The sequence below is a fragment of the Magnolia sinica genome, chromosome 16 (genome assembly GCF_029962835.1).
Source record: "Magnolia sinica isolate HGM2019 chromosome 16, MsV1, whole genome shotgun sequence".
Classification (NCBI taxonomy): domain Eukaryota; kingdom Viridiplantae; phylum Streptophyta; class Magnoliopsida; order Magnoliales; family Magnoliaceae; genus Magnolia; species Magnolia sinica.
The window spans coordinates 25,255,580-25,399,758 of record NC_080588.1 but is presented as its reverse complement, the minus strand read 5'-3'; the positions used below and the strand labels follow the sequence as shown (position 1 = coordinate 25,399,758).

Genomic DNA, 144,179 nt, shown 5'->3' with positions numbered 1-144,179 from the left:
TCAGAGCCCAACCTGCTCGACATCATGATGGTTGGACACAATGATGGAAGCATTTCCTTAGCCTTTTGTGGCCTTACCTCCCAAGGGGAGGGCGCATAGGGCAATGCATGGTTTGTTGTTCCATTGATGGTTGAGTAGGTCGGTGTTTCTTTCACTACCACTAGCCTCGAATAAAAAAAAAATGATGTATATAGCCATTGGTATCCTAAGGAGAACTAATCCCCTTGGTTCATAGTACCATCTTGCTTAGGGATAAAATCAAAAACCCAAAAATCAAAATATTCAAAAACCAGAAATGTTTTTAAAAAATACCAAGCAACAAGGTGTCATATTTGTATGTTAAATCGCATGAGTTCATGGTCGACCATTATGATTTTGATTTAAAGCTAGACTTCAACTTATGGGTTTGGAAGAGGTCAAGGATGTGGGAAATGATGATCCGCCTTCTAAACTAGAGGACCTCATTGAAAAGTTTGACTCAAAAGCCAACATTGTTCTTAACGACTTAGAGATCATAAACTTTGGGACTAGGGCTATACGTGCACCGAGTTAGCTCTGTTAGCTCGCTCGACTCGATTCGACTTGGTTCGAAACTAAGTTAGAGCCAAGTCGAGTTGTTTTTTTAGCTCTAAAAAATTTCAAACTTAGTTCGAGCTTGCCAAGCTCGACTCGATTTGGATCAAACCCCAAATCGAATCAAACTCGGATCAAACCAATTTGGTGACTTGGTTACTTTTGATATTGATGTTACTTACCAAGTGTTTGATGAAATGACTAAACGAAGTGTCAGCAGGTGGCAAGGAAGGTATGTATATGAAACAAATACCATTTTTTCTTGATTTTGATGTTGCCTACAAGGTGTTTGATGAAATACTTGTAAACAACTACTGTTATTTTACATACAGTAAGAAATTGAAACTGCACTCCATGTGTTTGTGAAAATGTTGCACAGGCTCGATCTTGGTTCGAACTCAACTCAAACTGGCCCGAGCTGCTAATAGAACCGAGCCAAGTTAGCCAGTCAGGCTCGAGGACCAAGCCAAGCCGAGTTCGAGCTGGGGTCAGATAGTGGCTGAGTCAAGTCAAGTTGTGCCAAGCTTGACTCGGTTCAACTCGTGTACACCTCTACTAGGGACATCCGAAATCCCTAAGGTGTATTGAAAAATCCCTATTCCCTTAAAATAAGCAGAGGATGATCGAGTTCTTAAGACCCCGACTATCAAATTTTGCATTTTGCTACAAAGATATGCCTGGGCTCAATGAAGACCTAGTTATACACGATTTGCCTATAAAGCCCAAAATCAAGCCCATCAAGCAAAGGCTATGTAGAATGAGACTAGAGTGGATCTTCAAGATTCGTGAAAATTTAATCAACAATACAACGTGGGTTTTTTGTGGTATCCAACTACCCAAGATGACTTACCAACACTGTACCAGTTCTAAAGAAGGATGGTAAGGTGCAGATGTCCATTGACTTCCACGAACTTAACAAGGCCAGTCTTAAAGACGACTTCTCGGTGCCTCACATTGACATGTAGTCAACAATATGGTAGGACACAAAATCTTCTCCTTCATAGATGATTTTTTTGCTATAACCAAATTAAGATAGCCGTGAAAGACCATGAGAAGATTGAAATGGCCTAGCTATATGTCTTAGAGGGGGGGGGGGGGGTGAATAGGACTATGCCAAATAAAAATTTTAACAGCGAAATTTAAATAAAGGAATGATAGCACTTTAAACAAATCACAATATGAAAATGTAAAGCAAACTCAAATAAAGAGATTGATACCAATGTTGTTCTAAGGACAACCTTACACCATAAAAACCAAGGGTTTATGGCAGGACAACCTTACTAGAACAAATTGAATATCAAAAACTCAAACTGAAAGGAAATAACGGAAATAGCAAGAAATAAATTTTAAACTATTACAACATTCCCACAATGCTTGAAATGTAAATATTACAACATTCACATCCACACATACATCCCACAAATCTGAATGATAAAAGATATAGAAATTAAATGAACATTCAAACCACAAGACACAAAGAATTATAGTGGTTTGCCTATGTGTACACCAACTGTTCAACAATAGCCACACAACTACTCCACTCCTAATATCCTCACACAGGGGATATCAGCGTTCACTATCAAAATAGGTTTCACAGGTTCACCTAAAACCTTCACAATTGTGTCATTTTAACTTGGGCTTACACAATCCAAAAACCTACTTTCTGAGTTTTCTAGCTCTCCTCAGATAACCAATACAATGAGATTTTTCTAGTGAATCTCAAAATAAAACTAAAAAGAATAAAAGATTTACACAAATGTAAAATACCTAGATTTCTCCTTCTGTAGCAGCCCGGTGGAACCAATCGGAGTAGAAGTTCGAATATAGAAGTTCAATGTCCAATACTCACATTAAAATGGTTCTAGGTTTTAATTGATTTTAAATTAAACCAAATTGGGCGTACTCTAGTTGATTTTGATTCCAAGAAGACAGAATACAGCAATTCCTCTTTTCAAATAAGATTAGAATATAGGAACAAAATCAAATAAGAAAAGCTAACAAAAGAGAATATTAAATATGCATAATGTAGCTTAAAATGAACACAAACTTATCTCAGAGTGGAGCCTTGAATTTTCTTGAATTGAGTTGTCAATCTCTGAAATTCGTGTTCAATTTGTAGATGCAAAAATCTCGTCTACGACTGGTCTTGGGAACCCTTCGACTGGTCGTAGAAGCAATGACATTTCGAATTTTTGAGCGCGATCTTAAAAAACTGTTCTACGACTAGTCTTAAGATTTCTACGACTGGTCTTAGACCACCTCGACCAGTCGTATCTGACCCAGGATTGGTTGTAGGAAACTAGGATTAGTTGTTGTAGTTAGAGTCGTAAATCTAGGACTAGTCGAAGGTTGAGTCGTGACCATTCCTACGACTGGTCAAACAGTCTTCAGGACTGGTCGTAGAATAACCAAAAAATTTTGAAAAATTACAACAACTTAGGACTGGTCGTGAAATTTCTTAGACTAGTCGAACAAGGTCCAGGACTAGTCTTAGAACATACCAAATTCATATAAAAAGATTCAGTTTGAATTATGTATACAAAATGACCTACCCTAAGGTCAGTCTAAGGTCATTCATACCTAGGACATGAAGTATGAACATTGAAACTTCATTCTTTCAGATGAAGGTTGACCTTTGAACCTTATGAAGCTTGAGATCTCTACTTGATGTAGCTTGATCATGAGATCTTCTACAGCTTGAAATTAAACTTCACTTGAGTCTTGAAATGCACTTGAGTCTTAAACAAACACTCTTCTTATATATGTAGCTCTGAACATTGATGCTTACAGAAGAGGACAAAATACATGACCTTGCATTTCTTGAAGTCGATCACCATACTTGACTTGAAGCATTGTGATGTCGTGTCTTGAACATATATATATATATATATATATATATATATATATATATATATATATATATATATATATATCAACAAACAAATACAAGACATAGATAGAGGTTTTGGCACAACAAAATTTGACAACCAAAGGAGCATGAGACCATAGCACTTACCAAGATGCTATTCATCACACCATGGGAAACCTTCTGTTATTAAGTCATGCCATTTGGGTTAAAGAATACTGGAGTTATATACCAGAGAGCTATGACAATAGTATTCCATGAAATGATGAATAAATGAATGGAGGACTATGTGGATGACATGATTGCCAAATTTTAAAGCATCATGGGGCATGAATTCGATCTCGAGCTCTTCTAAAGAATGGAAACATTCAAGATCGGTCTCAATCACATAAATGTGTCTTTAATGCAACTGAGGGCAAGTTACTCGGCTTCATCGTCAGCGAGGACGCCATCATGGTTGACGAGATAAAGGCCAAGGGCATCATCGAGATGTCTACTTTAAAGATTGAGAAGGAAAGTCATGGCTTTCTAAGCAAAATATAATAGATCAGCTGCTTCATTGCCCAGTTCATGCCCAAATGTGAGCCCTTCTTCAAGCTAATTTAGAAGAATTTACAAAAAGAATGGAACAAATATTGTCAGACAACCTTTAATAAAATTAAGAAGTACCTCAAAATCCGCCAATACTAGTTCCTCCTATTCCAGGATGGCCATTTCTACTCTACATATCAATCTGGGTAGACTCGATCGGATGCATCCTCGACTAAAACAATGACACTAGAAGAAAAGAGAAAGTTATCTATTACTTAAGCAGGAGGTTATAGATTACGAATCCAAATACTCAACAATCGAGAAGAGTTGCCTCGCCCTCATGTGGGCTACTTAATGCCTCTACTAGTATATGATTGCTTGTCCGATCCTCCTACTTACTCGTATAGATCTGTTAAAATATATGTTCAAAAAGCAAGCATTGACAAGAAGAATAGCCAAGTGGTAGTTGTTACCTTCTGAGTTCAACATCACATGTGTCACTCAACAGGCAATCAAGGGGCAAGCACTAATAGACCATCTTATAGCCCACTCTTTGTTAGACTACCAGTTATTGAGGACCTTCTTCCTTGATGAGGACATCCTCTTTGTCGATCAAGGGAGAGGAAGAACTAGGGGTAGAAGAAGGAACTATGTACTTCGACAGTGTAACAAATGCAAAAGGAACAAGAGTATAGGCAATCCTCTACTCTCCTCATGACATCGCAGTTCCTATATCAAGGTGCCTAGCATTTGGGTGCACAAATAATGTGGCAGAGTATGGATCATGCATCACTGGTCTACGAGAAGCCATCATCTTAGGAATTAAAAAAGCTGAGTGTAAGACCCATATCGTAGTCCGTACCATTCTGTAGACTCCCATGATCCTCCCCATCGAATTTTGGCAACCCGCGACCTGTAATCGGTATTTGCGTGCGACCCTGAGTCACATCCGGTAGATCTGAGTCAGCTCGATTCAAAACTTGTACCATCGTGACTGCATCGTTGTCGCGGTTCCAACGTCGCGTCTTACGCACCAATGCAATACCCATGCCAGGAGTTGTGGGCCTGTGTATATTTTGAAGAAACGCCGTACGTTGCGAATTTTGAGAGAATCTCTACAACCCATCACATCAATCAATCAATCACAAGTCAAGTACTCAACCCATCAAATGCATACCTCACATGTCACCTCTCTTACACAACCCATACCTCCCTTACACAAGCTACCCCAAAGGCACTCCATCCATCACTCCACCCATCACCTCCTCTCTCTCTCTCTCTCTCTCTCTCTCTCTCAACCCATTTTCTAAGCAACCCATAGGTGTGGACGTCCAAGCTTTCCAAGGAGAGGAAAATCCCAAGTGTGGCCCACATTCTCCCCCCCCCCCCCCCCCCCATCTCTCATCATAGCCCTTCAATCCTCATCTTCCACCATCAAAGTTGAAGTCAAGAAGCTAAGGAAACCAAGGGACCAAGAAGATCAAACGGTGGGTGTTCTATAGGCTTAGATTTTATTTTTGATGATGGACCAAGTGTGGGGCCTACCGATTGATGGCATAGATCTCACTTTGGACCATAAGTGTGGTCGATGACCCACCATGATTCATATGATCATCCCATGACGGGGCCATTCTTCACGGACCCCATCATGATGTTTATTTTTCATTTTGAATGATTATCTAGACCTTGCATTTCTTTGGTGGAAAGGGATCTCCACCGTTGAACTTTTATTGTTAGGCCCGCATGTAGTGGGGCCCATTGATGTATGTGTTGTATGATTAAGGGGGGGAGCTCATGCATAGTGGCGGATCTCCTCCCTACCTCACGTCTCTCTCTCTCTCTCTCTCTCTCTCTCTCTCTCTCCCCTTTATGATGGAGTGGGCCCCACCAATATATGTGTTATATCTACTCCGTCCATCTGACGGTGTGGCCCACCGTACTACATGTGATGATCCACACCGTCCACTGTTGGGATGGTGGGAATCCCACCTGGACGCTGGACAGTTTTAAAAAAAGAAATAAAAAGAAATAAAAAAATAAATAGATAAGTATATTATATTATATATATATATATATGTAATATATGTATTGTGGTGGGCCCCACGTAGGACCCACCCACCGTGAGCAGATTGGCTGGCTACCGCACACTAGCTATGCAGTTGCTGTGAGGTGGGATGAATCCACACTGCCCGTCCATCTATGTGGGCCCCAGCAGCTACATGCTGTTGGGATAACGTCAGCAAATTATGTGGTACCCATAGATGTATGGGTCTTATCCACACCGTCCAGGAGGGACAATGGGACCCACCTTAAATGTATGTATTTTACATCTGCACCATCCATCTTTGGACGGTGCCACGTGGGGCCTACCATTGATGTATGGGACGTATATCCCAATCACCGTCCAGTAGTGGGTCCCATTACATGACGTCAGCAAGTTCTGTGGGTCCCACCTGAAAGTTGTATCTATCTCATTCTGTATCACGTACGTGGGACCCCACAATAATGTGTGTATTATATGTCCACGCCATCCATCTGTCGAGCCCACCTTGATGAATGTGTTTCATCCACACCATCCATTTATTTGGACAGCACAGTTGTGGGTCTAATCATGCGGTACTGTGATAATCCAGACCGTCCCACACCAGTAATTATAGTTGCTATTGCGTCAACAAGTTCTTTGGGTCCCATACGATGTATGTGTTTCATCTATACCGTCCAACCATTTGACGTAGACCACCATGACATATGTGTTCTATATCCAAGCCGTCCGTCCAAGGGTTGGATAACAGCCTGATCATGAGGCATGTGTTAAATCCACACCGTTCATCCAACTGGCGAGCCTGTCTTAAGGGCGGAGACTAAAAATGAGGCAGATCTATTTATCAAGTGGACCACATTGCTAACAACGATAGGGGGTTGAACACCTACCATTGAAACCCTCTTTGAGAGTACAGAAGTTTTGGATCAGTATGAAATTTGTTTTTAATTCAGGTCTTTGCAACCTTATGAATAGATCGGATGGAAAATAATCGTTATGGTGGGCCCTTGGAATTTTAACGGCAGAAATCATTATCTCCACTATTATTTGTCGTATGGTCTAGATGATCTTTCGATATGATTCATTTTTTTTGAAAATGCTCTAGAATGATCTTTAAAATAGATGAATGGTGTAGATGGTGCGGCCCGTTGTTGCGGCCCACTTGATATATATGAGGCCCATTGGTGCGGCCCATTGATGCGGCCCACTTGCTGTATATGAGGCCCATTAGTGCGGCCTGCTTGATGTAGCGGCCCACTTGATGTATATGAGTCTCATTGTGATGTATGTAGGCCCATGTGGATGCGGCCTAATGTGATGTATATGCGGCCCACTTGATGTATATGAGTCTCATTGTGATGTATATAGGCCCATGTGATGCGGCCTAATGTGATGTATATGCGGCCCACTTGATGTATATGAGGCCCATTGGTGCGGCCCATTGATGTGTTCGACTTGATGTATATGAGTCTCATCGTGATGTATATAGGCCCATGTGATGTGACCTAATGTGATGTATATGTGACCCATGTATGAGGCCCATTGTGATGTATATTGGGCCCATGTGAGTGGCCCATTGTGATGTATTTTAGGGCCATGGATATTACCCAGTGTGATGTGTTTGAAGCCCATGGGGTGAGGCCCATTGCGATGTATTTCGGTCCATAGGATGTGGCCATTATGATGTATTTGAGGCCCATAGGAGAGGCCCAATTGGGATGTATGAGGCCTACCTTGATGTGTGTATTGTATGTGCACTATCCATCTATCCCTCTCAAGATTTTAAGGGTCGAGGGCCCCGTTGTCATTCTGATCCCAACCCCTAATGGACCGCACCTTAGGAGCATGGTGGTTAAATGTCCACGTTGTAAACAGTGGTTAAATGTCCCCATCGTACATCTCCCGAGGGCCCGTTGTTAAGCCCATGGCGATTCATCTCACCTTTTTAGGTTACCCCAAACTATTGGGCCCCCATTGATGCTAATAGAAGTACCCAAACCTTGAAGCCCACCTTGTGTTCACACCAGGCCTTCTATAGGATATGTGGGCCACTTAGATTCATATTTTGCCCAGGCGTAGTGACCATACCCAAGGCCCATTTAGGTGTTGAGCGGGCTTCCCAATTTGCTTGGAATGACAGGTAGTCTTAGATGTAGAAATTCTGCCAAGCCCACCTTATGTATGTACCAAGCCCTATAAGGAAGCCCAATTTGTTCATGATTAGAAAGCCCAATGGTTCACCCTGTTAGCTCACCTTGTGAAGTCATCTTGCTGTATACCCATTTGAACCACCACAAGAGGTGTATCCTACCCTTGTACCCCATTTGTTAGGACCTTGTGAAATGTACATATCATCTGCATCGTCCGTCTCTTTGTTGAGACAAGTGCGAGGTATATCTTAGACATTAGTGTATCATCTAGGCCATCCGTTGCTTAGTACACCATCACCTCTTGTCGTATATGGAAGAATATGCAAAACCAGATTTAGTATATCCACTATGTAGAGCCTATCACGATGTATGTGTTAGATCCATTGTCCCTTTGTGGACCCCGCCTTAGGATATATGATATGTTAGTACCTTGAATAGGTTATGATAGTTTATCATGGACCATTCCATATAGACTTCTACATGTCTAATAGGGCATATTGTTCAGCCCCTACTCTGGTAAGAGGAATATCGGTTAAGGCTGATCATCATCTGTTATATCTGATAATCATGCTAGTATACTTAGTCTAGTAGGACACACTGAGATCATGCGTAGTATTACATCATGATACATGTCATACGCATCATTTGTATGTCTGTTATGAGGAATGGTTGATCATAGCATTGCTATTGGGTTAAGTTATTTAGGGGACTCCTTGAGAGACGGAGTTGCCCCACTTGATCGCGCAGTACGCGCAGGTTTGATGCATGACTAGATGGTGTGACTTATGCATCTCGCATCTGTGTGACATGATCACTTGGCGCCCTAACGATATCAGGGTTGTGGCCTCCACAGGTTCATCGTGGATGGCCAAATGAGATACCAAAAATATTTGGTTCTAGCATTGTAGGCACATAAGATGTCCTTGGGTGAGAGTCCCAAAATCCTCTGGTATTAGAGGAGACTCCAACGTTTAAACTGAGTGGATATATGAGTGCCTGGGTGCCGAATACTAGTAGGTGGCATCTCCTGTTGTGTCGTGGTCGGTTGGAAAGGGATGTAGCCTTATCCATCCAAGTAAGGGGGCTGTAAGCTAGACTGATTTTGACCAGCTCCCAAATGAGTCCGCTATTGATAAGCCGGGTAGGTATTGGCAGACTACTAGCTAGGCGAATAGTCAGGTCTTTTTCATTCGCTAGTTGTGTGGCTAGGGAGGCGGCAGCTATTGTGGAGTGTAATAGACCCTGGTGATATCCCAGAGATGAGCCATACTGACATGTGGACGTATTGAGTATGGGATTACGTACTCACCATTTGACTCATTCATTCATTCATTCACTATCCACTCGGGCTGATGGTACGTAATTAGATCATTACGTGTACCTTCGCAATGGCTATGATTTCAGTTAGGTACGTGACCAATCTTAGATCAAGAGTTTACCATGTTGCATCTAGCTAGCTCCAAATTTAGGTATGGGACTGGTTTGGATAGAAGTCCCTTGTGATGGACCCCAAAACTTGTGATACTACCTACTATCATCCCGACTACACACTCCAGCTTCATCATTTCTTTTACATTTGTATATTGCATTGCAACCTTAGCTTATGACATTGAGTTTACTATGATTCTACACTATATGGCCTAGATAGGACATTTGGTTTACTATATCTCTGCATTATGTAGTCGATTTACATTGCTTTCTCAGTATATGATATTTTCTTACTATGTTTCTGTATTACTGGCCTAGATGAGGATGATGGTATTCTTGGTTCATTAGGTATTTCACATTGTATTGCATACTCGGCATCTGATATTTGGTTCACTATGACTCCGCATTACATAATCGATCTGCATCGTATACTCTGATATTGAATGACTTATAGAATTGTCAATATTTCGCTTACTTTGATATTATATGCTTGGCACACGTGATGCACACACATTCACCACCCTCTAAGCTTCTCGTAAGCTTATGCACGACCGTTGCGTGTAAGTATCGTTAGGTTGCAGTAGCATTGAGGCAGGAGCGTTGAGGCCAAGCTTCGTGGATATTTTATTATATTCATGTATTTCCTTTTAGCATTGTAATCAACTGTTTATATTAGTGGATATGTGATGATGATGTTGCTCTTGTGATTTGGGTACACTTGTGATTATGCTCCTTTACAAAAAAAAATCACACTAAAAATCCTCCTTGTAGGATCCCAGGATCGGAATCTAGCGTATGGGCGCTGGGAGCAGAGAATGGGGTACTACGGAAGCTGTCGGCACCGGATTCGACGATCAGGAATTTTGTGAGCCTGGTTTCCGAGTTTGGGGTGTGACACTGAGGGTCTTCAGTAATTTGTAGCTCATCAATTAGATGAATGGCAACTTAAGAAATTAAAGATAAGAAGTAGATCATGTACCACATCTACCTTGGGAATCTGATCGAGGAATTTGACGAGGTCAAAGAACAATTTACCGATGCTTTGGCCACCCTTGCATCCATGCTGAAATTTTTTAAAAGAGTAACTTGGTGAGAGATCACAGTTGAGCTTCAATAAGACTCAACATTTTTCCTGTAAGTTAAATAAGCAAAAGTGCTGACTGATGACCTCCCTTGAGATGACAAACAATATCTCAAGAATCGGACGTACCTAAAAGATCTAACACTGACTGACCACCACACCGTTCAACGCTTGACGGCCCATTTCACCATCAGTAGTGAAGTCCTACAATCCGTGGATAAATCATAAGCTATTAAAATCATGACAAAGGTCCACAATAGAGTATGCGGTTCGCATATAAAGGGTCATATGATAGCAAAAAAGATCTTACTGATGGGTTATTATTAGTTAATGATGGAGACATATTACTGCCAGCATGTTAGAAGATGCCTCAAATGTCAGGTGCACACATAAATCAGGTCCATGTGCCTGCTTCTGAACTCTACAATTTGATTACGCTGTGGCATTCTCTATATGGGGTATCAACATCATTGGGAAGATGAACCCAAAGGTATTTTAATATTCATGAGTACATCCTTGTGGTAGTTAACTACTTCACAATATGGTTGAAAGTAGCATCTTACACCACCATTGTAGCATCTCATGTTATAAAATTCATTAAGAACAACATCATTAACTGCTACGGGATCCGACAAGCTATCATCACATGTATTAGAATGCCTTTGCCAACCGCAAGATGGACATGTTCCTTAAAAAGTTCAAAATTAGAAGGCATCGGTCAAGCCTCTACTACCTGCAAATGAACGGTAGGGTCAAGGCTGCCAAAGATGTTCATCCATATCCTTGAGAAGATGGTTAAATTTTACATAGATTGATTAAAGATGCTCCCATATGCACTCTGGGCCAATCAGACATTCGTGTGCATAGCCACAGGTGCAACTCCTTGCGAGTTAACTTACAAAATGAAAGCAGTTTTGCCAGTTAAAGTAGAAGTCCCATATTTGAGAGTGGTGATGGAAAGTGAAGTCAAAGAAGGTGAGTGGCTACAAGTCGGTACAATCAGCTATATCTAGCAGATGAGAAGCGCATGTGCGCGTTAAGCCACTCACGGTGTTACCACAAGAGGGTTGCTCGGGTCTACAATAAGTGATCCGAGTGAGGAGTTTTATGGTCAGTGATATGGTAACTTTTTCACTCCTATTCTATTACTTCTCATGAGGGGAGTTGGATTTGCTTCACCTGATGTGACACCTCAGCCGTTGGATTCAACATTCATTAGGCCCATTCTGCTCCAACGGTCCAAGGTGATGGTTCCAGATAATTCGATTCATGTCCTCTACCCTTGCTTTGCCCGAGGTCCTTGCATCAACACAATCACCTTCAAATATTGATCTTCACGTTGCTTTCTCAAAAGGTATTCGCTCTTTCACCTTACACTCTATTTCTAATTTTGCTTTTTATTATTGTCTCACTCCAACATATATTTATGCTTTGGTATTGTCTAGGGATGTGGTCCTCAATTCTCACCATGATGCACTAACTCATCCTCGGTGGCAGTGAGCCATGGAAGAGTAAATTTTGGTGGGTTTATATAATTAGATACCAACCTGATGGCTCAATTGAATCCTTGAAGTTGTCTTATTACCAGAGGCTATACACAGACTGCTAGGGTGGATTATGAGGTAACCTTCTCTCCTATTTCCAACTAAATTCAATGCAAGCTTTAATTTTTATAGCAACCAACATGTCATCGCCACTGTATTAGTTGGATGGCACGTAGATTGAAGAAGTGTATATGGAGCAACCTTTTGTATTTGCTACTCAGGGGGAGAATGGAAAAATGTGCAAGCTTCATAAGGCTTTCTTAAGCAGTCTCCCAGGGCATGGTTTAAAAAATTCAGTCATGTGTTGGCGGATTTTGGATTTCGTAGATGACTTAATTATCACCGAAAATGATGAGGAAAATATATTGAAAGCCCAGAATCATATCAACCAAGGATCTTAGCCTTTTAAGGTATTTCCTAGGGATTGAAGCAACCCGATCTACTATTGAGATAAACTTATCTCAAAGGAAATATACTTTGGATTGAAGCAACCCGATCTCGCCGTTTGATAACAATGAACTGTTTTGATTAAATCTCCTAGATAAGGGCCTTTATTTGCTTATTTGAGCTGCTAGATGTTTTCTGGTCTCAAACTAATGAGATCTCCTGAAAACAAAGATTGATAATTACGATCGAATTCAATCTAGCTTTGAACATGCACCTTCATATCCAATTTGACCATCTTTGAAGAGCATGTTGAGGTGACCAGACTAACTAATTTTTAGATCAAATTGACATCCAATATAGGAGAAATGGCCCTTATCAATGAACAATCAATCACAAACGTCCATTTTTCTTATCATCTGTGGTATACAACAAGCACATCCACATCAGAATATTTTCTAGCATTTAAATCATCCTCCTCCTTTTGATGAATTAACATGGTAAGGCATGTAAACACATGATTAAGGGGAATCTAGCAATCAATGGTGGAGATCATGTGATCATGTGGGCCACGGCCACACGTGTAATAGCAGACCTCATTTTTATCACAAGTGTGGCTAGTCAGTTGGAAATCTTACCCATGAGGTGACATGAGTGGTCCACACCGTCCAATCACTACTATGGGTCTGCCTCTGCACTGCTGCTCAAAGGGTGGCCCACCATGTGGGTTTGCCTTGAAGATCCACCCCATCCATCTTCATGCTCCCACTAAGCTTGGTCTGCTTATGTTCTCTCTCTCTCTCTCTCTCTCTCTCTCTCTCTCTCTCTCTCTCTTTGTGAGTGGTCTGCCGTGCATCCTTGGATCTTCATCAATGATGCAATTTGAAACATCCAAATCTATCCAATTATATTGAGATCTCGACTAATCCAAGTTATCTAAAATGGTTACATGATGAGATCCAAAAGAAAATAAAAATCAATGGATCATGAGAAATGAACATATTAACTGTTTTCTCTTAATCGTAAATACATGTATCTTTCTAATTAAATAATTAAATTATCAGTATTTAAAGAATCCACACACATGAATCATCACGATATAACATTTCACAAAGAAGAAAGATACATAAAACAACTTTCATGTGCCCTAATTAATTATGGATTTAATATTCACTGGCAACAATGTGACAACTTGAATTGATTGGATCTAATATGTATGTCAGCTTGGGTTTAAATTTCAAAGAAAAGATCCTCATTAATGTGCTTACCATCTATTCAGTCATAGTGAGAAAGGGACATGCCTGTCGGCACGATAAAAAATAGAACTATCAGATATCTAGAAATTAGATTGCTCAGATATCACTCCTGTTAAGACTTTTAAAATACAACTGGATGAAAAGTTTTCAAAATCTCAAATTTTAGATTTTTAGCCATAAAGTTATTCATTTACATACTATCAAGTTTCTGAAAAGAAAAAGGCACAAATCCTATAGCTAAGATTACCTAGAGTAAGTGTTAAGAAAAACTATCAAATTGCTGATGTTGATCCTTTAATTAGAAAGTTTCTTCTTAATTTATCCTGGATGAAGGAGAAGGTGAGAGACAGCATATAAACCTTGAAACAGGTTGAGAGACCCCATACATGTGGAACGTGTGATGGAAGGAGAGAAGAAGAGAAGGGTTTCTCTCTTTCTCCTTCTTCTCTCTTTGTAGGTGATGTTCTGGGGTTAAGGATGTCCAAGGCTCTCTTAGTACTTCCCTCTCCCTCTAGGATATATTTTGTATATAACAAGTAAAGGTTTCAAGCAAAACACCACTTATGGTAATCTACCATCCTACTGTCTTCTACATGTCTTACTACATTGGAAATAGTAATCATGTGTTGGCATATGTACCCAAGTTGATTCAATCTTATCATTTTTATGGCCATCCACAATTGATCCAATATCCATGCAAATCAAGTGATAGCCACAAGATCTAAACCATCAAGTCAGCATCAAAACATTTTTAACGATTAAAACAAAAAATTTATAGTTAAAAACATTTATAAAGCCTTTTAAATTCTTTCTAGTGTTAGGCCTAATGGGAAAAAAATAATTCATCAAATGAATGTTTGATCTCCAAAATCTAAGCTATAGGATAGTTTCTAGGAAACCAATGAATCCTTTGTTGAATCATTTGAGCTTCGACTTGACCTTGACACGTGTGCTCAACTACACTTACTCTTTTTGGCTATATAATAGCCCATAAAGCAAGTCAAAGCACATGTAACCAAGACCTTAAACTCACCACATGTCCTCGTGTTTAAGAAATAACCAAAGCTGGTACATCCACAAGTCAATCATAGCCTCGGCAGGATGGGCCTTTCAGTCTACAGACTTAATTAATCCACCAATGTGAGTGCCAAATAGGTTCAACATAAGAAGCATTTTTATTTTATTTTTTTTAATTTTTTGTGGGGATGTGTACATCCCTATGTGTGTGTGTGTTGGGAGGACAATAATTTTTGTTGCACCCGGTGGTGGAGACCTTCCAACCTAACTCATCACCAGTCTCCTCATAGCATGGGCACATGATAATAATAATAGTAACCACAGGTATGTTGTATAACTTGCTAGGTGGTAACGAAATCCATGATTCACAACTTTCCCTCAGTAACCATTGTGTTCTATCTGAAGTTCCCACGGACAACCAAAGAAATTCTTCTCCTTTAGCCCATGTTCACATATGTTTTAAGGTACTCCCACATATTAATTCTAGCATTATAACACATCCATCTATGACACATGACCATTATGATCCAGGGATAAGGTCATCATATCAATCCATGTCATCCATGAACAAGTTCTGTGTTGGTTTTCAGGGCACAACTCCAACACCAAAGGAGCACAATGCAGGTCGGATTATTTGTGAAAAAGCGGTCAGTGAGCCAAGAGGATAGGGCCTATCCTTGTTGCTTGTCTCAAGACAATAGAACTGGGTGTCCAAATTCTCGCCTAACAGGTTGATTGATCGTTCTGGATGCAGATAGCATACTGACACTGCCAGTAGCAACTCGCTTTGTGGACCCCACCATGATGTATGTATTTTGTTCATGTCGTCCATCCATTTAAACATACTTCCTCGACAATGGGTTGGTTGCAGAAAAGGGGGGATTTCAAGCATGCATTTTTGGTCCACTTGGAATTTTAGTGCCTATTTTGTCAATGGGACATGAGACGTGTGTTTGCAAAGTGCATCCAAACAAACAAAAACTGACGTTTGGATCAAAATCATGTTGGGACTAAAATAAAACCTTTCTGAAGGCATGTCCAAGTGGGCCATCCCTCACACTTGGAGATTTTGGATTGCTGCCCAGTGCTATTATCATCTCCTTGTGGCATAGGAGAGCATGCTAGACCAGATGAGTACAGCTTTTTGTTGGAGCATGAATAAGTGCTGCTGCATAAATTTTCTCACGCTTGCTTCATGTTTTGGTTGGGTACAGGAGTTACAAGGTCAGCTGGAAGGACGTCCTGATGAACCATTATTTACAAATGGGGCCATGGTTTTTCCCCCAGGCTCCTGATCTGGTGGTCTGTATGGTGGATGGGGATTACTCAAAGAAATCTCAAACTGAAGCTCCTAACCCTCTTGTGATCAGTGATCCACACACATTCAGTTAAGGTTTAGAAAAAAAAAAAAAAAAGAAGAAGAAGAAGAAGAAGAAGAAGAAGAAGAAGCAATGGTCCCATTAAACAGACCAAGAATTTGGTGGAAGGGTGTCCCAATCTAGAAGTATTTTGGGCCATTCCCCATCTGCTGTGGGTCATATGATCAACAGTATTGATAAATGAACAATGGGCCTTATCCATACAAAATGGGCCCATCAGAGACTAATCAGATGGATTAGGACTGGTTAGTCTGATTTGGAGAGAAAAAATGATAATCTTTCCCACGAGCCAGTTGGAGAGATTTGGTGTTGTTACATAGCTTAATTGTCATCATTGGTTCAATAAAACGACAGTTCTATTTTCTTTTTGGGGGTTTTTGCAGACACCCATATCAATTATAGGGTTATTAGCAGGTACCCAAATAACCACATTATTAATTTGTCGTTATTGTGACAAACACAAATTAATGGTATTGGGGAAAAATAGATGAGTCAATAGGTCAATTCATGGAATGGACCAACTCTACAAACAAGCACAGACCTAATGGGATTTAAGCCTTAAAGGGCATCTACTACCGAAGACAGGTCAACCTTCAAGGATGTCAATGCAATTGTAAGAACAATCAAAGAGGATGCTATTGTAAGTCCACTTAAATGGCCGATTGCCGACCTGGCCTATAGGTCGGTCACAGGAAGGCCATAGCTCGGTATAACCTCTAACACAAGGTAAATGCTGATATGACGGAAAGCTCAATATTGCTTGCGCCTACCATATCCGGTGCCTCTATCACCCAACCTTTTTCTTGGACCAACAGTCCGGGAATCTCTCCAACAACCCGAAGATCTCTCCCAAGATCTTTGGGAGATCAAATCAGATCTCAAGAACCTCGGATGACGGTAATCTTGAGAGGATCCTGGACGAATCCGAATACCTATGCAGAATGGTCTCCGGCATATCGGGAGAAGACTCCTTACGGCATGATCTTCCTTCTCCTATAAATAGAGGTATCCCCAGCCAATGTAAGGTATGCATATACATTCTAATACTCGAATGGTGATTCTTTTCCTTAAGATCCTATCCTATAAAAGACCCAAGGTCCTGACTTAGGCATTAGAGGGTCCCCTGTACAAGCCAGGGTCTCATTTGTCTATTACCTTCCTTTTGTGCAGGTCCCGAAGGGCTAACTAAGGAGGGTCTACCGGAAAACTACATCAACAGTTTTATGCCTTCTGTGGGAACGACGACTTAGTCATTCCTACTTTACCAGAAAAACTGCAATGGCAAGAGGAAAAAAGAGAACTCGATCCTCCCTAGTTGCAGCTCTAGTTGCACCTGACCACACATCGCCACCCCCGGAGTAACCCGATGTAACGTCTCGGGAAAACCCGTACAAAAACCCGAGTACCACCTCAGGCAAAAATCACCTAGGACCAAAACCTTTTAGAAATTAGGTTAATGCTAGCAAGTGCTAAACTGGAGTGCTTATGAAATTAGCACTAATCGCTTTAAATATGATCTGCAAGATCAAAACGTGCAGAATAATTGACGCTACATTATTCTGAAATCTAGAATCCATCCTTAAACCCGGTTGCTCTCGGGAGCACACCGAAACTCCATATCGGACTTAGACCGCACGTCGAAAGTCCGATTACCCCGAAACTATACGGATATGACCGCATTACTGGACTTGACAACTCCCTCGGAAATCAAGTTTTGATTGTGTCTAAAAATGCACAACTTGAGCCCGGAGCAAAATGTGTAAAAAACGTAAAAATATTTAGAAATAAGAATCCGAATTTAAGTAATTTGAGTCATGTCGCTTGCAGGCCAAATATAAGAATTTAGACCATCAGAATCTGACCCAAATACACCCTCAGATCAGGAGAAATGTACCGCACATGTCGGTGTACTTGTGACCTTGATTGAGTGACTATGACCGTTGAATTGAAACGGGTCCGCCACGGTCGATCTGCAAACCCGATCGGAACGAAAACTAAGCCTAACCTAGATCCATGGTGAGGGACTTTAATCTGATCGCACGTGAAAAAGGGACCACCAGAAGTGCTCCGTTGGGCTGAAACAGGCGCCCTTTTGATGTAACCTAAGTAACCTTGGCTCTGGGGCCATTTCCATCAGTCCTAGGCCTATATAAGGACCTTAAACCCTCTCTCTCTCTCACCTCATACGAATTTGAGAAACCCTAGGAGAGAGAGAAGAGAAAAGAGAAGGGAAAAGAGAGAAAGTGAGAGTGTGAGTTGGCGATTCTTCCTGGGATTCGATCCCGCTACTCCACGCACTCAACCGCCATTCCTGTATCGCTATACAGGCGATTCCGACTCCGTACTTAGGTAAGAAATCCTAACCCTAAACTGATATAGATATCCAAATAGAGCAATAGGCGAAATAGCTAACCTATTTCATGAATCAGGTAGCCGTTGTGTTGTAAACAAAGACTTAGCTTTTAAAACTGAGTTCGCTACAAGTCTACCAGTGAAAGGTGTGGACTATAAATGTTTAGGTTATGATTTTCAAGGCTTTCAATGTCGGTTAATGATTTATGACTGACTTGAATTGTTATTACATGCTTAGACACGTTGTTCCCGCACTTTACACATATATATGAACTATGTTGATTATGGTGTATTCTTGTGTTTGTTGAAATGTTTGTATGTGTATGGATTCTGAGTATTGATTTGCCATAATTAACTGTTGTAGACATATGGTTGAGTTATACGTGACAGTTCCTTAGTGAAAGGATCTGCCCTAATACGTGCTATCACCAACATACGTCATGTATGTTGGAATATGTAGTCTACGTGTTTGTAGAAATGTCTGAATGAACAAGTGTGTAATAAATTGTACTTTATATGGGCGTTCAGAAGAGTTCTCAACTACCGTAACGATGTGTATGATTTCCTCCATGCAACTTATATTCTTTGTCTGTTTTTTGAATGCATATGTGTAAATTCATGTTTAAGTTGAAATCCATTAAATGCTTAAATGCTTGTATGATTGGAATTGTTAATCCATTACTCCGATTATCTTGTATGATTATCTCTTATAATTGAATGTGTTTGAGACTACGGAATAGTCCAGGTAATCATAAACCTTGAGTTCGTGGTCGAGGTTGATTTCGCCACTTAGACGTGATCGATGAATCCGAGCCGTACTTGGGATGTTGGCGGTGGTTAGCCACACCGAGTGCTTACGCACTTCATGTCGATTAACTCAATGTGCGCCGTACTAGTCGAGCTCATTAAGTAACCCGATGTATGTTCACCATGTATGGACGCCATTGCTTGATCTAAGGTACCAAACTCACCGTGAAATCCCTTTTAAACCTGGGTACCTCGATCCGCTAAGACTCATGAGCCGGCATGGTGCTATGGGACATCGTGGTCGAGCGTCGGCTGTCGAGGAGACGAGCCTCCCGTAGTGTCCAGTGAGCAACACAGCCTCGTGAGCCAAATATGATGGTATGGGACACGTATTCGAGCCGTCGACCTACACCGATAAGGTGACGAGCCCTTTGTAGTGACCTCGAGCGTACGCTAAGATGCAGAGAGGCGACGAGCCCTTACATAGCAACAGGAGTACAAACTAGGCCTGCACTAATAAGGTGACCAGCCCTTTGCAGCGACCTAGAACCGTAACATCGTATGAGATTTACTAGGATTGACGACCCTAGAATGGATCACCGTTTGGAAATTGATACAAGGGAGGTACCTTAGCTTCCCAATCCTGCTGTATGAAAAGGACTAATAAGAACTTGGTAATCACGTTCATGTACCGCACTGCATGTGCCGTTTGGCATTGGGCATAACACTGAGGAAGTGACTGACATGCGCGACCGTTAAATGAAGATCGCAGAGGGAGTGCAGGCGAGGGCATGCATCATTTATTCATACCATTCTTGCATTAATTAGAGTACTTAGGGATGTTTGATTGTATTGTTTTATCATTACTACTTGACTGAATTGAAAACATGTTAACCTTTACTTTATTGTTCCACTAAGTTGATCACTCCTTCCACGTTACGAGACGGTGTTGTACACACTAACCAGACTCTGTCTTAGATGCAAATGGAGACCCAACTGATGAGGCAGAGGCGGACTTCATAGACGTTGAGGATGCCTTCTCATATATGCAGTATACTGCCGGGTTTACCTAGACCGTTCTGATTGGCGGGGCTTCATGATTATACTTGTAGTGGACTATTACATTTTTGACATTTTGTAATTTGAAACAATACATGTAATTATTGACCTGGTAATGCATACATACTTTGGGGACTATACTGAGTTACAACGCTATACATATTTAAGTAAGTCTTCCGCTTGTGTATTACAACTGTCCCTGGATTATGTTTTGTTGATTTGGCTTAATCTTATTCATGTTTTATGCACTAATACAGACAACATTTAATCATCATTAAATATGTTGCATAAGTGATGCGTTGGAACTCGGGAGTTGGACTTCTACTCGACCCCCAATTTTCAGGGCGTTACAATATATGTATGCAATATACCTTAAAATTCGAATTTCAAGCCTCCAACAATACAACAAAATACAAAGCTTTACTCGTCGAACTTAAACTGGCAACCAACATGGGAGCGCAGCACCTCGAAGTCTTCAGCAATTCCCAATTGGTCGTCAATCAAATAGCTGAAGCATACCAGGCTAAGAAGGAACGCATGAAAGCCTATCTACGAAAGGCCAAAGAATTGATCGGTAAATTCCAAAAATGTAGTGTTGCCTTGATCCCTCGGGCCAAGAATTCCAAAGCTGACATGCTAGCAAAACTAGCCACTGCAGACAAAGACAATATTCTAAGATCTATCCCAATTGAGTTCCTTACAAAACCGAGTATTGACGAGGCCGACCTCGCCACAACTCTTCAAGTAAGTTCGGAACCTACTTAGATGAATCTAATTGTCGATTATCTCAAAGAGAACAAGTTACCTGAAGATCGAATGGAAGCACGTATATTGCGAACTAAGGCAGCCCGCTACACCATGCTTAACAACGTCCTCTACAAAAAGGGTTTTTTTTATCTCCCCTATCTCATATGTCTCCAACCGGAGGAGGCAGAGTACGTCATAAGGGAAACCCATAAGGGGATCTGTGAAAACCACTCCGGAGGGCAAGCTTTAGCCCATAAAGTTAGGTAGGATTATTATTGGCCGACCATCCAAACTAATGCTCGACAATTCGCTTAGAAGTGTGACAAGTGCCAGTGCTTTGCGAATATACCCTGGCAGCCACCAGAAAAGCTAGCCCCAATGACCGGGCCATGACCGTTTGCCTAGTGGGGAATCGATATCATTGGTCCTCTCCCAACCGATAAAGGGCAAACCAAGTTCGCTGTAGTAGTGGTCGATTACTTTACGAAATGGGTTGAGGTTGAACCATTGGCGAAGATAACAGAACAAAAGATCATGGACTTCATCTGGAAGAACATCATATGTAGATTTGGAATTCCTCGAACGATCGTCTCTGACAATGGAAAACAGTTCGATAATAAACAGTTCCAATGGATGTGTGAGAACCTCGGGATTCGCAATGTCTACTCGTCCCCGCGACTTCCGTAGGCAAATGGACAACTCGAAGCAGTCAACAAAATCATCAAACATCACCTCCAAACCAAGCTTGAGAATGTCAAGGGAGCATGGGCCGAGGAACTCCCTAAAGTCCTTTGGGCATACCGAACTATCGCCCAAACAGCCACTGGGGGGACGCCCTTTTCCTTAACATATGGAGCAGAGGCGGTCACCTTAGTAGAGATCGAACTACTGACAGCTCGGATAGAGACAATCAATGAACAAACGAATATCGAGCTAATGGCGCCAAGTCTCGACCTTCTCGAAGAAAAGAGAGAGCAAGCTCGAATCCAAACTGCTATCCGCCAGCAGCAAGTGACACATTTCTACAATGCCAAGATAAAAGTTAGAAGATTCTGAGCTAACGACTTAGTCCTTCGAAGAACCTTTCAAAATACCAAGGAACCAGGTTCAGGAACTTTAGGCCCGAACCGGGAAGGACCCTATGTAGTCACGAGTACAAGCTGACCTAGCTCATACCGACTGGAAGATCTGGATGGTCAACTCCTACCACACCCTTGGAATGCTGAACATCTCAAAATCTATCGTCCCTAACAGATCTATGCGCAAGTTTATTGTATATTGATCAGCCACAAGATAAAGCTAATAAAGATCTATTACAACATGACTCCTATCAGGTCTACTGTGTTCATCGGATCCGACCAAGGTTCGACTAAAGTCTGACCAAGATCCGACCAAGGTCTGACATATGTCCAACCTTTAGGATCCGACCTACATGATACGACCCAAATCCGATCCATCTATTAGATCCGATTCATCTATTGGGTGCGATCTACTCAACTCAGAAAAATCTACGATAAAAGACATTGTTTCAAAAAGGAGGATGTTTCATTGATAAAGCCCCAAAGGGCACATTTACATCGTTCTACATTCAAAAAGAAAAAGAAAAAGGGAAAGGTACTGCAAAAAGAAGTTGGTCTTCAAGCCTCAGAGGGCTGCTTGGGAGCCGTTTCATCGCCAGAGGTGTCGAAGCCCAACTCAAATTCATCAAAACCAGAGAGGTCTAAGTCTAAAAAGGCCTCCTTCATAGTCTCAATGCACTTCACGTGGCCCCGCTGGTAGAGTGTTTCTGTCATCAATGTATGTCTGGGAAGACTAATATTCTTTAACAGCATCTTCTAGAGCTTGGGCAAGAGCAGCTTGAGTTCCTACTTTAAGCTTCTCGAGCTTCACCTCAGTCTCCCCGAGCTTCGTTCCGGCCTCCCTCAGCTTCACCCTAGCTTCTTCAAGCTTCGCCCCTAATTTGGCCTCCCGTTGGGCCAACTTTGCAGAAGCCTCTTCAAGAAGTTTCTTCGTTGCCTCTAGCTCGACCTCTACAGAAGAAGCATGAGCTTGGGATTGATCGAGCTTCTGATTAGTCTCGCCTATCTGCCCCCACAACTATGTAATCTAATTATGCACCTACAGCATGCACGGGGCAAGCTGTCAAGGTAAAGAAAAATTAAGTGAAGTTAAACAATCGAAGAGAAATATGAACTACTTATGGAGATGTGCTTACCCTAAGGAGGCCCGTCGTCGCAAATGCGAGGGTCGAGTCCGCAGAAGAGTCGAACAACTTGAGGAATTCCGCCTTGGGCACGTGTCAATCCGCCCAAGGAATGATCTCCTTAATAATTCGGTGGACGCCCTAACCTCCCTCCTGAGCCCTCGAAGGACCAGTTGAAGGATGGTCAATCACCCTTGCAGAACGAGCTTCCACGAAAAGGTCGGTAGCCCCCTGCGCCTCAATAGGCGAAGCCTCTTCCCAAGCAATCGTCCCGACCGTTGTGGCTGCATCATCAAGGATGGGCCCCGCCTCCGCTTCGTCCCCTTCAACCTCCATCACAATGAGGAAAGAAGGGCCGACCTTCCCCCTGCTCTTAGAGGAGGTCTTTTGCCTCTTCCTTTTCGGCCCCGCTATTTCCTCCAGGGAGGGCGCCTGGAGCTTGGATGCAGGCCGTAGCAGATGACTAGCTTCAGGCATTTCTACACAAAAACATGAAGAAACTCAGTTATGGATATCCATGAAAATTTCTAAGTTTTAAAGCTCAGCCAGAGTTCTTACTGAAGCTCTTACCAGTGAGATCGAGGTCTAAGCCTGACTTGAGAAGCAACTCGGGTTGGAGAAGTACCCTCCAAGATTTTCCTCCTCCTTCAGCGCTTTCACCCCTCTAATCCGAGCCAGAGATCCACTGTCCAGCAGGGGAGGATGCTTAGGGATAACTGCGACAGAAGACATTTGCGAACAAGTTAAGAGAATTTGAAAATTGACTAACCAAGAACGATCTAGAGAATAACTACATCCGAAGTATATTTACTTGGGTCGGAGAATGTTGTGGGGACCAAGTGCTGATCCAAGACTAGGTCGGCCACTTCCCAACATCCAGAAGCCTAGAACCACTTATCCCTCCAATTTTTATTGGACAATGGAGGGTCGGTAATGAGGCTCCCTCCAGTCCCCCACCAAGCAGAGAGATAATACCAGCTAGGGTAAAACTTGTTCAGCTTTAGCTGGTATAGATGGAGGAACTCCTCAATAGTAAGTTCGATCTGCTCAGGCTCGGACCATAAGACAGCGTAGCCGAACAAAACACTCCATCCATTGGGGATCATCTGCCCCGCAGCCAAGTTAAGTCGAGCAAGTACCCGCCTTACCAGACCTTGCAAAGGAAGCCTTAGGCCACATTGAAGAGCGACCTGAAAAATAGCGACTGCCCCCTCTGGAGGCCGATCGGGAAGCTCGTCTAGCGAGGGAAGTCAGAGTGTTACAGACTCAGGGACATGATACCCTAGTCTAATCCAAGCTAACTCTGCCCCAGTGAGGGTCTAAGGCACAGTGCCTCTCGGACCCTCCTCACCAGATGACTCTTCCGGATCTTCTTCACCAGACTGGCCACACTCTACCCTAACCGGCCTCTTCGTCGGGACCCTTCTACCGCCCGTGACGCCTGAAAATCGGTGTCAGTCATCATCACCAATGGCGACGGTGGGTTCGACATTACCCAGAGGCTACTCACCTCACTAGCACCGCCGAAGGTCCCTTCTAATGAACTTAAAGAGTCCGACATGGTGGCTTTTTATAGATGTTGAGAGTCGCTGTTAAAAGGAAAAAGAAAGGAGGGGGCGAGTGAAATTTGAAGCTCATCGGGGAAGAAACAAGTACCCAGCCGCTGGTGAAGATGGTCACCGAAAATCGCTTGTGCACTGGGGAAGACGACTGGATGGGAAGAGGCGAAAATGCAGACGAAAATGACTAAGGGTTAGGGCTTCCCTTATATAGGGAAGCCACGTGGCAACGCTTGAGTACGCCCATCAATGTTGGGTCCGTAAGGCGTCCCCTCGACTACCCCCTCCTGACACGTGGCACGACCTCATGCGCTACTCAACCCTAATATTGAGAATTGGCCAACGTGTCACGCTCTCATTGGTCTGTCATTGAAATGGCAGCCTGACAGACCACGTGACCTCGAACTACAAAACGTTACACCGTGTTTGATTACTAACACACCTTAATTACCATGCTGGCCGCTATACCTGGCATTTATGACAACATAACCCGACCTATGCTATATTTAGCTTACTTTTCGAGCTTCCGTAGATCGGCTCGAAAAGTAAGGGGGGCTTACTGTTGGGGGAAAAATAAATGAGTCGATAAGCCGATTTATGGAATGGACCAACTCTACAAACCAACACGGACTCAATGGGATTTGAGCCTTAAAGGGCATTTACTACTAAAGATAAGTCAACCTTCAAGGAGGTCGATGCAACTGCAAGGACATTCAAAGAGGATGTTACTATAAGTCCACTCAAATGGCTGATTGCCCTGATTGCCGACCTAGCCTATAGATCGGTCACAGGACAGCCATAACCTCTAACATAAGGTACATGTCGATCTGACAGAAAGCTCAATATTGCTTGGGCCTACTATATCTAACGCCTCTATCACCCAACCTTTTCCCGGACCAACAGTCCGAGAATCTCCCCAACAACCTGAAGATCTCTCCTAAGATCTTCGGGGGATCAAATCAAATCCCAAGAACCTCGGATGACGGTAATCTCGAGAAGATCCTGGACGAATCCGGACACCTGCGCGTAATGTTATCTAGCATATCAGGAGAAGACTCCTTACTGCATGATCTTCCTTCTCCTATAAATAGAGGTATCCTCACCCAATGTAAGGTACGCATACACATTCTAATACTCGACTAGTGATTCTTTTCCTTAAGATCCTATCCTACAAAAGACCCGAGGTCCTAACTTAGGCATCGGAGGGTCCCCTATACAAGCCAGGGTCTCCTTTGTTTATTACCTTCCTCTGTGCAGGTCCCGAAGGGCTAACCAAGGAGGATCTACCGATAAACTACATCAACAAATGGCATGGTTATTTGCAAATGCATTATTTTATTTGCAAGGTAAAGGAAATTGTAATCATTACATTTTTACATAATGAAATCATCACTTTTATAGCAATCCCTCTGAAAAACAAACAATGGTAGAATGTAATCATTGCAGTCAAATGTATGTGATGTAATCATATAGCTCTCTCATGAATGAGAAAGAGCCTCAGTGGGCACACATGCAAATTTTTTATACCTTATAATCATTTCATTGCCCACTCCATTGACAATTTCCTAATATTCCAGACTTTGAGTGGGATCATATCCAGCGTTTTTAACTGAGTTTTGGCAGCTGATCCAGAAGCATGGCATTGATTTGCTAGTGCCGGATAGAAATAGTACCACCTTTGCTGATTTTTGGCAAAACTTGATTTTGACGTGTGCGCATTACTTATAGTCCAAACCAGCCCCATACTTCCAAGCCTCAACATGCCGTCGCCACTCATATTTCATCTTGTTTGGAAGGATGGTTATCCAAGGCCTTGCAAAACATAAAATTCATAAATGTGTTGAGAGGAAAACACAAGACACAAACTGAGAAACAGCCAACGCTGTAAGTAAAAAACAATGAGACAGTTACCTTATGATGGGTTCGACAAAGGTTGAGAGAAATGTGTAATGACCCAGCATGATAAAATGTACAGACCAATCAAGAATCACAGCAATTCCCACCTAAAGATAGCATGAGCAAATTAAAAGACTCAACTTTAGGCGCTTAAATTCTTCTGAAGGAGATTGCAACTAAGACAATATAAAATAAATAAATAACATCAAACTGCATCCATGAAAGTCAATGCTGGTGGAAGTATACACAGTGAAGGAATCCCTTCACATAAACCCCACCCCTGGATTCTATAGTTCCACATGAATCAGTTGGTAAAAAGTCTACTGAAGTAAGGTGACATGCCTATTTGAAGCTGGGAAGAAGAAATGATAAATCATTCACATTATTTGACATAACAATGTGGCATATTATACAAGAAACACAGCTAGAACATGACATGGGAATCACGATTGGATAAAGGAATACTTGCTAATGACAAGCATCTGGGTTAACAAAATTTGATAAAAATATGAGCGCTAAAAAATCCAAACATACAATTGAAGAAGAGAGGCAAAAGATGGCTATAAATTATTTAACTAGAGGGTTATTGGTTAAGCAACGATAGACATAAATTAGGAAAAACTGGCAAAAACACATTGTACCTGTCTATATATTAACTTGTTGATTGCAATCAACTTATGTAATAGACTATTCTATAGTGCTTGATTATAATTAGTGTTTGAAGTATCGGTCTCGCTACAAGTTTCACTGGCCGGGGATATGAAAACAATACCGATATTGCCAATATTAATAATCGGAAGTGCGGGGAAACATGGGGAAAATGGTGGAATTTTTCAGTAAAACTTTAGTAGATGCTAAAATACACATATTTGCATATTTAGGAATAAGAAAAATTGCAAAAAGAATGCATACGTAATAAGTTTCCATTTAATGGGAGCCTAAAAGCATGTGCTATCGTAAGAAACTAGTCCAACCATCCCATCTATGCAACCTTCCATTCAAACATCCATCAATATTTCAGGATATTGACAACACGCAATATCTTCCCGAGAAATCATTGACAACTGGAAAGAAAATGAAAGGATGTGGTCTCGATATTGCCTATGTTGCGATGACGATAATATCTTGATATGATCGATTTTATCGTCAAAAATTTGAACATGCACCCATAGAAAAATATGAAATGGATTTTTTTAAATAAACAGATTTTTGGCTATATTATCGAAATATCATCAATATACTGGCGATACATGCAGCACAAAAAATTTACACAGTTGAAAATAGTGATGATACAAGTGACACCTAGAATTTACACAGTCGAAAATATCGGTGATACAAGCGACACCTAGAATTTACACAATCGAAAATATCGCCGATACTTAGCGATACATCGCCGATACCTGGAATTTCTGAGACTACCAATGTTATCGGTATTGTCGAGCTGGAGATACAAATAATATAGTGGATCTTTCAATAATATCGGGAATAGTCCAAACAATGACTATAATTAACCTATGTAATAGTGCCCGTGGGATTTTTCTGCTCTCATTACAGGGTCCAAGCCTGGACAAAGGAGGCTTGCGTCAGGTTGGTAGCTGGTGTCAAACTTATGCCATAACTTTTGCCCATAGAATTCAAACTAGTTGGAAATATGGAGATGTCCCTCTAGAGTTTTATGTGAATGCTGTGTACCACTCAAACTGAAATGGAAATTCTGTAGGATAGCTATAAGACCAGCCATGGTTTGTGGGATAGAATGTTGGGCAGTTAAGGAACAACATGTTCATAGGATTAGTGTAGCTGAAATGAGGATGTTGAGATCGGTGAGTGGCAAGATGAGGAAGGATAGAATTAGAAATGAATGCAATCGAGGGTACTTAGGAGTAGCACCAATAGGTAATGAGATGAGGCAAGGTACGGTTAAATAGTTTGATCATGTGCAATGGAGACCAAGAACTGCATTAGTTAGGAGCAAGTTGTTATAAGTTGAAGGCTCTAAAAGGGCAAGGGGAAGGCCCAAAAGGACATTGGTGGAGGTAGTAAGAAAAGATTTGATGACCTATGGTCTAACTGAAGTTATGGCCCTAAATGTAACCGACCCCAATTTATTGGTATAAGGCTTAGATGATGACGACAACATACCTGTCTGAATATTGATGGAAGGATTTGAGGCCGTGTTAGCATCACTAAGCCCAAAGTCTTCACGAGAGGTCCAAATTGTATGACATCCTGCCATAGTAAAGAGAAATTAACAGAGTAACTAAGTTCTGATAAGATGAAAAGAGGTTCAATATGCTTCAAGCCTTCAAACCAATGCGATTTTAGAGAAACAGAAATTAAAAACCTACAGTTCAAAATAATAAAATAAATAAATGAAATAATGAAAAGCAAGAATTTTTATGAAAATTAATTTCAGCTCTAATGATCAGTATATATAGATGCTATCTCACCTGGAGAAATGGGCGAAGCACCTGATCCCCTAGCCTCTAGAAAAACATTCAACAAAAAGCTCAAAATAAATATAATGAACATGAAGCTGAATGAATTCTAAGAAAAAAGAATGCACGAATTCAGCATGATTCTACCTGCATACATAGGAAATTGATATAAAGAAGCTCATTGATGAAGCTTGATGAAACATTAGCTTGTGGTCTTGCTGACATTGCTCTTTGAAACAGCCAAGATGCACTTAAGTTTGGCTGCACAGTACAGATACTTCTTTAGAAATCCCTAAAGAAGAAGAACAAATGAAACCATCAATAGCCAGAGAAAACCAACCATGTAAGGGTTAAGCAGGGACAAACTATATGAGTCAAGGAAATTTCCAGCAACTGCTTCATGTATTCCTTAATCCTCCCAAAAGAAAAAGAAGAAACATAATTAGTTGCAAACTTTCATAATTGGGAAACTACAATAAATTGTGCTGTAGGTATTATTACTACACTAGAAATATCAAGGAATCAAGTTTACTTTGTTGAGTTTTATGTTATAGTTCCTACATCTTGTAAATTTTTGGATCCTTACCAAGGGGTTAAATGTCAAAGCATAACACACCAGTGCAGCAATCTGTTGTCAACCTAAAATTGTTTCTTTAGAAATCCGTTTAAAAGGCATCCTTGACTAAAGCACAATGTGCACTCTCTTGATTGCAATATCATCAAAGCAATTTCCTCAAAAGTGACAGCCAGTATACAAAGAATTTCTCAGGTTTGTAAATCAATGACCTTTGCTAACTGTAGAATTGAAGTTTGTAAATCAAAGCAATTTCCGAAAAAAGTGACAGCCAGTATACAAAGAATTTTTCAGGTTTGTAAATCAAGGACCTTTGCTAACTGTAGAATTGAAGTTTCATGGTATGAAATTGTTTTCCAACTTACCTTTCGAAAAAAAAAAAAAAAAAAGCACCAACTGAAACAAAGAACTGTAATGAATGTTTGACATTTCAAAATTAAGCCGTGGTTTTAGATAAAGAAGAAAAAAGAGAAGGAATAGAGAAGATGAAGAGGAGAGGAAGTTGTGGGTTTCAAAAACAAAAAAAATAAAAAATAAAAATAAAAAAAATAAATCAAAAAGGAAAGATAGAAACAGAGAAAGAAAGAAATGGAAACACAATGGTTAGTTCTCACGCCGTATAATGGAGAACTTTAGGAGGAAGTATCTATGTCCCAACCTCATGCATTCCATCCACCAGGAAAGAGTGAAGGTGTGCCAAACAAAATAAAAACAATTTACAGTCTCAAGCAGTCACCTAGAGCATGGTTTGAAATTTTCAGTGCCTTTACCTCATAAGCATTGTTCCAAGTATCCCCGATATTATCGATAATATCCCCAATATTATCAGTATCTCCAGCTCAACGATACCGATAACACTGGTAGTACCAGAAATTCTAGGTATATGCAATATATCGCTAAGTATCGCAAATGTACTGATATCTCCAATATTTCGATTATGTAAATTCTAGGCGTCACTTGTATCGGTGATATTTCGATAATGTTGCCAAAAATCTGTTTATTAAAAAAATTCCTTTCAATTTTTTTTTATGGGTGCATGGTTGTATGATGAAATGCATGTTTGTATGTGTGTATATGTATGCGTGGATGGATGGATGGATCACAGATGTGCGTATGTATGTATGCATGGAGGGATGGTTGGATGGTTGGTTCAATGGATGTGTGTGTGCATGGATGGATTATGCATGTTTGTATATATGTAATGGTCATTGTATGTATGTATGCAACCATGGATGGTTGGATTGATGGATGAATCATGTGTGTTTGTATGTATGTATGTGCATGCATGGATGGATGGATGGATCCACCATTTTCCCCATGTTTCCCCAATGTTTCCTTGAGTCAACAATACATGCTTTAGGCCCCCATTAAAGGGAAATTTATAATTTGATTCATAAATATGCAAATATGCTTCTTCTTTGCAAGTATTTGATTCTTAAATATGCAGGTATGTGTATTTTAGCATCTCTTGAAGTATTATTGAAAAATTCCACCATTTTCCCCATGTTTCTCCAACGTTTCCCTGAGACAGCGTCACATGCTTTTAATCTTTAAAAAAGAAAAGTCAATGTTACATGCTTTTAGAACATTGAATCCCATGGAGGCCTACTTTTGTGTATGTGTTTCTACGAGATTGTTTTTTTTTTTTTTTTTAATAGTGTTTGTGGGGCCCAAGTTTCATGTGATGATAATATACTCGATAGAGAATTTATATACTAAATTTGAGGTCAATCTGATCAATCTAACTCTTTCATTTGATTTATGCAATTTCCCTAACCAACGATACATGTAATGATAACGGTACTACGAACAATGCTCATAGGTTTCTAAGGAGATCTCCTAATTATTTGGTGTTCATAAAGTGAAATGGTGACTCGTGTTTTATGTATCAATGATATTGGCCGATATCCCAATATTGCTGGGTTAGAGATGCAATACTGTCTTGGAATACAAAAATCCAACGTATTAATGATAATATCATCAATATGTGCTGATAAATCACAATATTTGTGACACTTCTTGCTATTCCGCACTAGTTGTGATATTCCAATGATACCCGTGATATTCCTATGTGTATTTTAGCATCTCTTGAAACATGTGTATTTAGCATCTCTTGAAGTTTCATTGAGAAATTCAATCAGTTTCCATGTTTCCCTTAGCCAGCGATAAATTTCTGGGCATTGGTTATATCGATATATGTTTTCGTATCCCCAGCCAACGATACATGTAACGATACCGGTACTACGAACAATGCAATGCTCATAGGTTTCTAAGGAGATCATATAATTATTTGGTGTTCATAAAGTGAAATGGTGACTCGTGTTTTATGTATCAATGGTATTGGCTGATATCCCAATATTGCTGGGTTAGAGATGCAATACTGTCTTGGAATACAAAAATCCAACGTATTAATGATAATATCATCAATATGTGCTGATAAATCACAATATTTGTGACACTTCTTGCTATTCCGCACTAGTTGTGATATTCCTATGACACCCGTGATATTCCTATGTGTATTTTAGCGTCTCTTGAAGTATTATTGAACCACCATTATCCCCATGTTTCTCCAACGTTTCCCTGAGTCAGCTCTCTCTCTCTCTATCTCTCTATCTCTCTCTCTCTCTCTCTCTCTCTCTCTCTCTCTCTCTCTCTCTCTCTCTCTCTCTCTCTCTCTCTCTCTCTCTCTCTCTCTGTCTCACGAGCCAAAAAACCCTCCCTCTCTCTCTGATTTTCATACTACTCCCTCTACTATAGTTTAGCCACCTGCTCCATCAGGGCTCCCTCTTATCCCCTCCTCTTCTTTTACCCAATCCATCTGCATACCTAGAATTTCGAAATAGGCATGAAAGAGTTTTTATCTTCCAAAAAATACAATAGGCATTTTGTGGATATATTCACACTGCCTTGTATCAATGCTGCTCTCACTGACACGTTGTTGGTGTAACCACATGATGTGATGTCTAGCTTCACCTTGAGATTGATACACACTCAGGGGAAATGGGAACTCTGCAGATTCTTCTATTGATCATTACATTTAGCAACTGCCTGCTTCATCAGCCTTATATGAAGAATGCATTTCTGGATGGAGAACTTCAAGAGGAAATATATATGTCCCTACCTCATGCATTCCATCCACCAGGAGAGAAAGTGAAGGTGTTCAAAATAAAATAAAAACTTTATGGTCTCAAGTACTCACCTACAGCATTGTTTGAAACTTTTGGTGCTGCTACCTCATAGGTTGGTTTGCTAAGAAGTTCCTCTAATCACTTGGTGTTCCTAGAGTGACTCTAGTGTTTTATGTATCAAAGCTATTGGCTGATATCTCGGTATCATTGGATTAGTGATACGATACCATCCTGGAATACAAAAATACTATGCATCAACGTCCAATGATAATACCATCAATACATGCTGAAAAATTGCAATATCCGTGATATTTCCTACAATAGTTGTAATATTTTCACAATATTTGTGATATTTACGTCTGTACCTTCAACTTACAGAACAAAATGAAATTGGCTTCTCGTGATTAATCTTCTCTACTTCACATCTCATCTTCATTATATCTTTCAATCATGGATGTGACTTTTAATTACTCATACTATAACTCCCTAGTGATGTTTTCTTCGCTAGAAGATTTTATTTTTTTTTCACTTAACTACTGACAGCTCTCTTAATACTCCAGTCCCTTTTTATTCTTCGTCTCTCCTCTATTGCTTTGTATTGTTTCTCCAGATGGACCACCTGATATACCACATTCTATTTCTTTTATTTGTGGTCCTTTGCTCCATAAGATCCCACCACTAATACTTTGTAGTCTGTCCTGGTTAGACCAGTACTGATAAGAAGATACCACTTGAACTTAGCAAAACAACACTTTCCTAACTTGAATCTATTGCTTGTGTTGTATGCCATTCGAATGATATAAGCCCATTTTGGATATAATTGCATCATTTATGTCTAATAATACATTGTTTTGTCCCTATCATGCGTAATTTTTCTTTTTTAATAATGTTTTGGATTCTAATTGTGCGATCATGTGTCTTTTAACATCTCCTGAAGTATTACTAAAAAATTCTACCATTTTCCTAAAGATCCCTAATGTTTCTCCCTCAGACTCTGATATATTACACAGTAAGGCAATATTACCGGATGTTTCCCATAGTATTTCCGTATCCCTGTTATGATGCTGATACTTTGAACATTTGGTGACTTCATAACCATCTTGATTGTCTATGTCAGTCGTATTGTTCTCATAGGTGACAGTGATCAAGAGATAGACAATGTGAAGTTCCTGTAAAGTACATTTGACATTAAGGATTTGGGGCCTACTTCCTAGCAATGAGGTTGCTAGATCAAAACAGGGCATCTTTATCTCGCAAAGGAGATATGTTGCTGACCTTCTTACTGACATAGCAATGTTGGGTTTTAGTTGGAAATAGTTATAAGGGCTAGGATTGAAACAAAGAAAGAGATGAGAACCAGTATAGGTTTGGGGTTTTATTTAACTTAAGGAGTCTTTAGTTGGCAGAATTATAATGGCTAAGAAAAACCCAAACCAAGGGCTGATGTTTAAAGTAGTGTCCAGGGTTAATAAGTTGTATTGTTTTTGTTTTGAAGAAAATATGTGGACTGGTTTTGAGATTGTATGCTTATTTTGAACTCTATTCCGAGGATCAAATATTCTTCTCCCATTCTAGTTTCTTATTCTTGAATGTACTTGCTGGAATTGATCTCTCTTCTGCTAGGAATTGTGTATGCTAGCTGGATTAGTGATGAGATCAGTAGATGAATTCAAGTAAATATGTAGACTTGTATAGGTTGGGCCAGGCAATGACTACATGCTGTATATATGATGCCTATTTATTCTATAGGACTAAATTGTGTCTACTGAAGACACTGTTGCATGAACCATGTCATATGCGAGCAAAATGCTGGAGGTCAGGGTGGTGGACACTTCGGTCGCGATAAAATGATCACAAACTTGTGGAAAATGGTTTCTATCAGTCAGGACATCCGCAGAGTCATTGAGTCATGCATGTGAACTAGGAAAATGAGAAAAATGATGCAGGGATGTATGCTCCTTTGCCACTACAGGATGCGTCGTTGGAAAGATTTCATGTGGATTTTGTCCTAGCCTCCTATGGTTGACAAGAGCACAATGAGGTACTGCTTCTATCTTTGGTGAAGTTGACAGGTGATGGCACACTAAACATACCAGTTGACAATCTGCTAATGTGCCGAGTCATGCTCCCAAAACCACCAAATGAAACTGGTGATTGTATCCCACTGGCATCACCAACCTGCAGAAAGTGAGTTATATTGATGCAATCCATTCCACATGAGATTTCATAACATGATGAAGAATTGGAAGTGAATGGTATAACAACACCTGTAGAATACGATTAAAAGCTGCTGGCAGTGGACTGTCATGAAGTTCATCGTCCCCCAACAAGAAAATAAAGGTGTCAGAATCGAGAATATAGTTGGCTTCTTAGCTTCAGATTAGGGAGAAGAATACCGGAGATCTCAACATTGATATATAGCATTTGTCGATAAGGAAAAATTACATATTATTTCATAAACATAAAGATTATTAACATATCTGTCATAGCTTTGTGTCTTGCCATCATAAACATAAAGATAAGTGGAGAAAAAGAACGTGTTCATGCTCTTAGTCATTACAGAAAATAGTGTCTTTACTGTCACCATCAGAAAAGGTCAACAAGATATTGATTTTCATGGGATATTCCAATGTTGAAATGGTAGTATGTGAGAGGAAATGTATGGTATGTGGAGGTGTAAAAACAAAGAGAATAAATTCAAGGCCAATGCAACTAGAAAAAAATGAGATAAAAGAGCATTTCAGACACATCAAACAATAACTCTCATCCAATGTTTTAAATATCGATGATATCGGCCGATATATCCGACAATATCTCTTGTATCCCACCTATGCAATACGAAATGCACAGATAGTGCTGATATGCCACACATTTGTCTGGTGAGCATTTTCAATTTCCAATCCCTTTTTTTTTTTTTGTTGAAATTATATTAAATCAGTGTCAAATGGTTACAAATCCATTGGTACTTCATGTTTTGCATGAAAAATCATGAAGTCGAAGCTTTGATTTTGATATCCATTGGTTCTTCATGTTCTCTATGTTTTTTTTTCAAAATTTTCCTTCAACTAGCTGTCAACAGTGTTTAAAATATCGACGATATCGGCCGATATATCCCTCGATATATCTTGTATCCCACCAGTGCGATACGAAATGCATAGGTAGTGCCGATATTTCCCACCTATTCGATCCAGTGAGCATTTTTCGATCTTCAATCCATTTTTTGTTGTAAATCACGTTAAATCAATGTCAAATGGTTACTAATTTATGATTCTTCATGTTTTCCATGAAAAATCATGGATTTGGAGCTTCAATTTCGAGATTTGGGGGAGATGGGGCAAGTTGTGGAAAATTGGGAAAAATAAAAATTTCTCAATTTCTCACAAATCAGTTGCAATCTTTGTATCCAAACACAAAATCAAACATGTAACCTGATCTAGTGATTCTTCTTTTGCTTTTGAATGCATTGCTTGTGTTTCCATATACATGTATTCTTATGTTTACAAATTATATGAATAAACTTTAAATATACTTGCATCAGTTCAGTTGGATAATGCATGCAAGGACCCCATGCAAAGGAAACCCCTATTATGTGTACTTTTTTTGTAATGTTTCGATTTCTAAGTGTGTATTGATGTCTTTTTCAACGATCCTTGAAGTTTCCTTGAAAAATTCGACCAATTTCCCAATGTTCCCATGTTTGCCAACAACAACGATACATTACGCGATACAACCGATATATCCCATGCGATAACAGATATGTATCCGTATCCCAAGGGTGCGATACATTACACGATAACGATATTTAAAACATTGGCTATCAATTGAGACTAATTTTGAAGTATTTAGGAGTATTTGATAAAATGATCATCACATGCATTCTAATTTCGAAATTTGAGTGTAGGTGGCCTGATTTTGGGAAAATTGGAGAAACTTTGAAATTTCCCTAATTTCTCCCAAATTGCTTGCAATGTTGCATTCCAAACGTGAAATCAAGCATGTATGAGGGCTGATCTACTGGTTTGTTAAGTCTTTGTCAATTTTCAGAAAATAAAAATCATTTTTTTTAATTAAAAATTATTAATTTTATTTTATTTTTCAAAATTTCCCTTCAACAAGCTGTCAATTGAGACTAATTTCAAGTATTTATGAGTATTTGATGAAATGATCATCACATACACTCTAAATGTTATGCACTCAATTTAAATACAGTTGCAATAGTTCAATCAGCCAACGCATAGCTTAGGACCCTATAAAAAGGAAACCTATTGTGTGCGCTTCTTTTTTGAGATGTTATGATTTAAAAGTGTGTATTAAGGTTTTGTTTTTTTTTTTTTTAAAACAATCCCTGAAGTTTCATTGAAAAATTCAACCATTTTCCCAATGTTTCCCCATGTTTCCTAAAAAGTGTGATAAATTAACCAATACAAATGATATATCCCGTGTGATAACCAATATGTATCTATATCCCAAGGATGCGATACGTAACGCGATACCGATATTTCGAACACTACTCTCATCAACTGAATTGAGCTCATTCACTAAGGTTTCGCAGCATCAAAGCTGATGTCCAAATGATCAACTTCATTAAAGCATTCACGGAATGGAAAGTTAAATACAGACATTTGGCAAAGGGCCTATTTACAAGAATCATCTCATTTTCATTGTTTGATTGGAAAAGTAAAATTAGACAATATTAGCACCTAAGAATGCCCGATTAAAAGGCTTTTATTTATTATGGGAATAATATATTCCAGGCCGTGATCCGGCTCATATCCTTCATAACATCACATAGGAAAAACCCTTGATTAAAAGGTAAAAACTATTAATGCATGTGCAAGTATGCATGATTTGATGTTTGGTTAGTGTCCACATTATCTTCAACGAAGTTGACTTTGTAGCTGGTAGCATCAAAATCCTTAATAGCCATTAAGCATCAGGTGCCTCTTGTAGCTGTTGAGCATCAGGATACAAGCGTGGTTACCATGATATGTATCCATATAGGCATAAAGATCAGATAACCTTATAGCTGCAAAGAGTATGAGCCAACACTTGCATATACCCCGTCGGACTGTTTCTCACTATGCTGTCAGAATCGGCACTTCTCTCTTCCAATATTGTCATGTGTCTAGCATGCCAAAGAATGCAATAGATGCATTGGAGATGGCTTTTCGTGCAAATTTGCAGACTAGCAACTGCAAGCTTAAAGGCTGAATACAAGGGTCATAGCGCTTGTTTTTTTTTTTCTTCTTCTTTTTTCTTTTTTTTTTCTTCTGAGAACAATGACTAAAGTCCGATGTAAAGGGTCGATCCAGAAGCAAATAAATATGGTTTGTATGGCCAAACAATTTAACAAACACGTGGAGGGTGTGGTAATGATAAGAGAAATTAGCATAACCTGAAAATGAACCAACAAATCCACAAATCACTCTATCCAACAAATCCACAAACCACTCTATCTAATAGGAAATAAAAAATAAAGGTTTGCGGATGTAAAATATTGATGCTTGCTGTACCGCTGATTAAGAAGCAAAATGTCGAAGTCATCTCATGACAATGCCAAGTAATAGTGCTCCAATGCTGATTTTTGTCTTATTGATTAATAAAAGGCCAACCAGTGCTATTCTGACTTTCAACGCGGGGGTAGGGCTGTCAATGGGTCAGGCTGAGCTGTCCAAGCCTGGCCTGCAAATCAGAACCTATGCCCAAATCCAGCCCAGGCCGTAACAGGTGAAATAGTCCAGCCTGAGTCCGGGCTGGGACATTTACACAAAGCCTGACCTGAGTAAGCCCGAGCCCTGAATATCTCTGTGGATAGATGATATTTTGGTGTGCCTCATGTGCAAGAGAGAGGGAGAGAATGAAAGAAAAGGGAGAAAATTAAGTTTAGAAAAGACCTATCGGGCCGGGCTGGGTTTATGGGCTTTTGGGAAGCTAAGCCTGAGTCCAGCCCGATTACAGTCAGGCTCCTGATTTAAGCCTGAGCCCGACCGTCAGGCCTGATACACCACCGCAAACCCGGCCCAACACGGGCCAAGCCCGAAGGCCCGTGGGGACTACCCGGCCCATTGACAGCCCTATGCAAGGGCGATGAGACTTCAAAACATGCTACTAGTCCACAAACAACAATGGAATGTTCATCCACACGTGCATTGATGGCTGCGACTTGCCGAGATTGCGAAAACGGAGCTGTTTAGAGCTAAGAGCTGCCATAGGTATCCAACGTTTTCCTCTATCACGAAGACTTGGCTCCAACTCTTAAAGCATGTAGCATAATCCTAGGCATCCTTCTTAATCCCCTTTTTATTGGATTAAAGGCTCATTAGGGAAAAAGACACTTTTTCTTTTGGTCTACTTGTAGCACCTCCAAAACTTATTTTCGGGCATGAAGGTGAATTCATATTGAATCCCTGCAGGAAGGAAAGTTGCTCAGATTTATGCCCCTAATACCAAGTATAAGTTTAGAGAAAGAGAGAGAAGAGAAGGTTGGCAGAAGAGGGGACTAAAAAAATTAGGGTCAACGCCCCCCTTATTCGAAGTATCAATATTGTTACATCTTACATGCATCACTGGCTGGGGATATGGAAACATGTATTGATATCACCCATATTATCGCTAATTCTCAGAAGTGTATCACTGATTGAGGGAAACATTAGGGAAAGATGAGGAAATTGTGGAATTTCTCAATGAAACATTAGGAGATGCTAAAATACGCATTTGCATATTTTTAGGAATCAAATAATTGCAAAAAAGACATACATAGTAAGTTTCTCTTTAATGGGGGTCTAAAAGCATGTAATACTAACTCAAGGAAACATTAGAGAACCATAGTGAAATACATAATAAGTGAATTAATGGGGGTCTAAAAGCATGTAACACTGACTTAGGGAAACATTAGAGAAGCATGGGGGAACTGGTGGAATTTTTCAATGATACTTCAGGAGATGCTAAAATACACATAATTGCATATTTAAGAATCAAATAATGGTAAAAAAGACGTATATTTGCATATTTAGGAATCAAATAATAAGTTCCCCTTTAATGGGACTAAAAGCATCATTAACTCGGGCAGTATTTACCATATCGGTATCTGTATCGCACCCTTGGGATATGGATACGTATTGGTTATTGCATGAGATATATTGTTAGGAATTCATCGCACTTTTTGGGAAACATTGGGAAATTGGCCGGATTTTTCAATGAAACTTCAGGTATTGTTAAAAGGGACATTAATACACACTTTTAAATCATAACATCACAACAAAAAAAAGAAAGAAAGTCGCACATAATAGATTTTCTTTGTATAGGGTCCTAAGCAATGTGTTATCTAACTGGATTGATATATTCGAAGTCTATTCATATAATTTATAAATGTAAGAAGACATGTATGGAAACCTAAGCAATAAATTCAAAAACAAAAAACGAAGTATAAAACTAGATATAACTTGTGAAAAATGTGCGTGGTTGTGGCTCAAACCCACATCGAGCTACGAGATGGCTCAAAATCATCAACTCCATCTTGACGGGGCTGGGAATAGTATTGTTGCTCTAGAGATCGACAGTATTGTGCCCATGTCATAGTAGAACGATACTACTTCATCAAGCTAGTAAGTAGTTACATGATTTATTTTTTATCGTCTATATGCCTCAGAACTTTACTACTTCGCATAGCTAGCATGTATGGCTATTATGTTGTACTAATATGTGAATATTTAAACCACATTGGGTTTCAGCAGTACCAATATAGTTGGAGACTCTATAAAGACAATACCTTAAAGAGGGTTGTGCATGAGGTGTATGATAAGCTATTCCCCCACTGTCCAGGTAACGACAACTTTGGTAATGAGGTAAACATGTTCCAAACTTACCTATTCTCTAATTTTATCAAAACCTTCATAAACTTCTTGCTTCCAAACTCCTCACTCCTTTTACTGCTAATTTCGACCAACCTTGGCTGGATATTTGAGGAAAAAACACATTATATTGGCGGATTTTGTTGAATCAAAGCTTGGTGGGCCATTTTTCATAAATTTGTCAAAAATATGTATTTATACTTTTTTTAATATGTTTTGCTGTTTTAATTATCTCATATGATGTGTTAATCATAGTAGAACATGTTAATATCCATTTTACAGATTTGGGGTGCCATTTAATATTTTTTTAATATTTTTTTCTATTTACGCATGAATTTTGCCCCTTTTTTTAAAATTCAAAAAATCAATTTTTAATGATTGTTTTGCTGTTTTAATCACTCCATATGATGTGTTAATCATAGTAGAACATGTTAATGTGCATTTTACAGTTTTGGGGACCCATTTTATATTTTTAAATATTTTTTTCTATTTACGCATGAATTTTGCCCCTTTTTTAAAATTCAAAAAATCAATTTTTAATGATTGTTTTGCTGTTTTAATCACTCCATATGATGTGTTAATCATAGTAGAACATGTTAATGTGCATTTTACAGATTTGGGGACCCATTTTATATTTTTAAAATATTTTTTTCTATTTACGCATGAATTTTGCCCCTTTTTTTTAAAATTCTAAAAATCAATTTTTAATGATTTTTTTGCTGTTTTAATCACTCCATATGATGTGTTAATCATAGTAGAACATGTTAACTGTGCATTTTACAGATTTGGGGTCCCATTTTATATTTTTTAAATATTTTTTTCTATTTACGCATGAATTTTGCCCCTTTTTTAAAAATTCGAAAAATCAATTTTTAATAGTTGTATTACTGTTTTAATCATGTCATATGATGTGTTAATCATAGTAGAATATGTTAATGTGCATTTTATAGATTTGGAATGCCATTTTATAATTTTTTAATATTTTTTTCTATTTACGCATTAATTATGACCCTTTTTTTTAAAAATTCGAAAAATAATTTTTTAACGATTGTTTTACTGTTTTAATCATGCCATGTGATGTGTTAATCATAGTAGAACATGTTAATATGTATTTTACAGATTTGGGGTGTCATTTTATAATTTTTTTTCTATTTTCGAATTAGTGACTTTATGTTTTTATTTGCTTATATTGGACAGGTTTTGCCTTGGAGCTTCTTAGGGTTTAGTTAGAATATAAAATCATTATTATTAACATAGGTCATACACTCATACTCATATCTAATTATCTAGTGTCTACCTAAACCTAAAGAAATGTCTGGGTCTGGCAAACAACAAGTGATGATATTAGATGGCAACATTGTGAGAGGGTTGGTGGTACTAGGCACCAAATGAAGCGCAAGTATTGTGATAGACTAGTGACTGGTGGAATTACCCGTCTCAAACAACATTTGACACATCAAAAGGGTCAAGTTACGCCATGTAGTAGAGTACCGAAAGAGATAATGCTTTTAATGCAAGCTAGTCTAGATGAATCGAAGGGTAAACGTGCTGCTGTACAAAAGAAGAAAGATGATATTTTGGATGCAGCTCGACAGGAAGTGTTTGGTCCTGAATATATGGGCATTCGTGATGAAGATATTATTGATTCTGACGAAGATTCAGATCGAGAACTTACTATAGCTAGGAGAGAGAGCTTGCGTCTAGCTCGTGAAGAGGAAGAACGTCGCCGCATGTTTGGCACGCATGGGTCAGTGCGTGATACAGGGGGGGGGGAGTGGGAGTGGGAGTGGGAGTGCAACTGGAAGTGCAACTGCTTCTGCAGGTGGGGGTGGGGGTGGGAGTGGGGGGGGTAGGTTTGGTGGGTTACGACGTATGTTTGGGAGCCGACGACAGACATCTTCACATGATGCCCCTATACGTTTGGATGAAGAAGTAAATGAGCCTATGAGACCCTCTATTGATCCAATCCTATTTAGGAAAGAATCAACTAAACAAAAGAAGATAAAACAAATGTGGAGTAGAACTTCCGTTGAGAAATTAGGTAGAGCAGCAGCAAAGTTATTTATACATGCCAACATACCTCCTAACGCAGCCAATTCTCCATATTGGCAGGTGGTAATTGATGCAGCAGCAGAAGCAGGTGAAGGAATAAAAGCTCCCACGGCTAAGGAGATTAGGGGGAAATGGACAGATGCAGAGTATGCGGATGTGAAAGCATACGTGGCTACCTTTAAACCTGTATGGCAAGCCAGAGGATGCACAATCATGTGTGATGGTTGGACTGGCCCAACCAAACGCAGCATGATCAACTTCATGGTATACTGCCACTTAGGAACTATATACCACAAGTCAATTGATGCCTCAGAGGCAACCAAAAATTCTACTTATATTAATGAACTAATGGATAAAGTTGTGGACGAGATTGGAGAGGAGAATATAGTGCAGATTGTGACAGATAATGAAGCAACATATAAGCTTGCAGGACATATGTTGATGGATAAGAGAAAACATCTTTTTTGGTCACCATGTGCTGCCCATTGTATTGATATTATATTGGAAGATATTAGGAAGAAGAAGAATGTTAAGGAAATGGTCGAAAGGGCAAGGAAAATGACGACGTTTATTTACAACCATAATCAAGTAGTTGCAATAATGAGAAAGTTTACGAAAGGACGAGAGTTGTTGAGGCCTGCGGCGACTAGATTCGTAACAAACTTTATAGCATTAGGAGTTTATTCCATCATAGAGAAGAGTTGAGTGAGATGTTCGCTTCCCGAGAATGGCTCAATACAAAACATGGGAAGAAGACATCAGGAATACCGGTCGAAGTTGTGAACACCATACGGGACAACAAATATTGGAAGAAGGTCAAGGCGATCCTAAAGGTGATGGAGCCACTAATGAGGGTACTCTGTCTTGTTGAATCCGATGAAGCACCTACCATGGGCTTCCTATATGATGCCATGGATAAGGTAAAGCTTGCAATTCAACGTGATTGTAGAAGTTGGCAGACTTATTGGAAGATGATCGACAAGAGATGGACAAACCAACTCCATCACGATCTTCATGCAGCAGGTTACTACTTAAATCCTAGGTATAGATATGCCCAATCATTTGTTGCGGATGATGAAGTTCGTGTCGGGCTAAAAAATGTGATAAAGAGATTAGAGCCTGACTTAGATCTGCAAATAAAGGCATTAAATGAATTAGATACATTTGAAAATCGCCTTGGTAGCTTTGGAGATGCTCTTGCACAGCATGCAGTATCTAGATTGCAACCGGCCGAATGGTGGATTAATTTCGGAGAGAGTACGAAGGCTCTCCAAAAATTGCAGTAGAAATTTTGAGCCAGGACAACATCTTCCTCTAGCTGCGAAAGGAATTGGAGTTGTTTTGCGCTCATTCATTCAAAGAATAGGAATAGATTATCGACTAGAACATTAGATAGACTTGTCTTCATGCACTACAATATAAAACTAAGAATGCGACGACATCATAGGAGCATTACATCTGCTGATGAGAGACTACTGTCCAATAAACTTGGATAATATTTATGATGAGGATGACCCACTTCTACCTTGGTTGGAAACAAGGGAAAAACAAATTGAAGAGGATAGTGAAGAATTGGAAATTGATGACCCAGAAATACGCAGAGCGCAACAAGAGAGTCGTGCAGATGTGTTGGACCCAGTAAGAGGGGCAGCGTTTATGCCACGTACAGATACGGCTCAAGATCAACAAAAGAGTACGAGCGGTGGTAGCGTGACCGTGTCGGATGAAGACGATGACCCCCCTGCCCCTGGTGCTGGCACTTCTGGTGTTGCTCAGTGCCCTATACAGCCGTCTACAGATCACGATGTCGATGAACAGCAATGAGGTGGTACACGAGGTCGGACTTATGAGTGTACCGAGTCACGATACAGCCAGCAGGAGGTGGGTACATCTAGTGGTGCACCGGGTCCGAGAGGTTCGGAACATCAGCAGGCTCATGGTCTTGGTTATTATGATGGATATTCTTATGGTGAATTGAATTATGATGGTTATACTGAGCCTGTTCCATCACATTCATGTTGGAGTAGACCTGATCAATATCCATATGATTATAGATATCCAGATCCAAATCCAAGTTACTCATCACAGCAGACGCACTCTCAATCTCAAGATTCTCAACAGCCTGAGTATGGGCACCAGTATGGCTATTCGACGGGCACTGGTAGATATCCTTATTCCGGGTCAGAGTCGTTGCCTAGTCAGGATCAGTCATCCTCTAGTTTCGTTGATCTAGTATTTCCTTATGGCACTGGATATTATGGATATGTAGCACCTACACCTATCGGACAGCCTCAGCCTGATGGTGACGATGACGATGATGTGGAGGTCGAGCAACCACAAAAAAGCAGATTTTCATTTTGGTGGTGACTTGTGAGTATATATTTGTGTTAAGGTAAGTATTTGTTGCAGCAGACAGCTCACAACAGTATTATTGCAAGAAGCCATGCACACACTTGACACTGCCGAACTTGTATTTAAAATAGCTCCCCCGACAACCAATCAAGTAATCCTTAATCAAGTTGCAGGGAGTATATCAGACACTACTAATTTTTTATTTTTTATTTTTTAATATTCTTGACTTGAGGATGACAAGTCATAGACAAGAATCACACAGTCACGTGCCTGGTGCACCACACTGCACAGGACCACAGGTATGTTCGAGAAATTCCTCAAAAATAATTGCAAACACCTGATGTAAGATATTTTCATTTTACATTCATTCTAATATATCTATCATTGATAGTAGATAGTTAGAAAATTAAATATATGATCAAATTCAGGTTATCTGGTTCATAAATTCATCAGACGATCCGATACAACTTCTCACCAAAGAGTGGACCGTTACACCACCATAAACATGTTCCAATTTATAAATGAATGCATATTTGGAATGCTTAGAATATTCTGGATTTAATCCATATTTTTTCATATTTTTTTGGCAAAAAAAAAATTTTACGCCGTTACGCCCCCGTATCACCGTTACGCCCCCGTATCCGTATCGATTTTGGAGGACACCGTTACGCCAACCGATACCGATACGGGATACCTTGGCGATACCACTATAGTTGGAGACTCTATAAAGACAATACCTTAAAGAGGGTTGTGCATGAGGTGTATGATAGGCTATTCCCCCACTATCCAGGTAACAACAACTTTGGTAATGAGGTAAACATGTTCCAAACTTACCTATTCTCTAATTTTATCAAAACCTTCATACTCGCGTTAATGCTAAATGACATCAACAAATTGTTAAATTATGTGATGTTGTTGGAATCTTTGGGTGTAAGGCCACGGTAAGGGCGAGGGGTCCGATGATGGCATGTGAGTTGTTGCATTAGTAACCTCTTACAACTTAAAAGTTAGTTTTCATATTTTAGTAATAAATGTGAAACTAAGGAAAAAATTTATCTATTTCGTAGGCGAATGGTGATCCATGTATGGGAGTGATTACAAGACTTTACAACTGTTAGTTGTCTGTGTGCTCGCACAAACGGTGTCCTCCTCAGACTGTGAAAGAAATTGAAGCACTTTCTCTCTCATTCACATGAACAAGAGCAACCGATTGGGGTATGAGAGGCTTCAAAAGCTAGTGTACTACCACTACAACATGAAGCAACGAGAGAGATAGCTACGAACGGAAGAAAGAAGAAAAGCACAAGACCCGTTAGGCTTGATGACGATTTGCCAACATGTATATGCTGAAGAAGGTATAGAGGACCCACTTTACGAGTGGGTAAGGTCAGATGACTTGGACAACGATCAGAGCCGCATGTAGAGGAGAAAACGTCACATGGATTAATGTTGACGCTCATGTACAACATGCTAGATCTCCTAATGAAGCTTTTGACTTATTGACGAAAAATCTAGAGGGCAACCTGCGGCAATCACTATCACGTGGAACACGTGGTGGCGAGACTTTATCCGACATTGAAAGCGAGACAAAGAGTGATGCAGGTGATGGGTCTGGTGATGTTGATGATGGTGACTCTAGCGACGATGGTGATGGTGGTGATGGAGATGTTGGTGGTGACAGCAAGACTCATCCTAGGAGTCAGTCTGAGAGGCCTCTTAGCCCATTCACTAGGGAGAGGGATTTTGATCATGTCACCCAAGACACTCAACCACAGTTCTCTCCCACAAGAATCACGACCCCACCTTGTCAATAATAAAGCATATAGGTGTAAGAAACTATTGAAGAAGAAGCATGCCTAGAAGCTGACAAATTTAGAGGAGTAATTCATAAAGTGTAAGAGGGAGCGCGTTGGTGAGAGGCGAGGTGGCTCTATTTTTGGATCATGATCAAGGAAGGGTAGCTCGAGTTCTATGCCATAGTATGGATATGGATCACAGAAACAAGAGGGTAGGTCAGAGTTCTGTGCCACAGTATGGATATGGATATGGTCCTGGTGGATATGCAGCGAGCGACTCCAACAATTATGGCACATCATTTTTCGACTACAACCAGCAGTTCACTTCCACATATGGACAAGGATATGGGTTGTATGGATACTCAAGAGCTACATATGTGCCCACCCTAGATCCATATCAGCCATAGATTGTGGGGATTACGCAGTACCCACGGATGAGTGTATTAGCTCAAATCGAAGAGGACGAGTACCAACGTTATGTCAGAAAATATTTTCACTAGTACCATTTTACTATGACCTAGGCACAATAATGTTGATTTGTGGAATAACAGTACTAGTCTCAACCCCATCGAGATAGAGGTGATGATTTTAAGCCACTGAGCAATTCCTTGTGGGTCTGAGCCACAACCACAAACATTATTCATAGGTATATTTCTAGTTTTATACTTCTTTTTCTTTTGAATGTACTCTTTGTGTTACATACATGTTTTCTTACATTTATCAATGATATGAATAGACTTTGAATATACTTGCATTAGTCCAATCAGACAACGCATAGCTTAGGACCCATATACAAAGGAAACCTATTATGTGCACTTGTTTTTTGTGATTTTATGATTTAAAGTGTGTAATAATGTCCTTTATAGCAATCCCTAAAGTTTCATTGAAAAATTCAACCAATTTCCCACTATTCCCCAATGTTTCCCAAAAAGTGCGATAAATTCCCCGAAACAAATGATATTTCTCATGCGATAATCGATACGTAACGCAATACCGATATGTAAAACACTGCAAGTCAACGAATATTATGTCACCAAATGAGTACTACATCCATAATTTTGAACATTAATTAATTATTTATTATATTTTAAAAAATCATCAAACACCTTTAAATGCTCTAAAAATGCGGTCAATTGACCATTAATAGTAAAGAAATTTCGAAAAAAAGATTAATAATTTTATGATTAATTTTTTTCTGAAAAATCTCCAAAACTATATGAATTGGTAGATCAAGCCTCATACATGTTTGATTTTATGCACGGACATTCAGATTGCAACTAATTTCGAAAAAATTGAGGAAATTTTGAATTCTCCAATTTCTCCCAAATTTGACCACCTACTCTCAAATCCCAAAATTAGAGTGTACGTGACAAAAGTAGAATTTCAAAAAATATATATATATTTTAATATTTTTTAATTAAAAATAGTTTTTTTCCAAAAATTCTCCAAAACTACATGGTTTGGTAGATCAAGCCTCATATATGTTTGATTTCGTGTTTCGACAATAAAATTGCAACCAATTGGGGAGAAATTGCGAAATTTCAATTTCTCCCTAATTTCCCCCAAATTGGACCACTACCCTCAAATCTCAAAATTGAAGTTTTAAATCCTTGATTTTTCATGCAAAACATGAAAAAAAAAAAGAAAAAAAAAAAAGAAGCATTTCTAACCTTTTGGCACTTATTTGATATAATTTAAACAAAAAAAAAAATTGATCAAAATGCGAGAGCACTCACCGAATCGCGCGCGCGCGCGCGCACACACACACACACATATTACATCCATCCATACATACATATACATACATATACACACATACAAACATGCATTTCATCTACAACCATGCACACACACATATTACATCCATCCATACATACATATACACACATACAAACATGCATTTCATCTACAACCATGCACCCATAAAAAAATTTTGAAATGGAATTTTGTTTAACAAACTAATTTTTTGGCAATATCGATATATTGACAATATTATTGAAATATCATTAATACATTGTCGATATCAGCGACACCTGGAATTTACACAGTTTGGAATTTTGTTTAACAAACTAATTTTTTGGCAATATCGATATATTGACAATATTATTGAAATATCATTAATACATTGTCGATATAAGCAACACCTGGAATTTACACAGTTGAAAATATTGGCAATAAAAGCGACACCTGAAATTTACACATCAGAAAATATTGGTGATACTAGTGACATTTAGAATTTACATAGTTGAAAATATTGGCAACACATTGGCAATACCTAGCAATATATCGCCGATACCTAGAATTTTTTATACTACTAGTGTTATCAAAATTGCTGAGCCATAGATATAGATAATATCGGGGAAATTTCGATAATATTGGGGATACTCCAAACGCCCCCACAATCCCTCGTTATATAATGAAATTTCTGATAATGACAAAAGTGATCTTAATCACAAAAGCAAGAATACCCATCATGTCCTGAACCACTATAAACAAAAGAGCAAGCATAGAAATAAATCTAAGTGAGCCTAGTGTACAGCCCACATCCACATCCATTAACAGGCTTCACATTGCTTCACAAAACAGTGACTATTAGTAAAGAAAGTTCAATACATGTAGCTATTACGTCTTTTACCTATCACGATATGTAGGAAATATGCCAAAGATAACTCTCAGTATTTCCAGATCATCAAACAAGACACCCTACAAAAAATAAAGACATGCAATTGCTCTAATCAGTATGAAATGTCTGCTGAAAAATGAACCTTCCAATATAACTACATTCGCTGCTATTTTTGGAAGTATAAATACCAAATGATTTAAGGCTTTATACTTGAAGTAGACTAGTGCATTAATAGCCATATTGAAAAAATCTTTCAGAAACAAGTAATGATTCCATGAAGACAAGTTGTCGTAACAAAATGCACAAGAATTTTCTGTTTTCGGTAAATGCAAGAGATTTTTTAAACCAGATGTCAGAAACTTTTCCTAGATCTTCATAGAAAGGCTGTTCCAGTTACCACAAATAGCAGGGACAAGGCAATGATGATGACAGTGATTTCTGTCTCTTGTTCAGTGGATTCATTTCCAAAGATCACATGCATGAGTAGGATGCCAACAGCCTCTTGATGGTTGCATGATGAAACTAAGGCATATCTTGCGTGTTTTTCTCAAAGAAAAGAAGATTTTAATGCCAAAATTTTCACACGAATAGATGGCAGGAGAAGAGAGCTGACAGGCAATGACATTGAGAAGCCAGTTTTGCATGAATAGATTGTTGAGATAATGCTGAGGTATCATATTTTTCTGTGAAGGTGTGTTTATATTTCTGTGGTCCTGGGTGTACCATTCCTTTTTTAAGACTGTTTTTAATGAAATTTCTGTGGCCCAGCCTTGCATGTTTTCCCAAAAATAGATCTGGTCCACTCAGCATGTGGGCCCCAACTTTTAGAAATGGGTAGAAGGGTTAGAAAACTTTAGCCTGGTTTTTCAGAGCCATACAATTGAAGCCCGTCTGAACAGTGCATCAACCTGATTTTCGGCTAGGGAATGAATATAGTGGTTCCTCTCATATGGATAGATTGGATCTTGGACCTGTCCTGTCATGCTGGCACATGCGTGACATGCACATGAGCTTTATCGCCCACGACATGTGCGGGCTTAGCAAAGCACTATATAGACATGCATACATTATATATAGACATAATATGGAAAATTTTCCTATAGGGCCAATTGTATGGGAAGCTAAAATACATTCGAGCTGTGTGGGGTGCACTGTGATGTTTGTGTGCCATCCAACCTGTCCAAGGTTTAGTCCTGAGCCCAAAAATCAGCCTGATTGAAAACTCAGGTGGCCACACGACAGGGAACAATTGACAATAAATTGAGAGGGGGACACCCACCACAGAAATTTGGGGACCTTTTGAAGCTCATCAGGTAGTGAAGATGCCATCCAATCCACACATCTGATGTGTCTCACCAGGATGAAGGGAACCCCAGAAAATTAGGCCATTCCACAACTCATGTGGACCACAATGTGTTTGCGGTAACGATAATATCGGCCAATCCTACGTACAAGACATGGGGGGAATTGCAAAATTCCCCTGTATCGGTCAATATATTGTCAATATCTCGTGATAAATCACTGCATCAGCAATATACGCAAAATATCAGGAGAGGAGGAGGAGGAGGAGAAAGGAGAAGAAGCAGAAGAAGAAGAAGAAGAAGAAGAAGAAGAAGCATAGGGGTTGGACGTACTTTTGAATCATAAGCAATACAAAGTGGATGAAATAGAGCCCACAACCTTATGTGTTAACACAAAATGCTACTAAGGCAGGTGCTAAAGCCCCAGTCGACGGATCTAGCATCCAATCGCAAGGTGGATCTAGCATCCAGTCTACGGATCTAGCATCCAATCACATGTCTACCGCCTCTTCGGCGAGAAATTCAATACCCATAGGTCTATAATACCCCTTGCACTCATTTCGAAGGAACATAATTCGAATCCATTCAGACTAATAATGAAGGCTAAAGGACTCCAGATGCAAACTCTCATCAAGGTGAGCCTCACATGCCTAAACACTCCCATCTTCCACTGGGAGGGCTTTGTGTCGTGCGTTGGGTCCCTTAGGGGAAACCATAGCGCCATGTGCCAAGTTCACAAATGATAGGACTTTACGCCCAAGCGCAGACCTATTACAGCATCTACATCGAGGTGTGGAGCACTTCCTCAGCCCCTGTCAAAGGACCACAGGCACGAAAGCTAGAGACCAGCCTCTCTCTTAGGCCAACTCTCATGCCAAGGCACAAACCTACTGCATCATCTATGCCAGGGGCAAAACATCGCAAAGGTTTGATATCTACTTCATCTCTGGCATGTGAAACCCATGGCATTGCTAGACTGATCCAAGCTTGTGTACGCTAAGGCTGTCGCGAGTCTCTTGCCTAATTAATGATCTGAACACTAAAGACAAAGGACCATAGATTAAGGTTTATTATGTTATCTTTTACCATGTAATAGGGTAGTTCACTCTAATTTTATCTTTTAATCAAGGGTTTTCTCCAGGGATGTAATTAAGGGCATCTGCTAAACCACAACATGAAATGTAACTTGTTCCCAAATACTAATGAAAGCCCTTGGCATGACATGTTTTGGGTGCATATCTAGCACATCCTTTTGCGAATGGATTCCTAAATAATTAATGCCATTGTAACATTAAAAACCAACAAACAAAAGATATTTTGTTGTGTAGACATTTGCATGTGACCTTGTGAAGCCTCTGGGTTGTGGGCCTTTAGTCTTTAGTAATCTAACAAATAGATTACAAATTAGACGCAATATTAAAAACCAATAAAATAGATGACAAGGAGAATGACAGAGAAAAGGAAACAATACCCTTTCCCCCAATAGGTGTTAGGGTACTATCTACAAATTTCACAAGACCTAAATTTAAATTAGCATTAAATGAAGAAAAAGAAACAAACATACTTGTCATAGGATCAGTAGCCCCTAAATCAATTGCCCAATGACTTCACAAGAAACACTGTGAAGAGCAGTGATAGTATTACTGATGGGGACATCAGAGAACCTACTCGGGTGTACTAGAGACGGAGACGATCACCCACATTAGCACATTTTTCTTTATGGATGGGAGACGAGTTCCAAATGGGGCCCGCCGGACCATTTTGAAGACCCCACTTTGGGATGATGCATGTGGGCTGCTTAGGAGACCATTTTAGTCATATGATTTCTATTTCGTGTCGAACCGACTATTGGATCTTGTCGATCAGGCCATCGGGCCACCAAATCTTTTAGATCTGGACCCCTTGGACTCTGATCTTGCTTTCGTTATGTTTTTTGTTATTTTTAAGAGTTATTTGATTATTGAGATTGATAATAAATATTTTAGTTTTCTTATTTTCAATGATGGGCCGCTTCACTTAAGTGAGTGGCATAGTTGTAATTATGATGTATTTTTAATTCCAAATTTTTAATTATAAAAGCAAAGGGGGGGTGGGTGGGTGGGTGGGTGGAGTTCCAACCCTAGTAGAGATTTGTTAAGGAAAAAAAAAAAAGAATAAAAAAGCTCTCTTGTGTGGAGGAATTTTCCTCCTTATTTTCTAGGGTTTTGTGAGAAACCCTCCATTCTAATTAAACTGTAAAAGGGTAGAAGCTTGTTTGGTGGTGGATTCCCCAAGGTACATCCTTCCTCTTTCTCTTCTTCGAAAGGTATTCTTCTTTTTCTTCTCTCGTCTTCCTCTTTTCCCTTCCATTACAACCTTCTAAACTCTAGATCTACAATTTCTTATTTTACCCAATTTCTAAAAAATCCTAATTCCAAAATCCTCAATTCCCATGAACCCTAATTTTTCAAATTTCAGATTTTCCCCTTCTAGCCCTAATCATAAAACCTACAAATCTATCCTTGAGTGTGGAACGTGCCTATGCTAAATTGGAAGTTTAATCCTTCCATCGGGCCTATTTTTAATTGATTTACGTGATTTCTTAGCATGACGGCATGTGATTTAGATTAAATCAGATTTTATTTCCTATTGTTTACTCTTAATTACTTAGTGGGTTAGCATTTTTTGTTAATTGAATTACTTTATGGACTCTTTCATAATCTCCACATTGCAAGCTAGCATTAAATCATGTGTCCTGCATCAATTACCTGTCTTAGCCAATGAGGTAGACGAGAAGACCTTATTCTAAGTGGCATCCCCGAACAAGGCATCATACTTGTTTTTTGAGAAATGAACTACATCACCAACTAATAGAACAATATGTTAAGTTGTGTAAGGTATCGTCTCCATAATAGTAGTTTGAGAATCCCTGCCATCTGAAGCTGTAAAGTTGGCTTCTCAACCTTAAGGTCGACCATGAAGGACCCAAAAACGCTCCCCTACCAGGAAATTCAAGCAAGCCAATGCAAACCATTTCTAAGAAAAACTTGAAGAAACCTTTGAACAGAATCTATCCAAACCTGTATATCCAGCAAAATTTGTCTGCCACAACCAATTTTTTGAGAAAAATTGTTAAAAAAACGCTTCGAAAATCTAAAAGTCAATAGATTTGTGAAGACCATCAAGCTTTGTTAGTCAAAAGATCCCTTTCTCTTCCTTTTGCAGATTGACTTGAAGCACTTTTGGATCCCTTTCTCTTCTTTTTATGGATTTACTTGGAGCTCTTTTGGAATTTTTTTTAAAGCCTTGCTTGTCATACTTCTAGCTATACCTGATTATTGCAGTGACTTGGTGTTGATTGGTGTAACGCCTAGTTAGTTATTATTCTTCTATTTGTTTGAGATTTACTATGGCTTCATCTTCCACATCTGAGATTGTTAATCCCATCAACTCCAAAATGGATAGGTTAGTTATTCATTCTGAGAATCCCAGGATTACAGACTACGACACAGACTTAAATCTAGCAATTATCTTCAGTGGTCAAAAGCTAATGAGATATTTGTTAGAGGAAAACAAAAGTTGGGATATATAGATGGCAGTATATCAAAACTACCTAGGACCAATCTCTCTTATGATGAATGGAAATCAAACAATTTGTTGGTTATGTCCCAACTCTTAAATTCTATGGAACCAAAGGTTGGTGAAGGTCTTTTTTGGCTATCCACTGCACGTGAGATTTGGTTAACGGCTTGTTGTATCCTATTAAAAGAATATGGCATGCATTTATAATATAAGGAGATTAGTCATTTAAGATAGGAAGATAGATCGGTGTCTAATTATTATGCCAAGATGTGTTGTTTGTGACTGGAATTGTTCCTGGATTATTTTCAATTTGTGCGTTCCACAGATGCTGAGGCATATAAAAAGAGTATTAAGAAGAAAATGATTTTTGAATTATTGACAATTGCTAATCCTAAGTTTGAACCTGTTCATGCAAATGTCTACATTATGAACAAAAATGGCAACTCTAATAGAGATCGAACCCAAAATCTCTTATTCTCTTCTCCCCATTTGCACCTTATGCACCACAAATACCAATCATCGAGGGGCATTTTTGGCACCGCGATTGGTGCAAAATGGTGACTCTTGACGGAACATTCCTCTTTAAAGCAAAAGCCAAGGAGAACATATTGCATACATGTATAAATGGCCTACTTACCTCTTCTACCCTAAAAAAGGTACTTGTTATTATGGTTTGCAAGAGTGTCATCACACTTGCAATAAGTGGCCTACATCGTTCCTAAGGCATTTCTCTTCTTCTTCCCCATGGAAGGTTTCATGATTTCTTTGTTGAGCAGCCCACTCGTGCCACGCACTCTCACTACTACTCAAGCCAAGGCCTTCCTACCAAGGTGTTCCAAGGCAGTAATAGTGGGCGTAATGGTGCCCACCGTTACCATTACCATTACGGCCCCCATAATGGTAAATAATAATAATAAATAAATAAATAAATAAAATTGTAAAAGAATCCAAAATTTTATCCATTAAATCCAGAAATTTTTAAATATTCTAAATATGCATTCATTTGTAATTTTGAACATATTTATGGTGGTGTAACGGTCCACTCTTGGGTGAGAAAGTTGTCTCAGGCTGTCTGATAAATTTATGAACCTAACAACCTGGAATTGACTGCAAAACTCGTAGATTTAATTTTCTATCTGATTACTAATACCAATAGATATATTAGAATGAAAGTAATATCAAAATATCTCACATGTGTACGTGTTTGCTATTATTTTCCATAATTTACTCTATATTACATACCCGAGGACTTGTATAAATTACAATGTCCATTCTATTTAACGTCTTTAATATGTCAAACACCTCTTATCTTGTGATTCATGTCCTATCATCCTCGAGATATTAAAAAAATAATAATAAGTGTCTGATTTACTCCATTGCAATTCGATTAAGGATTACTTAATTGGTTGTCAGAAGAGTTATTTTAAGCACAAGTTCGGTAGTGTCGTGTGTGCTTGCTTGGTGAATGTGTGGGTAATGGGTATAAAAATACTTACCTTAAATGTAAATAATGTTTAAAAAATATATATACTTACCTTGATAAAATTCCCGAGTCACTACCAAAATGAAAATCTGCTTTGTTGTGGTTGCTCGACCTCCATGTCCTCGTCATCACCAGGCTACGGCTGTGGAATGGGTGTTGCATATCCATAATATCCAGTACCAGAGGGAAAGACCATGTCAACAAAACTCGAGGATGACATATCCTGATTAGGCAATAACTCCAACCCCGAGAAAGGATATCCACCAGTGCTCGTCGAATAACCATACAGGTGCCCGTACTCGAGTTGTTGACATTAAGAATAGATCTGTGATGAATAACTTGGATTTGAATATGGATATCTGTAATCATATGAAACATGTAGATCAGGAGGACTACTCCAACTTGAATGTGACAGAACATGCTTCGTATAATCCCATTGGCCGTAAGAATACCCATAATGCCCGAGACGGTAAGTCTGTAGATGTTCCAGACCTCCCAGTGCACCACTGGAGCCAACCTCCTCCTGCTGGCTGTTCCAGACCTCGCATACCCCGTCGATGCTCATCAATCTCGCGATTTGTTGACGACTATTTGGTGTGTCGAGCAACACCAGAAGTGGGACCAACATTATGTGTGTCATCACCACCACCATCATGGTCATCCATCTCTGTCTCGCTACTATTATTGCTCATACTCTTCCCCTGGGCCGGAATTTGCATGAAATTTACCCCTTTCTGGGTCCAACACAACTACACAACTCTCTTGCCGCTTCATGCATATTATTAGGTCATCCACTTCCAGGTCTTCCTTATCCTCTTCTATATGTTTTTCCCTTACTTCCAACCAATGTTTTAAATATCGTTATCACGTAATGTATCACGCCCTTGGGATACGGATACATATCGGTTGTCGCATGGGATATATCGGTTGTACCGTGTAATTTATCGTTGATGTTGGGAAACATCGGAACATTGGGAAATTGGTTGAATTTTCAATGAAACTTCAGGGATAGTTGAAAAAGACATCAATACACACTTAGAAATCAAAACATTACAAAAAAACAAAAGTGAAAAAAAATAGGGTTTCCTTTTTATGGGGTGCTAATATATGCACTTTCCAACTGAACTAATGCAATTATATTCAAAGTCTATTTATATAATTTATAAACGTAAGAAGAAATGTATGGAAACCCAAGCAATACATTCAAAAGCAAAAGTAAAAGTAAAATCACTAGATTAGGTTACATACATGTTTAGTTTTGTGTTTGGATACAAAGACTGCAACTGATTTGCGAGAAATTGAGAATTTTAGATTTTTCTCAATTTTCCTCAACTTGACCCATCTCCCCCAAATCTCGAAATCGAAGTTCCAATGATTTTTCATGGAAAACATGAATAATCATAGATTTGTAACCGTTTGACACTGGTTTAACATGATTTACCGCAAAAATATGGATCGAAAATTGAAAATGCTCACCGAATCGAATAGGTGGGATATATCGACACCACTTGTGTGTTTTGTATCACACAGGTGGGATACAAGATATATCGTGGGATATATGGGCTAATATCGTCAATATTTAAAACATTGCTTCCAACCAAGGTAGAAGCGGGCCATCCTCATCATAAATATTGTCCAAGTTTATTAGACAGAAGTCTGTGTTACCGGCAACTGTTGTAATGCTCCTATGATGTTGTCACATTCTTAGCCTTATATTAGTGCATGAAGACAAGTCGATCCAACCTCCTAGTCTGCAATCTATTCCTATTCTTCGAATGAATAAGTGCAAAACAACTCTAGTTCCTTTCACAATTATTGGAATATGTTGTCCGGCTCAAAACTTTTACTGCAATTTTTTAAAGAGCATTCTCACTTTCTCCAAAATTCATCCACCATTTGGCTAATTGCAACCTATATAGTGCATGTTGTGCAAGAGCATCTCCAAAACTACCCTAACGATTTCCAACTGTATCTAATTCATACACCCTTATTTGAATATCTAAGTCAGGCTTCATCTCCTTATTACATTCTTTAGCTCGACATGAACCTCATCATCCACAAAAAATGATTTGGCATCTCTCTGCCTAGGATTTAGATAGTAACCCATAGCATGAAGATCGTGATGGAGTTCTCTTGTCGATCATCTTTCAATAAGACTCCCAGCTTGTACTATGACGTTTAATTGCCTTCTTTGCCTTATACATGGCATCATAAAGGAAGCCCACGCTAAGTGCTTCGTCGGTTTCAACAAGACGAAGTATCCTCATTAGCGGTTCCACCTTTAGGATCTTGTGGACGTTCTTCCAATATTTGTTGTCCCTTATGGTCCTCACAACCTCAATGGGTGTTCCTAATGTCTCCTTCTCATATTTTGTATTGAGCCAATCTCGAGAAGCGAACATCTCACTTGACTCTCCCCTAGGTTGGTACAAACTCTCCAAGGCTATAAAGTTAGTTGCAAATCTAGTCGCCGTAAGCTTAAGCAACTCTCGTCCCTTCGTGAACCCCCTCATTATACCGACTACTTGATTATGGTGGTAAATAAATACCGTCGCTTCTCTTACCCTTTCGACCATTTCCTTAACACTTCTTCTTCCCAATATAAGATCAATACAGTGAGCAACACATGGTGACCAAAATATGTGGTCTCTTAACCATCAACTTTTGTCTTGCAGGCCTATATATTGCTTCGTTATCTGTCACAATCTGCACCACATTCTCCTCTCCAATCTCATCCACTACTTTATCCATCAGGAAAAAATATAAATAACAATTTTCATTTCATCCGATGCATCAATTGACTTATGGTACACCATTCTCAAGTGGCAGTACACCATGAAGTTAATCATGTTGCGTCTGGTTGTGTTAGTCCAACCATCGCACATGATTGTGCATCCTCTGGCCTACCATATGGGTTTGAACATAGCTACACACTGTTCGTGATGAGGACATCGTGCACACGCACGCCCGCACACCACCACCCCTACGCACGCCCGTACGCAAAAGGAGGACCCCACCATCGATCTGGCTCGATGACGACGTCCAGGGAGGGTCTCCTAGTTAGAAGACAAGTTTTGGTTCAAAAAAAGTGTTCCCGATAGTCAAGAAAAGCCCATCATGGGATCTCATGATCGTAGCCCACTCGTCGGATTGATTTCATATTTTAAGTTTTGCTTATTGTTATTATTTAGAACATTGTGAACGCTTTAGATTTTTCTGTTTGGTTTTTATTTTAGTTTACTTCATCGCCAAGTAATAAGTTGCGCACATGGTGCAAGTTTTGGGGTATAAGATTTTCCTTATAAATAGGCACCCCTTGTAGTTCTTTTGATTCATTGAAGTTAATAAAAAAATTCCTGATTTATTTTTCTGCTCTCTTCGTGAATTGTGGAAGAATTCAAAAGTGGGTGCGAAGCCCTCCCTTTTCGAATGGCTAACTACCGTCGTGCGAAGCCACATCGATCCCGATTGACCCCCATCCTCCATCATCTTTTTTTTCCATCTTCCCCCACCATCCGTACTTCAAATTCGTCTCTTTTGTTGCATCAGATTTCTTCATTACAGCAGGTTTCCAGATTTCGGCCCTCGGGCGAGCTGAAACTTCGGCGAAGCACCACACTCAGACCAGAGCTCGGATTGACGTCAGATTTGGGGGTTTTGCAGCCCAAGCCTGGCCGACCAAGGCCTAGGAATCCATTTCTGGATTCCGTCCCCCACCACACGTGCGCCCACACCTGGCTCGCTGTCCACACACACGGATTGTCTCGGGTTCAGGTTTCTTCCTATTTTCCTCTCTTTTATACATGATTTCATAAATCCTGACCCTAGATTACATTATCCCTAATTGATTTGCCCATTTTCTCATCCTAGGGTTCCTTGAATTGAAATTGGGGAATCCCTTGGATTAGGGACTGATTCTTATACATGTGTGGGTGATTTCTATTTCCCTTTGAGTATTGTTTGGTTCATAATTTTCATTGATCCAGCCTTAACGTGTGTAGGCCTGGATCTACATAGATTCCCCTTTAATTGAATGTTTGGATTTTCATGTGGGATGTGGAATTTGTGTGATTGTTTCTGAATTGGTGTGATCTAAGCCTGAAATCTTGCATATCATATTTAAATTCATGTCCTGCATCAAATTTGGTATCAAAGCCTAGGGTTCTTGTAAGGGAATTCACCACATATTTAGGGTTTAGTTTGTTTGAGTCCTTCATGCATTCAGTCCATCATATATAGCTGAATTTTAGTAACAGTGTGTAGTCTCCTCCATATAGAGTCTCGTAGTGTCATTTAGTTTTTTTTTTTTAAAATACATATAGTTGCCATAGCAGGTCCTTAGGTTGAGTTAGCCTGTGTATGCCCACACGTGCGGGTCGCGGTTTTGGTTTGCACCCTACTCTAAACATGGAGCAACTACAAGAATCAATGGCCAAGTTAACCCAGCAGGTTGAGTCTATGTCTAAGCGCTTGGAACAACGCATAGATCAACGCCTTAACCAATTTGATGATCGCGTTACTCAAATAGAGGCCTCCCTCAAGGCAAACCCCACCATTGGGGAAGATGCCCATTCTCAAGCAGGTGATCAGGAGATTAAACCAAGGAATGGAGGCGGCCAAAGAGTCGGTCATGGGCGCGTACCTGTGCACCCACCCCGTGAGGGACATCATAACCAATATGACCCAGATGCGCAACTCCTCAAGGGAATTAGAGCAGATGCCCCTACTTTTGATGGCCACATGGACCCTAAAGCATTTTTAGATTGGTTGGCGGATATGGACCACTATTTTGAGTGGTATGATATGTCGGATGCTCGACGAGTCTGATTCGCAAAGATAAAGCTTGTGGGTCAAGCAAAGAGGTTTTGTGCGACGGTTGAGCGAAAAAAAGAAAGAGCAATGGAACTCCCAATAATCCATTGGGGAGAAATAAAATAAACGCTGAAAGAGAAGTACCTCCCTTTCTCTTATTGTCTGCGATTGATTGAGGAGTGGCAGTCTCTTCGACAGGGTTCCATGAGTGTTGATGACTATATTGAGAGATTCGAAGAGTACTTGACCCGCTGTGAGGTTGATGAGGACCCCGTACTCACCCTTGCTCGTTTTAAAATGGGCCTCCATCTTGACATTAGGAGAGAATTGCTCGCCAAGGACAGACACTATCGAACAGTTGTACCAAGTAGTGTTAGATGTCGAGCAATACCTTAAAGCATCTGTGGGAAGGCGGTTTGACTTTCGCGAATCCGGTGCTAAGGCCAACCCCTCTGGGGCTAGACCTAACCCGGGATTCCAAAACAAACATTCTCCTAATGTTCAGCCCAGACCTAAGGATGATAAGGGTAAAGAGATTGTCGGGTCTAGTTCACCTGGAAGTGGGGCCACTAGGTGTTTTAGGTGTCAGGGTTTTGGTCATTTTGCTCACCAGTGCAGCACGAGAGAGGGCACCAAAGTACTCCTTATTGATGGGCAAGTAGTAGTGCCCCCAGAGAGTGATAGTGAGGAGGAATATGAGCCAGTCGGAACCCCTAGTGATGAGGAAGAGGGAGCACAAGAGTCTGTGACCCTCGCAATTGTGCGTTGCGCCCTGGCTCAAGCCAAGAACACTGATGACTGGCGCCGCAACACGATCTTCTACACTTATGCAAAATGTGGGGAAAAGAGCTGTAAGGTGATCGTGGATAGTGGTAGTTGTGCCAACGTGGCATCGACTAGCACTGTGAGTCATTTGGGCTTGAAGCTGGAAGCCCATACTCAGCCCTATAGAGTCTCCTGGGTTGATGAAACATTCATTCCAGCCTCGCACGGTTGTCTTGTCCCTATTCAGTTCGGATCTTATAAAGACACAATTTGATGTGATGTTGTTCCTATGGATGTGGGCCATATCATTCTAGGTAGGCCATGGCTCTATGACAGGGATGTTACCACATTTGGTTGTTCAAATGTGTGTACATTCTGGTTTGAGAGCAAGAAGGTCAAGCTAAATCCTCTGGCACCCAAGAATACAACTGGAAAAGAGTTCACCACACAGAGTGGTGTGAGTGGCCCAAAGAAGTGAAGGAGTCGAAGTCCAAGTCCAAACCGCTCCATATTTTGAATGCCAAAGACTTTGAGCAAGAGACGGAGGCGGACTCGATGATATACGCCCTTGTGGCTAGGGAGAGTGTACCAGAGACTAGCGTAGAGTTACCCATTGAGGCCATTCAGGTAGTACAAGAGTTTTGTGATGTCTTTCCTGATGATTTACAGAATGAGCTTCCCCCTATGAGAGATATACAGCATGCCATTGATTTAATCCCTAGGACAACTCTACCAAACCTCCCGCATTACAGAATGAACCTGAAGGAGCATGCTGAGTTAAAGAGGCAGATTGATGAACTCCTAGAGAAGAGTTTCATTTGAGAGAGCATGAGTCCGTGTGTCGTACCCGCCCTTCTTACACCTAAGAAGGATGGCACATGGAGGATGTGTGTTGATAGTAGGGTCATCAACAAAATCACAATCAAGTATCGGTTTCCCATACCGCATCTTGATGACATGCTAGATATGATGGCCAATGCTACTATCTTCTCAAAAATCGACCTCAAAAGTAGGTATCACCAAATCTGTATACGCCCTGATGATGAGTGGAAGACGGCCTTCAAGACGAAGGATGGGCTATATGAGTGACTAGTTATGCCTTTTGGGTTAACTAATGCCCCAAGCACTTTCATGCATGTGATGACCCAAGTGTTGAGACCCTTCATGAGGAAGTTCCTAGTCGTATACTTTGATGATATCTTGATTTAAAGCATGACTAAGGAGCAACACCTCAACCATTTGAGGCAGGTTTGTGGGATCCTTAGGGCGGAGAAGTTGTACGCCAACCTAAAGAAGTTCGCGTTCTTGTCTAGTAGTGTGATCTTCTTAGGTTTTATTGTGTCAACTGAGGGCGTATCAGCGGATCCCGAGAAGGTCAAGGCCATCGTTAATTGGCCTGAACCCCGCAATATTCATGAGGTGCGCAGCTTTCATGGCTTAGCCACTTTTTATAGGCGGTTCATTCGAGGCTTCAGTTCCATTGTGGCTCCCAGCACGGACTGCATAAAAAAGGGAGAGTTTCAATGGACAAAGGCCGCCTCGAAAGCCTTCAAGGAGATAAAGGTCAAGATGACCGAAGCTCCAGTCACGCGACTTCCAGATTTTTCAAAAGCTTTTGAAGTCGCATGTGACGCGTCAGGAGTCGGCATAGGAGTACTTAGCCAGGAAGGGCACCCTGTCGCCTTTTTTAGTGAGAAACTAAATGAGGCGAAGCAAAGATATTCCACCTATGACAAGAAATTCTACGCGGTAGTGCAATCACTATGCCATTGGCGACATTACCTGTTACCGCAAGAATTCGTCTTGTTTTCAGATCACGAGGCCTTAAGATACTTGAACTTTCAAAAGAAATTAAGCGCTAGGCACGCTAAGTGGGTTCAATTCCTTCAGAAGTACACTTTTGTGCTTAAGCACAAGGCCGGTATAGAGAATAAGCCTGCCGACGCGTTGAGTCGTCGAGTTGCATTACTCAACTCCATGAGCGTTGAAGTTACGGGCCTTGAGCGCATCAAAGAAGAGTATTCTGAGTGTCTAGATTTTGGGGTTGTGTATATGTCTTTATTAGAGAGTCCGTCAGGAGCTAACAGTGAGTATTTAATTTTGGACGGATATTTGTTTAGGAGTGACCGCTTGTGCATACCACGCACCTCCCTTCATGATTTTCTTGTCTGAGAGTTACATTCAAGGGGGGTCGCGGGTCATCTCGGTCGTGACAAGACCATTGCCCTAGTGGAGGATAAATTTCATTGGCCAAGCCTCAAGCAGGACGTGGCCAAAATTATAAGGCAATGCCGTACTTGTCAACTAGCAAAGCAGAGAAAACAGAATACAGGATTATATACACCTTTGTCAGTCCCATTCATCCCTTGACAGGACATCAGTATGGACTTCGTGCTTGGACTTCCCAAGACTATTCGAAAGCATGACTCCATATTTGTTGTCGTGGACCGTTTCTCTAAATGGTCCACTTCATTCCTCATTCTAAGACCTCCGACGCCTCTCATGTTGCCAAGCTGTTCTTTAGTGAGGTTGTCAAACTGCATGGGTTACCAAAAACCATAGTGTCTGACCGTGACGTGAGATTCACGAGTTACTTTTGGAAGACACTATAGCACATGATGAATACTTGGCTTCAATTTTCTTCTGCCTACCACCCTCAGACCGATGGCTAGACTGAGGTGGTTAATAGGAGCCTAGGGAGTTTACTTCGATGTTTAGTAGGGGAGCATACCAGGACATGGGACGCCATACTACCCATAGCCGAGTTTGCATACAATAGTTCTGTCAATAGGTCCACAGGTCTAAGTCCTTTTGAAGTCATTACTGGTTATAAGCCTAGGAAGCCTATTGATCTTATCCCCATGTCATTGTCCCATAGGCCATCAGAGTCTGCAGAGTCTTTTGTGCATCACATACATTCATTGCATCAAAAAATCAGGCGAAAGATCACTACTAGTAATGAACATTACAAATTTTTTGCAGACCTACATAGACGTTTCAAAGAATTCAATATTGGGGACTCTGTGATGGTCCGCATCAGGCCCAAGCGGTACCCTCCAGGGGCCGTTCGTAAGTTACACGCGCATAGCGCTGGGCCCTTCAAAATTATAAAGCGAAACGGTCTCAATGCGTATGAGGTAGATCTTCCACCTTCCATAGGAATTAGTTCCACATTCAATGTGAGGATCTAGTTGCTTTTCAAGGACCCACTGATACTTTGTCCGGCCCTTCGCCCACCCATCCTGATACCTCAGCCTTAACCTTTGATCCATGGCCTCTTCCCGATCTTTCATCCTAGCCTCTGCCTCCCATACCTAGCCTTCACACACCCAGAGAGGAAATAGAGGATATCCTGGACCATGAGATAATTTACACGTCGGATGGCGGGTTTCAGAAATACCTAGTTAAATAGAAGTCACGCCCAGCTTCAAACAGCATGTGGCTCACTGAGGAGGAGCTTCAGAGACTTGATCCCAACATCCTAGAGCGGCTCAGGAGTTTTATTTTGCCAGTGGCGAAATTTTCGCAGTCGGGGAGAGTTGATGAGGACATCGTGCACACACACGCCCGCACACCACCACCCCTAAGCACGTACATACGCAGAAGGACCCCACCATCGATCTGGCTCGATGACGATATCTAGGGAGGGCCTCCTAATTAGAAGACAAGTTTTTGTTCAAAAAAAGTGAGCCCAATAGTCAAGAAAAGCCCATCATGGGATCTCATGATCGTGGCCCACTCGTCGGATTGATTTCATATTTTAGGTTTTACTTATTGTTACTATTTAGAACATTGTGAATGCTTTAGATTTCTGTTTGGTTTTTATTTTAGTTTACTTCATCGCCAAGTAATAGGTTGTGCACATGGTGCGAGTTTTGAGGTATAAGATTTTTCCTATAAATAGACACCCTTTGTAGTTCTTTTGATTCATTGAAGTTAATAAAAAATTTCCTGCTTTATTTTTCTGCTCTCTTCCTGAGTTGTGGAAGAATTCAAAAGTGGGTGCGAAGCCCTCCCTTTTCGAAGGGCTAACTACCGTGGTGCGAAGCCACATCGATCCCGATTCATCCCCATCCTCCATCTTTTTTTTCCATCCTCCCCCACCATCCGTACTTCAAATTCGTCCCTTTTGTTACATCAGATTTCTTCATTACAGCAGGTTTCTAGATTTCGGCCCGCGAGCGAGCTGAAACTTCGGCGGAGCACCACACTCAGACCAGAGCTCGGATCGACGTCAGATTTGGGGGTTTTGCAGCCCAAGCCTGGCCGACCAAGGCCTAGGAATCCGTTTTTGGAGTCCATCCCCCACCACACGTGCGCTCGCACCTGGCTCGCTGTCCACACACAGGGACTGTCTCGAGTTCAGGTTTCTTCCTATTTTCCTCTCTTTTATACATGATTTCATAAATCCTGACCCTAGATTACATTATCCCTAATTGATTTGCCCCTTTTCTCATCCTAGGGTTTGAGATTGGGGAATCCCTTGGATTAGGGACTGATTCTTATACATGTGTGTGTGATTTCTATTTCCCTTTGAGTATTGTTTGGTTCATAATTTTCATTGATCCAGCCCTAACGTGTGTAGGCTTGGATCCGCATAGATTCCCCTTTAATTGAATGTTTGGATTTTCATGTAGGATGTGAAATTTGTGTGATTGTTTCTGAATTGGTGTGATCTAAGCCTGAAATCTTGCATGTCATATTTAAATACACGTCCTGCATTAGTTTGAGTTGTCGGTATCACTACAAGTTTCGTGGGGTAAAATAAAGATATAATATCGTTATCATCGATAATATCGTCAATAAGAAATGCAAGGAAAAAGTAGGAAATATGGGAAAAACAGCGGAATTTTTTAGTGAAACTTCAGGACATGCCTAAATACACATATTTGCATATTTAGGAATTTTAATTTTTTAAAAAATGAAAAAAGAATGCATTAAATAATAAGTTTTCATTTAATGGGACCCCAAAAGCATGCGTTGCCATAAAATATCACATTAATAATAAACAAGATGAGTTTATATAGTAAAAATGCAACTAGCATACAATAATTAATACATGTAATAATAAATGAATTCAAAAAGTACACTTTTCTAGCCATATTTCATCCCATATGGAGTGACAAGGTGGCTCGTAGTCATCATCTGGATCTCGTTGCAGTTGGGGCGTGGTACTGTTGCCCAACACGTTGACAGTATTGTTACCAGGCCATCCTCTGCTCATATTATGGTCCATCTGAGATTTGGATATGTTTCAAGTTTTGGATCATGCCCTAAATTTAATTTTTAATATAGATGGACGGCATAGATTTAGTCACGTAATCAAGGTGGCCCCACAGTCAGGGGTCCCATGCACCTAGTGGATTTGGGGATCCACCGAAGCCACTCCCGTGTTACTCAGGTAACACCATGTTACTTTTACTGTGTGGGGCCCAATTTTATCATTGTGACAAATCCACTCCATTCATCTGTTTCAAAACATCATTTTAGTACGTGGTCCCCAAAAATGAGGTAGATCCAAATCTCAACTGGACCACACTAAAGGAAATAGTAGTGATTGAATCCCACCATTAAAAACTTTTTACGGGCCATGAAAGTTTTTTGATCAAGATGATAATTGTGTTTTCGCTTCATCCAGGTGAGTGTGACCCAATCAAGAGGTTGGATGGTAGAAAGACATTAAAGTGGCCCCCACAGAGCACCAAGCCAAGTCGCACACGCGACATCATCGTGAACACACTGATTGGTGTTGAGCATACTGAGGAAACTCTAGGGGGGCCACGGTGATTTATGTACTTTATCCACTCCGTCCATCCATTTTACCATATAATTTTAGGTATTCATGTAAAAAATGAAGAATAATGAAACCTCAAGTGGACCAAACCATAGGAAACAATGTGAATTGAACATATACCGTTGAAAAATTCTTAGAGGCCACATAAGTTTTAGATCAAGCTGATTTTTTATGTTTTACCTTCATCCATGGTTGTATGATCTTATATACAGTATTGATGACAAATAAACATCATTGGTTTCAACGATGGAATCGTTATTCCCACTGTTTCCTTTTGTGTGGTCTACTCAAGCTTTGGATACGCTTCAATTTTGGGATTAACCCCTAAAATGACCTAGAAAACGGATGGATGGCATGGATATGCCACATATAGTCATGGTGGGCCCAAGAGAGTTTACTTAGTACGATATTGTGTACGAGTTACTCGGTACACAACAAAAAAGCTGTTACAGGCTTGACACGGATTAGCTAGGGACGTCACCAAGTTTTGTGGACCCCACCATGATACATCAATTATATCCATGCCATCTATCCATTTGGCGAGATCATTTTATGGCATGAGCCAAAGAATGAGGCAGATACAAAGCTCAAGTGGACCCCACCAAAGAAAACAGTGGGGATTGAACGCCTACCATTAAAAAGTTAATGGGAGCCACGGAAGTTTTCGATCAAGTTGATATTTATGTTTTTCCATTATTCCATGTCTGTGTGAACTTATGAACAAGTTGGATCTCAAATAAACATAATGGTGGGCCCTAGGAAGGTTTCAACGGTGCGCGTCACTATCGCCATTGTTTTCTGTGGTGGGGTCCACTTTGACTTTGGATATGCCTCATTTTGGGATCATGACATAAAATGATCTCGCCAAATGGATGGATGGTATGGATACACACACACACGCACGGTGGGGTCCACAGAACGGTACAAAGGAGATCAAATTTTTATGGGCCCACAGTGATGTATTTATTATATCTACACCGTTCATCTATTTTTAGAGATTACTTTAGAGCATTATCCAAAAAACGAATCATATCTAAAGATCATCCGGACAACACCATAAATAACAACGGAGATAATGATTTTCACCGTTAAAAAATTTGTAGCGCCCACCATGACGTTTATTTTCCATCCAATCTGTTCATAAGGTCACAGACCTAAATGAAGAGAAAAAACAAATTTCATATTGATCCAAAACTTCTGTGACCCCAAAAAGGGTTTCAATGGTAGAGGTTCACTCCCCCCACTGCTTTTTGCAGTGTGGTCCACTTGATAATTAGATCTGTCTTATTTTTCGTCTCAAGCCTTAAGAAGAGCTCCCCAAATGGATGGACGGTTTGGATATAACACATACCTCGTGATCAGACCCACAAAACTTGCTGACGTCAATACAGCAGCTATATAGTTGGTGTGAGACACACCAGCCAATCCGCTTCCGTCGCTGAAGTCGTCCATAGCTTAATCCGCGTCCCTATATCGTCAAGCCTCAAATTTTAAAAAAAAGGAAAAAAGAAAAGAAAAAAAGAAGAAGAAAACCCTGAAATTTCATTCGCGAGGGATTCTTGCCGAAGAAAGGGAGTTTTTGAGGGAAGGTTTTGAAATCCTATATCATTCCCAAATCGCGAGGAAAGTCCCAAAATCGCCGATTTTTCGCCAAAATTTCAAGCTTCCAATCGAAAAAGGAAAGGGAATTTTGAGGTTTTTCTTACCTCTTTGCAATGTTCGAAGATCGACTAAAGGCATTCTTCCGAGTTGTGAGTTCCGATTAACCAGGTACGCGATCACTCTCACGTATTTACAAAAACAGCGAAATAAAGCGATTTTTCGATGTTTTTCCTTATTTTTACCTATTTATCGAAAAAATAGGTTGTTGGCTACAGTTTTCCATTGATAAGTTACGTGGTTGGTGGCTACGATCGATATTCTTGGCGATAATCCAAAATTGTCGACAATATCTCCAATTTTTCGCCAATAATCGGGAGAGAAACGAAAAATTGGGTTTTCGGTATCGCTAGACTAGCGACACCGATATTATTGACGATAATATCGACATTTCGTCAACAACTTGAACACTGGCTACACATGCTTTCACATCTGCATACTCTACATCTATCCATTTCCCCCTGATCTCCCTAGTGGGAGCTTTAATTCTATCGCCTACTTCTGGCGCTGCATCAATTACCACCTTCCAATATGGAGAATTGGCCACATTTGGGGGTATTTTGGCATGAATAATACTTTATTACTACCCTACCAAGCTTTTTAATGGAAGTTCTATTCCACATTTGTTTTATCTTCTTTTGTTGAGTTGATTCTTTCCTAAATAGGATCAAATCGATAGAGGGTCTCATGGGCTCATTTACTTCCACATCTACATCCATAGGGGCATCACGTGAAGATGTCTCCCGTCGGCTGCCAAACATACGTCGTAATCCACCCAACCTACCCCCACTTGCAGATGAAGTCGCACTCCCAGTTGCACTCCCACTGTGCCCCCCATGTATCACGTATACACCCCCTCGCACTAAACATGCGCCGACGTTCTCCTCTTCACGAACAAAGCGTAAGCTCTCTATCCTAAATATAGTTACTTCCCGATTTGAATCTTCGTCAGAATCAATAATATCTTCATCACGAACGCCCATATATTCAAAACGAAACAGCTCCTGTCGGGCTGCTTTCAGAATCTCATCTTTCTTCTTCTGCGCAACAGTTTGTTTTCCCTTCGACTCATCCAAACTGGCTTGCATCAAAATCATTCTCTTTTGGCACTCGGGTACATTTCAAAACTTGACCCTTTTGATTTGTCAAATGTTGTTTAAGTCGTGTAATTCCACCAGTTATAAGTCTATTATAATAGTTGCAATTCAATTTGTGCCTACTACCACCTATCCTCTGACAATGTTGCCATCCAATATCACCACTTCCTTGTTAGCCAAACATTTTCTTAGCTAGATATGGCCTATGAGATAATCATCTACTATATTCTCTAAGTCTAAATACAGTTTTTATAGGCGAATGAATTAATTAAATCACGAAACTTATAACCAAATGTAAATAGATTAATGAAATAAAGTTCTAACTTCTAAATCTAATCAATAAAGAAGAAATTAAGTACTAAACCCGACGAAACTCCAAAACCTGCCCAAAATAAGAAAATAGAAACATAAACTCACTAATCCAAAAATAAAAATTTTAAAAAAAAAAAAAAAAATGAATCAATAATGGCATTCAAGCACATCATGTGATCTTACTTTAATACCACATTTTATTCAATCATCAAACCAAAAAAAAAAAAAATCTTAATTTTTAAAAATCGGCAAAAAAATAGTCCAATATAAAAAATACAAAAAGAAAAAGAAAAAGAAAATCACGTATATAATCTGTAAAAAGAACATTGTTATGTTCTACTGTGAATAACACATCATATTCAACCATGAAACCAGAAAAAGATTGAAAAAAAATTGATTTTTCCTAAATTTTGAAAATCAGCCAAAAATAGTACAAAAAAAAAAAAAGAAAAGAAAATCACGGACATAATCAGTAATAATCAGTAAAAAGCACGTGATATGTTCTACCATGAATAACACATAATATTCAACCATTAAACCAGAAAAGGATTAAAAAATTGATTTTTACCTAATTTTTAATAATTAGTCGAAAATAGTCCGAAATTTAAAAAAAAAAAAAAACAAAAAAAATAGATAATCGCAACCATAATCTGTAAAAAGCACATTGATATGGTCTACTATGAATAACACATCATATTCAACCACTAAACTAGAAAAAGATTGAAAAAAAAAAAAAAAAATTTCCTAATTTTTAAAAATCGGCCAAAAATAGTCCCAAAAAAATACAAAAAATATAAAAAATCGCATCCATAATCTGTCAAAAGCACATTGATATGTTCTACTATGAATGACACATCATATTCAACCATTAAAACAAAAAAAAAAAAAAATCCTCTCGTGCGGCCCACCTAAGTTTTGGATCCACCTCATTTCAGTCACATGTCCTAGAATGAGCTCGCAAACCAGATTGACATGGCAAATTTCTCACAAACCTCACGGTGGGCCCCACCTAGCATCCCAACTCACAAACTTCATGCGCGAAGGCTTTTCCATGAAATTTGCGTCTAGCCGCGTTGGATAAAAAAGGGCTCGGAAGCCTTTTTTATTGCAGAGAGGGTTTCGGCCTTCCGAAACCCTGAATTCTCTCCCAAATATCCGGATTTCTCTGGATTTTTTCACATTTTCTTCCGAAATCAATTCCGTTTTCAAGCCATAATCTAATCGAAGAAAGAAAAAAAGGGAATCGAGATTTTCTTTACACTTAACCTACAAATGGCGAGCTTCAATTCGAATGGCCCACCAAATGCAGCTTCCAATCAGGGCACAGGTACGCAAATCCACCCTATTGAAAGTTTCCCTCTTTTTTCTTCTTTTTTTCCCCATTTTTTTGGAATATTTACGCACAATACAAATTTTCTTAGTTTCTTCTAATGAGTTTCGTATCGTTGGACTGCGATACCGATAATATCGGCCGATATATCAGCCGATAGTATCGATATTGCGAACACTAAGGACACCATATTCACAAGAAGTGGATACATTTGTTTTTTCGGTAACTTCGAGTGTCTGGACTTCCAGATGTTCGATGTCACCTGATCACTCGAAGAACACCTGGTTCACTTCCTGACAGCAATGGGCAACCTCTCCTGCGTACCTCAATACCACCTTAGGCTCCTTGGCACCTCTCATGAGGGAAGCACTCACGTGGTATGCCAACTTGGCCCCAACTTTCGTGCAGATGTGATACCAAATGCAAGAGATCTTCCCAACCAACTTCTCGTCACTATAAGAGATTAGTTTGGCTGATCTTACGATAACTAAGCAGCTGAGGGATGAGTCAGCACAATAGTTCATCTCTCGTTTTAGGCGCCTCGGTCTATTCCACCAACACTTACCTCCTAAGTCCCAATAGGCCAACTTTGTTTCTTCCATATGCCTAGGCATATATCCTATGCACCATCTGGTTCGCACATATCAACATTCCAGGACTTCACCACTCGGGCATACGATATTGAACAAGTCCTGTCTCATAACAAGGTCCCTCCAACCTTGGGGAGAACGGAACAAGGCGTCTGCCTCAAATGTTGTCGACAAAAGCAAGAAACCTGTGAAGGTCAATGTCAATGGGGGTCCAAGGAAGGCAAGAACAACAAGTGACAGAAACACGACATGCCCCAAAGAGAATACACCTTCCCAATAACGGATCTTATTCTGATTTTCAAGCAATTGGTATCCGAGGGCACCATTACGTGACATAAGTCCGTCGGCCCTAAAAGGCCAACCAAATGAAGGATCTTGAGTTATGTCAGTATCACTACATAGTCAGCCACAAGGCCAAGGATTGCCATGTCCTCAAGAACCTCATCCAGAAGCTAATTGACAATGGTGATATCACACTTGAGGAGGAAACGTCGGTCACTGCTAACCAACACATATGTATCAGTTAATGACACTTCCATCACCTCCCTCCTCTTTGGACTCACTATCGCCCCTTCCCTCTGAAGCACTGGATCCACAAGAAGAGGATGATGATGATGATGAACCCCAACAACTACTCGACAAAAGGCGCATCCACAACCTGCAACACCAAGTTGAACACTCTGCCCAGTGCAAGCATGACCATGCTCTAAAGGCCAAGTGCACCATTATTGTCGTCTAGTGACGTCGGCGAGTTGCACGTTGTAAGGCCAAAAGCAGAAGTAGCAGGTTCATCTTGACGACCTCCTGGACTAAGGTCTTCAATACCCAATTACCATATCAGAGTATTGACTTCTTGAGCCCATCCCTCCATGTCACAGTGATGAGGAGGATGATGATAGCTCCTGTGATAAGACGCCAGTGGTTGTCGAGTCCACGACTATCTCAGTCACCTTCAATGCCAGTGGAATCAGAAGTTGCTTCATCATCACACCACAATACAAGTATACAACCCATTGTATAACCACAACTATGCATCGCAGCTCCATAACCAAGTGTTATAACCAGCAACATAAAGTGACAAAAGTCATGACAAGCAGTCAAATGCAGTGTGAATAGGCTAAGGGCTATCTCATGGGACTACGCATAGCTGTACATTCAATCAAATGTGGCAACTACAACATAACAAGGCATGATTGGTAAATACAAAGAAAAGCAAGTAAAGGCAAGAAAATGTCTTTCATTCCACAAATATCATCAGTACATCCAGCTATTACAAGTTAACCATATCTATGAGTAACTTCAACAACATAAACACCCAAAGTCATGGCATTACAAAATAACATGTAATTTCAAAACTTCAATCTTCATTCCAAAATGAACCACAAAAGTTGCATCATAAGCATCAAAGTGCCCAAGCAACCACGAAAACACAGGTGGCATGGGATCCTCTTCGAAGAGTACTAAGGAAACTTTGAGGAAGTCCGGCTATGGTATTTCCACAAGCCCCCATAAAAAGTACTCGGGAAACACAGGTGGCATGGGATCCTCTTCAACAAGTATTTGTGTTTGTGTGTGTAAGAAGAGAGAGGGAGGAATGGAGTAATGATCATGTCCAACCAATTGGCAATACGTGATCATCCAACCAGAGGATGAGTTCTAACTTCTAAGCTATCATGTGTGCAAGACACCCACCCTGTCCAAAAGTTGGCCCTGCAATGCAGATCACCTGGAGCAAAAATCAGCCTAATACAACAACTATTGGAAATAATGGACAGCTGCCAATATGATAATACAAAGTGCAGGTGTGACTCACTTAGAGAGTAGACTGGCCTAATTTTTGCACCAACCAATTCTCATGGTGGGGCCAACCTTTTGGATTGGTTGGACACTATAAAAAATCCCAGATCTGTGTGGTCACATGTGCATATAACAACAAACTCATGCATCAGGTGCACCCCACCATGATATGATGAGACACCCCAAAACTCAGGCCATCCAACCATTAGGTGAGCCCCACCACTTGAATTTGTAGGTTGTCTATCATTTTTCTGTTGTTTTTCTATAGTGTCCCACCTGATGATCGAATCAGCTAGGGATTTTTGGGCTTCACCCAAAATTTTTGAGGGCATACCTGATGGATCAATTGGATGTGTATGCACACCACTTGGCCCCAAAAGCCTATTACGACCACAACTATGATGGTAACTGTTACTACCATAGCAAAAACCTATACATATAATATAATATATACATGTGGAGAATGATAGCTCAGTATTGACACTACTGCAACTTATGGAAGCATCGACACTACTGTAACTAATGGTAACGTTGAAAAAAAGGGCCCAGCGTGATGAATGCAGGACATCCACTCCAACAGTCCAACCATCGGTGCACCCTCCCTTCTTTAGCCCGGATCCCAAAAATCAGCCCGATCCAAATCTGAGGTAGGCCACACCAAAGGGAACAGTTGGTAAGGGAAGCCCACCCACCAAAACCTTCCAAATTGTGTGATGCACAGCAAGGTGTGTATATGCCATCCAATGCATTCATTTGATATGTGCTTGTGTTCGTATACGTGTTCGTGTTCATGTTCATGGGTGCCCATATATATGTATGTAAAAAGGATTACTCTTATAATTAGGGGATTGAGTCTCCAAATATCAACCTGATAAGCGGGCATCAAATTCCAATAGACTTCTAATAATTCTTCCAAAGTTGGGCATCCTGGTCGCACATCAACATATGTGAACATGTAAGTAGTTCGATCTGTTGGACCAGAACCAGCAGGAAATGCCTGTGAAATAATTGGTGTGTTCAGAAAACTATGTGGTGTCAGCTATCAAATTAAACGTTTGAAATCATACAACTACAACTATGCCTTTCAGAAGAAAGAAAAAATAAAAAATCATACTACTACAACTATAAGAGTACATTTTTTTTTCACATTTTTCTATTTTCCTCATTTTAAGCATAAAGGAATTCTAGGAACTCATTTTTGAACTAGATGTAAGCTTGTTTTGGAAATTAAAACACGAGTTTGACTATGATTCGATAGTTGAAGTTGAGAGGAACTCGTTTGCTAGATTCTTGTGTTTTCATTTTTTTTTTTTCTTTCTTTTCTTATACCTCTCTACATTTTTTTGCTAGAAAATATTGTGTTGATACAATCCGGTTTGGTTTGATACAGACAAATACGACCCACATCATATTGCTTTTAGGCATGGTCGATTGGCTGACCAAAGTGACTATAGAACCTTGTCAAGGGATCATTGTTCAGAGTATCCCCGATATTATCTGTATCTCCCGCTTGGCGATCCCGATAACACTGGTAGTATAAAAAATTCTAGGTATCAGCGATATATCACTAAGTATTGCCAAGGTATCGCCATTATTTTCGACTGTGTAAATTCCAAGTGTTGCTTGTATCGCCAATGTATCGATATTGCCTATATTTTTTACTGTGAAATTCCAGGCATCACTTGTATCACCAATGTATCGATATCGCCAAAAATCGGTTTATTAAAAAAAATTCATTTCAATTTTTTTATGGGTGCATGGTTGTATGTGTATATGTATACATGCATGGATGGATGGATGGCTGGATCATGGATGGAGGGACAGATATGTACACACGCATGGATGGATGGATCATGCATGTGTTTGTATGTATGTGCATGCATGGATGGATGGATGGATCCACCATTTTCCCCATGTTTCCCCAATGTTTTCCTAAGTCAACAGTACATGCTTTTAGGCCCCATAAAAAGGAAACTTATTTTTGATTCTTAAATATGCAAATATGCGTCTTTTTTGTCTTTTTCTTTATTATTTGATTGTTAAATATGCAAATATGTGTATTTTAGCATCTCCTGAGGTATTATTGAAAAATTCCACCATTTCCCATGTTTCTCTTATGTTTCCCTGAGTCAGTGTTACATGCTTTTAGACCCCCATTAAAGAGAAACTTATCATGTATGCATCTTTTTCTACAAATATTTGATTCTTAAAAATGCAAATATAAGTATTTTAGCATTTCCTAAAGTTTCATTGAGAAATTCTACCATTTCCTCGTGTTTCCCCAATGTTTCCCTTAGTCGGCAATGCATTTTCGAGTATCAGCGATAATATCGATGAAATTGATACATGTTTCTGTATCCTCAATCAGCAATACATGTTTCTGTGTCCTCAACCAGCAATACATGTAACGATACCGATACTACAAACACCAGGGGTGTCAACCCAAATTTTTTAGTCCCCTCTCTTCTCCCAACCTTCTCTTCCCTCTCTTTCTTCTTTTCCTCTCTCTCTTTCTCTAAACTTATGCATGGTATCAGAGCATCCTTGTCCTTTATTTAACCTTTCCTTCCTACTACTCTCTACTTCTTTCTCCCTCTTTTATCTTATGGTACTTTTCATCCCTCTTGTGCTGAAAATCTTTTAAGAAAACTAGGGTTTCTTTTCTTTTTCTTTGTGTTGGGCCTTTTGTAATGGTCCATGTGTGAGTAGGTGAATGAAGTCCACATGATCTCACCTCTTTTGTGGTTATTAAAAGCATGTAGGTCGGTTGCCCTTGTTGGATGCAATGTTTGTGATCATCTTCATCTGTAGCCGGTTGGAAAGCGTGGAATCTGTGCTTATTTCTCTCCCGAGCGTGGTGTGCACATTGTGTGATGCATACAAGTGAGGTGTTCGTCAATCGTGCCAGGTCCGTGTTTGTACGAGATGTGGTATTCTTTGTTTCACTTGTTCTGATGCAGATGAAAAGCGATCTGAAATCTAGATTCATAAATCCATTTGATTTTTTAGGGGTCCATATAACCCCTATTAAAAATTAAATAACAAACTATCTCTAGAAAATGAAGTCTATCCAAGTGTCTCTAACGACGAAGGGAAAATTAAGATATTTGACCACGGAGAAACCTGAAGAGAGTTCTACACTTTATGATCGATAGATCCAAAGAATGCCTAAATTATGATATGGTTGTGGAATAGCATGGAACCATCCATCAATGGGAATGTAATGTTTCTGGACACAACAAAGAAAGTGTGAGATGTATCGCGAGTGAGGTATTCATCTGACAAAAACATCTCTTATACATTTCACTTATATGAAAAAATATTTGAGCTTAATCAAGGTAATAAATCTCTTGGTCAATACTATTCCAAACTCAAAAGGAATATGGGAGAATCTGAATATCAACCTCTTACTACTAATTTAGAGAAGCTATGTCAACTGCTTGAAGAGTTTCAAGTGGCCTAGTTTTTAGCTGGGTTGAAACATAAGTATGAACCAGGTTCTGCGCATGATAGTGTCAAGGGAGGTGATGGTAGTAGGAGGGGTGAGAGGGTTGGTAGTATGCTATGTAGTAGTAGTTGGGCATGTTGAATGCATCTTCAGATCTGACAACATATAGGAAGGGGGGAAGCAGAGCAGTTGAAGGATTTGTGGAGTGGAGGGGATGTAAGAAAGAGGGTAGGAAAATTCATGGCCAAGTTTTTCAACTATGACCACATGCCAGCCAAGGCAGTAGTGAGCCTACACTTGAAGAATTTGATTACTGAAGTGCAGCGTGGGAGGCGAGGGTGTAGTGTTACCTACACCACACGAAATTATGGGGCCTCACCTAGACGATGAAGTTGATGAGATGCATTATTAGATGGATGAGTTGAGGCTGTCATGGGAGACTTATGGGGTCACGCTAATGTGTGATGAATGGACAAGGCTGACGAAGATGTCCATCATAAATTATATGATCGATGTAAAGGGAGAACCATATTTCTAAAGTCCATTGATACGTTGAATGATATTAAGAAACACAAGTTAAATATATGGTTTGATAGAGGATGTGATGGAGGTGAGGAAGAATGTAGTACTCTTTGTCACAGACAATGGGAGAGCATTCATCGAAAAGGAATCAATGAAGAATACAACCTGTACTAGACCCTGTAAGCATCCTATTTCATTGATTTGGACGCTAGGGGACAAGCCTGCAGTCAAAGAGTGTGATTGCCAATGCCCCGAGCAATTACAAATTCCATCTACATTTAAGACCTAGCTATTAGTCGAGATGCGTGAGAGGGTCATGGCGATATAGTGTGGCCCGGGGCGACACGGTTCACCACTAATTTCATCACCTACGAAAGATTCTTAAAACACAAGCAGAGACTCGGAGGGTCGTTTACTTCTAGAGAGTAGGCGCATTGGTATAAGAGAGGCAATAAACCAGTGTCAACGATTGAGAGGCTTGTTATGAGCAACTCTTTTTGGTACCGCATACAGGGTGTGGTAGGTATTCTGGAGCGCGTATACATAGAGTTAAGGACAGTAGTTAACAAGACATATCCATCAATGGGTTCCATGTATGAGTCCATGTGGAACATGAAAGATGCCATCAAGGCTAAGACCTCAAATGTGTATTAATGGGTGCATGCAATAATTGATGACCAATGGAAAAGGATTCTCAAGCACCTACTTCACAAGGCTACAAAGTAATTAGATTTAATTTTTTTTATTGCAATACTTTATTGATTGCTTGCATAATGTAGACATGTATGGTTATTTTCTTGACACTAATAAGTGCATATGTGCATCGTGATAGGTTTCAACATACTTCCTAGACCCTAAGTACCACTACAGTCATATACTCAGTGGGGATAACAAATTAAAGAGGGCATTGCAAGAAGTCTAAGAGAAGTTATTCCCCAATTCTCCAAGAAAAGCTCATTTCAAGAATGAGGTAAATTGTTGCATTTAATTCTTGTCTAAGTTCCTACCATGCATTACACTAACAAATTAAATGTCATCAACAAGTTATCACCTTTCAAGATGCCACAAGCATGTTAGGGTGCGAAGCTGCAAGAGAGTTGAGGAAAAAGATGATGCCATGTGAGTTGTTGCATACAGGCCTTTGCATTAAAAGTTAGTTTTCATGTTTTAAAATTACATATGGAACTAACAAACAAAAATGATCAATTTGTAAGTGTCAACGCTCGCACCGAAGGGTGGAAACAACTTTTGCTAGAAAACCTATTATGTGCACTCATTTTTTGCGATTTTTTTAATTTCTAAGTGTGTATTGTTGTCTTTTCTTAACAATCCCTAAAGTTTCATTGAAAAATTCGACCAATTTCCCAATGTTTCCCTATGTTTTCCAACAACAACGATAAATTACACGATACAACCAATATATCCCATGCGATAGCCGATATGTATCTATATCCCAAGGGTGCAATACATTACACGATAATGACACAGAAAACATTGAGTATAACAATTGCCAAATGTATCCAGGAGTTGCATATATACCCAACCCGTATCTAACTCTATATCTACATCATCCAACCATGACAATTATGCAGTACCGACGAATGGTCGTACTAATCTAGTTCAAAGAGGATAAATATCAGCAATATGTGAAAAAGTATCTTAATTAGTATCGTTCTACTATAACGTGGGCACAATATTGCCTATTTGTGAAGAAGCAATACTACAGACACCCCCGTGGAGATGAAAATGATGACTTTGAGCCGCCATGTGACTATATGTGGCCGCACAGGTGTAATGAGGGCATAGGTATATTTTTATTTCTTTCTTGGCTTTTACATATATAATTAGTGTTTCCATGCATGCTTCTATGATTTACAATTATATGAACTGATTTTGAATATAGTTGCATCACTTCTATCAAACTGTGCATGGTTTATACCCTATACAAAGGAACTTACTTTGTGTACTTGCCTTCTGTGATTTTTTTAGTTATAAGTGTGTAATAATATCTTTTTTAACATTCCCTAAACTTATTCGGTACTGATACTTAAATCACTGCACACTAATTCCTCTAACACTTTCACAAACTTGGATGTAATAATTCGAATTAATTTTGACCACCAATTATAATCGTTGATCAACGTACCAAATTCATCCAATATTACTATTGATCTATATGATTAACCCATCCAATCTCAACCATTGATTTGAACATATTCAAATCCAACCATCCATTAACTAATAAATTCAACCATGCATCTAACCATCCATCCAATGATACACCCATCTAACCGTCCATATGCTGAAAATCATTAGAACATCTATCCATTCATCCATACTACCCCCAAATTGACCGTCCATCTTGTTGGTCATGTGGCCACCCACAATCCTACCCGTTTATCTAACCACATACCAAATGTGGGGTCCATAGCAGGTGTGCACATCACCTCTTCTAGAAGCCACCATTCATCACCCTTTCATCTAAACCATCCTCATATCCTACCCGACCACCTCACCTTCAATCCATAAGTACATCTGGGAGTCCAATCATCGATCACGCACAAACCCATCTAACCATACATCTATCCGTCCATCTAATTATACACCAATTTGTCCATCCATCCATGCGTCATTGTATACATCATAGCCACACACCACATACACTCGTCATGTACACATGCACCAAAGGTAGGCAGTTGGCATTACTTCTGCGGGTTGTGATTATCGAGGATGGTCCTCTAGTAGGTTGAGAACAGGGAAGAGGTGACTTTCCTCTTCTTGGTTGACCATGGTGGTTCTAGATCGAGTGTGGATTGAACTTCGGAAGAACGAGTAACAAGTTTAAATCTTAATGCAAGCAAGGCATATCTCGTTGAATCAATCTTTTTTGCCACATCGCATATAATGGGAATTGAACACCCTCTGTTGATGGCGGGTGGATGGAGAATTCCGTACTTCGATTCATACCTGTCGGGCCGCGTGTAATGAATATAGATCTCCCGCCAGCAATCTTATCTTCCATGCACATGACATACACACCTCTCACGCACATACATGTGGCACATGACATACACACCTCTCACGCACATACATGTGACACATGCATTGGCACACGTGCAATGCTTGGGGCACGTGTGCACAGCTTTGCACTAGACAGCATGTTGTTAAAACAAACAAACAAAAAACTTGATTTAAATAAAAGGAAATGGAAGCATTGAGGTAAGACATTGCATCTATGCACGTGGAAAAAAGAAAACTATAAATAAGAGGGATCACCAAGTGACATGAGAAGTGAGAGGAGTATTTGTTAATGTGAGGAGAGAGAGAGAGAGAGAGAGAGAGAGAGAGAGAGAGAGAGAGAGAGAATCTTTTTTCTTCCTTTGTTGCTCACGTGAGAGAGAGAGAAAGAGAGGAAGAGAAAAAGAAAAAGAAAGAGAAAAGGGAAGAGAGAAAGGAAGAGAAGAAAAATATAAGGAAAATAATTTTTGTTAAAGGTGAGTATCTCTCACTTGATTTTCTTTTTAGTTTTATTTGTTTAATTATTATTATTTGGATTTGTTTATATAATTATCACACCCTTTTTTTGTATTTTCTCATTGATGTTATTTATTTATTTATATATGTCATTGATGTCATTTAATTATATCTTTGTTATTTGCTTGGATTTTTTTATTTGCTTTTATTAAATACCATGCTTCATATAGAACTCTTAATTGAACTTTTATTACGGTCTCTTTGGTTCATTTTTCTTTTTGATTTAATAATTTCAAATATATATAGATATATTAAATATTCCCAATTGTTTTCCTTTCGGATTTCAACTTTCAAGCATTATTACATACTTTTCTGCAAATTCAAAATTTCTGCACTACCGTACAATTTCTGCAATTCCAGGGACTTCTACGTAATTTTCAGGAATTACATGCACTATTCTGCACTTATTCTAGGAACCTGCACTAAGTTGTACATGAATTCCAGCGCCGTTATGTAATTGTTAAGAAATTCCAGCATTGTTTGTTCGGGTCTAGGAATTCCTGCACTATAATGTAAAATTCGGGAATTTCAGGGGTAATCATGTAAAATTTCAGATTGCTAGATTTGATTTATAGCCTAAATTTATTTATTTTATTTTCAAACTTTTGTGATGAAAATATTTATTTATGATGTTTTAAATACTTCCGAGTCATGATTTGGTGGATTCATATACATCGTACTTCGTACTGTGCTGATCAAGAAAAGAATGCTTGTGGAATGATTTTAGAATAAGCATGTTCGTTGAACTATTGTATTTGGAAATCTCATGCATTCATGATTGGGATGATTAATAAGTTATGAGACCAGAAAATAGGTGGGGTGATCAAGTCCTTCGGGTTGAAAATCCATAAAGCATAAATAGGTAGGGCGATCAAGACCCTTGGGTTGAAAGTCCTAGAAACCCAATTGGTAACTCTTGAAATTTCTACCGTGCCCTTTGGGGGGGGATGAGCATATCAAGATTGCAAAAGGTTCATGTTGTCAGGTTCGATAGGGTAGTAGTCTGACCAGCACCAGCTAATGTACAAATGGGTCCCTCATCAAGTGCCATTTGGATGGGTGAGTGTTTCAAGCAAAAGGTTCCCATTGCTAGGCCAAGTGTCCTTTGGATGGGTGAGCATGTCACGCAAAAGGTTCCCATTGCCGGGCTAGGTTTTGTATACACACGAGTGTTGGCCAACCAGCCCGGTGTTAAAAATGATAAACTACACTTACTATTGTGGATCATGGCATATGTTGATTCCATTCATTCATATCTACTTTTTTAATTTACTTTGAAAAATCTTGTTTATTAATATCTTTTTTTTAAGCTTTGCATAAATGGTTGTTACGTTTTTCTTTAATAAGTACGCTTTTTTCTGATTATGTAAGGTTACTTTTTAAAAACTTGTGTTAGGATTGCTCACTAGACTTCGCAACTTACCCTATTGGGATTTTAAATTTCAGGAACAATTTCTTTAACGGTTTCTGAATCAGTTGTAATAAACATTAAGTGGTAGTATGATATTAAGATGGTGGCATGTGTTGAGACACGAATATGGTGATGATCTTTAATGGTTGGGACGTGGATATTTTATCTTTCTTTAATTAATGTTTATTTGTTTAGTTTTTGGATGGTCATATCCTATGAATGGGAATCGTGTTAATGTATATGCGAATTATGAAAGGTAAACATACAATATATAAGTCATGCCTTCCGGTATGAGATTGGGGACAGATATACCCGGGTGCCAGATTTCGGGGCGTGACATTGAATGCATGCCAAATGAAAGAAAATACCTCCCAAAAGCATTGCACTTCTGAACCTCCAACTTTCTTCACAGATGAATTACTAAAAATGACATCACTTCTTACGTTCTCCTTGAAACCACGAGAACAAGAACCAACGACAAGGCAAACACCATCCGGTTTTCTTCCAGATCTTATCTACACATAGAACTAGTAGTTAAATTCACATTACCCAATATCTATCTAGATTAACAATAAAGCATACTAAAGTCATTTATCAAGAATGCTTACAGGTCACCATGTCCGTACTTTATGGAGATAATTCATCTTCATATTCAGGTTTTTTTTTTCAGTAAAGTGATGATTAAGTCATCACAACAATAAGTCAAAGAATTTGATAAAGAAGCCTTGTGAAAAAAGTTTGAAACTTTAAAGAGAGTCTGGAAAGATTTACACCATCTATTTTATGGAAAGATTTACACCATCTATTTTAAGAAAAAAAGGACATTAACTATGAAAAAATAAACTTCGAAATTTGTAGTCAATCCACTTATTATCCTTGCATTTATACATCGATCTGACAGGCAATTAATAATGCATAGACGCTAAACAAAACCTAACCTGTTTCACCACAGGGGAGAAATTGCCCATTGCATCAATGACCAGCCGTGAAGCCAAGCACTTTCCATCACTTAATTGCAAAACCTAAGGAGCATAGCTAATGAGTACCATTCATATTAATACATTCCACAATGCAAAAAAATTGCATAGAAAAAGCTGCATATTTCGTAATGACAAGCAAAAATCTACTAAGATGCAGAGTAGAAATAAACATACAAAGCTTGAAACAAATAGTTATATTATTATCCAGCAAGTTCAAGAATGTGTCTAAAACTGGGATGAGTTATAAAAGTCTTTCTACTATCTGAACTCTGGAATTGTGATTCTGAATCAATGGACCCTTAAAAGATGGGGAAGAAAAGGAAAGTCTAATTAATCAGTTTTTGGGTTGTCTAGACAGCTATTTTCTAGTCTGAACATATCAGCCATGGAGCAAACATCTGCTAAATGATCACATATTGTCAAGTGAACTCTTTAGCCACAAAATAGGCTTTGTTATATTTCAATTGAACCATCCAGTTAGCATTTTAGATTATACACCCATTTGCAGCCTACCAAATCTTTTCTTCCTGGTTGGTCAATGATGGGGACATCACGCACACACGCACATGCACGCCGCCCTTACGCATGTACGCAAGGAGAGGGAGGACCCCACTGTCGATCTGGCTCGATGACGACGTCCAGGGAGGACCCCCTAGTTAGAAGACAAAGTTTTGGGTCCTTGGAGTGGGTTCGATAATCAAGTAAAGCCCATCATGGGATCTCATGATCGGGGCTCACTAGTCGGATTAAGTTCATATTTTAGGTTTTGATTATTTATGTTATTTAGAATATTATGAACGCTTTAGATTTCTTTGATTAGTTTTTATTTTGGTTTACTTCATCGCCAAGTAATAGGTTGCGCATATGGCGCGAGTTTTGGGATATAAGTTTTTCTTATAAATAGGCACCCCTTGTAGTTCTTTTGATTCATTGAAGTTTAATAAAAATTTCTGCAAGTTTTTTTCTACTCTCTGAGTTTCTGAGTTGTGGAAAAATTCAAGTGGGTGCGAAGCCCTCCCTTTTTGAAGGGCTAACTACCGTGGTGCGAAGCCATATCTATCCCCATCTGCCCCTACCCTCTTCCATCCATATCTCTCACCTTCTACAACCATCCTCACCTCGAATTCATCAGTTTTTGGAGCGAATCTTCTCCCTACAGTCAGTTTCCAGAATCTGACCCTGCAGGAGGGCTGAAACTTCAGCGGAGCACCGCGCACAACCCGTAGCTCGGATCACCCCGAAACTTTGAGGGTTTGGAGCCCACCCCTAGCCGACCAGGGCCAAGAAATCGGTTTCTGGGTGTGGGACCCGTTCGCACGTGCCGCTAGGCTAGTGTGCACATGCGCTAGGCCCTAGCCTGTTGTCCGCATGCGGGAATTGTCTTCCAGTTCAGGTTTTCTCTTATTTTACCCTCTCATACCTGTTTTTCATAAACCCTAACCCTAGACTGCATTATCCTTAATTTTTTTGCCCCTTTTCTCACCCTAGGGTTCCTTGATTTGAAATTGGTGAATTCCTTGGATTAAGAATTGATTGTCATGCATGTGTGGATGATTTCTATTTCCCTTTGAGTATCGTTTGGTTCATAATTTTTTTTTATCCAAGCCCTAACATGTATAGGCCTAGACCCGCATAGATTCCCTTTAATTGAATGTTTGCACTTTTGTGTGGGATATGGAATTTGCGTAATTGTTTCTAAACTAACGTGATCTTAAGCCTAAAATCTTGCACATCATATTTGAATTCCATGTCCTGCATCAAATTTGGCATCAGAGCTTAGTTCTTATAGGAGAATACATTACATGTTTAGGGTTAGTTTGTTTGAGTCCATCATGCACCCAGTTCATCATATATAGCTATTTAGAAACTCGTAGTTCCTGATATTAGTTGCTGAAATTTCTGATTAACAGGAAGTTAGCAATTCATTGCTGTAACTTTCTGTTATTCCCTTATTTCAACAGCTACATTGCTGGATTTTGGTATGCACTGCGTAGTTTCCGTCATATAGAGTCTCATAGGGTCATTTAGTTCTTTTTAGATGCATACAGTCGCAGTAGAAGGTCCTTAGGTTGAGTTAGCAAGCGTATGCCCACACGTACGGGTCATGGTTTTGGCTTACACCCTACACTAAACATGGAGCAAGTGCTAGAGTCATTAAACAAACTGTCCCAGCAAATCGAGTCTTTGGGTAAGCGCTGGGAGCAACATATGGACCAACGCTTTGATCAATTTGATGTGCACATTACCCAACTAAAGGCCTCCGCCGGGACAAACCCCACCATTGGGGTGGATGTCCAATCTCAAGCAGGTAGCCAGGAGGATAGACCAATGAATGGAATTGGCCAAGTAATCAGTTATAGGCGTGCACCCGTGCACCCACCCCATGAGGGACATCAAGACCACTATTTTGAGGGGTACAACATGTGCAGCCTTGTGGCTGGAGAGAGTGTACCAGAGGCTAGTGTAGAGTTACCCACTGAGGCCATTCCGGTAGTGGATGAGTTTCGTGGTTTTTCCTGATAATCTACCGGATGAGTCTCCCCCTACGAGGGATATAGAGCACACCAGAACATGGGACACCGTAATACCTATAGCTGAGTTTGCGTTTAACAGTTCTGTCGATAGGTCCACAAGTCTCAGTCCTTATGATGTCGTTACTGGTTATAAACCTGAGAAACCTATTGATCTTGTCCCTATGTCACTGTCTCATAGGCCGTCAGAGCCTGCAGAGTCTTTTGCGCATCACATTCATTCATGGCATCAAGAAATCAGGCAGAAGATCACTACTAGTAATGAACATTACAAATTTTCTACAGACCAACATAAATGTTTCAAGGAATTCAATGTAAGGGACTATGTGATAGTCCGCATCAGGCCCGAGCGGTATCCTTCAGGGTTCGTTCGTAAGTTACACGCGCATAGCGCTTGACCCTTCAAAATTATAAAACGAAATAGTCTCAATGCATATGTAGCAAATCTTCCACCCTCCATGGGAATTAGTAAAACATTCAATGTGGAGGATCTAGTTGCATTTCAAGGAGCCATTGATGCATTGTTCAGCCTTTCGCCTAACCATCCTGATTCCCCAGACCTTTCTCTTGATCCATGGCCCCCTCCCGACCCATCTTCCTAGCCTCTACGTCCCATACCTACCCGTCCCGACCCATTTTTCAATCCTCTACCTCCCATACCTACCATTCCCGACCCATTTTCTCAGCCTCTACCTCCCATACCTACTCTTCCCGACCTTTCTTCCCGACATCTACCTCCATACCTAACCTTCACACACCTAGAGAGGAAATAGAGGATATCCTGGACCATCAAATAGTTTCAACGTCGGACGGCAAGTTTCAAAAGTACCTGGTTAAATAGAAGTCACGTCCAACTTTAAACAGCACGTGGCTCACTGAGGAGGAGCTCCAGAGACTTGATCCTGACATCCTGGAGTGGTTCAGGAGTTTTATTTCGCCAGTGGCGAAATCTTCGCATCCGGGGAGAATTGATGTGGACATCACGCGCACACGCACGCGCACGCACGCATGTACACAAGGAGAGGGAGGACCCCTCCATCGATCTGGCTCGATGACGACATCCAGGGAGGGCCCGCTAGCTAGAAGACGGAGTTTTGGGTCCTTGGAGTGGGCTCGATAATCAAGTAAAGCCCATCATGGGATCTCATGATCGAGGCGTACTAGTCGGATTAAGTTCATATTTTAGGTTTTGATTATTTATGTTATTTAGAATATCATGAACGCTTTAGATTTCTTTGATTAGTTTTTATTTTGGTTTACTTTATTGCCAAGTAATAGGTTGCGCATATGGCGCGAGTTTTAAGATATAGGTTTTTCTTAGAAATAGGCACCCCTTGTAGTTCTTTTGATTCATTGAAGTTTAATAAAAATTCCTGCAAGTTTTTTCTACTCTCTAAGTTTTTAAGTTGTAGAAAAATTCAAGTGGGGGTGAAGCCCTCCCTTTTTGAAGGGCTAACTACCGTGGTGCGAAGCCATATCTATCCCCATCTGCCCCTACCCTCTTCCATCCATATCTCTCACTTTCTACAACCATCCTCGCCTCGAATCCATCAGTTTTTGCAACGGATCTTCTCCCTACAGCCAGTTTTCAGAATTTGGCCCTGCAGGAGGGCTGAAACTTCGGCGAAGCACCAGCCTGTAGCTCGGATTGCCCCAAAACTTTGGGAGTTTGGAGCCCACCCCTGGCCGACCAGGGCCAAGGAATCGGTTTCCGGGTGTGGGACCCGTTCGCACGTGCGGCTAGGCTAGCGTGCACGTGCACCAGGCCCTAGCCCGTTATCCGCACGCAGGAATTGTCTTCCAGTTCAGGTTTTCTCTTATTTTACCCTCTCATACCTATTTTTCATAAACCCTAACCCTAGATTGCATTATCCTTAATTTATTTGCCCCTTTTCTCACCCTAGGGTTCCTTAATTTGAAATTGGTGAATTCCTTGGATTAAGGATTGATTATCCTGCATGTGTAGATGATTTCTATTTCCCTTTGAGTATCGTTTGGTTCATAATTTTTATTGATCCAGCCCTAACATGTATAGGCCTGGACCCGCATAGATTCCCCTTAATTGAATGTTTGGACTTTTGTGTGAGACATGGAATTTGTGTAATTGTTTCTGAACTAACGTGATCTTAAGCCTGAAATCTTGCACATCATATTTAAATTTCATGTCCTGCATCAATCAACCAGATCCCAAGTTCTTTTCTTCTCCAAGCCCTTCATCTCTTCCATCATGGCAGATTTGCACTAAGGATTAACCAGGCATCTGCAACCTTGGGAGGAAGTAGGAACAGAAACCGAAGGAAAGATATGCACAGAAGGAGAGAGATTTCAAAGAAACAAGATTAATGATGGGCTCAGAAAGTACACAGTTGTTTCACTTTCCTTTATACAATACACAAATCAAACAAGGGGGACAAAGGATTGAATGTGATGGGCAATTCAGCAGATGAGAGGGTGATTTGCTTGTCCTTGTCCTTCTATCGTGTGTACACCTTCAACTACTCAACTGGCTTAGGCTCCTCCTAAACAAGTTAACTTGGATAATTGATTGCCATGGGAAGTGGAATAAGATAATCAAAGGGAGGAATAGCATTGGTCTATGGTGAGAAGTATAGTTCATCCTCAAAGAAAGTAAACATCTTCGGAGACCTACAGTTTTCTCATCATAATACCAGTGTTCGAAGTATCGGTATCGCTAAGTTTCGCTGGTCGGGGATACGGAAACAATATCAATATTGCCGATAATATCGCTAATAACCAGAAATGCGAGAAAACATGGGGAAAACGGTAGAATTTTCAATGAAACTTCAGGAGATACACATGTTTGTATATTTAGGAATAAAAAATTTGCAAAAAAAAAAATGTGTACACAGTAAGTTTCCATTTAATGGGGGCTTAAAAGCATGTGTCATCGTAAGAAGCAATCTTAACCATCCCATCCGTCCCATTTAATAATCCAAACATCCATCGATATTGCAGAATATCAACAACTTGTGATATTTTGCAAAGAAATCATCAAAAACAGGAAAGGAAACAAAAGACTATGGCCTTGGTATGGCGCATGTTGCGATAATGATAATATTTAGATATTATCAATATTAGCAACAACAAATTGAAAACTGTATACAACAATGCACTCATACAAAATTTTGAAATATTTTTTTTTTAATAAACAAACTTTCTGTGATATCTCTACGTTGGCAATATTATTGAAATATCGCCGATACACTTGTGATACAAGCATCACCTAGAATTTACATAGTCAAAAATATTGGCGATATCGATACATTAGAAATACAAGCGATGCCTGGATTTTACATAATTGAAAATATTGGCAATATCGATTCGTTGGTAGTACTTGGCAATACATTGTTGATGCTTGGAATTTCTAATATTATCGGTGTTATCGACGGTATTGCTACCAGTGTTATCAGTATCACCAAGCTGGAGATAACGATAATATTGGAGATATTTCGATAATATCGGAGATAATTCAAACAATGCACAATACAATAACACTTCTAGCACTTCTGGGAACTACTAAACATAAACTCTTGGTGACTTAAGGGACCCAATTTATTTCTTCAAGGTCCAAGCACATGAGCAAAGCAAAAGACAACCAAACACTTTTGGCATATAAAAAAGTGGAAGCTCAAGTTTCATATGTTTAAGAGGATAGTTGCCATCGAATATACGAGTTTGAAGGAAACAGAGACGGAAGAATTGACAATATTGTTAGTGATAAGGGAAAAAAAAAAAACCTTCCAAAGTCAAAGTCAAGTCATGTTAGTACAAGTAACATAGGGAGAAGTTAAGGGGCTCCTAGGATTGGTTCCCCTCCCTCCCAAGTGATTGCTTGTCATTGTTAAGGAGGCGGGTGGATTGTAGATGAAGTACAATCTTACCAAAGGTTGTGAAGAAGAAAGTTACAAATTTTGTGTCCTCCCTCCCTGCCAAGTAACCTTGAGAATGGTTCCTTGTAATTGGTGGGTGGATTTTAGATGGAGTACAATCTTACCAATGGTTGTGAAGACAAGAGGTTCAATTTTGTTTGTTTGTATTCTTGTTAGAGGCTATCTGACCCTAACAAGAGGTAGACATTTGATGGGTAAATACTTGGTAGCTTCAGAACGTGTGGAGATACTTTTGTGGCTATCTTGAAGGAGATAGTTCCAATTAGCAACAATTTCCACTCATGCAATGAGTACAATGAAATCCAATCATGCTCACAATAATTAGATAAATACAACTAGCAAAATCGAAATATCAATGCCCATGATTTAGTAAGCCCACCGCTGCGTCATCATATATGGATATGCTAGAAAAGCTCTGACCCTCAAAGATAATTCCACCAAGAGAAAGAAAGCGACTCTTCGTGACCTCGATAAGTTTAGCTGGCCTGTTCACAAAGATTGGAAAACAAAAGCACCATAAGATATTATTATAGTACAGCAGTAATAAATTATGCTAGCATCACCCACTCTACTACAATCAGGTTTGCATATCAGTTGTAAAAGCAAATAAAACATCAAATTTTCTTTTTGAACAGTACAAATGAAAATATACATCATGCACACAAGACCATAATCTATACAGTGAAAAATCAATTGAATATTTAAATTATAGCACTTGCAGTCACAAAGAAATTATCAAATAGTGTTAATTTTGAAAGAATGATATTTCAAAATAAAACTTCTACTTAGTCTATCTCCACACACAAAAAGCTGTCAAATTTTAATCCAATCAAAACAACAATTACATGGGAGAACTAGCCCCTCAGATTCAACGAGAGCAGAAGACAAAGGTATAAGTGTTTTATCTTTTTTGTTGATTACTCCTCCGCATGCAACGTCACTACTCACTAGCGATAAACCAACATTTTTAAGAAGGCCAAGAGAAGTACACATTCAGATGCATCATGTATGTTCAAGGAGTTTATCGCATTTGTTTTGATTCTAACATGAGTTTGATGGGACCCTATGTAATAACTCGAGTAAATTTTAAGGCTAGAATTTTAATTTATTTTTCGAAAGATCTAGACTGTTCATTGTTTCATCTAGACATCCATCCATCCATCCCACCATTAAGATGGGGAAAACATGCATTTCAACATCGATCTCACTATTAAACATGACATCTAACCGTTAAATTAATTGATCGTGCATATATCTAACCATCCAAACATTCATCCATCCACCAATTAGCATGATCATGCATCATTCACCAAATCTAACAGTTCATTTAGATAATCATCAAAGTATTGAATCAAACAACCATTCAACTAGTTAATCATCAAAGTATTGAATCATCCAACCGTTCACTTATCAATCCACCTATTATATGGCATATTCAACCATGTATCTATGCATCCATCAATTCACCTAGCTAAGTATATATATTCTTTTATCTATTAAAATCAAACATTCATTTGCAAGATCACATAGTTACTCATTTATCTCACAATCTGACTGGTAATTATAAATTTCAGTCGTACTTGTACATAGACAAGCAATTTCGATCATGATCGACCGTTCATTTTATAATTGTGACCACGTCGATAAAATCGTGCATGCGCATCACTTTGAAACAAAGGATATTGCACTTAAAATAATGAGATTGAAATTTGTGTAACATACATCTTTTGGTTCAACTTCGAGTGAGCTTGGGTATCTGCTCAAATTTAGTATGGTTACTTGCTAGTTAACAACTTAAAATCTGATTTGTACTAATTTGGCTGAAGAAATTTGTAACCTTTAGTACACTAATTCAACTAGAGTCCCGATATGGTAGCAATTAGCCAAGCGATTTGTACATCAAAACAAGAGTCCTATTGCCCTTAATCCTTGTGCTATACAAATGGCTGATCAATCAACACTTAAGAGGTTCCAACATTGAGGGCCTTGTGGCCATAAATCAGTCCACGAATGGACCAATTGGTGGTAGGATCTATCATCATACATGGAGCAATTTTTTTTAGTCAATCACTTGGCCTCTTTTTACAGTACGGTTACAGGGCCACTGTTGATCCATTCTTGGCTTGGTTTATGGTTCATTAGACAGTCTTTCCTAAATAAGTTTCAGAGTTCAGATTGTGGCCCCACCTGTATTCATACAAAGGTTCAAATTTAGGCCCATATGCTAGCCTTATTAAAGGTCCAAAATAGATACAAACGTTTGAAAAATTGCTCATCCAGATTGGGACAATTTCAGGACCTTCCAACAATCCAGATTTGGGCTAAATCCACAAGTTGTTTACAGCCATGGATAGGCCAGATTTGCGGTTCTAATATAGTCTCATAGAAATGGACTAGTTTGTGGGTATTTTCATGGTCCAGGATTGTGCTGATCTTGGGGCAATTTAATGGCACAAAATTGGATAGATTCTTGGACATCCAACAGTCCAAAGTTTACTGGCTATCAAATGCCATGTAATTCAAATCCATTAGAAGGTATAAATTGGGACACCTTCACACAGTTTGATTTCTCAAAAATAATGTACCAATATACATTATCAAAATGCATAATTTGGCAATAGATTTGTGTGCTTTTGAGTGTGTCAGATAGTGACCAGATTTGCATGATTAATTGCATCAAGAGATTTCATAATATAGAGACCAATGTATATAATTTAATGTATGAAAAAATGGGCCAAAGAGATGATATGAATACATGGAAAAAAAAAAATGGACAGATTTGTAGAGATTTGGACTGTCCAGATTGGATTGGTTTGGAGGTCAGCCGATGGTCCAAATTGGACAGTTTGCAACATCCAAATAGTGGGCAGTTTTAGGAAAGATTGTCTCTACAATAGTTCAAATTTGTGTATGTTATAGATGTCTAAATGTAAGACCCAAGGCCCCGAAATCTGGTTTGTACACTGGATAGCCGTTGACTATAGGTCCATTGGCCTCGTGAATGTTTTGACTTGATCATAATGTTGTTCCGTTATCAAGCCGCAAGCCGTATTTCAACCCGATGTCCGAATTTTAAGATACGGACTTAAAATTAAACAATCTAAGAAATGACAATTATGTCCTTATTTTATCTGGCGGAGCCCCACCATCGAGTTTTCAAAATCCGTTAGGTCCAAGAGCCTAACCGTTGTAACCGTAGTCGAGTTACGGAGTTAATGGCGAAAACGGCATGTCAATAGGACACCCGGATTGTAAGTTATGCATAGAGATGCACATGTATATTTTGAGAAAATATACTCAAATGACCTCGATGTTTTTAAACTCCTTGGAATACGTTAGTTCAAATTACTTAAATAACATTGTTATATTGCCACTATAAGTTTAAACTTTTCAAAAATCATCACAAAACAACCCATAACCCTCCTTTTTAGACAAAAGCTAATTTAAAACCATTTTCAAGTCCATACATATGAAAACCCTTTTGCAACATTCCATTTTCCAGCACTCTTTCTTGTTGAGTGTGAAGTTGAGAAGAAGAAAAAGAAGAAAAGGAAATAGAAGCTGAGGTTGGGAGCCAATCCTCTGATAGTTACAGGTGAGTGCATAGATTAGGAGCACGCATATGTGTACGTTGGGGTTTCCTTCAAAACCCTTTTGCTGGATTTTCATTTAGGGTTAGAAAATTGCTGGATTTTCTGTTTTAGGGTTAGGTTTTCGCTGGCTTTTCATTTAGGGTTAATAGATTGCTGGAATTTCTGTTTTACGGTTAGATAATTGATGGATTTTCTATTTTAGGGTTAGGTTTTCGCTGAATTTTCTGATTTCGAATTAGGTATTGCTGAATTTTCTTGAAAGCCCTATAAAAGATGAGATTTCTGATTTAGGGTTAGGTATTGCTGAATTTCTGATTTCGAATTAGGTATTGCTGAATTTTCTTGAAAGCCCTATAAAAGATGAGATTTCTGATTTAGGGATAGGTTCTTGCTGGAAGTTCTGATGGAGTTGGTTAATTTGTTGCTGGATTTTCTTTTAAAGCCCTAAGCAGACTAGCTTTTCTGATTTAAATCCGTTAAGTTATTGCTGGATTTTCTTACGGGTATGGCTGGATTTTCTGAGTTAGTTGATTAGGTTATTAATGGAAGATTAGATGATAGAGATGATTTAGTTTTGTTTAAAGTCATACGTATTTCTAACGGTTTCTCTCTTTGTCCCTTACAATGTCCGCCCGCTACCTGTTTGACAAAATGTTTAAAAGAAATATCCTTCATCCTTTTGATGTAGTTAATTCTTGAGAAAAAGCATGCTTGTGGCATGAAGTCTTATAGCAGAATAAATCCCGGATTAGATTTAGATTGGCTAAGTCAGGTGCATATCATATGCATGATTCATAGTCGTTGTATCATTGTATGATTGAGAGTGGCTAAGTCAGGTGCATATCATATGCATGATTCATAGTCGTTGTATCATTGTATGATTGAGAGTGAATGATTCCTCTCATGGTATGGTGATATGGTGATCATCGTGGGTTGTGTTGCGACACACGTTGTGTCTATGATGGGGTTGTGTTGCGACACACGATGTGTCTATGATGAGTATGTAAACCGTCTAGATACATGATGTATTACATGAAACCCCTATGAGGAACTTAAATGTATGAGGAGACCACATGAGGAAGGTCGTCCTATGTTTGCCTTGAAAACCATGACATATTGTGCTTGTGTGTGGACTCATGCATATGGTGATTGGAAATGCGATTAAACATACTTTGTTATAACTTGAGTTGGACACCACACTGGAAATGTGTAATTCGACAGGACATGATTAGAGGGTCCGTGGGTGAAAGTCCCTAAACCCCGATTGGTACCATTGGGAGCGACCAATGCCTAGACTGGGTGGAAGAACATAGCGCTGAAATGTCGAAATACCAAAATAGGCAGCGACTCCCACCGATGCATGTCGATTGGTTGAGTGGTTTAACCTGACCAGCTTATGGGCAAGTAAAGATAGGTTGTGTTCGACGAGCTCGTAAATTGTCCACTATCGTTTTGTCAGGCGACTTATGACTTTTCGCTATTAGGCAGATAGTGAGGTTCAACACAAGTGGGTCAGACTAGTACGGCCCGTGAACTATGTAGTCCCACCTCTGTAGTTGACCATGGTGGAAAAGTCTATACAAGTGGGTAGCAATCATATGCGAGTCCCACCTCTGTTTTAGACTTTGGTGATCCAATTGCGAAATATGGAAAGTTTTGGAAACGTTAAAAGAGTATGTATGTTACAAGTGGGTAGAAGTCCTACCTCTGTATATAGGAACAAAAAAAAAGTGGCATAGTGCATTGTATCTTTAGTTTATTGTTATCGATCCAGAAAGCCTGTGCAATCCTGTGCATTATATGAGCATGACATGAAACATGCATTTTCACTGCACACACGCACTCACTGGGCTTAGTAGCTCAAGCTTTCCTTTCTTTCTTTTTTTTTACAGGTGAGAGTAGGGAGCTGCAGGAGTAGAAGTTACAGACTCCAGTTGTCCTTTTTGTTTTGTACATATCAGTGTATATATATATTTTTTAATACCCTGAATATTTACATCAGATATAGTAAATATGACATGGTTTATGTTTTGGTTTTGCCTTGATGTGCTCAGTTGTAAACAGTAAAATATGATGAAATTTTGAGAAATGTTACGTGTTTGTCATCTTTACTTTCAGAAATCCTCCTTGTGGAGCCCCGCTTATGGGACTTAGGATGTGATAATTGGAAGTCCCAAAATTGGAGTTCTACGGAGGCTGTCAACCAAAATTTGGTGTATAGTAATCACGGATTACCAACACTAGATTTAGGGTTGTGACACTAAAAGTAGCCTGGATTGGACAGATTTCCAACACCCAAATGGTGGCACAAATGGACAGTTTGGACACCAAATCGATGGTCCAATTTGGACGTTTGGGATGTTCAAAACCGTCCATCATCTCATCAAAGAATGTTAGGATCACTTCATGAAATCCATCAACATATAAAAATAATAATAATAATAATAATAATAAATAGTAAAAGTAATAATAATAATAAATAAATAAATAAGAAAAATAGAAATGGAGGCCACTCACAAGATAATGTGTATGGAGCTACTCTCTCCTCTTCCCCCCTCTTACTAAGGACGTGTGAATGAATGGAATGAGAGCGCCTTAGCCCTCTTTAAATAGAGGTGAGAGGGAGTTAGGAAGTGGCATTTAAATAGGGGTTTTAGTTTTAAAGGAAAAGGGGGTTATGGGAGTTTCATGTTGGAGGGAAGCTTCTCAAGTCTCAGCGCACACATGGTGCACACATGTAGTGTGCACACTTGTGTGGTATGTGCACATGTGTGACTTGTGCACATCAGCACATGTGATGTGTGTATGTTCGGAGCGTGCATTGCGTGTAGTGTGTGCGTGTGTAAAAATGTGCGTAATGTAAGTGTCTTGTGCAAATAATATGTGTACAAATTTAGGGTGATCCACACTTTTCTTGTGACGAAGAGTGTATGGTCACAATTATAAAATGAACGGTTGATCATGATCGAAATTGCTTGTCTATGTACATGTACGACTGAAATTTATAATTACCGGTCGGATTGTGAGTTAAATGAGTAACTATGTGATCTTGCAGATGAATGTTTGATTTTAATAGATAAAAGAATATATACTTAGCTAGGTGAATTGATGGATGCGTAGATACATGGTTGAATGGGCCATATAATTGGTGGATTGATCAGTGAACAGTTGAATGATTCAATACTTTGATGATTAACTAAATGAACGGTTAGATTTGGTGAATAATGGATTATCATGCTAATTGGTGGATGGATGAATGTTTGGATGGCTAGATATAAGCATGATCAGTTAATTTAATGGTCAGATGTCATGTTTAATGGTGAGATTGATGTAGAAAATGCATGTTTTCCCCATCTTAATAGAGGGATGGATGGACAGATGTCTAGATGAAACAATGAACGGTCCAGATCTTTCGAAAAAAAATAGCCCTAAAATTTATACACCCTACCTATTAAGTGCCCACTTGTAAGTGGGCCTCCTTTCCATAAGGTGACAACCAATGACCAAGCAAGACCTCTTCAACTGCGTCATTTAGAATATCTGCAAGCCAATCCCTAAACTTGACATAAGGAAAGGTGATCCCACTTGCAACCACCTTTTCCATCACAAGATGATAGCAAATCAATGTGTTTTGTCCTCCCATGGAAGAAAAGATAAGTTAATTTGGTTGCTGCCTGACTGCCACAACATGAGATTTTTAACTGCACTTCTAAGATATTAAAAGAGTTCTGAACAATAGCTTCTCACACATGCCATATGCAAAAGCCTTCTGCATTGGACCTTGCAACCACAACCTTTTTTGTGGTTGCCACCGAGAAGAGCATGAAAGTGAAACATAGTATCTTATATCATTCTGAGGTGCTAATCAATCTTCATTGCAGGGGTCGCCATGCATATGTCCGATATCCATATGCACAACCCCTTCCTAACAGAGGATTTAAGTTATCAAAGAATCTTCTAGATTGCCTCAAGCCCACATGGCATGTGCCAAAGCCTTCGGTAATGGACACTACAACCACAAATCATTTTTAATCAGGTTGTGACAAGTGCGTTAAAGACAAAAATAGCATCTTCTATCAGTCTGAGGTGCTAACCAGTCTACATCACAGGACTTGCCATGCATATGCCGACTACTCATATAGAAGACCCCTTCCTAGTAGAGGATTCAAGGTATCTATGAATCTTCTAGATCAAGTAGGTAGTGAAGGTCTCGTTCATGAACCAACAGAATAGTATAAACTATGTTTTGACAAGTGATTGTAAAGATATCAGCTTCCCTACCAATCTCTAGTGCAAACATATCCTATAGTACTCATCATCTTGCACATTAAGTTTGTGATTTTACTCCAAAAAGGTATGCTTTGCTCTCAAGTTCTCCGTCTCCTTCACAGGATTGCTGCTAGTTACACTGTGGAATTCATATTCCCACTTTGAGCCTGCAACTCCAATACTGAGGAAGTACCCCAGAGGACCCAGGCTGTTGATATCAAAGACATCCAATATTAATCCGTAAGCTCTTAGATGACTTCAAGATTGTCACCTATCACAAATATGTATTGCTAACATAAGTTACCATTTCAAATCAATCTTTATGGGACTTAAATATCTACTATTACTCCATTAGATTTCAAGGCCTTACTGAAGGTCCATTATGAATTTATGATTGATCATCCTGGTAAAAGGTTTGCATGCATATTTTGTGATTGGAGCAGATAAAAAAGATGTTATGAAACAAATGGCTCTATACTTATTATAAAGACTAGTAGATACACCAAAGAGAGGAAGGGGCGCGCGCGCGCGTGTGTGTGTGTGAGGGGAGGGGGGGGGGGGGAGTGTTTGTAACAGGCAGAGTTATTTGATACTCTGGATGTGATGGTTGATACTCGGGCACTCCGAAATTGTACATGTGGCATACATTAACTAATTCAAAGTCCCACTCATGGGATGACATTAGATAGCTCATCTTTCAATTTCAGATTACCTTGGCGATCCTAACCTCTGAATTCTGATTAATAAGAATTTCTGTTTTGCATTTGCACTATTGGTTGTTTCATTAAATATCCACACCAATCAGTCAGTTGCAAAATGAAATCAATGAAATTTTCGGTTTAAAAGCCATCTAATTCAGGGCCCATGACTCGCATGGTTTATTTTGAGATCTGCCACTCGTACACTTTCATAGTGCATGTGTAAACCATCATACCTCTATCAGAGTGGTATAAACCTCAATCTAATATCATATTTTGTGTTGGATCCTACTTCGAGGGAGGATCCCCTCCTAGTGCGTGTGAGGCACCGATTTAAGATAATGGTAAATCTCTAGGATCTTTCATTATTCCATGGTAACTAAATACATAGAGAAAAAGATAATAACAGAAAATAACATCCTTAAAGATAGTAACAACCTAACAATAGAATAGTACCTATATTCTATTGTTAGGTTGCTACTATCTGTTACGATCTTATTTTCTATTTTCTGTTATTATCTTTTTCTCTATGTATTTAATTGCCATGAAATAATGAAAGATCGCAGAGATTTACCATTATCTAAGGAGGAGGGGATCCCCTCGAAGAAGGATCCAGCACAAAAGATAATACTAGATTGAGGTTTATACCACAGAGTATCATTTTTTTTTCTTGCTGTAAGAGGGAGGAGACTATAGAGAATTGCTTAGGACATGGCCATACCTCATTAAATAACCCAAATGTCATTTTGTTTGGTTAACCCATCCCACGTCTTTTAAAAAATGCAAAGTTTGGCCATTCAAACAACTAATTGTGGGGAAAACTTCTGCCTTGGGGCTCCCAAATTATATATGGTATTGATTTTCCTATTTGAAATGTTAAAGCATTCTGATAAGTTGTTGTCGTCGTCTTGCGGATGATTACGTCATTTGAAACTCAATACCATCATGCATACCCTCTAAAGTGTGCACTATCCGATACAAACATGATAGTGGATGAGTAAACAAATAAAGCAATTGCATTCCAACGGTAAACATTAAGATAATCATGACATTTGTGCTTGATAATATAGATCAGCCTCAACATCAAGATAGATAAACAAAAACATAATATATAGTTAACATGCATTTCATAAGCAAGATTCAATCTGAGGCAGTTCTACTTCTAGCTAAAAATCTTTCGCAGCGTGAATGTCTGTCATTTGAGTCACAGAATGAAGCAAAAATGGAAATGTGACACCATGAAATTATTGAAAGATCCAACTTACGAAACACCTAGATTAAGAATATCTTCAACCAAGATATCGCCTTTCCGCTCGAACCCACATCTATTCTACATGGTGCAGAAACTAGAAGTGATTAAAGAATAGATAGAAGTAAAAATGGAAATATAAATAAATAAATAAACAACAACAAAAAATCGGATGGTATTTCAACGAATTCAACATTTAATCCTACATGCAAAGAGAAATACTGGGAGAGAGGCTATATAGAGTTTGAAAACTTACAGGATTAAACTCCACCGCTATAGCCTGCTTAATGTCATCTTCTGCTAGAATACCAACATGGACGAGTTCTAGGAGTTCTTTCATTGAGATATTCCACTCTTGTTCTCTCTTCCAATTAAGTGTAAAATATTAGGATAGTACATTACAGACTGAAGACAAGAGTATGAACAAGTGCCTTAGAAAATGAACATAATATTATACCCCTTTTAGCAGATTCCTTTCAACAATGGCAACTCGAAGGCCTTTGCAACACAGTGCTGTGGCAACAAAAATGCCCAAAGTTCCACCACAGACTAATACATCAAATGTATCGGCCACTTGATCCAGATTAAATTGGCTGAATGAACCAGGAAAACTTGAAACCACTTGTGTTTCCTGTTTACCTGCAAAAGAAAAGTTAAACATCATCTGACCTGCTTGTACTGCTAAAGGATTATACACTTAAAAAGCATCCCCATCATATATGGTTTTACATGTTTCTATGATTTTATCTACCTCAAACAGTATTAGTGGAGAAACTTCTAACCAGTAAATGATATTCATCGTATAAAAGATGGAACTGATATCAAGTATTTGAAACAAAATTACAAGCCAGATACAATACTGATGATCTAGTTAGCACTGAAAAAAACCACCCATTGGACATTGTTGGTTCTTGAAATAACTCTACCATAAGATCTGTACATACATAAATGTTTGCACAGACCAAGCTGATGGAAGTCAGGTCTACATGTGATACCATTGCCACCAAATAAAAATCAGTATAATGCAAACATTAGCAAATGGGCCTTGGAAATTATTTGAGACAGCAGATTCTGGCCTCTACTGGATCTGAAGGTCAAACCAGGACATGATCTGCAGAAATGGATCGGCAATATCATCATCATCATAGCCATGTCCGGCTATTTGGACCACTTTAAAAATCTTATTTCTCCAATAATTCGTATCCAACGCCCTATGCTTGACATGTGGACTTCCTACCCCTTCTCGCTACCTTGATCGATGTCCTTTTAGTTCTTCCTCTCACCCTTATGTTCAGGCCCTTCAACCCAGTCAATGGATACATCTTTGGTCCTTGTTGTACATGACCGAAGCATCACAATTTGCTCTCCATTTTTCCCCTCACTGAGACTATTCCTAGGTTGTTTGCATGACCTCATTCGCAACTGTCCCTTCTAGTCCTCCCAAATGTCCATCTTAACATCCTCGTTTCTGAAACATGCTGCCTTTTAACTGCCCAACACTCACATCCTAACCAGCTAGCCTAAGCCACCAGACTGGAATTGCTTCAAAATAATCCAAAGGAGACACATGATGAAACAGAGATTTCACTGAGGCATATTCCCTGATAACCTTTAAGACCAATCCTGAGGATGAAGAGAATCCTCCTGATAACATAGATGAAATACTAACACAATTCCAAAGACTGCATATAGGCTAACAAACAACATATTCAAAGGAGCAAAACTGAGGAAGGATGCAGCAAGTCTAGAGGCTAGCTTGAATAGGTGCATCTCCAAGATCCGATCAGTCCCACACAACAATGCCAGTCGTCGCAATGATGAAGTCAATTAGATTGCACCTGCGAAGATGAGATTCTCAGAAACAATCCCAACAACAACCAACCCCAACACCCGGGCAAAATAATCACGGTCGTCAGAATCAGAATGCTAGCCCATGATTCAATGTTGCCATCCCGCTGACCTTTATATCTGCCGCTGAATGAAGCCACTGATCTACCATCCCTTCTAGCCCTACCCAATTCGCAGGGAAGGGGGATTTGATGAGGCAACCAGATGGCTCATCGAGTCATGGAATACTATCATCTGATTGTGGTTGGATGGAATAAGAGCCGCGTAGAAGTCTCTCACACACAAGGAGATGCTGCTGCTGGATGTCACGGTTCCGGGGCGCCAACTCTGCCTTCCTGCGTAGTGCATTGGCCACTTGTGAGTAAAGTATAGCCCAAGGGCCATCCATCACGGGCCCTTGTGGCCCCACGACTAGGATAGTTGAAGATATCTTCATTGCGAAATGACTATCCCACCTAACCACTGGTGAGATTTTAACCACAGGTGTGTTGGGAGTTCCGAGCTGTTATTTTCGCACAACACAAGTTCAGGCATTACTTGATTGGGTCGAGGGTCTTTATTCACACCGATCACTCCGCTATCAAATAATGTCTGACCACTAAGAATGCTAGAGTCACCAGGTGGATCATTCTACTTCAGGAGTTTGTGATCCACCCAGCCCTTCTGAAGAGGGGGCGGAAAGATAAAGAAAGGAAGACAAAGTCCTAACTAAATTATGACACTACAACCTAAACCGTCTACCCATTCGAACCATCATATCAGTCGAGTCGATCCGAATCGGTCTTATCTATAGATAAGGCAAGAGGGAACTTATGACCTCACGGATGGTATTGAATTAGAAAAAAAAAAAATCCCCAAACAGATGCAAAATACAGCATATAACCCAGAACCAACAAAAACCTTTCTGAGCCAAGGCAAGAAAGTGATATGCAGACAAAACTTCCTCAAGAAGACATAGACCAGGTTGATTGATGTGTAAGAAGAATAGATTCTAGAAAATTGGCACCAAAAGATGCAGCCTAAAGATGGGTCCACCATAACCATGATCTTCTGAAAAAACCCAACAAAGGAACTGCCCCTAAGTCTTCAAATGATTGTCCTTCAGTGGGGTATAAGAAGTGTCCCATCTTGAGTGGCAAAAGAACATCAGCGCTTTGCATAAATCCACATAAACTGACAAACATCAGCTTGGGCAACTGGTATATGACTGACAATGATACTTGAGAAGTGAGATGATGCAGGACTGATGCATGAATCAATTAACTTGTGAGATCAAGTAGCCGAATTAAGATATTTTATTTTTATTTTTATTTAAAAATAAATAATAATAATAATAATAATAATAAATAAATAAATAACATCACTATAATCATCACAAATATCATGAAAATCAAAAGAGCATCATGCATAATCCTAGCCTAAGCTAACACAAGATCATTAAATAAAAAGAAACTAGGATGATAGGATCTAATAGATGTAGGGACATCCAATTAGCATAGGATATAGTCTATTTCAAAATAGGAAACCTAATACAACCTGGGGTGAAAATTAGGGTTTGGGTAATTTGGGAAAGTAGGAAAATTAAGAATTTTAGGTTTAAGGTTAGGGTTCCAGGGATGGAAGAAAAGGGTTTTAATATAATGCTTGTGGGAAACCAAAAGGGGCAGGTGGGATTCACACGTGTGGCCGTACCGTCACACGTGTGGCGTGGGAGAATGGGTTTAGGTCGGTTAGGGTTTGGATTGTGGAAGGGTATGGGAAAGTTGGGTTTAGGAGAAGATGAAGATCTGGGATGGGAAGAATGAAGAACATGAAGAAAATACATGGATGGGGAAGAAAATAGAAGATGCAGGGATAGATGGAGACCTCGCACCTCCGTTGATAAAAATTAACCTCGCACCAATCTCCCTTCCAAATCACATGAAGATGGAAGAAGAAAACAAGAGCTTTTCTCTTTTTTTTTATCACAAAATTCAATAGGGTTGGATCTCCACCCCCCTGTGCATTTATTATTAAAAATTCAGAATAATTACAACTATGCCACTCACTTAAGTGAAGTGGCCCATCATCCAAAATAAGAAAACTAAAACATTTATTATCAATCTCAACCATCAAATAAATCCTAAAAATAACAAAAAAATATAAAGAAAGCAAGATCAGAGTCCAAGGAGCCTGGATCTAAAAGATCCGGTGGCCTGATGGCCTGATCGACAAGATCCAACGGTCGGATCGACATGAAATAGAAATCTTATGAGTAAAATAGTCTCCAAAGCAGCCCACATGCATCATCCCAAGGTGGGGTCTTCCTGATGTGCAGATACTCAAGGGTCTAAGAAGGGTTAATTAGAAAACTGTATCAACACCACTCACTCAAGTGAAGTGGCCCATCATCCAAAATAAGAAAACTAAAACATTTATTATCAATCTCAACCATCAAATAAATCCTAAAAATAACAAAAAAATTATAAAGAAAGCAAGATTAGAGTCCAAGGGGCCCAGATCTAAAAGCTCTGGTGGCCCGATAGCCTGATCGACAAGATCTAATGGTCGAATCGACAAGAAATAAAAATCTTATGACAAAAATGATTTTCTAAGCAGCCCACATGCATCATCCCAAGGTGGGGTCTTCCTGATGCACGTCCAATGCATGTAGGGTCTTCAAAATGGCCCGTAGGGCCCCATATAGACTCGTCTCCCATCCACAAAGAAAGTTGCGCTAATGTGGGTGGTCATCTCTGTCTCTGGTACACCTGAGTAGGTCCTCTGATGTCTCCATCATGAGATGTTGCAGCAACCTGGTCGGAGGCGTAGAGAATTTGAACTGAGATACTATTCATCAATCGACCAAAGAATCAACCAATAGCTGCCTACATGACCTACCCTTAGGATTCAAGAAGCCTCACCAAATAGTCAACCCAAAAACTGCCCCTAGCCTTCGAGCAGAAAAAGGTTATAATCAGCCCAAGAACAAATCTAAGAGGAATATGCTCCACATGAATCCAGTAGCTGCAACGGTCATGATGGTGGGTGATACTTCAGCGCTGCTTGGCTGCAATGTCAATGGCAATGATGGATCTGATAATGACCATCTTAAGATTGTAATGATCCCCATACTCATGTTAAGGGAATAGACACCATCAATATTTCTCCATCATTGTCTTTTATGTTTCATGTCCGAAACCTATCTATTAATTTGTTGTCCATTACTAGTCTCACTAGATCCCTCAGTTACAGCCTCACCCTATTTCCTTGTCATTGTGTGTTTCAAGACCTGGTGGCTGGTCACATAGTTGGGGTTGGCCTTAAGAGCTATCTGTACCATTCTTCAAGCAACATTAAAACTACATTTTTTATTACTTCTTCCTTTTCTAGTAAGATGGGCAGCCCATATGAATGATCAGACCTTTTATAGTACGATAAATATGGATCATCCATTTCCATAACCTTTGATCGGATGAATCGGATCATCTAGTCAAAGTTATTTGGGGAGCGACGAGCCAAAAAGGATGGACCCATATGATGGGTGGTCCATATCAATGATCGGACCTTTTCTAATATAATCAATATGGATCTTCCATTGCTACAACCATTGGTTAAATGGTTAGGTTCGTCGGATCGAAACGATTTGAGAGGGATGGTTCATATCAATGATTAGTCCTTTCCTAGCAATGTTGACATGAGCATCCATGATGCAGGACATGAAAATTAAATATGATATGCAAGATCTCAGGCTTTAGATTATACTAATTCAGAAACAATCACATAAAATTCCACATCCCACACAAAAGTTCAAACATTCAAGCAAGGGGAATCTGTGCAGGTCCAGGCCTACACAGGCTAGGGCTGGATCAGTAAAATTATGGACCAAACGATACTCGATGGGAAGTAAAAATCATCCACACATGCACAGCAATCAGTCCCTAATCTAAGGGATTCACCAATTCCAATTCAGAGAACCCTAGGGTAAGAAAAGGGGCAAATAAATTGAAAGTAATGCAATTTAGGGTTAGGGTTAGGGAGAATAGGTACGAGAGGAGTAAAATAGGCAGAAATCTGAACCTGCAGATAGTCCCCTCGCGCGGACAACGGGTCAAGCCTATCACACGTGTGCAGGGGTCCGGCCGCACGTGCGAGGGGGCTTCGAACGCTGAAAGCGCCTCGTTTGCTCTGGTCGGCCAAGGGAGGGCTTCAAAATCCCCAAGTTTCATGTCGATCGGATGCACAGTTTGTGCGTGATGCTACGCCAAAGTTTCAGCCCTCCTACAAGGTCAGAATCTGGAATTCTGCTGTAAAAAGGAAAACTGTTGCAACAAAGGACAGGTTTGATGCGCGGATGGTGGTAGGAGATAACAAATAGAGATGGTAGAGGATGGGGGCGAATTGAGATCGATGTGGCTTCGCACCACTGTAGTTAGCCCTTCGATAAAGGGAGGGCTTCGCACCTAATTGGATTTCCACAACTCGAGAACTCAAAGGAGTAGAAAAACGCAGAATTTTTATTAAGCTTCAATGAAGAAAAAAAAACTACAAAGGGTGCCTATTTATAGGAAAACCCTATACCCCAAAACTTGCGCCATGTGTACAACCTATTACTTAGTAATGAAGTAAACAAAAATAAAAACTAATCAAAGAAATCTAAACCGTCCATGATACTCTAAATAACATTAATAAGCAAAATCTAAAATATGAGATTAATCAGACTAGTGGGCCACGATCATGAGATCCCATGATGGGCTTTACCTGACTATCGGGCCCACTCCAACGAACCAAAACTCCGTCTTCGAGCTAGGAGGCCCTCCCTGGACGTCGTCATCAATTCAGATCGACGGTGGGCCCTACTTGAGTACGTGCGTAGGGGAGGGCGTGCGTGTGGTAGGCGCGTGATGTCCCCATCAATCCATTTCCATATCCATTGATTGGATGGTTAGGATAATCTGATTAAAGTGAGAGAAATGGTCTATCAAGGGCTATCCATCCAATCAAGGTAAGAGAGATGGGCCATCAAGGGTTGGCCGAACAAAATGGATGATTCATATCAATGATTTGAACTTTTCCAGCATAATAAATATGAATCACCCATTTTCATAGAGAATGGTTATACCTTTTATGTCCATTTCTAGACCCATACAGTGGGCCCCAAGCCTATTGATGTGTATCATGGGGCTCATTGACATGTTGTGGTATACAAGCAGTGGATCACATGTGCCCATGATGTGTGCGAACAGTGTTGCCGGGTACAAAAATTAGTTTGAATAGATTTTTGGTTGTGTCGTAGGAGCAAGCGAAAAATGACTTTCATAGGAGAACTACATAATAGCAACCATAGTAAAACATTTGAATGCATACAAAAATACATTGCAAAGCATTTGCATATGCAATGGTGTAGACAAATAGGCCTCTGTCAAGCCCTTACTTTCTATTCCTCCAAAAGTATTTGGTTTGGTGTGCCTTGCTCATGTTCCTAGTATTCAACATAATAAATTAGATGCCAAAGAAATCAAATATATATTTCAAGTGTACTCCAGTTCAAAAAAGAGGTACAAGTACCATACCCTGATGTTCATAGCAAACCATTTATCTTTGTAGATGTTACTTTTTTTAAAATATTCCATTTTACTTGTCTCACAGTATCTTTCCTATCCTTCTCATATTTAGGAGTCTATAGTTAGAGGTAACTCTTCCTATTCTAGATCCACTTGTTCAACCTCCCGATAATGAATCTAAGATGATTTCCCCATCTAATGTTTATTTACCTCCTCACCAACCAAAAAGAAGACATGTTCGACAGAAGGACAGGGAAAGCATGCTACCACTCAATTACATTGTTCAGGCCATTGTTCAAAGTATCCCCGATATTATCCACATCTCTAGCTCAGCTATAATAATAACGTTGAAAGCAATACTGATAATACTGGCAGTATCAGAAATTTCGAGTATCAGCAATATATCGCTAAGAATCACCAATGTATCGATATCGCCAATGTATCAACAATATTTTCGATTGTATAAATTCCAAGAGTTTATTGTATCGCCAATATTTTCGACTGTGTAAATTCCTAGTGTCCCTTGTATCGCCAGTGTATCGGCAATATTTTGACAATATCGCCAAAAATCTGTTTATTAAAAAATTTTCTTTTCAAAATTTTTATGAGCATAATTTCAAGCTATTCCACTACCGTATTTGGAGTCTTACAAGGTGACATGAGATAATATCCTTAGCGATAATATCTAGAGAATCGAGGGAAGGGGGAACAAGCGAAGGTTGGATTCGTATCTCAATCTTAGCGAAATGTCAGAGAATCAAGGCTCTGGGGGGATTGTTCAAAAGATAAGGAGCAGATTGACGTAGGTAATGCTGGAGAAGGCGAAGATGGCCAGTGGGAAAGAGTTACAAACAAGCGGAGGCATCCAGGGAGTAAATACTAAATATGGCAAGGGCGTTGATGTATCCTCTTTCCCAACGCTGTACGTTCAGGGGTTTCCGGAAGGTTGGTTACCGATTAACTTTGCTAAGGTGTTCGACAGAGCGAGAGCTGTAATGAATGTAGTCATACCGCGAGATAGGTCCTCGGCAGGCTGCAGAAGATTTTCCTTCGTGCAAAGGAGCTCTGAGAAAGAGCTTGCTCGAGTCGTGACTTTGTTGCATGGAGAAATTTTTGGGGGAAGGAAACTACTCGTCCAACGAGCTCGGTTTGGCCCCGAACAATCGGAAAGAAGAACTGTTGGGCTGGGAAGGTCGATGCAGACTACTTTGGGCCAAACTAAGGGGCGGGCATTGTATAAAGATGTGGTAGAGGGGAAGGATGGCATGGAGAAGTCAAAGGTAGTTACAAAGGGGAATACCTTTGTGAAGGGGGTCGTTACAGAGATTGGGGTTTCAAGTGAGGAGGGAACACTTGCGGTCAGTCTTGTATCATTGGAGCAGATGGGATGAGAAACAATGGTCAGATTAAGTCATAAGGTCATCGCCAACTCCTGGGAGTGGCTTCAGCAGTTGGTGGTGATCTCTACTATCCCAAGGGCCATAATCCCCTAGATTGCTCGATGGCTAATGATATGATCCTATTTTGTGAGGCAAGTGAAGAAGCGGTGGATAATATGCGGAAGTTAACGGTGTGTTCCGGTCTGAAGATTAATATAGCTAAGTCGGAGATGCTTGGAATCAACGTGGGCAACAAGGAGCTTCGATATTTTACTAGCATCTTTGGATGTAAAAAGGGTGTTTTCCCCTCTACATATTTGGGTCTTCTCTTGGCATCGGGAAGCATCCTAAGCATCTGTGGGACAAAGTTATGAAGAGGATTGAAAGGAAGTTGAACTCATGGCAGTGCTGATATATATCTTTGGGGGGTCGTTTAACACTTATTAAGGTGGCTTTCTCCATTATGTCAGTCTATTTTATGTCTCTTTTCAAGTGTCCTAAGGCGGTGGTGGATAGGCTCAAAACATTGAGGCAGGATTTTCTTTAGAAGGGGGCCTGCGAGGGTAACGAGATTCATTTCTTAGATGGGAAGAGGTTTGCAAACCTCTTAAGGAGGGGTGTGGCGACATCAAACCTCTGGGAGTAATGAATACTGCCTTGCTTGGCAAATGGATTTGGAGGTTTGGGGTTGAGAGGGATAGGCTTTGGAGGGGCTTGGTTGATTCCAAGTATGGTTCTCATGAGGGCAGGTGGTTTGTCAAACGATCTTCTCTTTATTGAGCCTCCACCATTTAGAAAGTGGTGGCTTCCATGGAATCCATGGTGTGTCAAGGTATAGCCTACTCGGTGGCTTACGATCGTCGTACCCGATTTTGGGTGGATGTTTGGTGTGGAAATCAAGCGCTTGAAGTCCTATTTCCTAGCATTGCTCGCTTACCTCCTAATCGTGTTATTCTAGTGGCAGTGTTGCTCCTTATCAGGGGGTACGATGGTCTGGGCTCCTCCTTGTAGGAGAAATCTGTCGGATTTCGAATTGAGTGAATTCACAAAGTTGTTGGAAAATCTTTCCAAAGTCAAATTTGTTGACCAAGAGGAGGATGTGTTAATTTGGACGAATAGCCCCAATGGGTCTTTCTGAATTAAGTCATTTTTTTATTTGATTGGGACTATGCATCTGGGTCCTCCATCTCACCCATTCCACCACTGGTCCTACGAGGCTCCTCCTCGGGTTGTGGCTTTTGTTTAGCTACTAGGGCAGAAGAGGATTCTATCCATTGATGACTTGCAAAGATGGGGCTTGATTCTTCCTAACATATGCTTGATGTATATGAAAGATGGAGAGTTAATTAATCACATTTTCATTCGCTGCAACTTTGCCGCCAAGGTTTGGAGACATTTCCTTGCTTTGTTTAGCACGGCCTGGGTGATGCCGAGATCTGTGGATGAGCTTCTTTGGGCGTGGCATGGTGGAGGGGTTAGTAAGGCAAGGAAAGCCAGTTGGAGGCTCCTAATTATGGTGACAATGTGGGCTTTATGGGAGGCTAGGAATGACCATTGTTTCAAGAATCGTTGTGTGGACCACAAGGAGGTCATTAGAAGGATTAATGTTTTTATTGAGTCTTGGGCTTTATTTGTAAGACCAGCCCTGGTTGGTCCCTTAGTTTGTTTCTAGTTTTTGGCATATTGTTTTTGTATTCTTTTCTCGCTTCTCGCGAGTTCTTTACTACAGTGGTTGTTATCTCTCAACAAAAAATTTTATGGGCACATGGTTGTATGATGAAATGCATATTTGTATGTGTGTGTGTATGCATGGATGGATGGATGTATACAGGGATGGATGGATGATTGGATGAATGGTTGGATGGATGGATGGATGTGTATATGTGTGTGTTTGTGTGTGTGTGCAAGCACGCATGCATGGATGGATGGGTGGATCATGCATGTGTGTTTGTATTTATGTATGTGCATGCATGGATGGATGGATGGATCCATGAGTCAATGATACATGCTTTTAAGCCCCATTAAAGGGAAACTTATTTTTTGATTCCTAAATATGCAAATATGCATCTTTTTCATTATTGTTTGATTCTTAAATATGCAAGTATGTGTATTTGAGCATCTCCTAAAGGTTCACTCTAAAACTCCACCGTTTTTCGCAATGTTTCCCCACATTTCCAGGAATCGGCGATAAGGTTATTGTTTCCATATCCCTAGCCAGCAAAACTTGCAACGACACCGATACTTCGAACGCTGGTTTTGGCTGATGTTCCATATCCCCATTACTAACCTTGGTACTGATTCCTTGGTTCCTAGCAGTCTAGCACTATTACAGTATTACTCCAACAAGAAATCCAAGTGATCTTCCTATAGTGTTTAAATTATCGGCGATATTATCGAATTATCGCCAATAATTTCGGTATCGCTAGAGTTGCGACATCGAAACTCCCTTTTTTCGTTTCTCTTCCTAATATAGCCGATTTTTCGGCGATTTTATCGATTTTTTGCCAAAAGTCCAGTTGTCACTCAGTGTTCGCAATATCGGCCGATATATTGGCCGATAATGTCGGTATCGCAGTCCAACGATACGAAACACGTCGGAAGAAATATTCCGAAAAAATTGGAGAGAGAGAGAGAGAGAGAGAGAGAGAGAGAGAGAGAGAGAGGGTGGATTTCCGCACCTGTAGAATAGATTACCCTGATTGGAAGCTGTATTTGGTGGGCCATTTGAATCGAAGCTCGCCATTCGTAGGTTACCGTAAAGAAAATCTCGATTCCCTTTTCTTCTTTCTTCTATTAGATTGTTAACGGAATTGATTTAGGAAGAAAATGAGAAAAAAAATAAAAAAATCCAGAGAAATCCGGAGATTTGAGGAAGAATCCAGGGTTTCAGGGTCTCTCGGATGGAAAATGGGTTCGGAGCCCTTTTCTATCGGGTGCGGATGTGCTACTGACGGGTTGAGTAGCGAACTCGCTACTGAAGTGACGTCACCAAGTTCTGTGGGTCCCACCATGATGTATGTTTTGTATCCACACCGTCCATCCATTTTGAGAGACCATTTTAGGTCATGAGCCAAAGAATGATTCAGATCCAAATCTCTAGTGGACCCCACCACAGAAAAAGTGGAGAGAGTGACTCTCACCATTAAAAATTTCTAATGGCCATAAAAGTTTTCAATGAAGCTGATATTTGTGTTTTACCTTATTTAATGTTTGTGTTAACTTATGAACAGATTAGATCTCAAATAAACATTACGGTGGACCTTAGGAAGGTTTCAATGGTGGGTGTAACTCACGCCACTGTTTTCCGTGGTGGGGTCCATTATAGTTTTGGATCGGCCTAATTCTTTTGATCATGCCTTAAAATGTTCTCTCCAAATGGATGGACGGTGTGGATACAACACATACATCATGATAGGATCCACATAACTTGGTGACGTCACTTTAGTAGCGAGTCTCGCTACTCAACCTGTCATATAGCTAATCCGCGTCCTTTTTCATCGGGCACGGCTACATGAGGCACGTATGCATCTTTTCACACGTGTAGTGGGCCTCCAATCTGAACTGTTCATGTGATGTGGCATCCCATGAAACTCCCAGGAACCAAATTTTACCCTGATCTAAAACTCTGGTGGGCCATAACAAAGAATGATGCAAATCAAGGGAGAAAATTGTTTTCTTTTATAATGGCCCACTGAAGTCTTAGATGAAAGCAAAAGTTGAACCATAGAAGTTTCATGGAGTGCTGCATCACGTAGACCGTTCAGATTTTGGACTCGCATCACATTTGATGAGTTCTCTGAAAGTTCTCAAGTAACTCTGCTGCTGGGAAAATCTGCGTTGGCGCGGATCAGGAGCGTAGAGATGGATGGTCTGTCAGGGCTCTGTAAGGCCCACCATGATATATTTGTTTTATCTACACCATCCATCCATTTTGATAGGTCATTCTAGGGAATGAGCTCAAAATGTAGCCATATATGAGGCTCAAGTGGTCCATAACATAGGAAGTTGTGGTGGGAATGATATCCACCGTTGAAGCTTTCCTGGGGCCCATCATGATGTTTATTTGCCATCCAATTTGTTCATAAGGTCTAATAGACCTGGATGAAGGGAAAACATAAATATTTGCTTGCTCCAAAACTTATGTAGGCCCCGTAATTTTTTAAATGGTTGTCATTCAATGATCACTTTTTCATGTGGTGTGGTCCACCTAAGATTTGGATTCATTTCATTTTTTGGCCCATACCATAAAATGATTTGTCAAAATGAGTTAACGGTGTAGATACCAAATCATTTTAGCTTATTATCCAAAAAATAAGTACATCCAATTATCAAGTGGACCATACCAAAGGAAAAAGTGGTGATTGACAATTAATGGGCCACGAAAGTTCGGGATCAATCATATATTTGTTTTTTTTCTTTTAGTTCATTTACTTTTACGTGTCTTAATTAATGTATGCCAGCTGCATTTGTAATATATAAACTCATTTTTGTTGCTATTAAAGTGATTTTTTATGGCATCGCATGCTTTTTGGGTCCCATTAAATGAAAACTTATTATGTAATGTATTCTTTTCGCAATTTTTAGCAAAACTTGCAACGACACCGATACTTCGAACGCTGGTTTTGGCTGATGTTCCATATCCCCATTACTAACCTTGGTACTGATTCCTTGGTTCCTAGCAGTCTAGCACTATTACAGTATTACTCCAACAAGAAATCCAAGTGATCTTCCTATTGCCACAAAGAGAGCCATACATGTATTGTTCATCCAATTTGAAATTTCATTTCATTTTTAAGTCTCTTCTTCCTACATATCATGTTGTTTTATCCATTGTTTCTTCTGTGGCACTGCCTTCTAGGGTCGGTCATGCCATATTACATCCAAAGTGGAAGGAAGCAATGGTTGAAGATAAGTGAGATCTTGGAAAAAACAAAAAAAAAAAATCAGACGTGGATATTTATGAAATTACCATTGGAAAAACATGTTATGGGTTGCAGATAGAAATGCACCTCGAAATACAAACCGAAAAGAGAAATTGAGTGCCACAGAGCATTATTAGTGATTAAAGGTTTTACTCAAACCCTTGTGGTTGATTTTCAATAGATCTTTGCCCCATTCGCAAAACTGAACATTGAGTGGGTTCTATTGTCTCTTGTTGCGAATAATTCCTAGCCACTACATCAATTAGATGTTAAGAATTTTCTTTCATGGAGATTTTCAGAAAGAGGTGTAGATGGCTCCTCCCCTAGAGTTTCTCATATCAACAGGTGCTAATACAGTTTGCAAGTTCAGGAAAGCTATTTATAGTCTCAAACAGTCCCCAAGTGTGTGGTTTGAGCATTTCAGCAATGCAATGATGAAGTGCGGGTATTCTTGTGGCAGTGCAGATCATACCTCATTTTTCAAGTGAAATGTTGGAATCATGATTGTGATTGTCAAGGTGATATTATTTTTACAATAGATGATACTGCAAGCGATTCAAAACTTGAAACGGTTCTTGAGTCAGGAGTTTGACAAATTCCAGCGCAACCATTCAGGTTCGTTTAAGGGGACAAATGGGGCTTTCCAGTGTGCTTCCTAATGAGCAACGTTTGACTTCAAGGATCTTGGTCCCTTGCAGTATTTTTTGAGTATTGGAGTGGCTTGATTGCGACATGGCATGGTCATTTCTTAATGCGAGTGCATCATGGATCTTCTCCGTGACTCTAAACAGCTTGGTGCTCAGCCAATTGACACTCCAATTGAAGATAATCACTTATTTCAGTTAGACAATGGAGACTTGATTACCAGATATGGCATTGTGTTGGTAACTTGGTATACTCATTTCTTTGGCAATCAACAAACCAGATATCTCTAATGTTGTCAATGTTGTTAACAAGTTTATGCATTCTGTGTTCATGTCATTTAGAGGCATTTTATCGTATCCTGAGGTGCTTGAAAAGATCTCCTAATAGAGATCTTTATATGCTAATCATGGTCATCTAGATATTGAGATTTAAACAGATGCAAATTGGGCTAGGTCATATACAGCTAGATAGATCACTGGCTATGACACTTTGGTTAGTGGCAACCTATTTATGTGGGAAAGTAGAAAACAAGAAATTGTTGCTCAACCTAGTGTCGGCTGAGAATCGCACTATGGCACATGGAGTAGGCATCTCCTTTGGTTGAAGATTTTGTTAATATAGTTGGGAATTTATATTACTGTTCTTACGAATCTTCACCTAGTGTATCATGAACGTACCAAACATATTGAAGTAAACTATCATTTTCTTAATGAAAAGGTCACTCCAAAGGAAGTTAAAATGTCATATTAAAAGTCTGAAGAGCAACTTGCAGATTTTTAACTAAAGATGTCGACCATCATCCAATTCAACGGATTTTTCAGAAGCCTGTTGCATGATTCATGCTCATGCAGAGTACTTTATCCTTTCATTCCCTTTTTTATTGTATTTATTATGCGTAGTCATGATTCATACATGGCATAGTTACAGCAATCCAAACCATCCAATTGTAGGCAAACTTTAAACACAGCACAATCTAAAAAATAAAAATTACATTGAGAACATGATATTTACCATCTAATTTTGCCCTAGAAATTTGGACCACTCACAATTTTACTTTTAACCATCCATTTAATAGCCACCAAATCGATGGTTAGAATTGCTCGATTGTTGTAGTTTTAAAGATATACTCCTTCCACAGTGCAATCCACAATTTGGGTGGTGTAGACAGTCATGCATAGTCCCAAATGTGAGGGGTAACTCACCAACATTTTCAAAATGATGGTGATTTATAGTCTAGACCCTTTTCTTCTTCTTTTTTTTGTGGAGAGAGACATTTATTCATCTAGCATACGACCATATAATCTAAATTAGGTTTAAACCCTCCCTATGTCAGGAAAAGTGATATCAAGTCAAGAAACTAATTGCATGTAAAATTTTGCCCCTAGCTACTCGCATTATATGCACTGGAGATACAAGAGAACATCTCCATCTCTATGCGAAATTACAAATATATATAGCTTTGTTCATTGGTGATCATCAAGGCACTAAGGTAAGGTTATCACCTGGCAATTTCACACACTTGTTCCACTTTTGAAAAAGAGATGTCAAATCCATGATGAAAATGTTTGGCCATCAAACAGCAAGTGATGAATGATATGCCCAACTATAAATAATAAATTAAGAGTCAGATGAAATTATGAAGTCGTAATCCTTGGTGATCATCTACACATTCAAGGAAGGTTTTTAATTGGGCAATTTGACAATATTGCTTCCAAATTGACAAAGAGATGTTGAATCCTAGAATGAGAATATCTGGGCGTCTAAAAAGCAAAAGCTGCTCAGCATTCCAAACAAGAACACTCATATTAAGAATAACAGAAATTATCAAAATGATTTTTGAAACAATAACCATGCAAATTGTTAATTTTTCCCAGTGCTCAATATCATAAAACATTTTCCATCTCAAATTTCATTAGTAAATTGGCTATCTAAATTCAATAAACCACAAATACATGGTTGCAGCACATGGAAGAATATCCATACAATTCTCTTCCAAACATTTCTAGCCATTACGACATCCTTTTAAGAGCACTGATAAATGACATGGAGCCTACTTGGTTGAGCAGAGCAAAGATTACACCATATTTGGTCCAACCTCTTCAAAGCATTATATGAGTAAGCCCCACCTGCGCCGCCTGCTTCGGCATTTATAGAAATATTTTCCATTATCCTCTACAAGATAAATAAACAATAATGTCAAACATTTAGCTCAGTTTAACATGAACAAACTCCATGTGTAGAGATATTGCATCTACAAGAACATGAGAAGTAAAATGAAGTATGGCATCTAAATTCAATGGACTAACTCTCAATTAAGGAACCTCCAACAATTCCAAGTTCAAAATCAATAACTACTTCGTGCAATGAAAATGCATACTTCTCACTAACAGAACCGGCATAGACAGGCAGTAAAATAATGAGGCAATTGAGAACTTCAGCTAGCTATTCATCAGATAGAACACATTGAGGCCTTATATGAATTACCAAGCACGATCATGCTATGATAACATGAATTACCCCATGATAGCTACTCTAATTTGCAAGGAATGAAATAAATGAAAAGCTAAACTAAACTCCAAAATACCTCCAATGCAAAACTTTAATTACATGCTAAAGTAAAAACTACTCGCACACATTTCTAAATGGAAACTGCTAATACTTCTTGAAGAGGGAAATACATCCATTGCCAAACCCGGAAGATCATCAACAATGTAAAGGAAAGAAATGAAAAGAAGAATCAAGGAAGATCATTGACTTTGTTTAGTCAGAATTGATCTTGCATTGCATGGAGATTTCAATTTTCTCTAAATCGCATCGCTACCATATTTCAACAGTACATGCTAAATTTTCTGACTATGATAAACGGATGTCCAATATGAGCCACTCATTGTTTTTCTATATGTGCTCCAAATATATGAATTGTATACTCGATATAAATGTGTGTGAGTGTCAGTCAATGAACCTGTCAAAAACAATGCACATACATTCTATGGGGAATATCTATGAAACCGATCGCTAAACCTGAGTAATTGGTGGTCCCTTAGTCAACAAACAGTCTGGACACCAATGACTCAACTGTGCAAAGGTCTTCATAACCATCATATGACTCAAATGCACAAAGGTCTTCATCGCATTCCACAAGTCATGAAGGGATCTTCAGGACCACAAAGAGCTGTGTTTGTAACATCATGCGCATTTTGCAAGAGTCAAATTGTACTGGCACAATTAGCAACTCCCTCCATCCCACCCATCATTTGGCATTTTGAAAGAGCCAAATTACACTGCCACAGCTCACAACTCCTGATATTTCTATAAAAATCTGAATTGTTGCGATCTTGAAATCAAGTTTTGATTCAATTTGGGGTGGTCCTCATTGTGAGATTTCATCCTCTTAAATAGATTACATAATGCTATACATGGGATATGTTGACCCATAATTTTTGGTGATTACAATCCCTGATTTAAGGGATAATGAAGGAGAATAATTCTATTCCTAAAATAGACAACCTAAGTATAGCACATGATTGAATGGGATAATAAAGGAGAATAATTCCATTCCTAAAACAGACAACCTAACTATAGAACATGATTGAATGGAATCCACGTTTTGAGAGTGTGGTCCCTCGATTGACACCCCCTCTCAAATTGATGCCGGAGACTCAAACAGCATCGATTTGGATACGAGGAACTTATGGCGTGGTTGAGGCAATCCTTTCATGAAGATATCAACGATTTGAAGGTTGGTGGAGACATGAGGGAGGCTGATGACGCGGCTCTCATATTCATCACGAATGAAGTGACAATCAACTTCGATGTGTTTTGTACGCTCATTAAACACTAGATTCTTTGCAATTTTAACGGCACTGGTATTATCAACATGTAGAGGTGTAGGATGAGGTTGAACAGAGCCTAAATCAGCCAAAAGTCCACGGAGCCAAAGGATTTCAAAACAAGCAGAGGACATAGATCAATACTCTACTTCTATAAAAGATTTTGATACTCGATCTTGCTTCTTACATTTCCAAGAGATTAATGCCTTGCCAAGGTACATGCACCAGCCAGTGGTTGATCGGCGCATGTCGAGGCAACCAGCCCAATCAGCATTAGAGTATGCATGTAGGGTAAGATCATTAGCTATGGGAAAGTATAAACTCCTTTGGGTTGTGCCAAGAAGGTATCGAATGAGGCGTTTGCCCGCTACTAAGTGAAGATGCCGAGGAGCACTCATAAATTGACTCAATAAGTTGACAGCATAAGATATATCAGGTCTTGTGATAGTTAAATAAATTAAACTTCCAACAAGTCGCCAATATAAGGTAGGATCAGGGAGAAGATAACCATCATCTTTGATTAACTTGACATTTAATTCAAGAGGTGTGTCAACTGGAGTAGAATGCTAAAGATTGGTAAGTTGATGCAGGACATGAAATTCCAATATGATATGCAAGATTTCAAGCTTAAGATCACGTTAGTTCAGAAACAATTACACAAATTCCATATCCCACACAAAAGTCCAAACATTCAATTAAGGAGAATCTATGCGGGTCCAGGCCTACACATGATAGGGCTGGATCAATAAAATTTATGAACTAAACGATACTCACAGACAAGAAATAATCATCCACACATGCATAGTAATCAGCCCCTAATCCAAGGGATTTACCAATTTCAATTCAGAGAATCCTAGGGTGAGAATAGGGATAGAATTTGGGGATTTAAGACAATCTAGGGTTAGGGTTAGGGAAATCAGATGAGAAAGGAGTGAAAAAGAGGAGAGGCGAACCAGAGAAGTACCGCACGTGTGGACAGCAATAATGGCTCAAACGCACGTGCATGTGATCCTGACCGCACGTGTGTGGGGCCCACTATTCAAAAAAAGGTCACCTTGGCCTTGGTCGGCCAGGGATGGATTTCAAAACCCCCAAATCTCAGCTCGATCCGATGCACGATTTATATGTGGTGCTCTACCAAAGTTTCAGCCCTCCTGCAGGGCTAGATTTTAGAAATCTGCTATAGAGAGAAAAACGGCTACAATAGAAAATGGATTTGAAGCATAGATGATTGTAGAAGAAGATAAATATGGATGGAAGAAGGTGGGGGCGAATCGGGATAGATGTGGCTTCGCACCACGATAGTTAACCCTTCAAAGAAGGGAGGGCTTCACACCCAATTAGGCTTCACAACTCAGAGAGTAGGAAAACGCAAAATTTTTATTAATCTTCAATTGAATCAAAAGAACTACAAGGGGTGTTTATTTATAAGGAAAACGCTATACCCCAAAACTCGCGCCACGTGCGCAACCTATTACTTGGTGATGAAGTAAATTAAAATAAAAACCAATCAAAGAAATCTAAAGCATTCACGATGTTCTAAATAACATAAATAAGCAAAACCTAAAATATGAAATCAATCCGACTAGTGGGCCACGATAATGAGATCCCATGATGGGCTTTTCTTGCCTATCGGGCCCACTCTCTTAAATCAAAACTCCGTCTTTTAACTAGGAGACCCTCCCTGGACATCGTCATCAATCCAGATCGACGGTGGGGCCCTCATTCTGGCGTACGTGCGAGGGGGGGGGGGGCGTGAGTGCACGTGATGTCCCCATCACAAGTTCAAGGAGATCCTCAGTATATTTGTGTTGATTGAGAAACAATCCTCTAGAAGATTGATGAATCTCCAATCCAAGGAAGTAAGTGGGTGGACCCAAATCCTTCATATGAAATGATGCATGGAGGGGAGCTTGAAGATGCTTTGTCATGTTGGAATCAGTACCATTGATGAGAATATCATCAACGTAGACAAGGGGAGCAGTAAGGCTGGTAAAAGTTTGATGAAAGAACAGAGATGCATCATAAGTACTCTTGAGTAAAACCAATGTCACGAAGAGAGCTTCTGAATTTCTCAAACCAAGCATGTGGAGCTTATTTGATACCATAAATGGAACGCCACAATTGACACACAGTATGGCGAGAAGTAGAGTGCACTCCTTAGGGTAAGCGCATATAGACATCCTCCTTAAGGTCACCATGAAGAAAAGCATTTTTGACATCCATCTGATATAGCAACCAGGACTGTGATGTGGAAATGGCGAGAATAATACGAACGGTATGCATTTTTGCCACTGGTGCAAATGTTTCTTCATAGTCAAGTACTCCTATCGATTTCCTAAAGCCATAAGATGAGCTTTATAACAATCCAAAGATCCATCGGGTTTGAGTTTAATAAATAAACCCAGTTGCATCCAATCAGTTTGATAGATGTGGAACCTTATATAATCTCCCAGGTGTGATTCTTTTCAAGAGCCTGCAATTCATCCTGCATGGCCTGTCTCCAACATTCATGTTGCACAGCTTGAGAGTAAGAGTGGAGAATAGAAGTAGAAGAACAGTGTAGCCATCAAGGTAGTATGGGTAAAACCATATTAGTTAGAAGGCTTAGACAATCGCAAGGAGCGACACAAAGAGGGAGGTTGACTTGGATCAAATGCAGACAAGAGATCTTGAGGGACCTGTCGTGTAGTTGTGTCCAGTGTTTAAAATATCGACGATATCGGCCGATATATCCCACTATATTTCTTGTATCCCACCTATGCGATACGAAACGCACAAATAGTGGGATATATCCCACATGTTCGATCCGGTGAGCATTTTTTATTTTAGATCCCTTTTTTCTGTAAATCATATTAAATTAGTGTCAAATTGTTACAAATCCATGTTTTGTCATGATTTGCATGAAAAATCATGGATTGTGAGCTTTGATTTTGATATTCGGAGGAGAAGGGCCAAGTTACGAGAATTTGAAAAAAAATAAAATTTTCCCTACTTCTCGCAAATCGGTTGCAATATGTGTCCAAACATAAAATCAAACATGTATGTAACATGATTTAGTGATTCTTCTTTTGCTTTTAAATGTATTGCTTCTGTTTCCACACGCCTTCTTACATTTATAAATTATATTAATAAACTTTGAATATACTTGCAGCAATTCAGTTAGATAACGCATAGATTAGGACCCCCATATAAAGAAAACCTATTATGTGCACATGTTTTTTATAATGTTTTGATTTGTGTGTAGTGATGTCTTTTTTAACAATTATTGAAATTTCATTGAAAAAATCAACCAATTTCCAATGTTTCCAACAACAGCGATACATTACATGATAGAACCGATATATCCCATGCGATAACCGATACGTATCCATATCCCAAGGGTGCGATACGTAACACAATACCAATATTTCGAACACTGGTTGTGTCTTTCCTACGCCTTTGATGCACAGAATTAGGGTTAAACTAAGTAAACGTTCTTTCATTGGAAAAACTAGGCAAGGAGATAGTAGACAAAATCAAGAGGCTCAAAATGTAGTTGAAAAAAATATTGATTCTAAAGAAAACCATTTCTAGAAATTTAGATAAGATGAATTTGAGGATCATAGCAAATGAATCATTTCTAGTTGGGTGCATATCCAAGGAATGCACTTTTGGAAGACTAAGCAATGAGTTTGGTACATTCAGAAGAAGGTAAATGAACAAAATTGTCACGCCCCAAATTTAGTTTCCAACTACATCCGTCGTAATCAGAATTCGAATGTGACAACCTCTGTAGTACCCCGATTTTAGCTCCTAGCTTGAATGTGCTAAGTTCCAAAAGCGGGATTTTACAAGGAGGATTTAGAGTTTTTTTTTTTTTGTTGTTATAAAACTAAGCGTAACCCAAAGGACTCCACAAGCAACATACATCTCCACCAAACAATGGTTAAGGGTACAATGCTGATAAGGTAAATACATGATATAATAAAATCCAAGGAACATGCGCAGACTCCAACCTCAATACTACTGACACTTCCCAGCTTAATTTGCAGCGTAAACAAACGCGCATAAGCTTCCTACGAAGCTTAGTAGAGTGCGTGAGTGGAAGTACAAAACATATGACAGATATATCGTAGCACTATCAACATCAATATCAGGGTAAGCAACAAAAATGGAAAGCCAACCATGCTAATATACATTCATGTACCATACCAAGGTTATGCATATATGCTATGAGATAATGTCAACGTAGGTATATCTAGTCAATCAACTAAACATGTTATCACGAAGGCATGTTGTGATTATAAGGAAAAAAGAGCACATGATAATGATCGAGTCGTGGTACATAGTATCGTGTGCCGATAGGGGCCTCGCACCCAGAGCTACAACACATGTTAGACTCATACCTAATATGTGAAGTGATCCTAAGATGAAAGACTCCTGATCCCGAAGTCCCGTACCTATTGGGGACCATGGCCCACGATTATAGGACACTTGAATTGTATTTACGCATCCACAATCCCGAATGCATGAATGTCATATGCAACATGCAAATCCTGATGTTTAATCCACATCTCAGTACAGTTCCCATCTAGAATCATCGGGGTCTAGTACACTCTAATACTGGCCTGCCGCCCCATCGTGCACATGACCCAGCGAGTGGAAGAGACCTCACTATCCGCTTCGACAATGGTATGTCAATCCTCACCCGACTCGCCGATAGCGGACCCATTTCACGAGCTGGTTAGACTCAACCTAGCTTATAGCCCCTTTCACCCGGGCAGATAAGGTCATATCCCTTCCAACCGACCCCGACACAGTGAGAGACGGGACCTATTGGTATTTGACACTCGAGAACTCATGTTATCCACTCAGTCTCGACATTAGAGGATCCTATGGCCCACAGGGTTTAGGGACTTTCACCCAAAGACATCCTATGTGCCCAGTAAACGTAACAAAATTTTCTATGTCCATACTCAAACTACCAACCAGGATGGTCCTATGATGGCCACAACCCTAATGTCGCTAGGGTGTGGATGCAAACGCATCATGCAATGCGTGAATGCATGAGTCAATTACACAAGTCATGCAAGTCATGCATACATGCAGGGTGGACCCATCTCATATAGGTCCCCTGAAAATGCCCCCAATTGTAGGGTCATAATACGGCCTTACTGCGCATGGGCAAGCCAAAAATCATGAATTAGCCATGATCCAAGTCATACAAACATGATGCAGATGAGATATGATAACGTACAATCGTAACCACTATACGTGAAGTGTGTAATACTGCATCAAGCGTAAGGGCGGTACTATATCAAACGTAAGAGTAATGCTACAAAAAACACAAGAGTAGTGTTATTAATGCGAGGGGAATTTTCACACCAGGCTCGAGTGGGGTGGCCTGTGAGATGCAGGGGCACACTCGGGGTGGGCGGCCTGTGTGAGGCAGGTGGCTCGTGAGATGCAGGCCCCACCCATGTGACTCGGGTAGCTCGTGTGAGGCGGTACCCATGTGATTTGGGGCCCACGAGGAGGGTTCGACCGAGGGCCTAACCCATGAGACGTGGGGCCTGGGCAATGAGATAAAGGGATTAATTCTCCAAACTTTAACAGTTCGAGCTTTTAGAGCAAGTGGTTAATTGTCCTACATCAAATTGGTATCAGAGCGGGAGGTCTCGTGTTCGAGACTCCTCACCGGGGGTGATTAATGCGGGGGCATTTTCACACCGGGCTCGAGTGGGGTGGCCTGTGAGATGCAGGGGCACACTCGGGGTGGGCGGCCTGTGTGAGGCAGGTGGCTCGTGAGATGCGGGCCCCACCCGTGTGACTCGGGTGGCTCGTGTGAGGCGGTACCCATGTGATTTGGGGCCCACGAGGAGGGTTCGACCGAGGGCCTAACCCATGAGACGTGGGGCCTGGGCAATGAGATAAAGGGATTAATTCTCCATACTCTAACAGTTCGAGCTTTTAGAGCAAGTGGTTAATTGTCTTACATCAGTTATAACCAACATGAAACATAAACGTAATGCCACATTAACTTAAAGGAAGTGCTATATTAACATAAACGTAAACACTATGTCAAGTGTCAACATAACACCTCATCAAGCATAAAGTGCCAACATAAACGTAAACATCATGTTAATTGGATAAAGAAAACATGCCATATACAATAGATGGGGTCCACTTGGGGTCCAAGTCTAATGGAACCCCTCACGGCTACACGAGTGGGTTGCCAAGCCGATAGGCCCACTCAAGAAGTATGCACTAAAACGGCCAAATCAGATAGCTAACGGCAGGTACATGGGGTCCATAAGCAATCACAATAGGCCCAAGGCAGGGATCAACACCGGCATTTGATGGGTCCCCTTTACGTTATGGGATATCCCAAAAATCAGCCATATATGGAACTCAGGTGGGCCATACCATCTAAAACCATGTGAAGACATGCCTAAAACATATAAAAGCACTTGGTGGGGCCCATATGAGTTTTGGATGTGGCTGAAACTTAGTCCAACCCCTCATCCAAGTGGGACACAATGGATGGCCTAGATTTGTGAACCACATCTCGGTGGGCCCAATAAATGATTGTGTTTTAATGGGAGGATAACCCCTCTCAACTGTTGTATCTGGTGTGGCCCACCCTAGTCATGGATTGACTTGATTTTTAAGCCCGTGGCCCACTCTTGAATGGTGCATCTAACTGATAGTGTTGATGTTCCACACACATCATGGTGGGGCCCACACAACTCGAACTCATAGTACCATTTCTCTCTCTCTCTCTCCATATATATATATATATATATATATATATATATATATATGGAGAGAGAGGGAGAGGAATGCTCACATGCGCACCTTCTTACATGCGCACCCGTGCACACCTTTGCACACGTGTCATGGGCACAGAATCTGAACGGTCCACGTGATGCGGCACCCCTTGAAACGCCCACCAAAGTTTTGTATCGGGCTGAAAGTTGGGCCCATAAGGTTTCAAGGGGTGCCGCATCACATGGACCGTTCAGATTCTGTGCCCATGACACGTGTGCAAAGGTGCGTAGGCAAGCATTTCCCTCTCTCTCTCTCTCTCTCTCTCTCTCTCTCTCTATTTATCTATCTATTTATATATATATATATATTGTTTTCTCCACTAGGTGGGGTCCACATGAGAGATCCGCTCCGTCCATCGGGTTAGCCAGCTCGTGGTGGACCCAAAGAGCTTTGGATCAATCGATTTTTGTGTTTTGCCTTCATCCATATCTGTGAATACCATTCACATCTTGAATGGTCAATAAACATTAGGGTGGTCCACAGGTCTGATCAACCTGATAATTGTGATTTCCCTTCAACTAGAGCCATGTGGCCTTAGGAGCGGGTTAGATGGGAAATAGACGTCAAAGTGGGCCCTTGGGAAGGTTTCAACAGTGGGAGTCATTGTTCCCACTGGCCAATATAGTACAACCCACCTGAGTCTTGTCTCATCCCGACTTTCAGACCCATGCCATAAAATGAGCTGGGACAATGAATGGACGGTGTGGATTTCACACGTCTCATGGTATGGCCGTAGTGGGCCGCATGGTTTTCTTCTAAGGAAATTATAAGCAGCAGATGTTGCTATGTAGACCTGTCAAGGCAATGTCCAAGGACGTTACTGCATTGAATGTATTATTTTCTTTTTCTTCTTTTTTTTAGTGTGTGGGTATGCTAACCCAGTGGAGTCCATGGTTGGACAGTTTGGAGGCCATGCAATTGCTACATTGGGCCCACGGTTCTGATCGAGCTAATATTTATGTGCTCTCTCATCCAGGTCTTCGTGACCTTATAAAGCGATTGGATGGCTGATGGACATCATGTGGGGCCAACGGTCAGTGGGTCCCATACAACTCTAGATCAGGTTGATTCTTGTGTATTACAACAATCCAACCCATTGGGTATTACGGAAGGTCCGGATTGCATGCTATCCTCGAAGTGGGACCCAAATCGGTGGTCCCATAACTTCAAAATAAAGAAGGAAAAGCAAGGAATCAGAGAGAAGAGAAGGTGATTGGGTGTACTCACATTGATGGCTTTGATCAACACTTGAGATTGATGGATGGGGTTGATGGCCCACCAAGATCACTCCACCCTCTCTCTCCCCCTTTAGTGTGGAAAAAAATGGATGAAATGGCCAACGGTTGGATTTTTATAGCGAATTAACCAAGGGATTTGGTTGGGTTAAAGGTGGAAAAATAACCATGGTTGAGGTTAGTCCAAGATTAAGAGCTAATCAATTATTAAAGGAGCTAATCCACACTTAGGAGAGAGATTGAGGCATGGTTGTAGATTCCTTAGGTATGGTGGGGTATGGGAAGAGGCAAGGTGAGTGTTGACTTTATGTCACATGGGAGGGATGGCAAGGGATGGTGATGTCATAGTAGGTGGTGTTGGGATTCCCTCACATATGTGGCTAGAGATGTATGTGTGGGAAGCATATGTAAGTGTGTTGTGTGTGGCACCATGCGCACATGAATGACAAGAGGTTCTCCACAGCATATCTTGCCAACGGAGCATCGCACAGACACACAAGTGGCACCTTCGCGACCACGGCCGTGGGGCAGTCGGTATGACATGGGTATTGGGGTCTTAAGGTTCCAATCACTCAGGTGTGTACTATGCATGACCAGTCTGGATCCCGCCAAGGGCGTCGCACATCACACGCGCGCTTGGAAAGGTACAAAAGGGTCGAGGTCTTACAACAATAGACAACCAAAAGTAAAAAGATGATCATACGATGGGGTGCGTTGCACAAGCGGAAATGTGGGGTTTGATTGTTGGAGGGTAACCAATTTATAAGATGAACAGCAGTTGTAAGTGGCCCAGAACAAAAATGAGGAACGGAAGATGTAATCAAAAGAGACTGAGTTACATCAAGAAGATGCCTATTTTTTCTTTCAGTGACACCGTTTTGTGGAGGGGTATATGGACATATTTGTCGAGAGATTATTCCCAACTGTAGTAATTAGAAAACTGTCTCCATCTACAGTCTAAACTTGGAGATTGCCGGTGTATTTTGTGACATCGAAAAGATTTTTAGATGTGAATGTCATGTGATTTGATGCTCCATAATCAAGATACCAAAAAAAAAGGAAGTTTTCTGGTTTCACCTAAGACACCAAGTGCAAAAAAAGGCATTTAAAATCATTTGTTGGACCATTTCGAGGGTTAGAGAAGAAGACGAGCCAGGTTGTGGACTAGATGAGGAGGAGGCAGTAGTTGAAGCAGACGAAATGGCAGGCTGTAGAATAGATGCAGCAATTGTTGTACTATAGGCACGAGGAAACCAATTTGGAGTAGTCCGATTCTGATGTTGTTTACAGCATTCAATAGTGATATGACCGGTTCCTTCGCAATAAGTACAAAATTTATGTTGACACTGGGAGGCATAATAACCAAATTTTTTACAACGGTAACATTGCACGATACTCATATCACAAGGAGAAGGTTTTCCTTGAGTAGCATAAGCAACATTAACAATACTTTCTATAGTTTTCTGTTCCAAATGTACTTTCATCAATTGTCAATGTTCCTCACGAAGACGTTCATTCAGGCATTCATCCAAGGATGGAAATGAAACCCTCTCATTAGATTAGACCGAACAGTCTCATATTCAAAAAGCAATTTGATGCAGGACATGAAATTCAAGTATGATGTGCAAGAATTCAGGTTTAAGATCACATTAGTTCAAAAACAACTACACAAATTCCATATCCCACATGAAAGTCCAAACATTCAATTAAGGGGAATCTATGCGGGTCTAGGCCTATACAGGCTAGGGCTGGAACAATAAAAACTATAAGCCAAACGATACTCAAAGAGAAATAGAATTCAGCCACACATGCATAGTAATCAGCCCCTAATCCAAGGGATTCCCTAATTTCAATTCGAGGAACCCTGGAACAGATCCCCCGTGCGAGCAGCGGAGCAAGGTACCGGGGCACGTGCGCAGTAGGGGGCCGCAAGTGTGGAGGCCCAAATCCTAAAAGGGACTTCTTGGCCTTGGTTGGCCAGGATCTCCAAACCCTCCAAATTTGATGGCGATCCGACGTACGGTTAAGGCGCGGTGCTCCGTCAAAGTTTCAGCCCTCCTACAGAGCCAGATTCTGGAAACTGATTGTAGAAAGACAGAACTGCAAAACAAGTGAATTTGAGGAGAAGATGATCGAAGGATGGATGAAATAAGATGGAGGGGCGGATTGCAATAAACGTGGCTTTGCACCACGGTAGTTAGCCCTTCGAAAAGGGAGGCTTCGCACCCACTTGAATTTAGCCCTTCGAAAAGGGAGGGCTTCGCACCCACTTGAATTTTTCCACAACTCAGAAACTCAAAGAGTAGAAAAAAACATGCAAGAATTTTTATTAAACTTGAATGAATCAAAAGAACTATAAGGGATGCCTATTTATAGGGAAAACCCTAACCCCAAAACTCGCGCCATGTGCGCAACCTATTACTTGGCGATGAAGTAAACTAAAATAAAAACCAATTAAAGAAATCTAAAGCGTTCATGATGTTCTAAATAATATAAATAAGCAAAACCTAAAGTATGAACTTAATCTGACTAGTGGGCCACGATCATGAGATCCCGTGATGGGCTTTTCGTAATTATCGGGCCCACTCTTTTGAATCAAAACTTCGTCTTCTAACTAGGAGGCCCTCCCTGGACGTCGTCATCGAGCCAGATCAATGGTAGGGCCCTTCCTCTCTTTCCGTACGTGCGTAGGGGGCGGCATGCGTGCACGTGTACATGCGATGTCCCCATCACAATTTCATCATAAATTAGTCTCGGTGACTAGTTGCTTGACGTCCTTGTATTTCAACCAGAACGGTGTCAAATACATTAACATATTTAATCTCAACCCATAAAGTAAGAGCTTGAATAATATTCTTGAATGGACAAAGTTCCTTGATGATATTGAGCAATGTCTAATTCTAATTGGAATTGACGTGCAAAAATTCCTTAATGATAAACCTTTTTTAAAAATTCTAACATGGCCTTTGTAGTTTTGTAGGGTTTGAGATGCAAAATGAATTGAGGATCTACTGATCCAAGAATCCAGGATTTGATTTCGCATCCTGAGTATGCCAGGAGGATATCTTTTTCTCATCCTCTATAGGCGGCGGATCAGATCCAAAGACATGCCCCCACAATTCTTTGCCTTAAAGGTATACTTGGAATTGGAAAGCCCAAGAGGTATAATTGTTGCCAGTAAATCGAACCAAAAATAACTCAGACTTTTCCATTTCTATGATTGACAGCCATGAATGGATCAGATCTCTGATGAGCAGAAAATGCTAAAAATCTTCTAAATGTTCTGAATATTCAAGTTGTCATGAACTAAGAGTAATTTCTGACGTTGCTTGGAAGATCGCAGACTCATTCTATATGAACTGAGAGAAGATGCTACAACTTTCTTGTATTGCAGCTAATAAAAAAATTAAAAATTAAAAATGATGAGAATGATGAGACAAGGAAATCAATAAATTGAAGACGAGTTGTCTCCGATTGCAAAGAAAATCGCACGAACTTCAAAGAGAGCATCGTGGCTCTGATACCATGATATTTCTACAGAAATCTAAATTGTTGAGATCTTGGAATCAAGTTTTGATTCAATTCGGGGTGGTCCTCATTGTGAGATTCCATCCTCTTAAATAGATAACAGAATACTATACATGGTATATGTTGACCCATAATTTTGGGTGATTACAATCCCTGATTTAAGGGATAATGAAGGAGAATAATTCTATTCCTAAAATAAAACAACCTAAGTATAGTACATGATTGAATGGAATAATGAAGGAGAATAATTCCATTCCTAAAATAGAACCTAAGCACAGTACATGATTGAATGTGATAATGAAGGAGAATAATTCCATTCCTAAAATAGACAACCTAAGTATAATACATGATTGAATGGGATCCAGGTTTTGAGAGTGTGGTCTCTCGATTGACAACTCCCTCCCTCTCTCACTAGCTTGAAGATATGTTCACCAAATCCCTTCAATGGAGAGCATGGGAAATTCTCTCTTTCATCTTTTTTTTTTAACAAGGGTATTTTAATCAATGTATTGCAATCCATGTTAATAAAGGGTTAGTCATCCATCCCTCTCTCATTGTATTCCAATCCTTGTTAATAAAAAGGGTTAGCCATACTCTCCCTCCAGGGGCCATAACATGCAACTCCCTCTCCAACCATCGTGAGGCATTTTGTAAAGGTCAAATTGCATTAGCGCGGCTTGCAACTCCCTCCCTCTCACCCGCTTGCATATTTGTTCACCAAATCCCATTGATGGAGAGCATGGGGAATTCTTTTATTTCCTCTTTTCTGTTGTTTGCAAGGGTATTTTATCAATTTATTGCAATCCTTGTTAATAAAAAGGGTTGGTTATCCCTCCCTCATTGTATTGCAATGCTTGTCAAAAAAGGCTTAGTTACGCCCTTTATCCTCTTGCAAATTTATTCACCAAATCTACAGGGATTGGGAAGTCTTTTGTCTTTTTTGTTGTTTGCAAGGGTATTTTAACCAACATATTCCAATCCTTCTTAATAAAAGAAATGGCTGGTTAGCCCTCCCTAATTTATCGCAAGCCTTATCCATGGGGAACTCTTCCTCTTCTTCCTTCTTCTTCTCTAAAACTCCAAAGCGACCGGACAACTCAAAATTTTCTTTTGGTGTTGATCCTTTTTTTATGCTTCTTCAGCATCCTTCATGCAAATGAACCGAAAGGACATGGGTGAACTTAGTTTAGAAAGACTTGAAAATATGACTTAATTGAGGATACAGTTCTTGATAAAGTGGAATGGCCAAACAGGATTCATGTAGCTGACCCCAATTCGTTTGGATAAGGCTTACATGATTATGCTCTAACTATGCAAATTCCTGCCAAAAGCCCCTCAACTTTGTGCAATACTCTACATAAATATGCCGCTTGCGATCTCCTGATACAACAGATATATTTTGGTAAGTTATTATTTTCAAAGTTGAGTTCATGGATGCTATCCAAAATCTCCATATTGATGATGATAAGATACAGACTGTGACTCACATCCACTTCCATGGAATTTAACAAACCTTTAAAGGACCAAAAAGTTTCTATTCCCTCAATGAATGCTTCAAATTTTGACTCCCAGTTTCTCCAATAGTATCATCAAGATATATATATATATATATATATCAATTATTGTTGCCAAGTTCCTGACAAAGATTTTTCAGCCATCTCAGAAAACCAATTTTCTCTGGGGCACATCCGATCACCAGGATTAGATTTGAAGTGCCCCACAGTATTTGATAAAATTACATATGGATCTGCACTTGTAAATCAGCACAGATCAGCAAGAACAACAACTCGATGGCTTTATGACAGATTCGAACAAGCAGCTTAATCCGTTGCCAAAATCTGACCTAGATATCCCTTCCAATCCCAGCTCCACAATAGCCCCCATCATCACAAATCATATTGAAGAGTTCAGCGTCAGGCCATATGACAAAGGGCACTAGATCATATCTTAAAAGATTCTGTTAATGGATTATCACCCACCACAATCGCACCAGAAACTTACTCTGTCCTTTCCCCACAAACCAACTTGCATTCAACATAAACTCATTCTTGAGAGTTGAGACAAAAGAGTGTCTTCCATGTACAGGAACCCAAACTAGAATTCCCCATCAAGTAAAAATGCTTTCCATGCACATGTTTGGCATGAATCACCAAATATCAGAAGCTTTTCTTTTACAGCAACGGCCATAACATACGAAAGAACAAACTTATTTAAACATTTATCCAGCGAATACCCAGACCACCCTGACTAAGCAGATAGATGTCAGCAACTTCACCACGAAACCCAGTGCAACTTCTTCCCATACACCGAATCTCCCCAAAAGAAATTAATTTATATATATATATATATATATATATATATAAAAACTTGGATTCAATTCGATAAAACACTGCTCAAGGAGCCTGCATGACAGATGGCAAGTGAATCAGCATAACTTCGAGAACATGCTTAAGTAACACCAACCAGCCCCCTGCTGATTACAATTTTGCTTTCCAACCTGTAATCTTTCTTTCAATTTTGGAAATCAACCATCAACAGATAACAACAAGGCCAGTTAATAAGCTGACCCAAACATTCCTCTAATAAACCTGGTTCTTGCCAACTTGTCAGAGAACCTTCTATCATTATTTAAATGCCCATGCAAAATTGCATATAAATTAGAATCTACTCAGAGGAAGTTTCTGTGGAATGATAGTGAAGACAATCACAGATACCTATTGGTGGCTTGGAAGGATGTTTTCAAACCCAAAAGGTACAGCGGACTAGGAATAAGACCAATAAAGCAGGTAAATACAGATTTATTAGGCAAATAGCAGTAGAGATCTTAATTGTCAAAACACAGCAAATTGACAATTTGTTGGGATATAAATAGTGCTAACCATGGAAAGGGATCAGAAACTTTGAGAGCTGTAACTTCTGTTTAGAGGAGTTTTTTGGTCAGCATATTAGATACAAAGTGGGTACTGGAGATAACATTCAGTCTTGGGGGCGTTTTCCTTTGTAACTTTCGACGTGAGAAGATTCCTCTGTTGGCCACCATGCTTGATTCCTCACAGAAAGTGTACATTTCAAAATAATGTGGGGACAAGATTTTGTGTCCTAGAGCAGAAGGGACCATCTTAAGTTCAATCATTCTTTCATGCTTGCCAGGTTGAATCCAGGTTCAATACAGATATTTCTCAAATGTTTGGCTGTCGTTGCTCCTTTCAAAGTTAATGAATTCTGTTGGACAGAAATGCTGGACAAGATCCTCACCTTAGATCATCTTAAAAGGAAGGATCATTCTTTCCTTAAAAGATGCACAATGTGCAATGCCTTGGAGAAGACAGTCTCCCATCTTTTTCTTCATTGGCCTTTTGCTTGGAAAATCTAGACCTGTATACTAAGTGTTTTGACAGCAAGTGCGTGATACTGACACCCGGAACTGTGAAAGGTATCATTTATGGAATCTACCAATGAATGCAATCCTCTAGCGTTTGGGGTTGGAGAAGAACAACAAGATTTTTTACAAAAAACTTGTAGGGTGAACTCTCTCATAGAGAAAGTATTCAAAGAGATCTAGGAATGGAGCAGGGCCAATATAAAGATGAAAGGTTTCTCTACGCAAATGATCAAATCAAATTGGCTGAGGTGATCAAGTGTGGCTGGGATGTCCATAAGGTAAAAGAAAGATGGAAATTCCCCCTATATGTTGATGGTTGTTCCTTGGAGATTAGCACTGTCCTTCTAGAATATTTTGGTCCACTAGGTGTTTGCAATTCAAGATGTGCAAAAGTAGTGGCTTGCTTTGAGGGACCAAATTAGTTGTGAGATACAACTTCACTACATTCATTATCACAAGGGATTCCAACCAATGACATCGGAAGGACGAAATCTGGCAGATGCCCCTGAGGAATTGCGTATATCATTGAAGAGCAAGGTTTCGAATACCAGTATTTGATCAGCCAATACAACCATATTGGCCCAGCCCAACACATGAGACAGCTTGAATGGCCATCTAGGAAAAACAGAAGGCGTGTCGACCCATATTGGGCCATCGGCACCAATACAATTATACAAACCATGTATTAACTTGTTACCAGTATGCTTTTAAGGGGCCCTTTTTTCTGATTTGTCCCCCTTTTCTCTCCTCCTTTCTTCATTTAGACGTTATGGAAGAATTAGCAACACACCTTTTACTAGGTTTAGCACGATTCAATGAATCGAAGTGGAGTTGGCATTTTAGGGGTAAAAGAAAAAAGAGGTAACACAGTTCTTTTATTCCTTTTCTTTTCTTTTTTTTTTCTTTTTTTGTTGTATCTCAGCATAATAGCCGGATAGGACCAAACCAAATCCACCAAATCATGCTTGATTTGTGTTGTAATGGGGCCCATTTGGTTTATTTAACTTTTTTTCTGATTTTGACCTTTTTTGCCGATTTTCAGATTTTTTTAATTTTTCAAACATTTGTTAAATGATAGATAATATGTTTTTTAATAGGTAAGTTGTGCTCAAACTGGAGATCTCAATGTTGAAATGTTGAAATGTTGAAATGCACGCATAATCTGTTTGTAGTCTAGACCTGAAGCTTCATGCATAAAATCACTTCTTTTGGGCACATTTTGGAATTTTTGGTCATTTTTAGCCATCCCGAGCCATTTTTGAGACAAATGGTAAACTCTAGATTTTTTTTTCTCAGAATTAGTTTGGGGGATCTCAGTATTTTGAACATGAATCTATTCATGTACAGCATCAATTTCATAATTTTGGACATCTTTTTTATTCATTTTCAGGCCATTTTTTAGAGGAACAGATGATTTTGGTTTCTTCTTAAACTTTCTTTGTGGAACAGGGTAATTTAACTAATTCAAACCTAGATCTATGCATTTACGATATCAACCCCATGAGGATATCATGAATCTTATTAGTATTCATTTGCCCAGTGTTCAGAGTTATTTTTACATGTATCAATGACTTGGGATACGGAAAATGTATTCATATCATCAGTAACACCTCTCAATAATATCGTAGATACCCAAGAATTTATTGCTTTTTGAGGGAAACCTTGGGGAAGCATTAGGAAAATGATGGAATTTCAATGAAACTTTAGGAGATGTTGAAAGAGGCATGATAACACATTTAGAAATCAGAAGTATTCAATGTCTATCTGTCTATGTAGTGTATGCACACACGCACGCACAGACACATGCACACACCATGCACGTGCACGCATATGTGCACCCACCCACATGCAAAAACGCACGCACACACCAACAAAATATGTCTCCATTGTACAAGGGCCACAAAAAAAAAAAATTTAATTAATTAATAAATATGATTTTAATGCGCTAAGTTCTATAATCTATGACTCGATAATTTACAATCTGGGCACATAGGATCAAACATAAAGCAGTGCTTTCTGGACAGAGTTTGAGGCGGCAGAGGTCGAAAAAGTCAACCACACAGCATTTCTATAGATCCACCCAACAAACAACATTCTTGCAAAAGAATGGTCCGAGACACCATTGAACACACGTCCAAAACACAAAAATAAAAAAAGACATTCTTGAGTTCAGCATTTTTCCCCTTTCTCTGAGATTTTTCCATAAATTTTTGTTAAACAAAAATAAAAATCGGCCAATGTGGATCGATACATCTGAAATTTATTTGTAGAATATCACTTTCGGAAGGGTTGATATGCCTCTAGATACCGATATTCAATCAGGACCATACAAAAGAGGCAATCAACTTATTCAAATCTATCGTACTATCATCATGTTGATTAATCATAATATTCCTTGTGATGCAAATTCTAAGGTGGACTTGTAAGCCAAAGAAGGTGCTTTCAAGGTCTCTCCTCGCATTGCCAAGACGTGATAGAGAAGGTGTTTCTCTTGTATTTAGGGTATTATCTTTGTCATGCTTTTGTTTTAACCTTTTTCTTTGTGCTATAGGTCAACCTTGTACATGTTTGTTTCGCTTCCCTTCTTTTGCTTTTTAGTAAAATTTTGCAATATTCATCAAATGAAATAGTAACCCTAATCATACACAACTACTAAAACCTATTATCTCCGATAAAATTGGAGACCAAATCCAAGTAAAACAGTGAATTCATCTCCAATTATATGTTGGGAGTAGAGATGAATTCTTGTAACTGGCAAGTAGACTCCAAACCTTAGATTTATTTATTTTAACAAACAGTCTCAAACCTGGATAGATCTCTTATACACATGATAAAATTAATGTAGAGCTCTTTTTCTTAAGAGTTACTGTAGAACTACTCTATCACCCTATGGAAGAGATATGATGTCGGGAGCTAAACTTGCTCAAAAAATAAATAAATAAAATAAAATAAAAATGCTACAAGCTAATTGCATCATCATATGCCAATCCTGCATTACAAATTCTTTTTAAATTTGTACGTAAGGCCATTTTCAGACATGAGCCCTGCAAAACCTGTATAATGAACATCCATGTAGATGTTCGTAATTTTTTTTAACTACAAAGCTCAACATGGCAATGAACCAAAACATGTACAGATGGTGATTCTTTGGTCCTACTTCTCACTTGCTTCTCCTTGTAATTTCCAAATTAAGAAGCTTTGGCATTTGAAAATTGTTTGTAGTTCTAAACTGATGATTTTGGGGTCGTTTGGATGCCTATAAATTCTTCAAGTTGTAAAGGGTTTATAGGTAATCAGATATGGGGACTGTTTGGATGCCTGCAATTGCTTGTAAAGACTTTACATCCTGTAAAGTCATTACAGCTTTTAGCTACAATTTGAAACCTGGCAAAATGACATGTTTCAGAATACAGGTGATGGGTTTACAGGTCACAGCTAAAAAATTTCAAATCTCTCTACAAGAGGAGTATTGCAGGAGTCTTCTCCATCATCTCCCTCTCCCAAACAACCTGTGCATGTTTGGGTTTCAGTGGGATTGTTGTGACAGATGTTGGAGATTGATTTTAGAGAAGATGGGTTTTGTAACTTTTGTTGGAGAAGAAGAAAGAGAGAATGAGGGGTTGAATCTACGGGGTTAGTAGTGATTTGGAGGAGTTTTCTTCTGCAGGGGATGAGATGAAACATTGGATGAAATGAAAGAGATTTTAGATTAGTAATGAGAAGGTACTTAAAGATTTATAAACTGCCTTCGATGATAGCGTGAGAGACAACGATTGCTCTCCATTTCTAACACAAGACACCATGAAGAACCCTGTGTTACTATGTATCAGGATTTTCAAATGTTCCATGAGAAAAGGGGAAGTTATTTGATCCTCCACCGGAGTATGTTGCTTGGCAGGGACTCACAACTTGTACACATGAAGTACATGATCTCAAACCGTGAAACCCACTGCCAATAAGTCAGGGTCCCAAAATCAGATTTGTTGAGCAATCTTGACCTCTTCATTACGGACGCTTGTTTGTTGAATAGTTTTCAATTTGAGCTATCCAATAAATGTCCCCCAATCTGATGGTTAGCGTAGTTTTTGGTCCATGATACATCTAAGGGACCCATAATATGACAATTTAAGTTGAATCACTGATATGTATATGCCATTTTTTTATTAACATATAAGTACCTAATATCATCCATCTCACTCCATCAAAGTTTCAAAGTTTTTCCCTTGTACTAGGCATATAAATATTTTCTATCTCTAATATATACAACACTTGTGGCCATGGGCAAATTTTTTCACCCAATCAGTTTTTGGGGAGTCTTAAAATTTGAATTGGGCGGCTCAAGTCATAGCTCTGATTCTACGTGATGTTGATGATTGGGCTAATCTTGCCCATAGATCAACTAGCAAATGCCCCTTAGTTTTTTTTGTTTTTTTTTTGGTGGGGGGGTTGCCTCTGTCTTGAGTTGTATAGTTCTCTAGTTTTTGTTTTGTTTCTTTGTTTTTTTTCTCTTTTTGCTTGTATGGTTTTTCTTTTCTGCTGTTTTTGTTGCCTTCCGGCTTTTAATAATATTTACAATCTTCAAAAGCTGAAATATTATTAAGAAGCCCAAAAGGATAAGAAAACAAAACAAGAAAAACTAAAATACAGAAAGAAACAAAAACAAAATCAAAAAAGAAAAGCCTATACAACTATACAACTCGAGCCGGGGGACAGAGGCATGGGGACCTAGGAAGAGGGAGGAACACTAATTTGAATTTTCAATAGGCATTTGAAAGAATTTAAACCAAAGGTAAGAGGGCATTTGAATTAGTGGGCCCACTTTTGTAGCCCACCTAATGCTTGGTTTAATATATGGATCGGCCCTAGCTTTATTAAGATAGGTCGAACCCAATTATCCATCTTAAATGAAACCCTTATATGTCATTTGAAGATTTTATAGGAAGTTACCTCTCCAATTTACAGCATAAAGCCAAACAGGACAGGATGTAAACTCTTTACACCTAAAAAGAGTTTCGGGTGTAAAGTGTTTACAACTTAAAACTTTATAGGCATCCAAAGGACTCGTAAGGTGCAAGTCATCTGCATGTTAGAAAGTGAATGACGTTTTGGGAAAGGGAGTTATCTAATCCCACCTCATGCACTCCTTTCCAAGTGATTAACTAGAGTTCTCATTTTGTAGAAGAGGGGCCCATGGGGCAGATTCAAACCGTTGATATGATCGACCCCACCTTGGATGCCCTATATACCCACAAAAAAAAAAAAAAAAATCTAACAGACAGGAAGATCCTACCCATTGAACCTCTAGTCTTTTTGTTAAATGTGGACCACTATTTTACTTTCTTCCTTTAGGCCACCAATTGAAGGTTTAGAACTTTTTCCATCTATGAGAATATTGGTACATGAGCCATCCAGTGGGTCTCATCGGATCGATAATCTGGAACATTGAACCACGGTACCTACTTGTAGAAACTTGAAAACTAACCAAGCAAACAGTTTGCGTATGCCTTCAGATCAATATTGTATAATACCTCGTATTTTAATATGTTTTAATCAAAAGGAAATTGAATAATTAATACATCTGTGAATGTGATGGCAGAGAGTACAAAAATGAAAACAAGTAAGATACTTCTTATCAGAGTTTTGCCAGCCAACCAGCATGTGTAACATAGCTCCATGAACACCTCCACATGCCAATGTGGCACACGAGTGGTATACACAGACATCCATTAGGTCGTGTAGACACCCCACTTTAGGTTAGCCTAGCTTAGAATAGGAGAATAAAGATTCAATAAAATCCAAGTGGATAGAACCCAGCAGGAGGCGAGTACAAAATTTACAGGCCTGTCCAGGGGCGAGTAACTTTTACTCACCTACTGTTGTGCTGTAGGAGCAGCGATCTTCAGGACACGATATTTCCATCATTTCAAATCAAAGTTTGATGATCTTGAGGTCTATTGTGTAGAATTCGAAAAGTTCTAAAAAATGGCACTGGTATTTCTTAGATCAAATGAATATATTTTGATTTATGGGCCCCACAAGTACACACCATACTTGCCCACCATTGATGGGCCAGGCTAGCATTGTTCCAGGGTCCCCATTTTTTTCTAATTGGATGATCTTGAAGTTGATTGTGAAATACTTTGAAAGATCTATAAGTCCTTGGAAAGCTTTCGTCAAATGGATGTTGGATTTTGAACAATGGGTCCCACAAGAGAGTGTGACTTATTGGGCCCGAGCGAGATGAACCACAACCATGAAATTTCAACTATACTTTGATCATTAGTCACAATTATTCTTGATTTTCTTTACCATCGCCACGGGCATCAAAAAGCTTTCCTATGGTGTATAGATCATGAAATTTGGGCCTCAGAATTGGATGATTTGTGGTTCATTTTGATCATGACGATGAATGGCTATGAAAAGGGTTGTAAGCCTTGCACAGCCACTTCCAAAGGATTCTATGCCTAATCCAATCTTTCTTGTTTATAAGCTTAATTAGTACAAAAATTTATAAGCTTAATTAGTACATAAAACCCCTTTTTAACCTTAAACCAAAGAAGCTCAAGTTAGCTCTCTTGAATGTGCCTAAACCCAAAAAAAAAAAGAATCCAAAAATGGCCAGTTAGGCAGCTTCTAGAGAGATTCCATATTCTCATTAAAAATAAAAATAAATAATAAATAATAAATAATAAATAATAAAAAAAGAGAGAGAGAGAGGCAATGACCATCTTCTCCTTGCATCCAATGGATGAGAATAAACCTCCTAATTTTGGACATACCATTTTAAATGTCAGTCATATTTTCTCATTCTATGGATTTGTTATCTGAGGAGTCTATAAATAAGGGAATTCTCTACAAGGAAAAGACTTTTGGATCTTCAAACTCTTATATACTGAGAACCTAGCTAACAGAGAGAAAAGGGAGTTAGAGACAAAGGACAAAGAGCAATGGAGGAGAATGAATGGTGTTTGAGTGTAAGGGATGAAGGCTCAAAAAATATTATTCCAGCTAGAGTTCTTGCCTCGTTAAGCCAAACACCATCGATTTAAGACAAGTTGCTAAACAATAACCAAAGATCAAAGCCATGAAGACATAGGAGAGATCATCTATACTCATTAGCATTCATCTTGTTTCTATGATCTTTATTTTTTCTTCATTCACAATCTTCTTCTTTTTAATCATTTTTTGGATTAATGCAATGAAATTCATCTAGACTATTTTTTTCATTTTTCTTTTCTTTCTGTGGAGACTGCAATTGCGGGCTTAAGGAGATGCCTAACCCCTTCGCCTTGGGTAACTGGATCCCTTACATAGAGCTCAGGTTAGATCAGTGAAGATTGGAATCACTTTCTTTTCATTTCAGTATAGTTCTAGCTCACTACCGTTCATTCAAGCTAGTGGCAACTCCTAATCGAGGTGATTTCAGCCAAACTGTAGCCGACTTTAAATCGCAATCTCGTAGCTACAGGTGGAACACGGACTGTGTGCAGCAGGAACATGTTGCTTATGAAAAAACGCCATGTGCATGTGGCAGACATAGGACATTCAATGAAAGTAAGATTCCCCCGCAAGAAATGACAATGGCCAGCTTGGATCTCTTATGCATGTGGGATCTATGGAAGCTTAAAGTGGTGAATAGTAAAGGTAACCATCTGGCTCTAGGACTAGAAAATGTTGCTTGGCCCAGCACATTAAGTAGAGAAGGAAGGGAGCAGGGAAGTACTTGAGTTCTGGAGGGAATGGCTGCACTTGCATGAGGACGCAGGGAGTTGTTCCTTCTCCATTGGGATTGAGAAAGAGGCCCAAGCATTCCTTTTCTTACAAAGAGTTGAAGTCGAGGAGAGGGGGACTGAAAACAACACCAACCCCATCCTTGAATTGGCTGCTGCAGTTGGAGTTGAAGCCTCATTCCAAAACCAACCGAATGCTGCTGATGCTGATGCCGGGACGGAAAGAGTTGGGAGTAGTGGATAGCTCTCTTTCTCTCTCAGAAAATCAAAACCCCTTTTTCAACTTCTATCTCTGGCGGTTGGTGTTCCTTCTGCGTTGAGACGTTTCTCTGCCACCACCGCACAGCATGCCACTCACTCTCATCCATCATGCTGGGACATATCGCCGAGATTTTCAAAATATCCCAGTATTCTCGCAAAAAAATTTAATGACGATATATAATCGCGACATCTTTACAAATTTTAGGACTCGTTTGGCATCCATGCTCTTTTCAAATAAGTCCATAAGGGCATGTTTGGGAGCGTAGATTTTGGAACGCCCGCATTCCGAACCCCCTGGATTTGAAATCCTTCCATGGTGTTAGGCACCCCGGATTGATAATCAACTTTAATCCAAAATTAGTTATACATAGTATATTTGGGAGTTTGAATTTAATTATTAAATCAACTTTAATATATACAATCAGTGAATGTATCTAATGTTTGACGCAATAGTTGTAAAAAGCCCGCTGAAATATATACTTTGTTGGAAATGATGCAAGTTCAAGTCTCAGATGGGCCACAAGCAGAAGATCACATCCGAGTGACTAACCAATGACTTTTAATTGTTGATTTACATAGATAATGTTTGGACGGTGTTGATCATTGTTTTAAAGTAATTATAGTGATGCAATTGATAATCTAATTATTTTTTAATATCATTAGTGGGTCATGTGTCCAATAAATTAATAGTATAATGACATATGCAACTCTTTGAAAAAATTTAGATATAATCCAAGCTTTCAACTTGGATTTCAAACCCCCTTTGGGGGAATTTGAAATCACATTTACTTTATGTGGGCAAACAACTAGGGGTTGTAAAATCCCCTTAGATTCCCCCCAAATCCATGGTGCTAAACTATTCTAACCAGCTCTTTTTTTCTAGCTTTGAGTTTAAATAAACTTATAGGAAAATTACATTTTCAAAACCATTAAATAATATTTTATTTTAAAAAAAAAAAAACACTCTTATTTGAAATATGCACATTTAGTGAGAACTTCAGATAAGAGCTTTTTTTTTTTTAAGGAGTAATTGATGTCATTTTTAAAGATTACAACAACTTCATTATAAAAGCAATGTAGCCAAATGTTTTGGTTGACATGTGATGTGGGCCGTCCATCATATCGGCTCACCTTGATGTAAGTTATCCATCACGTGGGGCCCACCATCAATGCTAATTATCTTTTACGTGGGGCTCTCAATGCTCACTACTCATAATGTGAAATCTACATTTGATGTGCCCATCATGTGTTCCCCACCTTCGAAGTGGGTTGTCCATCAATGCAAGGCCTACTTTTGATGACCACCATACGTCGTGTGGGGCACACCTTCTATGTGGATCATCTATCATGTTGGGCTACTTTAGATATAGGTCATCTATCATGCAAGACCCTAAATGTGGACCGTCCATTAGGTGGGGCCTACTTGATACGGAGAATCCATCATGAGGGCCACACTTTGATGTGGGTCATCCATCATGTGAGACCCACTCCATCCATTATGTGGGCCACCTTGATGTGAACCATTCATTATGTGGGGCCCCACAAGTTGTTCATCATGTAGGCCCACTTTTGATGTCAACCGTCCATCATGTGGGCCCACCTTTGATGTCCATTATCCATCATGTGGATCCAACCTTTGATGTGAATCATCCATCAAGTGAGGCTCATTTAACATGGATGATCCATCATGATAGGCCACACTTTAATGTGGGCCATCCATCATGTGGACCCATCTTTGATGTGAATAATGCATTATGTTGGCCTACCTTGATGTGGGTCATTCATCGTGTAAGGGCACCTTCAATATGGGTCGTTCATCATGCAGGCCCACCTTTGATGTCCACTATTCATCATGTGGGACCCACGGACCATCCATCATGTGGGGCCTACTTGATGTGGATAGTCCATCATGCGATGCCACATATTTTAATGTGGGTCATCTATCATATTGGACCCACCTTTGATGTTCACCATCCATCATGTGGGTCCCACCTTTGTTGTGGACCATCCATCATGTGTGGCCCAACCTTCAATATGGGTCGTTCATCATGTGGGCCCACCTTTGATGTCAACCTTTTATCATATGGTTCTACCATAAATGTCCACCATCCATCATGTGGGTCCCACCTTTGGTGTGGGTCATCCAACATATGGGGCCTCCATTTGATGTGATTGTGCATTATATGGGCCACCTTGATTTGGTTCATTCATCATGTGGAGCACCACCTTCAATATGGCTTGTTCACCATGTTGCCTCACCTTAGAAATTATAAACTAAGAGAAGAGGGCAAGATGGCAATTACTTAAAAAGTTTAAGAATAAATTTGTCTAAATCAATATTAAAAAAATATCTACGCACTTCTTAAGCCAAATAAGTTCTAAAAGAAAAAGTTACATCCCCGTCACTTATTTTTTAAGAGCTTTTTTACAGGTTTCTAAAAAAACTAAGCTTTAAAATTAGAGTTTTATCAAAAAAAAACTATTTTCAATATGAGAGTTTCTTTTTTTAGAATAAGTAAATAAGCTCTTATTTGTAGATATGTCAACCGGCCCCCAAGTCTCTTGTGATCATGATTTTTTACTTTAAAATACTCTTATTTAATTTATTTAATTTTACGTTGAACGCTCAGAGGCACAAATTGAGTACTACCCCCACTAGGACCAGCTAGTGGTAGACATCTTGTTTGGGGATTTGTTGAACCCACCATAAGGTATATGTTTTATTCATGCTGTTTATCTAATTTGAAAGATCTTTTTATGCTATGAGCCAAAAAAGGAGGCATATTGAAT

The 144,179-nt window shown here is 39.7% G+C and overlaps 1 protein-coding gene across 7 annotated transcripts; it reads right to left on the bottom strand.

The window, feature by feature from the left end:
• Positions 1–26,232: 26,232 nt before the first annotated feature.
• LOC131229406 (uncharacterized) lies at positions 26,233–141,598 on the bottom strand. Of its 7 annotated transcripts, XM_058225354.1 has the most exons (18): positions 141,122–141,584; positions 116,665–116,782; positions 100,731–100,912; positions 100,530–100,637; positions 100,290–100,354; positions 90,844–90,949; positions 83,981–84,064; positions 83,411–83,557; positions 74,996–75,124; positions 49,639–49,706; positions 35,221–35,254; positions 35,047–35,131; positions 29,592–29,659; positions 29,399–29,512; positions 29,264–29,299; positions 28,956–29,042; positions 26,829–26,920; positions 26,233–26,729 (listed from the first exon to the last, which is right to left on the bottom strand). In XM_058225354.1, the coding sequence occupies exons 1-18, from the start codon at positions 141,305–141,307 to the stop codon at positions 26,636–26,638; spliced, it is 1,803 nt and encodes a 600-aa protein (XP_058081337.1). In that variant the 5' UTR covers positions 141,308–141,584; the 3' UTR covers positions 26,233–26,635. The 7 variants fall into 7 exon arrangements, 5 of the variants coding, with proteins under 5 accessions (XP_058081337.1, XP_058081338.1, XP_058081340.1 ...); XM_058225355.1 differs by lacking the exon at positions 28,956–29,042 and having other exon boundaries at positions 141,122–141,589; XM_058225357.1 differs by lacking the exon at positions 83,411–83,557.
• Between the last annotated feature and the right edge of the window lie 2,581 nt (positions 141,599–144,179).

Coding starts and splice junctions, on each gene's coding strand:
- LOC131229406 (XM_058225354.1), bottom strand. CDS start 141,307: ATGAGGCTTCAACTCCAACTGCAGCAGCCAATTCAAGGATGGGGTTGG. Junction 35,255..49,638: donor TTTCCTACATATCGTGATAG/GTAAAAGACGTA, acceptor ACTTCATGACAG/TCCACTGCCAGCAGCTTTTA. Junction 29,660..35,046: donor CATTAGCAGATTGTCAACTG/GTATGTTTAGTG, acceptor GGGAGGATTAAG/GAATACATGAAGCAGTTGCT.